The sequence below is a fragment of the Macrotis lagotis genome, chromosome 2 (genome assembly GCF_037893015.1).
Source record: "Macrotis lagotis isolate mMagLag1 chromosome 2, bilby.v1.9.chrom.fasta, whole genome shotgun sequence".
Lineage (NCBI taxonomy): Eukaryota > Metazoa > Chordata > Mammalia > Peramelemorphia > Peramelidae > Macrotis > Macrotis lagotis.
The window spans coordinates 258,389,676-258,533,854 of record NC_133659.1 but is presented as its reverse complement, the minus strand read 5'-3'; the positions used below and the strand labels follow the sequence as shown (position 1 = coordinate 258,533,854).

Here is a 144,179-nt window from a genome sequence, read left to right as displayed (position 1 = left end):
ATATGGAAGGGGGGAGGCAAGGGGGAATGAGGGAACCTTTGCTCTCATCAGAGGTGGCTAGGAAACGAAACAGCAAATATACTCAATGGGGTATAGACATCTGGAGTAAGAAGGAGGGGGGGAGCAGGGGGAAGGGGTAGGGATGTGAATAAAGGAGGAGAGGATGGACCATGGGGGGAGAGTGGTCAGATATAACACATTTTCTTTTTTACTTCTTGCAAGGGGCTGGGATTGGAAGGCCTGTCCAGGACCATAGGGCCAGGTGGATTCTGGGCCTAAGGGGTGGTATGGGAGCTCAGGGCTTCTTGGCCCCAGGACCAGGGATCTGTCTGCTGTGCCACTCAGCAACCCTACAGCAGAGTCAGAGTGAAAGGAGAGAGAAAATATAGTACATGGTAGTGGAGAAATAAGAAAGGAGGGAGTTGCAGGCAGCAATGGCAAAGTTAGAAAAATATGGAAGCAACTTTTGCGATGGATTTACCATAAAGAATGCGATCCACCCATGACAGAGTTGTTGGTGTTGGAACAAAGACTGAAGCACATTTATTATTATTATTATTTGGGAGAGGGTACAGGGGAAATGGGGCTGGGTGGCCTGCTGGGGGCCGCATAGTAGGGTGATCTTTGGGTGTCTGAGGCCGGATTTGGACCCGGGTGCTCCTGGCTCAAGGGCCAATGCTCTGTCTACCACCCAGCCACCCCTACTATGATTACTATTTTATTTTATTTTGGGTCTTTTTTTTCTTCCTTTTGGTTTTTGCAGGGCAGTGGGGATCAGGTGGCTTGCATGTCACACGGCTAGGTGACTGTTGGTTGGGTCTACGGGGCTGGATGTGGGCTCGGGTGCTCGTGGTTCCAGGGCTGGTGCTTCGTCCATTGAGCCACCTGGCCATACCTACAATTATTACTATTATTTTTTTAAATTTTAATTTTTTTTTCTCTCCCCTTTACTTTATCGCTCAAGCAAGTCTATACAAGTATATATTCATGGGGGCGGGGTATTTTGTTTACTCTTAAACAAGAATATTTTATTAATGTAAAAAAATATTTGTACAAAATGAGAATTAAAAAATAAAATAAAATAAAATATTAAAAAAAAAACATTAGGGGAAGGCTACGTGGCGCGGTGAATAGAGTACTGGCCTTGGAGTCAGGAGTACCTGAGTTCTAAAGTGGCCTCAGACACTTAATAATTATCTAGCCATGTGGCCTTAGGCAAGCTACTTAACCCCATTGCCTTAGAAAATCTAAAAAAACAAAACAAAACCATATTAGAATAATAAAAAATAACAATTTCACTAGTCCAGAGGACTTAGCCAAACTTCTAGAGAAACAATACCTCCTTGCAGAAAATCCTTCCCCCCCTTTTTTTTAGGTTTTTGCAAGGCAAACGGGGTTAAGTGGCTTGCCCAAGGCCACACGGCTAGGTAATTATTAAGTGTCTGAGACCATATTTGAACCCAGGTCTCCTGACTCCAGGGCGGGTGCTCTATCCACTCAACCACCTAGCTGCCCCCTTTCCTCCCTTTTAATCACTGAGAGGAAACCAGGTCAAAGTTTAAGAGGACGCTTTAAGCTTCCAGAAAATGAATTAGATGGCTACTAGATTTACAGCAGAGTAATTTATTTATCTTCACCCTCAACTGGCCTGAACAGTTTAAGAAAATGATTGTTCAGGATGCACATTTTAAATTACTATTGTTTTCTGCTTAATTAGTTAAAGTCTGTTACCTAAACTCTGAACCCTTACTTAATTCTGACTGGGGAGTTTTGTCTTTGTTTCTAAATATCATATAATGTATGAAGATCTTTGGAGGGAGGGGAGATTTTTAATTAACAGGAAGATAACTATTATTTTGATATTAGACCATAAGCAACAATGCTTGTACATTTGAAATAGTATGACTTCTGTTTTCTGCACAATGTTTGAGATAAACCTTTGTAAAACGATTACCCTGTTAAACTGTGTAACTTATGCACCAATGTCTGCTGCAAAGGAGAAATGAAGTAGAAAAATTTTGCAGGATAAGGCCTTCCAAATTAAATAAACATTTTAATATTTAGTGACTTCAGTGTGAAGATGAGAATAGGTGAAGACCATGAAAAATATGGTTCAGACCTAAGAAATGAAAAAAGTCAAAAGTTATAGGCATATGCAACATAGATACCTTCTTAAAGATAAGAGATAGGGGCTGTTGGATACCTAAATATACTGAATAACATCCCTCAGGGTAAAAAAATTATTAAAGTTTAATGGACAAGAAATGGTGCTATGGAAATTATCCCTGAATCGGTGAGGTATGCGTACAGATGGAACAGAGATTCATTAAAAGCAAAGGTCAAAACTAATATAAAAGTAGACAAAAAAATATAAAAGAGAACACATGGCTTGTAACTATGACAATTTAGATTCAGTCTACTTAAAAGCTATAGATCTGTAATTAGAGAACTTGATTCTATTAGCTATGTAAACATGGCGAATTCCCTTAAGTTTTCTGAGTCACAGTTTTCTCATTCAAAAAACCAGGGGAAAAGACTATATGGTCTGTAAGGTTCCTTCAACATCTTTATACATTTATAATCTATCTAACTAAACTACTGATGCTAATGAGAGGCAACAGGGAGAAAGACAAATTTACAGACAGCTTGGAAATAGATTCCATTAAGTGAAATCAGCTCTTGATTTCAGAAGGATGGTTACTAGGAGAAAGATTACACACAAGAGAGAAATATTTTTAAAAATCCACCAAAATTATCCTAACAAATTAGTCTCTCTATCAATGACAGTGATTAGACTCTTAACATCACAGCCCAGAATGTGATGTTAAGGAGTAAGTAGAAATAGCACCAAAGAAACAAAAATAGAAAGAGTTGGGGGTTAATTTAGCGTGACCTTGGGAAAATCTGAGAATGTTAAGGCATCCATTGACAAAGATAAAGTTATTTAAAAGAGGGATCATATCAAGTTTTTGGGAAAAAAGTCACAGCTGTGATTACTATCCTAAAAGGGAATCAAGAAAAATCACTAACTGTTGACTCCTAGTCCTACTTTACCATCAGTGTTTAGAAGAATAGCTTACATGCAAATTGAGGACATGAGAAAGGAACAGGTAAACTTGCAAAAGATGTTGTTCATCAGGTCACATGATTACTGTTATATAATTAGCTTACTGTTTATTGATTATTAAAAAAGATTTGATTTGGTAGAGTGAACAAGGTTCTCCTCCAACAAGATGTCTCTCATGCAGGTGTTAAAGTCACATAGAACTTAGCCTGCCCTTTGATAATGCAACAATTAGTAAGTAAAAAAATATCACACAGGGCAGAGAATGGATACAGGCTCACCAAAGGTGTTATCACTGTCATAGAAGTCCAGCTCAGACTCCAAATGGAATTTCCTATATAGTTGGCCAAGTTCTCCAGAAGCGACTGTTTATATCTGACTTGTTTATTTCATTGAGTTCTGGAATACTGTAGATAACATCTCCTAAATGAGAACTTTAATCTCAAAAGGTTGGTCTAACTCTCCAATATAAGGAAAAAATAAAAAAAATGCAAGAATAATGCTCATTTTTCAGATGGTTATAGCCTGCTATCAGTGGACAACTCAAGCTGGTCCCTTGGTATCTTTGGACAGACATTGTAGACAATAAACTAGACCCATAACCAAAACAATAGCAGATAGGCTGGATTGTCTTAGGCAATTTCAGTTCTTCCTGAAATAGACCACTTCTTTTACTATCATTATGCTTCCAATGATACTGTAAGACTGAAAATCATGTAATACCAATCACTAAGAAATTATAGTCACTTAAAAGGCAACAGACATGGGTCAGCTGATTATCAATGAAAAATTATAAAAGAGAAAGGGTAAAAAGATATTATTAAAAAACCCAACACTGATTAGAAATTGAAAAAATAAAATGAGAATGAAAGATAACTGATGGATGGTTCATATGTTCTACTTGTACCTATGTAATGTCAACAGCTCTAAAGGGAGGCTTATCCATAGTATATCTAGAGGAAGATGTGATTGAGAGCTACAAATTGTGGAGAAGTTTTGATCTGCAATCCTAGGAGGGTTATTCACTTTAGTGAGATCATACCTTCATCAAAGTACTACCTTTTTATAATTACCTATCCTTCAATGTCCAGGAACCTCCTCACCCCCCCCCACTCAACTCAGAGTACAAGTCAGGAGGGAATGTTGGCTAAAAAGAAGAGGGTATATGGTACTTTGGTCCCAGGTGAGTCATTATTTTCTATATGTATCTATTTGCATTCTAAATGAAAGTAAAAATGATATTTTTTCAATATTCTGTTCACTTTTCACTAGCAAACAGGAAAGGCTGACTATAATAATAAAGACATAGTGGAGATTAGAATATTTTGAGTTAGGAGAGAGTAACTTATAATTCTACTCAATTAGCACAGTACAGAACATGCCATAGAGATCCTTAATCTCCCAAAGGGATCTGTGATCTCCTGTTTGAATACCCTCTCTTGCCTATGTTTTCTCCTCTACCTGTTTCTCCATCAAGGGTGCCAGCAGATATGGCTTCCCAGGGGCAGCTTGGGGGCACTATGGAGCCTGAGCTCAAATGCCAGTTTAGATACTTCTTAGTATGATCTTGGGCAAGTCACTTCATCTGTCTGCCTCAGTTTCCTTACCTATAAAATGAGGATAACACACTACTTCCCAGGCTGTTGTGAGGATCAAATGTTCATTATCATTTTTTATGATGATTATTACTCCTTTCTTTCATCAGATGACCTTTCTCTTCCTACATTTGTTTCCTGAATATTCTTACTCCTATTCTTTGATGTTCTTTATCAAGCTCCCAGGAGCCTCTTTGTCATTAGCTTTAACTCTTTAGGGGCAGTTTTAACCCACTGGTTAGAATCACCACTAGTAGAATGATTGTATTAGAAGGTAAGCTCAGGGTACTTAGAAAGCTTTGCAATTTCCTGAAGGCAAATCAACCCTATCTTTTGTGTCCCCCCCCCCCCCCCCAGCCTATACCTATACCTATACCCAGTCAAATTGTCTATTCCAGATCTAGAGGATGCAGATCTACCTAAAAGCCTGTCATGTTCTGGGCAACTGAAATTCACTCTCCAACAAGTAGTCAAGAGTCTGGTCAAACTGAGGTGGTACAGGTTTCTTCCAAGAGGTTCCCAGAGTCCTGGACTTGACGCAACTAGCAGTTTAATGTTCAAGTCAAAGCCTCTGAGGGACCTGCCCCCTACTGGGGATCCCTCTCCAACTTAGGGCTCTGTTCTGTATCTAATCTACCCAGCAGTGAACACCTTCATACAACGACCAATGTCTGTGACATGAACATACTTTTTCAATGCATTGGCACTTCCCAAATCAAATGTTTTTTTCTAATAAAACAACAGACATTTTGGATCTTGTATTCTTTACAACTTTTATTCAACTGTGAAATGGTCTACATATGGGCCATTTCTGAGTAACACTTGCTCCCTGAACTCATCAAGGTTATTCTCAATCTGTGTACAGATAAGACTCAAAGATTTTGGAAAGATGGGAAAATAAGTTGTAGTTGTTGATATTCTCTCGGTTGTGTTTTTTGGGTATTACAGAATTAGAATGAGAGTTCAAAGGGAAATCAATAACCATCAAATCTAACCACAGAGAAGGAGTCCCCACTCTAACAACCTGACCAGTAGTTGTTCAAACTCTGAAGAGCCTCAAAGGAGGGACACCTGCCAGCTCTTAGGACAGCTCATTTCACTTCTGAATACCTCTAATGATAAAAAGTGAAGTAACAAGGTACCAAGTTTTTCTCTCTGTCTTTGACTTTGATCTCTTCTTCAAACACTTCATAAATAAACTCCTCATCACACTCACCATGGCATTTCTTTTCCTTTATATGTACTTGGCTGTGATCCAGTTGCTTTTCCTGTCTTTGTTCTCTTTGGTTCTATTTCTATTTCCCCCAAAGCAAAGCTGGGACATGGTATTAGTGGTAACTCCATTTGCCCTTGATGGTGAAAATAAGTTTCTATCCAAAATAACTTTTTAAAAGATAATTTCCATTGTTCTTGTTTGTGGAACTCCTTTGATTTTGATATTTAAAAGTCTGAGGAATGACTTTATTGGTTGTAATTATCATCCCCATTTTACAGCTAAGGAAACTGAGGCAGGCAGAGGATAAGTGTCCAGAGTCACAAAGATAATACATATCTGAGGCAGGACTGGTGTTAGGACAGAACTTTTTTTTTTTTTAGGTTTTTGCAAGGCAAATGGGGTTAAGTGACTTGCCCAAGGCCACACGGCTAGGTAATTATTCAGTGTCTGAGACCAAATTTGAACCCAGGCACTCCTGACTCCAGGGCTGGTGCTTTATCCACTGGACCACCTAGCCACCCCTGCCAGCACTCTTTTTACTGAACCACTTGTTGATGTAACCTGACTTCTGTTATCTATTTTCCATTTTTAATTACTTGGTTAAATAGTTCAGGTTTCAATTGTTTCAATTATGTGCCAAATCTTTTTTTTTTTATTCTGATTTCTCCTCACTGTTTACTCTAACCTTTGCTATGACAAAGCAGACATAAACTGACTATATTCAGACAGCTGATTCAAAGATGACTCTACCTTGATAATTGGTATTTGCCAGTTTGTTTAAAAAGAATTTATTTCTGGAGAATACCATCTGTATCCAGAGAAAAAACTGTGGAGACCAAGGACTATTACCTTTAATTTAGAAAATTTAGAAAAAAGAAACAGATATCTTATTGTCTGATCTTGCTATGTCTTATACTTTATGTTTCTTCCTTAAGAATGATTTCTCAGGTGGCTGGGTGGCGCAGTGTATAGAGCACTCGCCTTGGAGTCAGGAGTACCTGAGTTCAAATCCGGCCTCAGACACTTAATAATTACCTAACCGTGTGGCCTTGAGCAAGCCACTTAACCCCATTGCCTTGAAAAATCTAAAAAAAAAAAAAAAAAAAAAAGAATATGATTTCTCTCTTATCACATTCAATTTGGATCAATGTATACCATGGAAACAATGAAATGACTGGCAGATTGCCTTCTGTGGGGGATGGGGAGGGATGAGGGATATAAGATTAGGGGAAAAATTGTAAAACTCAAAAAAAACAATTTATTTCATTTCTTTGGTAATGTTATTTGGTATTGGCAGCATCCAGGCTAATCAACCCTTTTCTGAAAGAACACTCATGATACATAGGCAGGAGATTTCGATGTCATTTACAAGTGTTGGGTCTCTTTTTTCCCAATCCATGATTTACAAATTATTTCCTGTCATCCTTAGTTTTTCCTACTTTTGCAATAAAATTGTGGAATATCAAAGTATATACTGAATTAATTTGAAATTAGAGGGCCCTATAGAGCTTTTTGTAGAATTTTTCTACCTTTTCAATCTCTGTAACCAATATTGATGCTTAAATTGTAATTATTTTCATATAATTTTCATTTTTCATATGATTTTAATAGGTCTTTTTGCAAACACTTATGAGCATAGCAATACCAAATGATTAAATATTTACCCATGAAATATAACTTGTAGTTTTTAAACAAAATAAAACCAATACCTCCAACTCTTTTTTCTGGTTCTCTAGGAGTACCTTAATCTCTTCCTTCTATTTGGCTGCAGCTTCCTTCTTTCTTCTATTTTGTTGTTAGAGTAAAAATAACAAGATCTATATTTCTTTACCTCCTTTTTGACATTATGCTACCATCACTGCAGAAGGGAAAGGGATCCCACAAAGGACCAAGGGCAATTTTATATTTTTCTTTCTTTCATGAGTTACCTTGGCAAAAGAATTCAATATCAAAATGGTGCTAAACCATTTCATGTTAAGCTAACATGGGAAAACACTCCTTTCCTGATTCCCCTGCTGACTAATTACATTTTGCCACTATGGCTCAGTGGTCACCTCCTTCTGAAACTTCCGACAGATCCTGGGGTTTCTTTACCCTGGAAAATCCATCAGCTGTTGTGATGGCCATACCAATACCCTTTTTCCCATCAGCAAGTTCTTCCAGAGGAGGGCCCCAATTTGGGGAGGGGCCCAGACTGCTCAAGGTACCAGCTCTGCTGCTGACTTTGACAACATGATCCCTTATGGGTGTCCTTCCCTCTTTCTCCTCCATTTTTACTTTCTGTGTGTTGCTCTTTCCCATTAGAATGTGAGTTCCTTGAAGGCAGAAGGAATCTCTTTTTTGCTTGTATTTGCATCCCCAATACTTAGCACAGTGTGTGCTGTAATGTGAGCACTTAGTAAAAGTTTATTGCCCTGCATCGCCTCAATCTGTTCCTGGATCTGCCATCAAGCTCCATCTAAAGAGATACAAATTTTAAATAAGACCTGGGGCCTTCTCTCCCTCTAGGTCCTCAGGTTCTTCATCTATGAAATAAGAGGGGATGGACTAGATTAGATCTAAGATCCTTTCCAGTTCTAACTAATCCTAAAAAACTCTAACAACCAAAAAAAAGGATCCTGTATCCTGATAGATCCTTGAGTCAAACTCTTCTCCCCTTCACGCTAAAATTCTAGAGAGTATCCCCATGAACTGATACAAAGTGAAATAAAAATCAGGAAAACAATACACACAGGCCATTTGCAAATGCTCATTTCCTCAATTTCCTTTTCTAGTCTGATTGTTATAACAAGTAGTTCTATGCCAAATTAAAGTGCTGATGATGGACTTGCTTGCTTTATCCCAATCTTAATGGAAAATACTCTAACATTTCTCTATTACAAACAATATTAGTTAATTACTTTAGGTATACACTTAACTACATTAAGAAAAATTATCTTATTCCTATTCTCTTTAGTGTTCTTAACATAAAAAAGTACAGTATTTTGTAAAAAGTCTTATTTGCACCTGTTGATATGAATGTGATTTCTATTGTTTTTGTTACTGAAATAATCTATCTTGTTTACAGTTTTCCTACTGCTGAACCAGCCTGCATTCCTGCTAAAAATCCAAACTGGTTTTACTGTTTAATCAAATAATTTATATATTGGGTTTGTTCTTTGAACTCCCTGGCATTCATTCAGTTTTGATTATTTTGTTGATCTTTCTATTTACACTATTGCAATCATTATGTATGATGTTATTCTGGTGCTACTTACTTCCTACAAATCTTCACAAAGTGACTCTGTAATTCATCATATTGTTTTTTACAGAACGATGATTGTCCACTTGTACTCTTTGTATCATGTACCACAACCATGAGCAAATCCATGTGCATCTTTGACTGACTTGTTTCCTCTCTCTCTCTCTCTCTCTCTCTCTGTGTGTGTGTGTGTGTGTGTGCATGTGTGTGTGTTTCTTTTTATCATTTACCTAGATATTTCAGTTACTTAACATAGATCCAAATTGCTTTCTAGAAGGCTTGGATTCCTTCAAAGTTCCCCCAGTACCCTAGAATGCCTAAATCTTCAGAACTCTAGGACTTGGGACATAGATTATACTTAATAAGAGGCTTGTTCAGCTGAATGGAGTATTTGATACATACCCAAATTCTCCCCGATTCTTGTCACATCAAGACTATGGGTCCCCCTCATTTCGCTTCCTTTTCAGATGCCATAAAGAGACCAGATCTCTGGCAGCAGCAAGACCTCTCTGAGGTAATTTTTTTGCCAGGCTCCATCCTCTTAACATAGGGAGAACGAGTACTTTCTCCCTACTGATCAGAAGCCAAGCCTTTCTAGATGAGGGTAGACCAGGCCAACGTGCTAAGGATCTCCCAGGCAGATTTCCCTAAGTCTTAGATTCTCTAATCTCCTGGGACTAGGTGACTTCTTCCAAACCCCCAACTCTGCCAATTCTTTGTTGACTCATAGACCCTGGGAATATGAATGGAGACAGTCCCCATCTCTGATGTTTGTGGAAAAGATGATCATTATGGGGGTGTGGGAGGACAAGAGATAGTCAACCTTACCTGTGGAAGAGAACCTGATGAAAGCTGTAACTTCTGCTGAAAGAGAGTGCTCAATGTCTGGTTCTGCCGTTCCAAGTCAAATACCCTCCTCTTCAATTTGATGCATTCTTCCCGTAAGTCCTTCCGAATCCAAGGCAGAGATTAAAGTGGGAGGGAAAAGAAGTAGGATTAGTGCAGAAGCACATTTTTTCTTCTTCAGAACTCAGAAAGGACTCCTAAATAAGCCCAAGGATTCCCTCTGACAAGGACAAGGGGCTTAGAAAAGGGGCAGGTTGCCCCCTCTGTACCCTCTCAGGGTACAGGTGTTCCAAATTTCCATCATTCAAAAATTAATCTAAATCTTTTAAAAAATATATATTTTCAGTAACAGCAACTCATGGGAGTAAGTATTAAGTCCCACAAAGCTTACTATATGTTGAAGGAAATTAAATTTGCTTCAGGAACTTTCCCTCCTCTTCTTTAAAGTTTTTGGATCCTTGGTTGATAACCCAAGGGTTCAATCTCAGCAAAATTATAAGACTTTTCTACTTCTATGGGATAGAGCAATTCAGGACAGAAAAAGAACCAAGGATTCTACTCAGTGATAAGCTCTAAATCACCAATTTTTAAAGTATTTTCCTGGACACTATACACTATACATTATACACAAGGATACACTCAGTATCCTTGTACTTAGACTGTCATCAAATGCCAGTTGGGACCCCATGTTTAAATGCAAGAGAAAAAATGAGATGGGTCTAAACAGAGGGATACAGCAAAGATTAATTCAGAGAAATCTAGAGTTGCAAGGTTTTTAATAATTATCTACTATAGCTCTACCAAGAACCAGAGCACTTAAGAATGAGAATGGATTGACTTAGGGAGCTAGGAAAAAGGCAGTCTATTCTATATCCCTGCAAAGCTATTATAGTATTACAGTAATATATAGTGGAAGGAGTGAAAGGACTCCGTCTAAGTGGGGTGAAATCATATAAATAGATTAGGAAGCTTCTGTGTCACTTAAGTTCCATAGGTGCTCAGGACAGACAAGGCTAGTTTAAGGGTGGCCAGCCTCTCCATGCATCTGCAACTCTTTAGATTTTGTTCATGAGGTTCCATGGCTAAGGAAATGATGTGGAGAAGAGGCAGAATCAGCCTCTAAGTCCAGGACCAAGACTCTCCTTACCTTCTGATTCAGAAGAGCCTGTACCACATGGTTGGCAACCTAGAAAACAAAGACAAAGAGAGAAAAATGTCAAATATCACGACCTCATTTCTTTTTTTTCTTTGTTTTCTTTTTTGGATTTTTCAAGGCAATGGGGTTAAGTGACTTGCCCAAGGTCACACAGCTAGGTAATTATTAAGAGTCTGAAGCCAGATTTGAACTCAGGTCCTCCTGACTCCAGGGCTGGTGCTCTATCTACTGTTTGATTTAACTGCTCCTATTTCTTTTTTTTAAAGAAATTTTCACTGATAATTTTTTTAACATCACTTACATTTCCCAATGTATCTTTCTCTAACTCCCAACCTCTCCAACATATTCATCAAAATCAAACATATTGAAATGATACTATCTGCAGTTTTCACATCCACAGTGCTAAACTTCTCTAAGAAATGGGGTATCATCTAATATCTGAGTAAAGCTTGATTTTTTTTAACCATATTCATATTTGTCTTTTTTTGTTGTTGTTCTTTCCACTGGCATTATTACCATCATTGTGTCTAATTGACAGATATATGAATCTGGAGATCAGGAGAGAGATTTGGGCTAGATAAGCAGATAGGAAAATCATCAATAGAGAGATAATCATTGAATCCATGGTAGCTGATGAGATAAATGAAACTGTATGGGAGAGAAGAAAAGAGTGCTTAGGACAGAGCCCTGGGGCATTCAACTCCAATTGGTATGAATTGAAAAGTATTACCATTATTATTTGATATGGTTCTAAATAAACATTGCTAAAAGAAGATAAAAAAGAAATTGAGGGAATAAGCTCAAGTGAAGAGGAAACAACACTCAGTTGCAGATGACATGATGCTTTACTTAGACAACCAAAAATGTATAGAAATTATTAATAAGTTCAGTAAACTAGCTGGACATAAAATAAACTCAAAACATATTTTCTGTACATTATCCACAAAATCCAGCAGGAAGAGAATACTAGCTTTTTGTGTCTGGGATGAGGAATATAATAAAAATGACAACTAGTATTTAAATTAATTTACAGATTCACTAGTCACCACACCTATCAAACTATTAAAGGATTACTTTACAGAACTAGAAAAAAAAAATTCACCTGGAGGATAAAAAAAAGCAGGGAAACAGTAGAGGAAGGGTTAGTAAAATCAGATCTCAAACTATACTATTAAGCAATAATCATCAAAACTACTTGGTAATAATTTTTTTTAAGTTTCAATGAAACAATTATATACACAATAGACAAAAGCAAATGATAAATCTTGCAAGTGGTCTGATTAGATTTAGACTAACAGCTCATACCATATTCCACAATAAATGCCAAAGGTATAGAAGACTAGATATAAAAAAGTCAAATTTTAAAGAAAATAAAGGAACAGGAAAATAGGTGCTTTTTACAACTACACAGGGGAGATAGAGTTCTTAACAAAATGAGATTTTGATCACACAAAATGGAAACCTTGCTGTACAAACAAAAACAAGGACAAAAGGTGTGGTTTCAAGTCTGTCTGTTGAAACTCCTTGATATCTCTGGCCTGGGCCCTTCCCAGTCAACCCCTTTCTTGGTCCTTAAGGATACCAGCATTCTTTTTTTTTTTTTTAGGGTTTTTTTATTTTTTGCAAGGCAAATGGGGTTAAGTGGCTTGCCTAAGACCACAACAGCTAGGCAATTATTAAGTGTCTGAGGCTGGATTTGAACTCAGGTACTCCTGAATCCAGGGCCAATGCTCTATCCACTGCACACCACCCCCCCCTGGATATCAGCATTCTTGATTTGGTTTCTTTCCAGGCTTTTGTTTCATTTACTGGAATTTGTCCTGGTTTCCCAGTACCTCTCTTTGCCTCTAAGTATACTTACCTATTCTAGAACTAGCTTTCCTGATGAACTCTTCTTGCTTCTTTCAGTTTTAGGTCATACTTTCTTGAAGTTTTGTACTGGATGGTGGTGATTTCTGTTCTTTTGTGGTTTTCTCTTATCATTAGACTTCCTGGTGTTCTGTTCTGAAATTTTGGGGGTTTCTGGCTATAAGAGCTAGTCTATAGTACCACCTTTCTACCATCAACTTAACTAGAAATCCTCAAGTTGTTTTAATCTCCATTTAAAAATGATCATTTGGAAAATTCATTCTTTCTATATGAGCATTAAGTTACAAAACTATTCACATTCTTTGACCATTCTTTACATATTAGGGAGGGCTCACACATTTGCTTGTCTGATACCTTGGACTGATATCAGAACCTGATCAACAAGATTTGCTACAAGGATCTACCACTTGTGACTGCCTCCCTTCTTTTTCTAGGTGCGTTAAATATCATTTGTGCAAAACATTTTCCATTTCGTGAAATTGAAATTATGTGCTTTATCTTTTTCACTTGTCTTCTTTCTTTATTTGGTTTAGACTTCACCCCCTAATCATTGATAGGAAAGATACTGATCAGCTCTTTTCATTTTTCCTATGGTATAATTTTTAATATTTAGGTCTCCATCATTTTGAATTTATAGTGGTCAGTGCTACACAATGATTGGTCTAAATTCATTTTTTGTCAGATTGTCTCCCAGTCTTTCTGGCCATTCTTGTTAAATAGCAAGTTGTTTCTGAGTTAATTTGTTTTTGTGATTCATCGAACCATGATTTACTGACATGAATTATTTCAGATTTTCCTAGTCTAGATGATTGATTTTTGTCTTTTTGAACTAGTACTATATAATTACTATTTTGCAATAAAAGTCTGAAGTCTGGAAGTACCATCTCTCCTTCATTCCAAAATATTTTTATTTGCCTTGATATTCTAGATTTTTTTATTCCTCCAAATAAATCGTCATTAATTAATCATCTAGTTGTTTAGCATAAGTGAGATATTTGTAAAGTGCTTAAGACATCATCTCTCTCCTTCCCAATCCCATAAAATATCCCTTTTCCAGTCTGAATAATATAACAATCTATAAATTAATTTCAATGGAATAATACTATCACTCAGTTATGACTAGTAAATTCCAATGTAATTGTAGTTAAACAAGTATTGAGTTTATTTTATAGACCAATTCTCAAATACTTTGCACATTTTAGTTAGTTTTAGAGTTCAGTTCTGTCTGACTCTGTGACCCCATTTGGGTTTTTTTTGGCAAAGGTACTAGAATGGTTTGCCATTTCTTTCTCCAGGCTATTTTACAAATGAGAAAACTGAGACAAACAGGATTAAGTGACTGGTAAGTGTCCAAGACTGAATTTGAACTCAAATCTTCCTAACTCCAGGTCCGGCACGGCACTGTATCACCTAGCTGCTAGTTATTTAGAATGGTTGTCCTGAGAGAGCAAGGTTTGTTCTCTCCAATCACCTTCCTCCAGTCGCTGTGTTTTCCTCATTCTACTTATTTCACTTTCCAACAGCTCATCTAAGAGTTTATCATCTTGTTTCATTTCATTCACAAACCATAATTTGCCAAGCTAATTTGCAGAACAGTCAAATCAATAAACACCCATTTTGAATCCAGTTTTTTGCTGACATGAAGTGTTGCTAAAAATATTTTGGAATAAAGGGAGCCTTTTACTTGGTCTCTGACCTTTTTTTGGATATATGCCTAGAAGTGGAATATTTGAGAAAAAGGTATAGACATCATCTTAATCATTTTATACATAATTTCAAACTATTTCTCAGAAAGGTCATACTAATTCATAGCCTCACCAATAATGCTTTAGTGTGTCCCTATTTTTTTCAACATCTTTGCCAATTTACTGGATGTGAGATGAAATTTCAGAGTTGCTTTGATTTGCATTTATCTCAATATTACAGATTTGGAGCATTCTTTTACATGGTTTATTGTTTACAATTCTTTTGAGATCTTTGTCCATACCCTTTCATGACTCCTTGATGGAATTTGACCTCATCTATTAGATATAACAGACAAAAAGACCTAAGCAGTGATAGATAACAAAGATTTCTGTCCAGTAAATTACTTCCCTTCTTATCCTAAGTGTAAAATTTTATGATAAAGCTTTTTCAGTTTCATGTAATAAAATTATCTTTTATCTTCTGTAATTGTCTTTATCCCTTGTTTGATTAACTCTTACCTTACTCATAGCTGTGAAAGGTGTCTACCTCCCTTCTAATTTTCTATGAAGTGGTTTATTATATGTTGGTCTAAGCCTTAGCTCTGCTGAGCTGCTTTACAGTTTTCCCAGTCTAGGCCATTTATGTTATAGGTTTGTCAATCACAGGATCACTTTTTCTGATTCTTCCTTGTCTAATATGTTCCATTGATCTACTTTTCTATTTTTTAACCAGTACAAAGTACTGCTCTATGATATGGCTTGAGTTCTGTCTTAACAGTGACTTAAGAGAGATTTGGAACAACAAAGTCCCATATATAGGGAAAATATGCCACTAATGTTGACAGGGGGGCAAACCAAGGGGGCCCCTAGTCACAGCACTGATGTCTAAGAAGAGCAGAGTCCTGCTGATTAGACACATTCTTCCTTGCTCTATATATGTTCTCTAAATCAAAGACTTGAAAATTAGGCATGGCTATCAAAATGAAAGTCAAAGCTTTCTAGTATAGCTGGCAGGTACTACAGAACCCCACAAGGACCCAAAGCAGCATAAGAAGGGAGGAATGTATAGTAAGAAAGCTTATGGAGGAAAGATTCTCATGTAGTACAGGAATGAGCGATGAGGGAGAATGAACATTCTGCAGAGGTCTTGGATGGAGTTAAGTAAACAAGGTGGATGAAGTGGGTCAGTGTGCTTTTATAAGGTTGTATCAGCTAGAGCCAGGAAATGGGGAAAGCACCAGAGAAGTTTACACCTGAATTGAGTCAAAGATCAGGACTAAGGTTAACTCATATTCAAACTCTCTATAGGCAGGAAAAGGGGTGCTAGGCTGTTAACGTTAAGTCTTATTATGACGGTGAAAAAGTTTTTAAAACTTCCAGGGGAGGCTTCTTCCTCTTGCTGGTCAGGGAGGCTATTATTTTCCTTACAAGTGCTATTTCCTCTTTGTTCCTATCTTATTAAATCATTTTCCTGAATACTATGAATCTTTTGTTCTTTCAAATGACTTTTGTTATTTTGTAGTTATTTCGGATGGAACTTCCCTTTCTATTATTATCTTCTAGATTATATTACTATATAGAAATGCAACTGATATGTATGGGGGTCTTTTGCAGCATGGACTCAGCTAAACAGTGCTTCAATGTGTTTTTCTCCTGAATCTCCAGGATTTTCATCTCTTCTTTGCCTCTCAGGCCTTATGCTGTTGATTGAATTCTCCTACTCACATTATTGTCAAAGAACAGTCCAGAAAGGGGACATACTTGCTTTACTGTATATTGGGAAAGTCCTGTTAAAAATGATGCTTCTTTCTGGTTTTAGATGGATGCTTCTTGTTACAGTAAAAAAGGACCCTTCTTTGCTGATAGTTGGTAGGGTTTTGAAGCATAAAACAATGTTTTGCTTTATCAAAGGCTTTTTCTGTATGTATTGATTTAATCATCTGGTTTGGGAGGTCTCTGTTTTTAATATTATGTGGATTTCTTCATCCTTGCATCTCTGGTAACTCCAACCAACTCATTCACAATGATGTTTTATTTTTGATAAATCATTTTAGTCTTTTTTTTTCCTTTTGAACTGAATCAATATTTATCAATGGTATTCTTTGCAGTTGTCTTTCTATTTTTCCCTGGTTTATGGGACAGGGCTATACCTGCCTTGTAAACTACTTTCTCAATCTTAGAAAATAACTTGTGTTTTATACATATGAATTATTTAAAGTTTGATAAATTCTTCTGTAAATCCATCTAGAATAGGGCTGGGTTTTTCCCTTTTGCAGTAACTTTATAGCCAGTTTAGTTTCCTTTTCTTAACTTGGGTTAAGCATTCTATTTGGTGCTATGATTTTTAAAGACAATAAACTCAATTCTTTGGACATATGGCTGTGCTTAGTATATCCTGATAATTCCTTTTATTTTTTCTCTGGCATAATTTCACTGTTAAATTTGGTTTTTGGTTAATGTGATTTGTCACCTTCTTTTAATCAGGGTGGCTATCAAATTTGTTAGACTCAGCTTTTTTTTTTCCTGACAGCTCTAGTTTCATTAGTTCTATAGCCTTTGTTTTCAACCCATTTATTTCTCTTCCAATTTCCAAAATTTCTAATTCTTTAAATTATTTAGCTAATTCTCTTTTCTTATTTTGTTTTAAGTCACAAGTAATTTATTTTTGAGAATCATTTAATATGAAATTATACAAATAAAATTTGTATAAACACAAATCCACATGTGTCATACTACAGATGGCAAAGGACAAAGCAAAAGCAAGAAAACTAAATCAGCCTATATACAATTGGACACAGTTGTGTCATGTCCACTAAAAGTCTTTTACAAAATAGTCATCTGAGATCAATAGAAGACCACTATCTCCACTCAATGTCGTCATCCTGCAAGACAGGCGGCTGGGGCACATCTGCACCTGCTTTCTCCAGTCCTCCTCTAATACAGCTGGTAATTGTTTTGGTGATTCCCAGCCCCTCGGGATGCTTGGCTGACCTCAGCCACGACCCCAGTCGCACCTCAGCGCCTCTCCCTGCTTTCTGTTGCGTTGGTATACCTCTTTGGGCTGGGCAACTCTGATTTCACACGTCCCAGAACCAATTTGATGGTATTTGTTTCCTAATAATTTCTTTACTGGTTCTTCATCTGTATATGTATTAAAAACAGAATCCTCTTCTTTCATTTGTTTTTGTGTCCACAGGAAGCTCGATATTCTCAATCTCTCCCAAGGCCCCGAAGTACTCCTGGATCTGCTCCTCGGACGTGTCCGGGCTCAGTCCGCCGACACACACTTTCTTGGGGGCTCCTTTCCCTTCAGCGCCTTGGCACACTTGGGGTCTACAACCTGCCATCCAGCGTGTGCTCCTTCAGCTCCAGGCCCTTGTCCAGGCTGGCCACGTCCTAGAAGAGCACAAAGCCAAGCCCTACGCCGGCCCATGATGGGTCTGTCTCCATGGTGCCGTCCACCACCTCTCCCAAGCGGGCCGGTACTGGGTCAGGTGCTTCTTCCTTGCCACCCGGCTCAGCCCTCCAGTAAACATTTTAGCGCCGTCCCGCTGGTTCTTGCTCGCTGATCCTACAGCCCTCGGCGAGCTCCTCCTGGCTGCTGCACATGCTCACGTCCTCCACAGCAGTGGGGCAGGGGCAGGTGGCGGGGCAGGCGGCGGGGGCAGGGGTCGGCGGCGTGTTGCATGCAGCCGGGTTTAAAATGGTGGCGGAAGAGCTCCTTTCTTATTTTGTTAATGCATGTTTTGGGGGAAAATTTTCCTTTGAGAATTGCATTAACTACCGCATTGCAGAAACTTTGGTATGCTGTGTCATCATAAACATTACCTTTTATTTATTGTTTTACTCTCTGATCCACTCATTCAGTTGATTTACAATGTACACCATGGAAACAACGTAAAGAGTGACAAACTGCCTTCTGTCGGGGGTGGGGGAGGGAAGTAAGATTAGGGGGAAAAATTATAAAACTCAAAAAAAATAAAATCTTTAAAAAAAAAAAAAGAGTTGGGGGCAGCTAGGTGGCGAAGTAGATAGAGCACCGGCCCTGGAGTCAGGAGTACCTGGGTTCAAATCCGGTCTCAGACACATAATAATGACCTAGCTGTGTGGCCTTGGGCAAGCCACTTAACCCTGTTTGCCTTGCAAAAAAAAAAATCCTACAAAAAAAAAGGAGTTGATTTAAATTCATTTTAGGTTTGCATCTTTTATTTTTACTGTCTTGCTGATCTATTACATTATGGTATATGAAATATATGTTTAGTATTTTTTTTACATTTATATGTATTTCTCTGTACACAATGGTCTACTTTTGTAGAGACCATATAGTGTACATAACTTTTATTGGACGATGCAGTTAATTCATGTTTAAAGAGTAAGTTTGTGTTTTCCTTCATTTGCTTATTTAGTATTTTTAATTTTGCTCTATTCAGGAGTTCAAATCTTGTTTCTAACACACACTGGCTATGAAATGCAGGACAAGTCATTTAGCCCCTCAATGGTCTAGACAGACAGCTCTCTAAGACTGGAAATATTTTTTTAAAAAAGGTGCCAATTTGCATTGGTAGAGGGAATTTCCTCATTGGGGAGTTCAATATTCTAATGAAATCAGAAGTCTAGTCTCTATTGTTAATTTAAGTTTTCAGTTTTATTACATTGCTCTGACACAGCTCAATTTCTGCTGCCTCCCTTATCTTTCAACAACCTCAGCTCTTGTTTGTCAACTCTTTCCCTCAATTTTGGAGATCTACTTTATTCTTCTTTTATTCATCTTTTCTTTGTGTGTATATATATATATATCTTTTTTCTTTGTTTTTGCAAGGCAATAGGGTTAAATGACTTAATCAAGGTCACACAGCTAGGTTATTATTAAGTATTTGAGGCTGGATTTGAACTCAGATCCTCCTGACTCCAGGGTCAGTGCTCTATTCACTGGGCCATCCAGCTGCCTCTGTATATATATCTTTTATCCATTTCTTCACCTCCCTCCTCTTCTCAGTCTTTCAGTTAAATGGTTAGCTTAATATCTTCCCTCCAACTTTTTGGTTTTCTTTCTAGTACACCTTTTTCTAAAAAGTTTTTCTTTGCTTTGCCTTTTCATCTGAAATTTTACTCTCATTCGTGGTCTATAACCTTATTTTTTTCCTTTCATTTCCCTGTGTTACTCAGAGAGTTGAAATTTTTGAAGTATTGGGTTTGATCTCCCTCACCTAACCAATTTCTATGTTACTACCTTTATAAATTTTTCTCCACTGGCTTTTTTTTTCTATTGTCTCAGTATTCAAAGTAACAATTTATAAAGAAAATGATGCTGACAATTTTCAATGTAATATTGTCCAGTTTTACACTCTACCTCCCTTCCTACTGACTGAGATCACTTCTCAAGTGTTCTTTCTTTCTTTTTTTTTTTTAAAGGTTTTTGCAAGGCAGTGGGGTTAAGTAGCTTGCCCAAGGCCACACAGCTAGGTAATTATTAAGTGTCTGAGACCGGATTTGAACCCAGGTACTCCTGACTCCAAGGCTGGTGCTTTATCCACTAAGCCACTTAGCCGCCCCTCCTTGGTCTTTCTGAAACTGCCCTACTTTCATCATTTTTTATAGTATAAATAGCATTCCATTACATTCATATATCTTAACTTGTTCAGCTATATTCCAAAGTGAGGGTACCCCTTTGGTTTCCAAATTCTTTGTTACCACAAAAAAAAAAGTTGCTACAAATATTTTTGTATTTTTTTGTATTTGTATTTTTCTTTGATCTCTTTAATACTGGTACTGCTGGGTTGAAAGTTATGAACAATTTAGTAACTTTCTGGGTAGAGTTACAAATTGCTTTCTGGAGTAGAAACCAATTGTGAATTAATGCACCACTTCTCTGGTATCTGTCATTTTCTTTACTTGTCAATTTTGCCAGTGTGATGTAAGGCAGAACTTCAGATATGTTTTAATTTGCATTTCTTCAGTTATTAGTTAGAGTATTTATTGACAGCTTAGATTTCTTCCTCTGGAAAGTGTTCATTAATATTCTTCCACTACTTAACAACTGGAAAATGAATTTATTTTTAATTTGAATAAGTTCCCTTTATATTTTAGAAATTAGACCTTTGTCAGAGAAATTTTTTACAGATTTTTTCTCCTATACTTGCTTTTCTTCTCATTTTAACTGCATTAGTTTTATTAGTTTAAAAAATCATAATTTTGTATGATCAAAATTAGGCATTTTGTCTCCTGTTTTTCTCTCTATCTCTTCTTGATCAAGAACTTCTCCTCATGCATAGATGTAACAGGCAATTTCTTATTTGCTTCTCTAATTTGTTTGACATTATCCTTTATGTATATATCATGCACCCATTTTGAATTTGTCAATAGTATGAGATGTTGGTCTATAACAATTTCTGCAAGACTACTTTCCAATTTTCCCAACAATTTCAGTTGAACACTAAGTCTTGCCCTGACAGATGGGAGCACTGAGTTTATTCTAGATTAATGTGCTTATTTGATTCTAGATCTTCTGTTCCTCCAAATAAATTTTTTTCTAGCTCTATAAATTAGTCCTTTGACACAAAATATATAAATTAATTAGGCTGTATTGTCTTTTTTTATTATGTGGGTTCAGCCTATATATGAATAATTAATATTTCTCCAATTATTTAGACCTGTATTTGTATAAAAGATGTTTTGTAATTATATTCACATAATTCCTGTGTCTTGGTAGAGATTTCCTTAATCTTGTTTCAAAGCTGAGATCAAGGCTTCAGAAAACTGACTCTTTAAAACCTGCACCCTGATTCCTCCCCACCCACACCCCCCGAGAACTTGAAGCCTACTGACCTCATCCAGGCAGCGCTCATAGGTCTCTCGCTGGTTCTCATTGGCTTGGGCCAGGGCTGAATTCTCCGCCTAAGCAGAAGGAAGGAAAGGACAGCAAATTAAGAATTTACATAGGCACCCAATCTCACATTTTATAGGAATCCATCAATAAGCTATAGAGTCTAGAAGGAGGACTTCAGGGAAAGAGGCTCTTTTCATATAATGATCCTCCACTCCATGAGTAAAGGAACTGTGTCTTGTTCCAAACTCTGCCTCTCCAGCATCAAGCAGAGGTCTTTGAGTCAAGTGATTGTAGGTTTGCTTACTATAACAGAACTATAATAGACCTCAGGAAAGTCCATTTCTTTTTAAGATTCGCCTCAGTGAAGGAGTGTATGTTCAAGATTTCAGGTTGGAAGGTATGAAGAAAAAGAAAAAACTACCCCAAGAGTCCTTCAAGGGGAGAGGATGTAAGACAGAAGGGAGCTTCAATGGAGAGAGGGTAGGGCTTTTGAGGTACAATAAGACATTCAGTTTAGGGCTTTGGATGGGGGAAGAAAAAGAGCACAGACAGAAAGGAGTGGTTCACCCTCCAGCCATGCAGGCCATGGAATAAAGTAAAAGAAAGGAAGTACTAAAATGGTTTCTCTGCTCCAAGATCACTAAGAGTGAGAGTGAGTAGAGGGACTGTGGGGAAGAAACCAATCCTTTGGGTCCAAGGAGCTAAAATAGAGTTCTAAAGAAGATCATAAGATCACAGAATTAGTTAGAGGTTTTCTAGTCCCACCCCTTCATTTTACAGAGTAGGAAACTGAGGCAGAGAATACATAAAAGGGACTGTTATTAAATGGCAGCACTTGTACTACTTAGTCCTCTGGTTTAGCTGGGGCAGTTATAAAGTTGTTTACAAATATCTCATTTGATCTTCACGACACCTTACAAGGGAAGCGCTGTTACTGTTCCCGTTTTATAGCTGAGGAAGCTGACTTCCTGAGGCCCCCCAATCAGTGTCTGAGTCTGGATCTGAATGCGCATGTACACACACACACACACACACACACACACACTACATGCTACACCCAGTTCTTGAGATTAAACTGTAGAGCAAAAAACTCCAAAGTTCCCCTACCCTCTCCATTGCCAGCTCCCTGAATTTATGAGCTAGGAAATCTGCCCCCACCCCCCTGGATTATTTTACCTCCAGTTCCCGAAGGCGATGCAAAAGCTCTTGACAAGTCCCTAGCTCCATGTTACTGCTACTTCCTGGCTTTGGGGTTCCAGGGTCCCCAGCTGGATCCTCTACTGCCTGAGACATCAAGCTCTATAAACAACAACAAAAAATAACTAGAAGAACATAAATTGGGATGATGAGAGAAGAGATTATGGCTCTCTATATTACTTTTCTTATATAATATTTATTCTTATGGTTCATACTTAGTCTTTCAAAACAATAACAAATTATAATAATAATTAAAATAATAAAAACTAAGTCTTATAAGTCAAGAATAAGATAAAAGTGGCAAAATAGAATAGGAACACTGAACACTCTGGTCAGAAGACTAGGTTCTTAATCTAGTCTCTGCTACCAGTTCATTTCTTGGAGTTCTTCATTTGTAAAATGAGTGAGTTAAGTGTAGTCGAGGAGTCAGCAAACTGTTTCCATGGGTCAAATGAAGCAAGAAAGATTTTTACATGTAAAAACAAGGTTTATTATTAAATTTTAAAATGCAAAAGACACTGTTGATCCCTGGGACAAATACATGGTGTCAAAATTCTTATGATCAGACCCCCTTTAAGAGCAAAAAATTTTTGAGCATACACCCTAATGTGTATTTATTTGTAAAATATATAGCTATACAATTATACTTTTAATGTGCATTAAAAACCTACACAAGGGGCGGCTAGGTGGCACAGTGGATAAGAGCACTGGCCCTGGAGTCAGGAGTACCTGAGTTCAAATCCAACCTCAGACAGTTAATAATTATCTAGCTGTGTGGCCTTGGGCAAGCCACTTAACCCCATTTGCCTTGCAAAAACCCCCTAAAAAAACCTAAAAACTTACACAAAAATAGAAATTTAAAGATGAAATAATATTTGATTTTTAGAAGAGAACCTTTGGAGTCTAGTGAGAAGGAAAAGTGACATGGTCAAACCCATGATACATAAAAAAATTTTTGTAGTTGTATGGAAGACAGATTGAGAAGAGGAGGAGGCTATGCAGTAATTTAGCTGAGAGGGAAGGCTGGCCTGAAAAAGTGGACTAGCAGTATGGAGAAATCATGGAGGTAGAAGTGACAAAATTCTGAGAATAACTATATATATATTTAGGGTGAAGGAGTCAAAGATGACACAAAAAACTGTGAACTTCATGGCTAAAAGAATGGGTTTCTCTAACTTTTTGACCTCAATCACAATGTTTTTGTTGTTCAATCATGCCCGACTCCATGTGACCCCCATGAACAAAGTCGATGAAGTTTTCTTGGTGAAGATACTGGAGTGGTTTGTCATTTCTTTTTCCAGTGTGTTCATATTTTACAGATCAAGAATTGAAACAAATAGGGGTTAAGTGACTTGCCCAGGGTCACATAGCTAGTGAGTTTCTGGGACTGGATTTCAACTCAGTTCTCTCTGATTCTAGGCCTGGTACTCTATCCATCGCACCACCTAGGTGCCCCATGACCCCTTTACAGGACCCCAAAGAGTTCTTTTTATGTAAGTTATGTCTGTACTTATCACATTAAAAATTAAAACATCTTACTACTATGATATAAATAGTTTTGATCTGGTAGATCACCTGAAAGGACTTTAGGGGTCCCTGGACTATATATAAAAGGAACAGAGAAATTCAGAAGGGTGATTTTGGGAGGATAATATAATGCATGTGCTATGCAGATCAAAACACATCCATGACTATTTATCCTATCTCTGTCCCATCCTAAAAGGAAAGAGAGAGAACATGAAGCTTTTACTCACTAACCACTGCCTCAGAACCTAGTGAACAACCTATGAGGGGATTCTACAACAGGCACAAGGTGATCTGGGGTTATGTGATGCTGGGGGAGTAGAGATGTAGAATTTTCTACATGAAACCTGTACTGTTGCCTCTCTGGATAGCAGGTACTGTCTGATTATTGCTGCCCTTACAGAAGGGAGACTGGGAGCCAGTATAGTGGAGGAAGGTGCAGCGGAACAATAAGGGATAAAGTTAATATTGGAAATATTCTCCCAAATTGGCTATTGTTTAGAGCAGAGATGGGGAACCTTCAGTCTGCAGGCCTTTGGTGTGGCTTTGTCATGGAAAGTACAGGCAGGACTAGAAATTCAATAAATCTAGCATCTCTTTTTAAGTTTTCTGTAAGGCAATGGGGTTAAGCGGCTTGCCCAAGGCCACACAGCTAGGTAATTATTAAGTATCTGTGGCCAGATTTGAACTCAGATCCTCCTGACTCCAGGGCCAGTGCTCTATCCACTCAGCCACCTAGCTGCCCCAATCTAGCAGCTTTTTAGGGTTGAATTAATTAAATGTTTGACCAAATAAAACCTTCGAATGATGTTATAAATATTCAAAGGATTCTTGGCAGAACAACACCCCCCACCACTATCTTTCCACTCTCCAATGGACTGATCAATCATCCCTTGGGGTAAGGCTACAGCCTCCACTTTAGAGTTCACCTTGACTAGGAGGTCAGTAAACTCCTGCCTTTGCCCCTGAGCAAAGAATTTTTTTTTTAATGCTGTAAAATAAAGTTTTACCATATTAGCTCTCAGAAAGCTGGTGGATTTTGTCTCTCACATATAGGCTAACCATCCATGGATCTAGTCCAATGGTCCCCTCCAGTGTCTTTTTCAACTCTTAATCCAGTGGGCTAATGAACTCATTGATGAGATAGGGTTATTGGGTTATGTGAAGGGGATATAGAAGTCCCACCTTGGGAACTGGCACCAACAATTCATAAATAGCCCCATTTCTTTTAGTTTTCCAATTGTAGGTTGAATCTTCTAACAAAACCAGGTCAAAAGAAAGAAGACCTGAAATCTAGTCTTAATTTGTTGTTAACTTGTTAAAACAAGCTCTTCACCTGTCAAATCCAAGTAAAACTGCTTTTCCATAGGCCTCACATATACTAATGATAAGTATCCTATAATAAAATCAACATTTTTTACAATCTGTTTAACTACTGAATTTCCCCAAAACCAAACCAAATTCAATAAAAAGTGATTTACTAATTGAAGGTTTGTGTGGTGTAATAATACGAAGAACTCAGGTGGGGAAGCAGGAAACTGAGTTCTAGGTCACTACAGCTTGTTCTGGAAGTCTTGCACATGCATATTGAGACTCCTTCAAATAACCTAACCTACCAATTCCTCAACCAATTGTTTCCTACAATCTATTCCTCCATTATACCTCACCTACACAGAAATGGTCTTAACCTTGAACTTGTCCTCTCCCATAAGAGCTCCACTTCTACGTTCATGAGCTTGGAGATTCCTTTATCTGATATTGATCTTTCAACTTTTTATCTTTCCCAGTGTTTCACAACCTCTAATCCTTTTCATCCTGATTGTGATCACTAGGTCTTTCCATACTTCAGTTCCTTACAATAGCTGTCCTCCCCATCTCAATGAATTTAGCTCTACACTCCCATAAATCCACTGTCTCCTTGTTCTCTTACCAGTCATGCACTGTCAAACTCCTACCATCTGCCTCTTTTGCACCAATCCATGTTAAGATGAATGGAGACTGAGGAAGTCATGAAATAATGCTGACTGGTTCACTACAAAATTTTTACATAATTTTAAGGGGGCCCTCCCCTCAGTAAGGTAATACTCTTAAACACCTTGTTAATCACTTATCCTGCTACCCAAAATATTCCCTCCCCTATTCTTTCAGCTAAGGACTTTCCTTCTACTTCACTTCCCTTTTCATTTCAAATCATTCAAGACATTTTCCTTCCACTATCTTCTCCTTCATCCATCTCAGAGGTAGTCTTCCCAAGGCAAACTACTCAATATTCACCCCTCCTATCTTTTATAGCAAATTGTTTGCTCCCTCCATTATCCTCATTTTTTTCTCTAACACTTAACTTCTCTCAAACTACTTGTCCCTTCTGTTCTTTTTTTTTGGCAAGGTGATAGGGTTTAAGTGACTTGCCCAAGGTCACACAGCTAGGTAATTATTAAGTGTCTGAGATCACACTTGAACGCAGGTCCTCCTGATTCCAGGGCCAATATTCTATTCATCACTGAGCCACCTAGCTGCCCCATCTGCTGTCTTTAAAAATGTCTTTGTCTCCCCATCACAAAAACAACAAAAAAAAAAATCTTCATGTGAGCTGTTTTTGCTAGTTATTATCCTATTAACAGTCATGGGTGTGTGCTCCTCTCAATTCTATGGAAAAGTCACCTAAGGCCGCATTACTCCACTTCTTCCTCCTTTCTTTAAGTAACACTACTTTCTCCAGTGTTACCAATAATTTCTTAAATGACAAATCTAATGGCCTTTCCTCAATCCTTCTTGACCTATCTGCAGAATATGATATTGTTGTTCACCATCTTCTCTTTCTTAATTAACTCTGTTCTCTTCTGGTTCTTCTCCTACCTGTCTAACCATTCTTAAGTCTCCTTTGCTGCATCTTCATTCAGGGCATAATCACAAACCCCAGGATCTGTCCTGAGTCTTATTCTTTTCTCCCTCTATATTAATCTCAATTGGCAATCCCATCAGCTCCCACTAGTTTGACAACCATCTCTATGCAGATAACATCCAGATCTAGGCACACTCTTAGTCTTTTCCCTTGGCTCCAGACCTATATCACCATTTGTCTTTTGGATATTTCAAACTGGATATCCAAAGGCATCTCAAACTCAACATTTCCCAAGCTCCCCAAACTGTTCCTTCTTCCCCACTTTCCTGGGCACTTTCCCACATCAAGGACAGTGACGTTTGTCCTTCATTCTTGAAGAAGACCAAGACATCAGGGAACTATGCCATGAAGTTCTTAGTCACTGTACTGGAAACCTTGTCATTTTTGACTCCTCAGCTGAACATACTCCACAGCAAAACTTGATGATCCAGCTGTCCCATTCTTCACATAGCCACCACCTCCATGTAGGTGCCATCACTTCAGGCCTATACGTGCACAATAGCCTTTTAGCTGCTCTTCCTGCCTCAAGTCCCTCTTTTCTCCATTTGTTAAAATATTATGTTAATATTATGTGATTTTTCCTGAGGTACAGGTACAACCATGTCAAATTCCAGTGGCTCTCTATTTTACCCTCAGGATCCTATAGAAAATTCTATTTGTGTTTAAAGCTCTTCACAACCTGGCCCCTTCAGGCCTTACTCCATATATGCTATGCTCCAGCAGCACTGGCCTCCTTTGTGTTGTTCCTACAAGATAATCTCTTGACTCCACACCTGAAAAACTCTTCCTCCTCACTTGGGTCTTCTGGCTTTCCTGGCTTCCTTTAAGACTTAGTTCAAATGCCATCCTCAGGCCCTCCACTATTAGCGCCTTCCATTTACACTATATATCTTATATTTACATGATTGATTGTTCTATGTCCTTCCTTGTTAAGAATGTGAGCTTGGGGGCAGCTAGGCGGTACAGTGGATAGAGCACCAGCCCTGGAGTCAGGAGTACCTAAGTTCAAATCCAGCCTCAGACACTTAATAATTACCTAGCTGTGTGACCTTGGTCAAGCCACTTAACCCCATCTGCCTTGCAAAAACCTTTAAAAAAGAAAGAAAAAAGAAAAAAAGAAAGAGTGTGAGCTCCTTGAAAGCAGGGATTCTTTGCATCTTTAGTGTTGAGGGCACTATCTGATATGTTGTAAGTTTTTAATCAATGCTTCTTGACTGACTTGAGCTTAGTTTAAGTTATGCCACTAAGTGTATGCTTCCTGGGCCTCAGTTCCTTTATATGTTAAATGGGATGGTTGGACAAGATGATCTCCTGGGTCCCTTTCAGTTCTGACATTCAATGAATTCACAGTCCTGCATTAGGGAACTATTTCTTTCTTTTTCTCTGAATTAAAAACCTAAGCTCCACTCCCATTTGTGGAGAGGACGACTGGCTTCATTTTTTGTCCACATCTATATCATATTCTCTGCTATAGTCAGCTATATTTTTTTCTACAGTAGTTGGTTTATTAGGTAATTTTGGAATGTTATTTTTTTTCATTTACATGCAAGGATGGTTTTCAATCTTCATCTTTTTGTAAACTTTTTAGTTCCACATTTTTCTATCTCTCCCTTCCCTCCCTATGACAGTGATCTGATATAGGTTATACATGTATATTTAAATATTTAAGATATTTCCATTTCAGTGGTTGTGAAAGAATCAGAAGGAAGGAAAAGGGGGAAAACATGAGAAAGGAAAAAATACATAAAACAAGTTTTACATGGCATGCTTTGGTCTACATTCAGATTCCATAGCTTTTTCTCTGATCATGGATGGCATTTTTCATCACAAGTCTTTTAGAATTGTCCTTGGTCAATGAACTGCTAAGGGGAGCTAAGTCCATCACAGTTGATCATAATGTATACAACATTCTCCTGGTTTTGCTCACTTCACTGAGCATCAGTTCACACAAGTCTGTCCGCTTATGAGTTCTTACAGAACAGTGCTCCATAACATTAAAAAACTATAACTTGTTCAGTCATTCATTCCCTAATCAGTTTCCAATTATTTGCCACTACAAAAAGAATTGTTATAAATATAAATCTAATTAGATACAGCTAATAGTGATATTATTAGATCAAAGGGTATGCACAGTTTTATTGCTCTTTGGGCATAGTTTCAAACTAATCTCCAGAAAAGTTGAATCAGTCCATACTTCTACCAACAACGCATTAATGTCCCATTTTTCCCACATCCTCTCCAACATTGCTCTTTTTCCTTTTTTGTCATTATAGCCAATCCGATAGTTTTAAGGTGGTACCTCAGAGTTGTTTTAACTTACATTTCCCTAATCAATAATAATTTAGAGCATTTTGATTATAGGCAGCTGTAATTTCTTTTATCTGAAAACTACCTGTTCAGATAAAACTGCCTGTTCATATCCTTTGACCATTTATCATTTGGGAAATGAGTTGTATTCTTCTAAATCTGTCTTAATTTTCTCTGTATTTTAGAATGAGTTCTTTATCAGAAACATTAGCTATGAAAATTGCTTCCAGTTTTCTGCCAATCTTGGTTACATTGGTTTTATTTGTGCAAAATTTAATTAATTGATTGTTTAATTAATTAGTGTGGTCAAAATCATCCACTTTGCACTTCTATCTTGTTTGGTCACCAGATAAACTATTCCTTGTTCTCCTAATTGGTTTACAGTATCACCCTTTATGCCTAAATCCTATACTCTATGGAAGTTCTTAAGGGAGTTTTTTCTACTAAGTAGTCCCATGATGAATAGAAAAAAGACTGGGTACCTTGTCTCTCTAAGGAAGGAAGTGTTGCACATGTGAAGATTCTGTATTAACTTCTCATTATCTTATTGTATAAGACATTAAAGATTTCCTTCCCTCCTCAGTTTTTAATTCTTGACAACTATTTCCCCCTCCAATCAATATTCTCCCCACCCCCCCACTCCCATATAGAGGGGAGATTTAAGTCCTTACCTCTCTCTCAGCTCAGCAATTTGGAGATACCACAGTGACACCAGCTACAGTGGTCACCTTGTGTCAGTCACCAGGCCTGGAACGGGAAAGCACAGTCATGGAGACAAATAGAATATTTATTCTCTGAGCAAACCAATCAAAATATTGGAAAAGTTTGAAAATATATGCCAGGTACCACAACTCGAGACCTCACATCTCTGCAAAGAAGTGGGGGGAAAGTATTTTCTCACATCTCTTCTTTGCAACATTCACTTTTGATTATTTTGATTATTTTATGGTTCTTTCCAATTTCTCACACCCCCATCTACTTTCTTGGAACTTCAGTAAGGGTGATTAATTAACTAGTTCTTTCACCCCAGTTTCCACTTCATTAGCTAAGGAAGGTCAGCTATATGGATCCCAGGAGCCAACTCTACCAAAGCCTCTCAAATTCCTTAAAACAAGATTCTTCCTTGTTCTTCGTATCCCTGCCAGGGTTCTTACTTTACCCTCACTCTTTTCCCAACTAGTCTCTCAACCTCAACATTGCTAATAACCCAGGCCCAGTCAGCATGCTACAGGCTAGACTTTTGGTGGCAGTTATCTCCTGACTCATCCAACCCCAGTTTATCTCTAGGTTCTTAATGGCCTTCCCTTTCCCCTACAAAAATAGGGTATTTTTTTTTAAATGCTTTTTGAAGTCATGGAGCAGGGGAATGTTTTATTATACAATCTCAGAAAAGTAAGGAATCTTAAAGGTCAACTAGTCTGACTTATAACTAAGCAGTTATTTTTAAATTGTGAAACATATTGTTTGAAACAAAGGAATTCACTTCAAAGGCAGCTTTACCATTTATTAGTTATGTGACTTTAGGCAAGTCAGTTAACCTCTCTGGAACAATTTCTTAATTTTTGTAAAATAAGGAATTTGGACTAAATGACCTCTAAAGTTCCCTTATAATATATCTCCCTCAAATGGCCCAAAATGGGAATTTTGGGTAAGACGGAAGCACATAATTTTAAAATACCCTTTATAAAGTCAGTCTGTTACTTTAGGGACAAAACTGTATTGTATATAAACTTTAAACTATCAAATTATATATTTAGAAATGTGAAACAGAACAGAATAGAATCTTTCCCCAAAAAATAGAATCTTTGCAAAATTTTAGGAAAACAGGGGGGGTTTATTCCTACTGATTTGGCTGAAGGGGAAAATATCCAATAGAGTTCTTGGACTTATAAACTGGGGTTTCTTCCCAGATCTTTCCATCTCCTCTCTCTAGCCTACTAAGTCTTCATATTTATGAGAAGGTAGAATAGTAGAGCATGAAAACATTGAATGTGGAGTCACAATGGGTGAGTCTGAAGCCTTTTTTCACTCACTCACACACCCAACAAATATTAATAAAAGCTTACTATATACCTAATTTTCTTTCAGTTTTGCAAAATAAACATCTGTAAGACCAAATAAGTCCTGCTCTCCAAAAAGCACAGAACTAACTACACTAAAAAGGAGGTAGATGTTCTTTGGGAGAGATGAAACCATTCCTCACCTGACTCCAAGTAACCGTTGCTATGTAGCTAATTTCATTCAGATCCTATCTAATCCTAAAAAAAGGGTGATGATGATGGGAGAAGGAGGAAGGGATCCTATAAGAACCAATCTATTGCCAGCTCCAATGTCCTTCACAACGTCCTACCTCCCAATTTCCTTTTAAACAACTGGAGGACCAAGATATTTACAACTTTGCATTAGAGTTAACACCTAGGAGATGGTTCATGTTTGTATGAATACATGCACCAGACAACCAGGGGATGTCCTAACAGACCTACAAATCAGGTGGCAAAGTTGAGGAAAGAAAAGTGACAGGTGATATTTCTAAAGCACTTTAAGGTTTACCAAGTCACTTGACTAAACTTTCACTTGACCATCACAATCCCAGTAGAGGATAGGTACAACTATCCCTCTTTTACAGATAAGGAAACCAAGGACCTGAGCATACTTTATAGATAGTCTCTCCCTGATTTCACTCTTTCACATGTCAACAAAACTACAAAGGAGCTCAGCTGGGAGTCCTGCCTATCAGATTAGCACCCTACCTCCAAAGACCTGTTTCACTCCCCTCATACACTCAAGATTTCTAAGTATAGAACTTTACTCAAAAGTCTCCCTTTTAAAACCACACACTTTGGAGGAGAAATAAGGATCTATTTCACTCTGCCTCTCAAATGCCCATTCTCCCCTTGCCCAGTTGGTCTTTCAGACCAGCAACATAAATGGAACAGACAGGTTGCCTTCCCTCTTCCCCGCTTTGCCTCTTCCCTTACCCCAGTTCATAAATAGCTGGTTTCCAAGACTTGAGAGTACAGATACAGGGGATACTCCAAATGGAGAAAGGAGAGAGGAGCCAGAACTGTGACTGATTCTAGACATTAGCCAAGGTCCTGATCAATGAGAAGGCATCTCCTTGGGATCAAGACCAGGAACCAAGAGACACGGAGAAGGACATGGTGATAGTACTGGTGGTATCCAGCTAGGAGTGCTACAGTTAAGAGAGGATAAAAAGTTTTAGATGAGAACAAGGCAATCCTCTGATGAGAACTACCCTTGAACTAAACTGTGCCAACAGTTGCTTTCCTCATGCTCCCTGCATCAGGTCAGTGGACAGAACCTGGAAACAAGGCTGGGCAAGTTGCACTAAGCTCATCCTCCATTCTCTCTGAGTTCAGAATCAGGAAGTTCCTGATTCTGTAGTCTGTAGATTCTATAGACTAAAGATTCTACTAAAACCTCATTTCTGAAGCTGTATGTTCAGTCTGGAGCCAGATACCTTGGGAATGTCACCCCAAACCCAAACTCTGGAGTAGGGAGGAGTTGTCTGACAATTTAGTTCCCCTTTTCCCCTTCCTGACAACTGGTACTACCAGACACAATAGCTCTTTTCTCCTGACTCTGAGAAGACACATCTGCTCTGGAGGGCTGGGACTGGCTAAACATTCCCTTCTGAACCTCCTGTCCCACAGCGCTGTTAGTACTCTGTCTCACACTCACACTCACATATTCTCTCTCTCTCTCTCTCTCTCTCTCTCTCTCTCTCTCTCGTTGGTGACCTTGTCTGGATCTCTGAGATAGATCCACTGTATACAAACATTAAAGGTTAGGAACTTTTTCCGACAGCCCCACTACCAATCAGAATACTTCTCTGAGGTACTAGGATATCAGATGAATAGCTCCTTCCCCAAACATGCAGGGCTCCCCAGCTATAGCGTAACCCAACCAACAAAAATAGCAGCTGCATTGGGGGAGGAAATGGAACACCAACACAATGGGTGTATTTATAGGGTCACACTCTAGGGGTTCAGCAGCCTCATCCCTGTAAGTCCAGGGTTCATGCTGCCTTTTCTCCAGACTAAGGGGAAGAATGGGCCAGGATTTAGCCAAGCTCATTTCAATTTTTTTCCTGGGAATACCATCTTCCATCTTCCACCTCTGCATTTTTCAGAATAGTCTCTGTCCTCAAGGTCCTCCTAGTTCAATAAGTCTTGATCTCTCACTGATCTCTCTACCTTTAGTATTCTTATTGCACTAATGTAATTGTGTCATGTTGAGGGGGAGGGGTGTTAGCTTTGATTCTTCTCCAGATAAACAGGGTCTGGAATAATTTTTTTTTGCACATTCCACCACAGTGTAGGTAAGGGGCACTATAGGGACATATAGTAGGACCTCTTTAAACAGAAGCTAATAGGGGATTCTGTATATTCACGTCTACAGTCAAATTTTACCAATTTCACCTGGAGAAAAGACTGGGAGGAGGAAAGTGAAAATCTAAAATAGACTTGGTTGAGTAGAAGGTTAGCATCCCTGTGAGGATGAAGAAGTTGACTCTGCCCCAATTTTACTAGTTACGATTTTAAAATGACTAGGGTGCTGCCCCTGGCTATGGTCTTAAGGAGACTTTCAATCATTGCAGGTTTTCTCTCCCCTTCATGGCTCATGAAAGATACAAATCCACCAGTCTTCCTGTCCTGTCCCCCTTCCTCTGTCCTATTCCCAAACTACCCTAATCCCAGAACAAGGAAGTCAACAACATCTTTTCCACCTTCTGGCATAAGCCAAGATTCACTACAGATCCTTCAGGAACAGAGCAGTGGTAGATCAGATAATGGATTGGTCCTCAATTGCTCTAAGATGCCAGAAAGAAAACTCTATGGGTCACCAGGCTACATCTGAAGTACCAAGAAAAACAAGGCAAAACAAGGAAAGCAGCTTCTCCCTATCAATCTCAGAAAGGTGACCTAGTCAAACCTAGTCTATCCAGGACTCACCAAAAGGCAAGGAGACTGCTACCTTCCTTCCTGACTCCAAAACATCTACCAGGCTTCCATAAATTCAGAACTCTAGGGTGACCATGGATGACAAGGGAACAGGTTCTGGCATGCACGGCATCTATCTGTGCCTAAGCAACTCCAACCCTGACCTAACTGATTCCTCAGGGCTCAGCTGGCAGGGTGTGGCATGGACCAAAATGCTGAGGATCTGCCCATGTAGTCCACTTTGCCCAAAAGAGGAAAGGAAGAAGCAAAACCATGGTTCTCCCTCAAGCTCCACTTCAAATTCAGCTTAGCCTACTAGCCAGGATTCAGGATCCTTAAATCCCTATTCTGGATTAAGCATGATATATAACCCCTAGGCAAGAAAGACCTTCACCTCTCTCCGTCACAGTTCCCCCATCAGGCCTTGGTGAAGATGAAGTCATGTCTGGATTGAAACAATAACTGCAGCAAAGTAGCAGGATATAAGATAAACCCACAAAATCATCAGCCTTTCTTCATATTACCAACAAAACCCAGCAGGAAGAGACTGAAAAATTTCTCTCCAAATAAATACAAAATATTTGGAAGTCCACCTACCAAGGCACACATGGGAATTATATGAATACAACTTTAAAACTATGAAATAAAAATCTAAATAACTGGAGAGATCTTGGTTGTTGTTTTTTTTTTGCAAGGCAAATGGGGTTAAGTGGCTTGCCCAAGGCCACACAGCTAGGTAATTATTAAGTAAGTGTCTGAGACCAGATTTGAACCCAGGTACTCCTGACTCCAAGGCCAGTGCTTTATCCACTACACCACCTAGCAGCCCCCAGGAGAGATCTTAATTGTCCAGGGTTGAGCCATGTTGATTTGACAGAAATTATAATACTTCCTAATTAACTTTCTTTTTTTAGTGCTATACCATTCAAACTACTTCACAACTAGAAAAAATGAAATTCATTTGAGGGAAAAATGTCAAAAATTTCAAAGGAAATTACAGAAAAAAGTGGAAAGGAAGACAGTCTAGTAGTATGAGATCTCAAATATTTCATACTACAAAACAGTAATCATGAAAACTACTTGGTCTTCACTAAAAGACAGAAAAGATTAAGGTATGTAACATTAAAAAGCAAATAACCATAAGCAAAGGGTATGATAAATTCAAAGATTCCCAACTACTGGACTCACTCACTATTCAACAAAAATTAATGGGAAAACTAGAAAGAAGTTTGGAAGAAATTAGGTTTAGACCAAATCAATCAATACTTAATAAAATTAATTCAGAAGAGTTAGGAAGACCTTGAGTTCAAATCCCACTTCAGACAATTCCTAGTTATTTAACCCTGGGCAAGTCACTTAACCTCTGATTGCCTTAATTCACTGGCAAAGAAGATGGCAAACTACCCCAGTAACTTGGCAAGAAAATTCCAAGGACATTATAGCCCATGGGGTCATGAAGAGTCAGTCATTCATTCAATGACCAAATAAAATTGGAATTTCAATTGGAAGATCAAATACTAACTACTTTAGTCACTGAGAAACCCTGATATAGAGAAAGAAAGGAAAAGGGGATGGTGAGGATGAGATGGATAACTAGTGTCATGGAAACAATGAATATGAACTAGGATATACTCCAGTAGATATTGGAGGGCAGAAGGGCCTGGTGTCCATGGGGTTACAATCTGACATGATCGAACAAGTGAACAACAATCACTTCATACAATTTGCCAAGATAAGCATCAAATGGCCACATTTCTTAGATATAAAGTGTCACATAAACAGATTAGGAACAAGGAAGAAAATACTATCTGCATTTTTTTTTTTAGTTTTTGCAAGGCTTAAGGGTTAAGTGGCTTGCCCAAGGCCACACAGTTAGGTAATTATTAAGTGTCTGAGGACAGATTTGAACTCAGGTACTCCTGACTCTAGGGCCAGCGCGCCACCTAACCACTCCTAGATCCAATTCTTAAAGAGTTCATGATGAATTGTGGAACAGATTTCACAAAATAAAAAACAGACAATTTTGATTATATTACGTAAAAACTGAAAAATGGTAGATAATCAAAATCAATGCAATTAAGATTAAAAGACATTATTACCTGAAAGAACTTCGTAGTTTTTACTGACAGGACTCCAGAGTTAGAATCACATCACTTGGAAGTATTTGGAGTTAAGGAACAGATTGATCATCTATCTGTTCAAGAAGTCCAGGTCCTTCCCATAGACCCAGCAGAAAGAGTCGGAATCAGGAAGCCCAGGGTTTCAATCCTGGCCTATTAGCTGTATGTCCCTGATCAAGTCTTAGAATCAAAGATTTAGTGTTGGAATATATCTCAGAATCCATCAAGGTCTTACAAGTGAGAAAAGTGAAGCTCAGAGATGAAAAATGATTTGCCTAGTCCCACATCTACTAAGTGGCTGAGGTAGGATTGAATCCAGGTCTTCCTGACTCCATGTCCAGCACTCTATTATGCCACATTACATATCACTTTTTTCAGACAGGCTCATCATTAATAAAATAGGAATAATAGTACCCACTTCACAGGGCTGTTGTGAGGATCTAATGAGTATATGTCAAGCACTTTGCAAACCTTAAGGCATCACATAAAGGTTGGCTATTAAACTGATGGATACTCTCTTCTCCATGCCCCCTCCTCACTTGTCCCACAACCTTCCCAAGAAGACAACAAAGAACAAAAGAGAAAGGGTCAGTAAGACAAAGCCTTATTGCTTCTTATCCTGGGGCCAGGAAGTGAGGTGCTCTCTACAAAGGAAATGAAGATCCACAAACCAATTATCCTCTGTCCTCTCAATCAGCCCCAGTCCACAATGGAAGGGAATGCTTGGGCTCTGGGAAACAGGCCTAGGGGCCATGGTAGTGTGTAATCAGGTAAAGGTCTTTTTTTCAGATATTAAGCTCCGGAGTTATGAGCAGTCTGAATAAGGGACCCAAAAGACATCATAGATTGAAAGGGAAAGGAATTGCCGCTCTGCCCAAACATAAACATCACCTCCCACTTCCTTCAGGCAATGTCCACAAGGGGTTTATTGGAGTATTAACATACCTGGGCCCAGGGCAGTGGAGCTTACTCCCCAGACAAGTCAAGTCCTAGAGCAGTGTTCTGCATTTGAAACCATGTGAGGGGTTGGGAGACACATCCACACCCACACTACACACACAAAATCTCTCTAGGTGACACAGACAAACACACACACACACACACACACACACACACACACACAGACACAAAATCTCTCCAGGTGACAGAGGCTTCCAAAGAAAATTTCATGTTGTATAGTTTTCCTTTCTACACAGTCCTGATCTTTTAAACAAGGGCAGGGAATCCTATTTTTGCCTCCCCCCCCCCCCCCAGAAAAGAAAGGCCTATGGCAAGTTCAAAACTCCTAGAATTTCTTTTTTTTTTTTTTAGTTTTTTTCGCAAGGCAATAGGGTTAAGTGGCTTGCCCAAGGCCACACAGCCAGGTAATTATTAAGTGTATGAGGCCAGATTTGAACTCAGGTACTCCTGACTCCAGGGCTGGTGCTCTATCCACTGCGCCACCTAGCCACCCCCTCCAGAATTTCTATAGAGAAGAGCAGCTACTCCTACCCATATCTCAGGTGAGCCCAGCCCAGTTTAAATGTCCAAGAGGTCCACTACTGACTAGCTCTGATTCTCCTATGGCTCCTGGTCAGTAGTTGGCTCTATATAACCAGGTTGCAGGCACTTAAAGGGAAACATGAGATCCCAGTGGGGAGAGGCAAGAGAGGCAGCAGAGGCTGTGAGGTTGACCTTGCCCAGTAGAGGTTAAAGCATTTCCTTCCCTTAGAATTGGAGATGACCCTCCCTGTTGGGGGAAGAGAAGGGGGAAGGGAGAAACAGGTTATCCTAAAAGAGGGATAAAATTCTTTTTGGAGGGCTAGGCTAACCAAGAATCTTTTAGGAAGTGGTCAAGACAACTTCCTCTCTAAGATGGGAACCTCATGTTCATGGGAAAAGACTCTGGAATAGAGTTAGAAAGCTGGGAATATGGCAACTAAGGCTGAAAATGGTGCTGTTGTATTACCTAGGGAGTGTGGGGGGTGGGGAAAGGGTAGGAAGGGTACTGGCTCCAAGAGGTGCCTGGGGCTGCTACAGTCAGGTCCCGGAGGGTGTCTCAACAGATCCTCATACCAAAGGGCCAATTATATCCCCCACATCAAGCCCAGCCTAGAGCTAAGATGAATCAGGCCCTGGGAAACTCCACCACTAAGTAACTCCAGGGCCACACCCTAGGAGTTGGAAGGGTCCCCCCAACCAAAACCCAGAAATCAGAGATGAGGAGTCTTTCCTACTCCCCACCTCCACCTGATTCTAGGATCTGTATCCTAGAATTTGAGCCATTTAACAATTCTAGATTGGGAATCAGGGATGGGGGTGGGGGAATGGAAGGGGGGGAGAACTGAGAGAAAAGTTGGATTGAGAGGCAGAACTGTGGAAAATCAAGAGCCACTGACTGAACACTTAATGAGCAGGGCTAGTAACAACCCAACAAAATTTTTTAAAAAAATATTGGGGTGGGGGGAGGAAAAAGAGTATGAATTCAGTCCTGGCATGGCTTTTTTCACTGTCTTTGCAGTGTGGTTCCTCAGAAATAGTAATAACATCAATGATAATTCCTTTTAATAACAAGTTGGTCTCCCTAGATCCTTTCATCTGTACAGCTTCCAGGGCTGGGTAAATGGTAATTAGTGGATAGAGTTACACCCTGGTGATGGCATGTTATTAACTCACTGGCACATGGAGGGAAACTGAGGCACAAGGCAAAAATCATCTTCCCTCCCTGAACTCAACACCCCCCCCAAAATAGAACTTTTTCAGTCTCATAATACTTGCAGACTGGAGACAGAATGATCATATTGTCTCCAAGCTTCAGGAAAATATTAGGGATAAAGGAAGGGATGGGGATTCCCTTAAATCTACTTCTACAGATATTAACCTTCCTTTATTTAACACTCACCTTTGGAAGGCTGGAAGGCTGAGGTGGGTGTTAAATAAAGGAAGGACAAAAGAGTTTCCCATCTTATTCACTTTTGAGGATGACAATGACTAGGTTCTTTTCTCTTCCTTGGCTTAAGAGCCAGGGTTATTTAAAATGATAAAATAAGGGTTTGACTTCTGGGGAACTACTGAAAACTCAAGAAATTTTGTCTTTTTGATCAGCTAAAGTCACTGGACAGCAAAATTCTTGAAATAGCTCAGGGAAAACACTCTATGTCAACTACTATGTATTGAGAAATTTTGCTACCTTGTGACTTTTGCTTCTTAAAAGGTAGGATTCTTGCAAGTTTGGCTCTTAACTTGTCCATCTCCTTCTTTCAGTTCTCTTTTCTTACAGCCCCAGGCCTCTGTTTTCCTATCTTTCAAACAGGAATCATATTCATTGGTAAGGCCTACCTTTTCATTCCATGCTGCAGAATACAACATGGACAAAGGTCTGTTTCTGTCCTGCTGCCAACCCCAGAGATGCTAGGGTAGAGAGGAAAAAAATAAAGACAAAAAATTCAAGCTCACTGATAGAAAAGAGAACAGAAAGGCAATGAACAAGAAGACTCACAGAAATGACTGCAACAATGAAATCAAAAGGGTTGGGGATAAGCTGCAAATAGTAGCTTCCATCACCAGTTCTTGAAGGACAGTTTTGGATTTAAGATTCCTCCATTTTTAAGGCTTCTGAGTGCTTTTCCTAGATATATCACAGATCTGATTAGAGACTACAGAATGAAGTCCTTCCTCATTCTCAGGGATCACTAACTGCACAGGGACCCCAGACCCAGCTTTTAAAAAGTCAAGATTCAAGATCATCAGGTCTTTTAATATCCTGCCCATACCTCTCCCAATTCCATCCACCACAGAGTTGGACCCCCCCCCCCCCAAGTGAGTTAATCATAATGGAAAAGACATTGGGCTGGGAATTGGGAAACAAGTTTAGTAGAGGGTCTACTACCAACCAAATGATCTTGAGCAATAACAAGTAATAATAAAAAATACACATTTAATATAGTTTTAAAGTTTTTACAAATAACAGTTTTAAAATAAAAAAAATAATAATAATAATAGTTTTTAGGGTTTACAAAACCCTTTCTACTTTGTGAGGTAAACAGGAGTCATTCTAAGTTTCATTTTACAGATGAAGAAACTGAGACCCATTAAGGGTAAATGATTTGTCCAGCATCTTCATGTTCTAGGAAGAAACTGGAATCTGAACCAGATCTTCTCACTCCTATAACTTTCTTTCCATTATACTAGGATGCTCTCTGGATCAGTTTCTTCATTTGTCCCTCATTTGTTGTTGTTTTTTTTTTAGGTTTTTGCAAGGCAAATGGGGTTAAGTGGCTTGCCCAAGGCCACACAGCTAGATAATTACTAAGTGTCTGAGACCGGATTTGAACCCAGGTACTCCTGACTCCAAGGCTGATGCTTTATCCACTACGCCACCTAGCTGCCCCCATTTGTCCCTCATTTGAAGAACTGATCTTTGAGGTCTCTTCTAGATTATATTCCAAGATTCTATTATTTTGAATATAGTGGTATGGTTATTTGAATAAATTTGAATGGGACTTTTTCAAAACAAATCTTTAATACGAAAAAGCTCTAATTTAATCAATTCATTAGTATAGCCAGTGAATTCAAGACAGTCTTTGATGTTGGGAAGGTACAGCTTCTGTAGAAGGGAACATTTTGAAACACTGAACAGCTGGGGTCAATAGGACCTCACATGGGTGGCCTTCTTTTGAAAAAAGATTCTTGCCATTTTTTTGGTATCATAGACCCCTTTGGCAATTTGGTTGACACCTATGAGCCCTTTCCTTAGAATATTTTTAAATGTATAAAACAAAAAACATAGACTGTTACAAAGGAAACCAATTATAATGAAATAAAGATGCAATTCCCCCAACCAAGTTACTGGATCCACTAAAATCTATTCATGGAATCCCTTGGGAAGGGGAGAAGGGTGTTTGAGGACTCCATGTTAAGATCCTCGGGTTTAGGGGATCATTTCATGCCTCTCCCATCTCTTAGGCAAGGTCACCCCTAAGCTTATGCTGAAATTGGACCCAGAGCAACCCACCCTAGAAGTGGCTGTTATTGCTTAATCTTCAGTGGAAAATTCAGCTTCATCTAGAGCACTGTGGAGAAGGGATGTGTGTCAATGCAAACACTTTCTGACAAGCTGTTTTTATTCTAGAAGGTGACACAATGCATACCAGAAGCTCAGGATAGCCATCAAGACATTCTTCTTCGTATCTACCATCAACAATACCTCCTACTTAAAATTTAGCCCCAGTGGGCAACTGTGCTGAAACTCAAGGTCTCCACTGTGTCAAGTAAAAGGAGAGGAAAAAAAGTGACAGCAGCCACAAACCTTAATGGTTCCTAGTACTTCTAATCTGAATTGTTCCCTCCAATGTTCCCAGTAGAACCTGGGAAGCCAAGTATAAAATTAAATAAAAGGGGCAGAGGGGCCTCTAGCTCCAAGGAAGAACATGTTTCAACCTGGAGAGCCAGACTCCAGAGAAAAACCCTGCACCCAGGAAAAGGGGAGTGGGAAGGAAATTTAGGAACAATGAGGTAGGGGCTGTTTTATCCTGGTGCCAGGATGGCAAGACAAACCAGGTGGGAAGAAGGGGGGGGGGGGTGAGGAGAAACTTCAGTCAGAGTTTCTTAGTGGGTGTAGGGCAGCTCAGCGCTCCCATCCACCTTACCCTCTCCCTGTGAGGGAATGGATGAGCTTTCTCCCTGGCCCAGATCCTAAAACAAGTCCAAACAGCTGAGGTACAAACTGTCTCCTGGGAATCTGCCTACCTCACTGCCCTTCCTCCTCCCTCCTTCACCCTCACTCAAAGGACCAACTCAAATATTAGAAGAACCAAAGTACCTCAGCAGGGGCCTTACCAGTCTTACTGCAAATGAAGGAGAGTGAGGAACTATCAGCTGCCACCCCATCTTTGACCTCTCCTCTATTAGTTTCTGGGCCCAAGACTCTGCTGTTTAAAACCAAGCACAAGTCCCCCATTCCCGTCAAGTCTCGGCCACAGACTTTGCTCCTTTTCACCGAGCTAGCGGCTTCGCCCTGTTACACCCGGAGTTGGCTACCTTTGGGGGGACAATAGCCTTAAAGTGCAATTGCTTCTCCTGGTGGGCTCCCTTTGCTGCCCTAGGAGGAGGGATGCTTCAAAGACCAAGGTCACTGCACCCTTGCAGCGTCTGTTTTGGCGACAAGGCCCAGCAGCGGAGCAACACCGGCTGGGGCAAGGATCTGTAGGTCTTCTGCCCCCGAGGCGGGGCTTCTCATCTCCCTCCTCCAGGCTCCAATGCCCGGGTGGCACGGCATGGGCCGAGGCGGCTGCGGCCCGGTTCATTTGCCTCAAGGTTAGCCATCTGAGGGAGCCCACCCCGCCCCCACGTGTGGGAAGGCGGAGGAGGAGGAGGACTGGTCCCCGGAGGTCTGTCTCCCCTGGAAAGGCGGGTCCCGGAGACCCCCGGCTCCCGGTGCCCGGGGGTGCCCGGGGGTGCCCGGGCTGAGAGCGGGCAGGCAGGGCAGGTGGAGGCGCCGGGGCGGGCCCGGGCGCATTCCCCGCATTCCTCCGGCCCCGAGGCCCAGGGCCCGGGCCCACCCGGGTGGAGGGGCCGCCCCGGCGCCGCTGCCCGCGCAGCCCGCCCGCGGGGGCTCCCGAGCCCGGGGTCCGGCTGGGGGCTGGGCGGGGAGGCGGGGCAAGGTCAGAGCCTCAGGAGCCGGGAGGGGGCCGCCCCGGAACACCCCTCTGCCCCGCTCCTTCTCCTTCCGGGGCCACGGAGCGTGCGCGGAGACGGCGGGGCTGGGGGGCGCCGACCGGACCGAGCGCGGGCGGGAAGGCCCCCGGGGGGCACGGAGGAGGCTGGGCCGGGCTGGGGTGGGGCGCGGGGGTCCGCGCGGGCGGAAGGCCGCGCTGCCACGAAAGCGTGGCCACTCTTGGGCCGGGGTCCCTCCCGCCTCCCCCGGCACGATCCGCGCGCGGCCGGGACTCACCGAGGGCTGCGTCCGGGGCCGGGCCGGGCCGGATCCGGGTCCATGGCGGCGGCGGCGGCGGCAGCAGCGGCGGCGGGGGGCGGAGGAAGGCCGGGCTCGGGCCGCCGCCTGATGTCAGGGCTTTAAAGGGGCGCTCCGGCCCCGCCCCCGGCCGCCTCGGGCCCGCCCCCGTCCTCGCGCTCAGCCAATCCTCGCTGCCCCGCGGCCCAGGCCCCGCCCCTCGCCCCGCCAGATGTTGCCGACCCGAGTTGGGCTCCCCAGCCCCCCCCCCGCGCCGCTTCCGCCCAGTCGCTGAGACACTGGCCGCTCTCCCAGCCGGCCCGATCCTCGTCCTCCGCGCCGGGCCCCGCGGCCTCGGGGCATGCCTCCCACGGCCGGGCGCGGCGCGCGCGGCCGTGGGCGCACCTGTGTGCACGTGTCTTTGTCGGCGGGGTTTGTGTCTGCGCCGGGACTTTGTCCGAGTGAGGGTGTGCTGCCAGCGCCGCGGCGCCCTGGCACGCTCGGCCCCGCGGCGCCCTGGCACGCTCGGCCCCGCGGCGCCCTGGCACGCTCGGCCGGACGCCCCCCGGGCGAGCCCCGCACGCATCCGACAACCCACAGTCACAGAAAAATCTGATTTGAAAGCAGGAGAGGGACAGTTGGTTTCTAAAACTGATTGTGGCGCCACAGACCCAGACCCTCCCCACCCTACCCCGGCCCAGCCCGGCCCAGCCCAGCCCCGAGACTGTTTTTGTTGTTATTCTGTACTTGACATATTTACAAACATTTCCGTATACTTATAAAACAGGAGGGTTTTATATAAAACAGGAGACAGGAAATGGATTAATGATCTCAAAAACTGCTGCTGGCTCTAACATTATTATTGTCCCTTCTCCCCTCCCTAGGATTTGATTTTAAGTTTAATTCTTTGTGTTTCTATACTTAAAATAAAAACAAACACTTCCATATACTAAGAATAGAAAAGAGAATTTCTATCATGGCTGTGCTTTCTTATATTGTTGTGATTCTCTGGGATCTCATTTAGCAGTCTCCTGGCAAAGATACCATTTTCCTTTCCAGTTCATTTTACAGATAAGGAAACTGAGGCAAACAGGGTTAAATGACTTGTGCAGAGTCACATAGCTAAGAGTTTGAGACCTTTTTTTTTTGTATTTTTTTTTTTTTTGGTAACTGGGCCTTCCTGACTCCAGGTTCAGGCTCCCTTCCCCAAAAAACAGTTCCTGCATTCTCTTTATTTTGATGATGGGAGAGATGGGGAAGAGAGAACGGGATAGTGATAGTGATTCCAAAAAAGGGGAGAAAAATAGAATCAAATTTTTAAAAATTTAAATTCAACACAAACACAAAAGTGTCCTGCCTGCCCGTGTTTCCCTCTGAACTTCCTTGTAACCTATATAAAAAAAATAAATTTGGGTCAGAGTTCTTAAGCCTTTCAAAGGTTTTCAAACTTTCAAAGTTTTTTCCTTTATCAAACTTAATGGAATTGATGACTGGGAAAAGGTACAGAGCCACAATGTGCTCCCTAAGCAGATATGAAGTTTTGACCAGTTTTAGTCCTATGGACTGACCAAAAGAGGACTAGGTTTCCTGTTTTCTCTCTTTAGCTCACTAAAACTCCTACCCAAATGCACTAGGGATGATTTTATTGACCACTATGGTTCAGCAAGTAATTGGGCACTCAGGATTAGGATAGGTAATTTATGCCTACATATTCAAGAAATGTTAAACATGAAAGAATATTCAGTAACTTAGTTCAAGATATTGCTATTTAGAGAAGCTAGGAAGTTTTTTAGGAAGCACAGTGGATAGAGAACTGGTTTGGAGTTGGGAAAAATCTGAGTTCAAATATAGCCTCAGACACTAGCTATGTGAACTTGGACAAGTCATTTAACCCCTATTTGCCTCAGCTCCTCATTTATAAAATGTGGATGCCTGGAGAAGTGAATGGAAAAACACTCCAATTATCATTGCCAAGAAGAGTCAAACACAACTGAACAACAACAAATTGCTATCAATCTGTTTGGAGGCTCATTCTTAAACCTCAACAGAACATAAAGCAGTTTACAAGACTGTTAATTAGGAATTTTATATTTCACCTTGCACCTCTGGGATGTGCTTGCTGATAAAATAACCAGGCTTTAAGCCAATCCTCTCGTTTATGTTCATCTTCTCTGAAAAAAAAAAATTCAAAGCTCCCCTTGCTGACAGTCAGTTTTCCCAAACTCACAAGGTGAAAATTGGTACAATTCTAGTCACATCCATCTTTAGAAGTGTATTCATACACCCACTCAAAGTCTCTGAGGCAAACATTAATGTAATACAGTCATGGGCTCAGATACAAGCTCATCTATTTCAGTCAATACTCCATCTAGAGCTGTTGTTCATATATATTTGAATAAATCCCCAAAGTCTTGGATACTAGTCTTTTATCAGATAAATTTGCTGCAAAGATTTTTCCCCTTAGTTATTTCCCTCCAAGTCTTAACTGCATTGATTTAGTTTCTGCAGACTTTTCAGTTCCATATAATCACAATTGTCATTTTAATCCTGTGATCTTTTCTATCTCCTCCATTCATAATTGTGAAAGATAGTTCCTTCCCTGCTTTTCAAATTTATGTTACTGTCATATCTAAATCTTGCATTCATTTGGGATTTATTTATATAATGTTAGATTTCGACCTGTACTAATTTCTTCCAAATAATATTTAAGTTTTTCTGGCAATTTTTGTTAAATAGTCCTTATCTTAGTTTTGGAGTTTGGGGATTTATCAATACTATGCTATTACAAGAACCTCTGGTTCTTGTGAACTTAAATCTGTTCCACTGATCAACTTTTCTATTTTTTAAACCGTTATCTGATTTTTTGGGGGGTGTCATTACTTTTTTGTAGTAAAGTCTGAGAATATGAAAGAAGGCTGAGAAGTTTGGATCTAAATGATGGGTAACAAGGAGTTGCTGAAGGAAAACAGAGTGATGAAAACATTCAAGAACTGTTATTATAGTTACTATGTATAGGATAAATTGGAGACCATGAAATGGAGACCATCAACTTTCTCACATTTCTTCTTCAAGATTGAACAACAGTGGCAAGTTTGAAATCTTTTGGCCTTTATTTGATGATGTATACATCTATATTGAAAACCTGTTAGCCAATTTTTCAAAATATTTGGATGTTTCCAAATAACTGGAAACTTCCAATACACTGACATTTCTATACCTGAAGTTTTACTTCTTAAAAGGATGCTTGTTGCTATTTATACACCTGATGCTATAATTGTTAGAATGTTGGAAGTGGAATCTGCTAGACCTGGGTTCAAATTTGCATCTGATACTAGATTCACAGATTCAAATGAGTTAATATGTGTAAGTTGTTGATCAGTCATTGTAGTTGTATTGGACTCTTTGTGACCCAACTTGGGGGTTTTCTTCAAAAAGATATTGTAGCATTTTGCCATTTCCTTCAACAGCTCATTTTACAGATGGGGAAACTGAGGCAAACAGGATTAAATGATAGAGGTGGTTCATCATAGTCCAACTGCATACATGCAGAAATTTCTGATGTCTTTCTCCTTCAGTAAAATAACATGCTATTCACTGCTATTTGAGATATTTTCTTTTCTTTAGACTGCTAAAACTAACTTTCTTTGAGGCTTAAGCTTTTTTTGTATGTGCTAAATAAACATGGAGTTTGAAATGAAATTTTGAGATAATCCTACATTATATATATTCCAGTTCTATATAGAACTGTGGTTGGAATGATGTGTGACCACTGCTCCAGAGGTCCATTACATAGGTCATATGTGATGATATTGCTGTCACTTCATGACACATCAAGGCCTTTCTCTTGATTGCTTTGTCTGAAATTAGGGTCAATTGCCTAAACAGAAAGAGAATGAATATTAGATCTACAAGCTTCTAATAGTACTGTATCATGTTATCAGGGTCATTTAAGAACCTAGAAATGCTATAGAGTTCACAGACTGGTTATACAGTGGTGACCATAGAACCCTAACCCAAATTCTGAATTGAAAGATTGCTGTTTGTACTGTACCTAGAAAGACAAAGTGGAATACACTGGATAATTGAAGAAGAAATAAATTTTGCTGAATAGACTACAACCTGCTTAGGGGGAAAAATACAATGCAATCTAGACTACATAGTTGGTAGGACTGGGCTAAAACGAAGTTGTGGTTAAAGTGAGGAAAAGGCAATGCGAAGCAAGGGGGAGCCCTGGGAATGTTGATTTTGGTTTTGTCTAAGAACTCTGCTGAATGAACGGCCTTAGGAGGCCATTAAGAACTGTGACATTTAGACTTTGTTGAGACTCTTTAGTGCAGGACACAGCAGGAAACACTCAAATGGGCAATGATTAAGCCTTCCCCACACCTTCAGTAGCTGAATGGAATTGGGGATAAGGATGGATGCTCCAAAGACACCCTAGTACACTGGCTGAGAGGAGAGGGTTAGGCTGTATTCATTTGAAAGTTGAAACAGCTTCCACTATCACTCCAGGATAGGTGATAAGTCAGTCTCTCTCTCTCTCTCTCTCTCTCTCTCTCTCTCTCTCTCTCTCTCTCTCTCTCCCCAGTGATAAGTGAGAGAGGGGACTCATTGGAATAGGATATGAGCACCCTCCCAAACCCCAGCAGAAATAGCAATATGTCCTCAGATTTTGTTTTTTCTCTTTACTCCTGTTAACCTCCCTTTTGTAGTCATATACTTTTCCTATTAAAAAGGACCCATCTGACCCATTTCATCCTATTTTTTCCTTCCTTTTTAACCAGATTCTTCAAATATTTCTTCCATTTCCTCATTATTCCCTCCTTTCTTGAGTCTACAATGTCTTCTACTCCTACATCCAAACGAAATCACTCTAATATGACCTTTTATTTCCTAAATAAAATGATCTTTTCTTAAGAAATTCTCATTTCCCCCTGCTTCATTTGACCCTGCAGACCAGTCTGTAGTGATTTCAGATTTAATAGTAAGATGCTTACACATTAAGGTGCTCCTCTGAAGGACTGAGATTATTGTCCCCATATACTTTTACTTTACTAAAGCTGATCCCAGAGAAAGGGGGAGGGGGAATCCAGGGTAGCCAGTCTGGCTTGCTTGGTACTTTACATAAAATTCTCTCCCCTGGTTTCTATGACATTGTCTTATGACTCTGACTGGAGTCCCATTTTTAAAACTTCACCTCCCTCTTGTGTGGCTACTGCTCTTGGACTTTGCCGCTATGACTCTGGAGCCTTCTCCCTCTGGACGGTCCCTCTGCCCACTTCTCCTCTTGGCTAGTTCCTTCGTAAGGCCTCCATTTTGGAGACATGCCCAGAATGGCCATGTTTTGTTCCCAGCCATGGTACCCACAGGGTACCTCCTTTTTTCAGCTGCCTTTTACATGTATCTTCCCCCATTGAAAGCAGGGATTATCTTTTTGTTTTTATTTTTTATATCCACAAATAGCACTAAATAAATGTGTTCTTCAGTTGCTGATCTGATCCACTGTTGTTCTCTCTCCACACTCAGCCCATTCACCTACTTTCTGAACTTTAGCTCTTTCCATTTTGTGGTTGACTTATACATTTATATCTCCAGGTATTTGCTGTCTCCTTGGCTCCCTGATCCTGCTGATTTGACCTTTTTAATGACTTTTGGATTTCCCACAGTTTTCCCTTAGCTCAGATGCTCATCCCTCTCCTCCCATTCATCACTTTTTTCATCTCTATCAGCATTCTTCAGTTCCAGTTGTTCAACCTGTCATTCAAGGCTATATTTACTTGGAGCCAGGCCAAGCATTGGTCACTACAGTGATTCAGGGTTGGGCTTAGAGTGCACTGAGATATTTGTGAACCATACAATGTGATAAAAATAACTTTACTTAAGATTTAAAAGGATACAATTCTAATGAACTGTTACTTTCCTGCCTCTGCATTCAGTGCAGCTATGGCCATTCTAAATCAGAAAATTTTGTTTCTCCAGGGCAGTGAAAACTCTGCTAAACCTTTAGCACTAACTTACTGATTTCAATGAACTGATTGCCTATCCAACCCTATCACCAACTTGGATAAAAAATAGTATATTGTTAGACCAAACTCTTCAGTGATTGTGAATTTTTCCTAGAGAACTTGTAGTATGGGCCTTTTTAGAAGGCAAGGAAGTCAAAGAATGATGATCCAAAGAATAGCCTCCCTAAGGAAAGACAAGTCCTGCTTCCAATAAACAAGAGCCACTCCTACCATACCCCAATTCTTGGTAGCAGAGTCCAAATAATTTTCTAGAAAACTTCTCCCACTAAAATATTCTTAAAAACAATTTTGACTTCAGAAAGAAGCCTAGAATAAACAATACTTGAGGAGGAACATAATACAACCATTAAAATACAAAACCAAACAATCTTCTAAAAAGCAGTGGGGGTAATATTGGGGCAGTTCAGAATTGGGTTCCCGATATAAAGTGATGACCATCAGGAATATTAGACCCATAGCACATCCAATGCCATCACTGGTCCTGGTCCAGGTCATCTTTAGCAAGGTAGCTAAATGATCCTAAGTCTCTTCCTTGAAAACTGTCCTGGACCTCATACTGCCACCTACTCAGTGTCTTCTGACCCACTAGCCAAAACCCATTTATGGATGACATAACATTTTGGCTCCTTTAGAGTCTTCTAATGAAGGATTATTTCCTTATTCTTGTGTATGGGAATGGGGTGGGGAGGGGTACTGGTTGAACACTCACCCTTACCTTTATCTAGGGACTCAAATGTAAATGTAATTGGTATATATTTAACAAAATAAATAAAAATACAATAGAACATAGATAATATTAATATGTAATTTTCTAAGTCAATATGAGCTCACAGGGATCCTTTTTTTTTAGTTTAGGGGCCAATGTTTCTATTTGAGTTTTACACTACTGACCTAAAGGATCACCTTTCTTCCAGGTAAATTTTCAAAGACAATTTCAAATTTCTCATATAATTAAAAAGCAAAACACTTCCAATAATTCCAAACCCTATTAAGGAAGGAATTGTCTGAGTCATCACAGGGTAAATATACCAATTGGTAAATATACCAATTAAAGGGGAAACTTGAGCCTCTTTCTTGGGTTGTATAAAACTTTCTGAATGGGCAAAAACCTCAATGAGAATGCAAGTCTCCATATAAGAGATGGAATAGGAAGGGGGGACTGCTGTCATAGGCCAGGGCCAACCAGAGGGGCTACATACCTGAAGTTTGTAACTGAAATGAAATGAGACCCTCATTATCCAATGAAAAGGAGGTTAACTTAGCCATAGTAGGGGAAGGACATTCAGAGAGGAGAAGGGATGTTCAATGAGGATATGGATGATTTAGTTGGGTAGAGTTTTCCTGGGCCATTGCTGAACATGATCCTGGTCTATAGTCTGTTGGGAAGAGACTCCTCAAATCCTGGTTGTTTTTTAATCTGACCAGGAAGCCCTGTCAAAGGTGACAGATTCTCCATGCACTTTGTGGTTCTGTTATACTGGTCTCCTTGGCGTTTCTCACATATAACCCATTCTCCATGCAATTACCAAAGTGCTCTAATCAAAACATACTCTACTTCTGACACTTGTCTGCTATAAAAAAACTGTTCCCTTTAGGATAAGATACATCCTCCTCTGAAAGGTATGTGCAGCACTGCTCAGACTTATAAATTCCTTATTCAACAAAAATGACCTACCTGCTGTCCTTCCTACACTCTACTCCAACTCTCACCCCACTTGTCTTTTTGCTATCCTTGTCCCCATGCCTGTGATGCTCCACCTGAGCACCTCCCTGAAATCCTTCAGGAGTCTGCCATTTGTAACAAGGCTTCTTCTCTTGCGAGTGTCTTCTATCTACTCTGTGTTTATCTTAGAGATACTTCTTTATGTGCAGGTAGTCTCTCTTGTTAGAAAGGGAGCTCCTGGAGAAAAGTGGTCATTTTTACCCAGTGTTTTGCATAGGGCCTGGCAAAGAAAAAACATTCAATGAAAGCTTGTTGATTGACTGATTAAAAAGTGTTGCTATAAATATTTTTGTATATAAGGGACCTTTGCTTTCATCATCTAAACCACTAGTGGTGCAATGAGTGAGCCTCTGTGCCCATCCTCCCTCTTGTATACTGATTCTGTTCCTCGCTAAATTCATTTACTTGGTAGGAGGCAGGGAATTTATAGAAACCTTTAAACAGATAGGGTACATAAAGGATTTTCCTTGGTCCCAGCTAGAGTAGTGACCACCATCTAATCCTGACCATCTGCTCTGCCAGGTTGTAACATGAATCTGTCAAGCCACCATGCAGTGACTCTCTAGGTTGCTTACCTAGGAGTGGTCTGAGTAAAAAAGGACTGCCCTAATTAGGCACTTTGAAGCCTCCATCTGTGATTGCAGTGATTACAGAAGGTTCCCCTAGGGACAGTCATTTTTCAGGAGTCTTAAGTGAGGCTTCCACCTGCTGCTGTAATACCATTCAATAAAATGCTACCTTGTTATGGCTCTCCCTGTCCTGGTACTCTCAAGCTCTACCTTATCTCATTTCACTTTTAAAATTTCAATTACTACCTAGTTGTGAATGACTGTAATTTTCATATCTAGCACTAACCTTCTATTTTCCCTCCAGTCAAGTGTTTCCTGCTGCCTGAGACGGCGTCTCCTCTTTTAGAGCATTTCCTTCATTTTTATCAGTATCTTTTGTTTCAATATCATATTCATTTCCAAATGCATTCTTCCTCCTCCCTTGCACAATGGGCCAATCCTTGTTAAAAAAAAATTACACAGGAGGAAAAAAAATCTTTCAGCAAAACTAACAAACACTGGGACTGACTCTTCCACTTTCATAGTTCCCCATCTCTTCAGTGAAGATGAGGAACATTTTTCAACTCTTCTCTGAGGATGTTTGTTAATTACAAATGAACACAGTATTCAGTTTTTTTGTTTATTCCTTTTTATTGGAGTCATTATGCAGTTTTCCTGATTCTGCTTATTTCTCTCTGTATCAGCTCATCTTTGTCTCTCCTTGTTTCTCTAAATTCTTCATGCCTGAAAACATACAATCTCTTTTAAGTTCTGACAATATAGCTTAATTTTTAATATAACTCTTCTTTTAAGTTTAGGCTATGGCCATCTCTTGCATGCTATCTTTACTGGCTGTGCTGGGTCTTTCTACTCTATCTATCTACAAACAGCAAGCAGTAAGAATCATTTTCTAACTTTTTTTTTATTCTTTTTTTTTTAGGTTTTTGCAAAGCAAATGGGGTAAAGTGGCTTGCACAAGGCCACACAACTAGGTAATTATTAAGTGTCTGAGACCGGATTTGAACCCAGATACTCCTGACTCCAGGGCCGGTGCTTTATCCACTGCGCCACCTAGCTGCCCCTAAACATTTTTTTTTATCAGTTTCCTTTGGTACTCAAAGATTTGTTTTTTAATATTCCACACATTTTTCAAATTCCTCATCAGAACTTAATATTAAGGCCTTAATAGATATTTTCCCTTCTCCACAAATGAGATTTCTTACTTCACTCTTCTTGCTTCCAGATTCTCAATTTCTGCCAATCTTCCCAAGTGGATTCTTGTTTTGAGAACAAGACTCACTATTCAGTGTAGAGGAGACTGCCTTTCATTTACTCTCTCTAGATTTGGAGTTATTTGTACATTGTCTCCTCTTTAGAATGTGAGCTCTCTGAAATCAGAAGCATGCATTTGTCTTTCTTTGTGTCACCAGCACTTATTAAGGTGCCTGGCAAAAAGTAAGCACTTTATAAATACTTGTTGGCTAAAATGAAGACTGAGATGGAAGAAATCTTAAAGGACTAGTTTGACTCCATTTATTTGCAAAAAGTTTCATTGATGTCTTTTTTTTATATCATAGTCATCTCCTGATACATACCCTATCCAACTTAGGAAGACTTCCCAAATTATAAAGAAAAACATTTAAGGGGTGGCTAGGTGGCGTAGTGGATAGAGCACCTTGGAGTCAGCAGTACCTGGGTTCAAATCCGGTCTTAGACACTTAATAATTACCTAGCTGTGTGGCCTTGGGCAAGCCGCTTAACCCCATTTGCCTTGTAAAAAAAAAACCTAAAAAAAAAAGAAAGTTAAGTAAAACCAACTCAAAAAGTAACTCAGTTTGATAGAGGCAGGTATAGATAATTCTGTACAGTCTCTCTGCTTCTCTAAGCAAAGAAAGGAAGTATACTTCTTCCTTTCTTCTCTGGGGTTGCCCATTCTAAACACAATCTTTGGCTTCAAGCTAGTGGTCTTTTCCTTTATATTACTGGTTATGGAGTTTTTTTGAATTCTTATTTCAGTTTCTATATCCAGACCAATCTTCTCATATTTCATATGTCCTTTCTTAGAGGACAATAATTCTGTAGTATACTCATATAACATTTGTTTGCCCTGATGGACACTCACTTTTTTAAACAAGTTTTTACAACTACAAAAAGTTGCCAATATGAAGTCTTTTTTTGCATTTGACCTTAGGATATATATCCAACAGTGAAACTCTGGTCAAATTTAACAATTTCAACCTTTAAAACTCTCATTTAATACATAAGGAGACTAGATGCCCAGAGAGATGAAATAATATGCCTAAGATTACCTGGGTAATAATAGGCAGAAGTGGATTATTCAAAGGCCAGGTTGTTAAATGAATCATGGTTATCTCCTTGAGATCCATGATGACTTTCTTACCTGAAGACTTCTGGCTTTGCTCATCCCAAATTTGCTATTTTTTAATTTGTATTTTTGTCCAACTGTTCAGTTTGTATTAATGTACATATATTACCTTTTTATATCCTTTAGACACTCACTTATGTGTTTTGGAAGTGACCGTTAGATTAGGAAAGCCCCAGTGAGAGGATATAATTTATCTTAGCTAATCCTTCTCTGTAACTTACAGATACACTGTTCTGGACTGTAACTGAGAACTCCCTAGGAGAAAGTTGGGCGTATTCCCTTGAATATCTCAGAATCTCTCTTCACTCTTACCCATTAAAAAGAATTTATTCCAAAACAAAAAAAATACATTATTTTTATTGATTTACATGTTGATTTCATATGTGTTTATTGGTTCCGTCAGGGTATACACATTCACCTAATTGTTTTGTGTGGCATACTCTGAGCTTTTGCATGTTTTAGATAGAGATAAGATGACTTCTATAAACTTTTATTTTAACCAAGTGATTAACTTCTCATTCCAGATTATATGGTTTCAGCATGATACTTAGGAATAAAATGTGAATTTTTTTTTCCAATTGAGAGGAACCTCTCTTGCCCCCCCCCCAAAAACTAGATAAAAACTGAAGATGATCAATTCATTTTAAGGTAGGCCAGCTCATCCTCCTATGAAGAAACCCCCCAAACAGCCTCTGCACGATGTCCAAACTATAATGGATATCTCTGTATTCTGAAATCCCGGTGATAGAAAAAATTGATGATCTACTTTCCAAGACTGAGGAACAATTAACATTTATCTTGACCATCCAATAACTTCTATTGGGTTTGATACTACCTTATTTTAATAGTCAAGGAAAAGATGAACCTTTCTGGGTTTCATAGCTAGGTCAGTGTTCTTTTGATTTCTCTTAATTTGCTTTTCTATCCGTCTCATTTTCTTGTTTTGAGAATGTCAATCTACTCTGCTCATTTTGTTTCTTCTTGGTTACAAGGATGGCATAGGCTCTGATGGCTGGTTTGCCCTGAAGAGTAAGAGACTTCGGTCCCAGCTAGTGCTGCCAAAACAGCACACCAGCTCCATGCCATGGTCATTGGTAAGAATCTGAATGATACGGTCAGTCATATCACCACGAATGGCAAGAGAATGAAAGTGGTCAAAGTCATGGCGGCCTAGTTTTCGGAGGCGCCTGGCAGCTGCTCGGTAACACTTCCAGGGCTGTGGTTCAATCAGGAGGTATCGGCAGAGAGACGCAAGATGGGCCAGGAATGCAAGCAGGCCATTGTCTCCATGGTTCAGATGTATCCACATGGTGATGGACATGCAGAAGACTATATCAAAGGCTGAGCGGCCAAACTGGTTCAGGAAGGAACTCAAAACAGGCTCCCGGGTCTGGGGATCCATGATGTCCAAGGTGACAAAGGACATAGCTGCAGGAAAGGGACAGTCTTTTTCAGCTCGATTCACCAGGACAGGGTCAATGTCACAGCAAAGAAAACAGAGGTCTCTAGTGGAAACTGGACAGCTCTCCCCTTCAAGTGACAGGAGATGTCTGTATAGAGCAACACTCAACTCCTGCGGAAAATCAGAAAAAGCATAGTCATTTTTCAATCTCTTCCTAGTGAGTGTGAAGAGAAGAAAATAGTTCCTTTCCTTAGTGCATATCAATCCCAACATAGTATTTCATGCAAAAGGAGAATCAGATTTTTTTTATAGCACCAGAGGGAAGAATTAGAAGCAATAGATGAAAGTAGCAAATAGGCAGAAGCTGGCTAAATGTAAGGAAAGAATTCCTAACAAGTAGAGCTATCCCAAAACACATTTCAAAAAATCAGGTATTTATTCTCTTTCACACTAGGGGTCTTCTAGCGAAGGCTGGATAATCATTCCTTTAGAATTTATGAGAAGGGTTACTTTTTCAAGAAAAGTTTGGATTAGATGCCTAGAAGACCCTTCTGACAGATTCTGTAAAATGATTCTAGTATGAATACAATTTATCTGATCTTGGGGTATTACTAAAATCCTTTCTGCACTTGCAAATAAGAAGTTGACTTTGTTCAGCAAGCACAGGTACTTCAGAAGTTACTTACTGATCTACTGTTAGAGCTAAGTAAGCTAAGCACCATCTGAAGAACAGCATGCTGCAGAGGAGTAAGCTTTTCTGCTGTTTAGGTTCTGGGTGCCCTCCAGTGGACATAGGGTGTCATGAAAGTGCATTTTCTGAGACTGGAGGTTTACATTCCTTAGGAAGTGAGAGGCCAAACCAGGCTCCACCCAATAGTGGAGTGAAACATAGCCTAGGAAGGACACTAAAAATAGCAATTCATGTTTATGTAATGCTTTAAAGTTTACAAAACATTTTCCTCACAACAACCCCAAGGAAGCAGATAAAGCAATTTTCTTGATGTTGAGTCAAGGCTGGCCCCATTTGGAGTTTTCTTGGTAAAGATCCTGGAGTGGTTTGTCATTTCCAGCTCATTTGACAGAGGAAGAAGCTGAAACAAACAGGATTAATTGACTTGCCTCGGGGTCATATTTGACCTAAGGCCACATTTGAACTCAGTTCCTCATGTCTCTGGTCCTCCTGTCTCTAGCTTGCATCAAATAGTATGACTCTCATCTTAACTGATGAGGAAACAGGCTCAGAAGTTAAATGATTCCTTAGTAAAAAGTCAAGTCTGGGACTTTTCTGCCACATGTTCTACCATCCCCCTACCACTATCTCAGAGACGGAATGTGGTTGCTCCTGAAGTACTAGAACTGGAAGGCTCTGGGAGATGACTTATCCAACCCCCTCATTTTGGAGGACAGAGGCACTAACATCCAGAAAAGTAAATGACATGCCAAAGGTTACACAAACAGCAAAGGCAGGATTCAAACCCAGCTCCTCTAATGAGGACAAATACAGCATTCTTTCCACTTCTACATTGTGATCATCTATATTAAAGATCTTTACATTTTCCTTTATTCCATCATCTTACTAAAATAAGCTTTCACCTCTTTCCTAGTGAAATAGACATCTTAGTATCTCAGAAGTCTTGGGAATATGGTCCAGGATACACACACACTGATAGACTATTTATCTTGATTTATCTATTTATCTTCCCCATTAAATCACTGCTACTCATTTTTTAAAAAATCTTTAAATTTTTTAATATCACTACTCAGCCCTGTAGACTACCACTTTGGGCCCAATATTTTTACCCTTAGATTCTTAGACTCCACATGGGAGACAACATGAAGTAAGTAGGAAGAACTGAAAAAGCTTGAGTTCAACATCTAACTCTGTCATTTACTAGCTTTGTGGCCTGGCCATGTCTTTTCATCTGTCAGGGACTTTATCTCCCTATCTGAAAAGTGAGGTTTATAACATTTGTACTACCTATCTCTAAAGGTCATTAGGATGAAACTAGAGAATGTATGTAAAAATGCATCCCAAGAGTATCATGCATGAGATTACCAGGGTTCTCTAACACTTCCCCCCCCCAAAATACCCTCACAAGTCCCCTCCCCTCCAGAAGTTCATATACTAATGATCAATATGTCCTCTGTAACATTTCTCAGATCTCTTAATTTCTAGTTATTCTACTGGTCCACAGCAATAAGGTCTTTATCCTCTACTCCAGAAGTGTCAAATACCATGAGCCCTTTAAGAACTAGATTAAAAATTTGGGAAATTATTTAGAAAATAACTCACAAAATAATTAAAAATATTTAGTCAATCTGGGCCTTCAGGGCCCAGATTAGTGATAGATTAGTGATCTCTCATTTCTATCTGACACCAATGTTCAGTTCCATACTACATTCTGTTCTGGACTTTCTCAAATCCAAACCCTTTAGTTTATATCTCAAAGAGTTTTTCAACAGTGCTTTTTCATCTCACTGTACTCTGGTTCAACCTCAGTATTCCAGAATTTGCTCCTTATTGCCTGCTTGCATAGAATTTGTCCCCCCCCCCCCCCCCCAGGCTTCTACTCCACTACTTATCTTTCTCTTGCCTTCAAAAGGCAAATGAAGAGGTCATTTTCTCTCCAAGACCAAGCAATTTGGAGTATATGTTCAGATAAGGAGGTGGGAGAAAACAATTTTTCCAGTGGTAGCAATAAGTAACTTTTTAAAAAGCTCATGAATATCCTAACCCAGAAGATCTCAGTATCAAGGTATCCCAGGTCTAGTCTCCACCCTTATCTACTGTGGGTGTCATTCTCCTGAAAGTGAATTAAGTAAAACAGCTTCCTCCTTGGATAGGCTTCCTTCTCTATAAAATGAGGGAATTAAGCTATTAAAGAGTCAAAGTTTTCTCAGGACCTTAAGTGATTCTCTAGTCACAACCCAGATAGAACTAACCTATACTGCATCTTTAAAGAGGTCATTTAATCTTTCAAGACCTGTAATGATGAAGAAGAGTTCACCATCTTCAAAGACTGCTAGTTTTACTTTCAAATAGCTCTAATAGGATGTTTCACTTTCTTCTGAGTATAATAATGCCTTTCAATAACCACAGCTCCTACTTTGGCCTCTGGGGGCCAGGCTGACAAGTTCTAATCCCTCTACCACAAGACAACTCTTCAAATACCTGAAGTTAATTATCATGCCACAACTAAGTCACATATTCTACTGCCTAAAATCTCCTACTCTTGTCAACTGATCCTAATGTGATATAATGTCTGGTACACTTTAGCATCATGTTCACCCGGTTCTGGTTGTGTTGCAAATTTCCTTTCTAAAATATGATACCAAAAACCATATCATGTTAGTTGTGGTAGACTACAAAGGGACTATAACCTTCCTTGTTCTGGACACCATGCCTATGTTAATACAGTTCTATATAAATATAAAAAAAAAGGTCATGAATATATTAGGGGTATGATTAGAATTAAATTATACCCACTTCAGGATAGCTTAGTGGCCTGGAGTCAGGATGATCTGAGTTCAGATCAGGTCTCAGACACTTACTAGCTGTAAATTAATCCTGTTTGCCTCAGTTTCTCAACCATAAGCAGAAGGAAATGGCAAACCACTCCAGTGTGGTTGCCAAGAAAACCCTAAAGGGTGTCACGGAGAGTTGGACCTGATTGAAATGAGTCAACAACAAATGCCCACTTCAGAGTTCCCTAGCAAAATTCACAATCACTGGAGAGTTTGGTCTAACAACATAATATTTTTTATCCAAGTTGGTGATATGGTTGGATGGGCAATCAGTCCATTGAAATAAGTTTAACGATATCTTAGACAGGCAACTACAGAAAGACAACTAATTAGACCCAAGACTGAAAATAAGGAAGGGAACTGAATAGACTGAACTTCATTTGGAAAAATTACACAGTTATGGCAAGAATCCTAAGTTGCTCCCTGCAAAAATGAAAAAAAAATTGTATTGTTAATATTAGTATCCTACTAATAACTGCAAATCATGGAATACCACAGCCACTTTAGAATCAAAATTTAAGGAGGTGGGCATAAGGAAGCTGTGGTATTTTACCAAGCAAGAAGTTATGAAAAGATATCAACCAAGGGGGCGGCTAGGTGGCACAGTGGATAGAGCACTGGCCTTGGAGTCAGGAGTACCTGAGTTCAAATCTGGCCTCAGACACTTAATAATAACATAGCTGCGTGGCCTTGGGCAAGCCACTTAACCCTGTTTGCCTTGCAAAAACCTAAAAAAAAAAAGATATCAACCAAAAATGTATGACTAGAAAAGAATGTATCCCATGAAATGCCATCCTGATAACTTGTTATTGTTCCACTATGCCACCTTGCCGCCCCTATTGCTGTTGTTTTTCAAGGAAGATCATGGCATACAAATAAATTGAATTTAAGGGGGCAGGAAATGTGTGCAAAGTCACCAGCCTTACTTTCTCCTCCCAAGTCAGATATGGAGATAGTGAGGGACCTTGGTCTTTTTACACTAAGATCTATCCCAGGTCACAGTTGGACTAATCACGTTCAGTGATTAAGGCTTGGTAAGAGAGAGATGAGGCAAAGACACTGATAATATAGAGGGGAGAATTCCTTTACAGGGAGCTGAGTAGAAGTCACAACAGCCCCAAAGGACCAGAAGCCAGGGACTATTGGAAAGAGCAAATATAACCGAGGCTTGAAGCTGGGTCTCAGGCTGCTGTCTGAGGAAATTAAAAGTGAAATTCAAACACTCCTCATCCCATATTCCTCTCCTGTTTCTTCTCACAAATTCACTTTTAATTTATTATGCCAGTAAATCAATTCAGTTAAGTCTTGTTTTCAGCTTAGGGGCATGAACAGTATAGAAATTCCATTATTTTACTCAGGAGATCCAACCTGCCACTAAATTAAAAACAAAACAAAACATAACAACTTATGTAATTGCCCTTTTTTTTTTTAAACAATTGCCTCTTGATGAGCAGGGAAGGCCCCTACTCACTCCAGGCCATCCTCCACTCAGATGTCAGCATGATTTTTCCCATTGAGTGTTCAAATGATCTTGGGGGTGGGGGGAGCCCTCGACACCCCCCCCTTGCTGCAGTGACTCTGCCTTCCTTACTGTTCCTCCCTGGAGACTCCCCAACTTCCCACTCTCCCTTCCTCACACTAGCTGGGTCACCTGGGCGGGCCACTGACCCTGTCTGCTTGGTGTAAACAGGGGGTACAAGGAGGAGAATCATTGCACCCGGATTTATTAGGCACCTACTATGGAGCAGTCACTCGGTTAGCTCTCAAGCGCTCACAAACGCTTCATAGGAGGTTCTTTTTTTTTTTAGGTTTTTGCAAGGTTAAGTGGCTTGCCCAAGGCCACACAGGTAGGTCATTACTAAGTGTCTGAGGCTGGATTTGAACCCAGGTACTTCTGACTCTCGGGCTCTATGCCCTGCACCACCTGGCCGCCCACAGTGGGTTCCTAAACAACACTTTTGTACTCGTTTCCGAATGATGCGTTGGGGGAAAAACCTCGGTAAAGTCCCTAAAACAACGGGACACGTGGCCCGGGCTACGCCTTCCGGCGGCTCCCCCACCCCCAGCCCGGGGGCGGGGCCCGAGCATGCGCAAAGCTTTCCAATGACTCACCCCGGAATTGCAACCCACGTCGAGCCCCAGCAGCGGCCGAGGGTCGGGGCCCCCCGGGGGAAACAGTCGTTGCAGCAGCTCGGGGGGCAGCAGGCGAAGCCGCTGCTCGGGCGGGTGGAAGCGGGAGTAACAGGGGAAGTTTCCGTACGGAGCGGCTCCCGGATGCGAGAACCCCGGTTCGGCTGTCGCCGCCGCCTCCTCCTCGATCGCAGCTTCTGCCGCCTGCAAGATGGGCGCCGCCATGGGCTTGAGGGCTCCACGGTTGGCTCCCCGAGGAAACCGGAAGCCGTGCGACTGTGGGACCGGGACACTTTGGTTCCGGGACACTTGGGTTCCGGGCTGCGCGTGCGCCCTCGTCGGTTGTGCGCGCGCATCTTCCTTCCCAAAACCCGCGCGTCTGCAAAATGGAAACAAAGTTTCCCTCCTGGGCCGCCTTTATCCCGGGTTCAGCCGTCAGTGACCCTTCCCACCGACCCAAAGGTCACCCCCGCGCGCCCGGGCATAGAGTGGGGGGCGCCCATGGAATGGCTCCAACCTGGCCCCACCCGAGGATCGTGCAGCACACGGGGCTTTACGATTCACAGAGCCCCAAAACAACTCTACCTAGCCAGGCCTAATTTTCAACTATTACCCGAGGAAGACTAGGAGACTGATAGTGTTTAAGTGACTTGACCAGCATCTTAATAGGTCGTAAAAAGTGTTTAAGTCACGGTGATTCTAATTAGAGCTCTCTTATCTCAACTCTTGCCACATGGCCTTCCATAAATTCATCATATCCGTAAGGATGTGATTTCTCTCATCACATTCAATTCGGATCAATGTATACCATGGAAACAATGCAAAGACTGGCAAATTGCCTTCTGTGGGGTGGGGGGAGGGAAGTAAGATTAGGGGGAAAATTGTAAAATTCAAAATAAATAAAGCATAATCCATAAATTCGTCGTAGAGGGCCCACCCAATGTTTTAGAAGTATTTGCTGGAATTTCTAGAAGCTTTGGCAGTCCACTAATTCTTTCTTGCCCTTGCTACATGACAGGTATATGTCTTTTCAGTATACATATATATATATATATATATATATATATATATATATATATATCTTCCCTGATTACATCTTTTATTCCTTTCTTCCTCATTTTTAATATTGCAGCTTGCATATAACCCACTATCATTCCCTTGTATCTCTATATGATAACACATTTTTAATTCTTCAGAGACTGTTGTATTTCCTTTCAGCCAATGAGAAACCCCTGTAGAATTTTGGTATTTAAAAGGCCTATATTTGCAAAGGAAACTTGGAGTTACTTCAGAGTTTCATAATTTTCTTTCTTTTTATTTTTAATTTTATTTATTTAAGGCAATGGTGACTTGCCTAAGATCATACAGCTAAGACATTAAGTGTTTGAGGTCACATTTGAACTCAGGTCCTCCTGACTCCAAGGGCCAGTGCCCTATCCACTGTACCATCTAACTACCCTGAGTTTTGTAATTTTCTAAAGGTAATCCAGTCTGTTCTTTTTCATCTAGAATAATGTCCAACTAGAGAACAACTCATTGTCCATCTGTACTGTCATGGATATACAGATGAATGATCAAACTGTAGATTTTATTCAGTCTTTATCTAGTGGTTACAGGAACTCACTAACCACAGAGAAATTCTTTTCATCTTGAGATTTGTTCCAGATCTTCATTATAACAGTAAACAACTTTGGTATATGGAATAATCTCTTCTGGTGCTCCAAAATGTCACAAGATTACAAGGTTAAAGTGGGGTCTGCAGAAAAAGTGAAGTATAAACACAGTATCATATTTAGACTCCATAGGGTCTCATACCTCATAGGGAAACTGAAATACCTTTGTTCTTTCTTTGAGTTTAACTCATTCCTTCAATGACTCTCACACTAACAGGCCTATATTCTCAGAGGTCAATCACCACTATGTATTACATTCAAACTCTGTTGAAGAAAAATATATTTCCCCATTAATTTCTCTAGCTCTTGAGTCCCCATCCAATGTTTTTGATTTATAATTAGCTCATATGGCAATATATCCTAAGGGTGATAGTTACATAACCAGTCATACACAATAATGTTCTTAAACATAACTGATTACATAGTTAAACAGTAGATAAAAACAAATGTACAAACAATAAAATATATCACAATGCTTATAAACCCAGATCATGATCTTCTATCAATGCACAGTTGCTATGGTGTGATAGCTGCATGTGATTAGGATAACTCATGATTCTAAATCATATGTCTCAACATTGTCAGTCCATCCATGATTATCTGCATCACACCATGGTGCTTTTCTGCTCATCCATGGACCTGATACAGAAATGCTGATTGACCCTTGCCACTCTACAGTTGAAGAAATCCTCTTCTTTGCTGGAGCAAAATGTTAGCTCTTACTGTGAATAGTAATTCTCTTAATTAAGCCAGACAACTGCCACACTAAACCAACCTGCTAAATCTGGAAATATACAGACCAGACCAAACAGTTACTCATTCACCTGCTGCCCACTCACATTGGAACTCACAGCCACACAATTTAGGTTGCTTCTTTGCCTGCAAGGCAGTTGGGTTAAGTGACTTGCCTAAGGTTACATAGCTAAGCAAGTATTAGGTGTCTGACATTCTCCTGTGCCGGGGTCCTTGGAACCTGACAGGAGGGATAGAGTCTGTGAAATGAGTTGAGTCAACAAGGGGATAAAGGCAGGAGCAAGGTGACTGTCAGCTGCTTGGATTTATTTTTATAGTCTCAGAATCATGTATGCTTCAAGCAAGCAAGCTAAGATCATTTCCTTGGTTACAAAAATGTACAATTTTCATCATCAATCATATAATTCATGTGGTTACAAGTTTTAATCATGTGATTACAAGTTTAATTAATAATCATATAGTTAATTGATTTCTTATCCTTACTCAGACCATGATGACCTCAACCTGTTAGCTTATTACTATATTGTATAATTGTTAATTCATTTAAAGTTATTAATTAAGCAATTCTTTTAATGGAAAGTTTTTTTATATTTTCTGTGTAAGTAATGTTTTTTGATATACTTCCTTAACAATCTGTAGTGAGGGTCTTTATGCTTGTCCACTCATCTGTTAACTCTTACAATAACCAATTTTTCTTTCAGGCCTTGTTGGTAGAAACCACGGTTTCTGTGACTTTTTTATTCTTTCCCATGAAATTAAGGCTACTGGAGTTCACATATCAGTCTCCTGTACTATTTTCTCACCATCTTTTTCATATATTCCTGTGTATGATAAGGGGGGGAAAACTATCAATTTCCCTGGAATTCTATCTGTATTCCCTGTATATATTCTGACATCTTGGAATTCCCAGTGTTGGGTTTTCTAGAGATTTCATAATGTTGAAGCCTTTTATATGCCTCAGGGAGAGGCAGTCCTATTAAATTTGGACAGAGTTTACAATCTGTTTTATTCAAGGAATTTTTCTGAAACCCTTCCTTTATAGTCATTCCACTATTAGGATGAGTAAATATTGCAATCAATAATAGACCTATAAATAATGGTATGCATGGAATCCCTATATATATTGAAGAAGGAAATGTTGTTCCATCAGGCAGTGTGATTGCCTTGAGTCTTCTTGCTGCAACTGTGTCAAACAACTTAGAGACCTTGGCTCCTAACACTCCTGATTCCAGGGCCAGTGCTCTATCTATTCCTCCACCTATCTGCCCCTATTTTAGGTTGCTTCTTGAACCCTGCTCACTAGGATGCCACAGAAATTCCCAGACCTCTCTTTTTCCTTTAGCCCAGGGAGTTGAGACAAGAAGCCCTTCTGAAAACCTTTACCTTTTTTTCTACCTGTGGGTGGTGCTAAAGGGCAACAGCCAGCAGTGGAACTGAAATTAATAGACATTTTGGTCAAGGAAGTCAGTTCTCTTCTGCTTCTGCCCAGTCAGGAATTGCTCATCCTGAAGCCATCTCTCTGGTGACTCTGGCAACCAGCATTTTTCTTCGAGTAGTTTTTTAGCATCCTCTGCTCTGTTTTCACCCCTCATTGGTTTCTCTACTTCCTTTGCTGCAGGCAAATGACTGCTCAGTGGCTTAAAAGAGAGCCTCCTGATTCTCGATTACTCAGTTTTTTACTTAAAAAGTCACAACTCCCCAGTTTTCTTCTTTCAAGCCAATAGCCCCTTTAAAATTATACTTTAACCTCTAAATATATGTAGGATTTCTTTTTTCTATTTTTCTCATTAGTCAAAAACATCCATATGCAAATTAGCCACATTCTCATGCTTAACAAACTTCTTAGAATGGTTTGTTCTATTTCTGTGATGACCTTGGACTGTATTTCTTTACATGAATTTAGATTTTCAACAAAATATTCACTGCCTCATTATGACTTTTTTCCCACTTAAGGGAGGCACTTTGTGGACTTACAAATTCATTTGATTTTCTCTCCCAAACTGTCCAAATCTTATCTGAAAACTGTTCATATGCCTAATTTAGCAATGTGTATTAAAGTCCTTTTTCCACTCACATCAAAACGTTCATCCACAACTATGGCAATATCCCACATCCTTTGACATTATGAGTTTCATCATTCACACAAAAATTTTTTTCTCCCTTTTTCATCATTAATTGTTACCTATGGGAAGGGCCTTAAAGAGAGGTACCTTGTAGGAGGACCATACAAGCCCCAATTTAATCCCTTTCCTGATGTTCATGATCAGAGAATGATAAAATCATTGGGTTAGGGTTATTTATGTGTTTTTCAAAGAATCATAAATTATTTTTATGTATGAATGAGAGATACCTTTTTTGGAAATGAGCCTTTGAGGAGACCTTTTACTGTAATGAATCAAATGTTTGTTCATAATTAATAATAGTAACAATAATATCTTATATTCTTTCTTTCTTTCAGTCAAATGTAAAATGGTAAAGACACTGTCCATTGTTGAATAGCACTGGTGAAAGCCTGCTTGTTCTACACTAACACTTTCTTTGAGGATATTCCCAATTTGTTTATAGAGTCACTTAAAGATTTCATATAGGTGGAAGAGTAGGGGTGTGTGTGTGTGTGTGTTTGTAGTTGTTGCTGTTTTTCTCAGTTGCTTTTTTGTGACTCTCAGTCAATAAAGTCAAAGATTTTCCCTCCACACCTCTGCTATCTTCCCCTTCTTTTGATTCCTTGAATATTGAATTTTTCAGTTCTCTCTTGATTGTGTCGTATTCCTATCTAATACTGATCCTTTCTATGAACATGGGGATTATACTCAATTGGAGTTGAATATAGGCAATTGTGCAAACAACTGTATGTGAGTATAGTCACTCTTGTGGATGGATTAATTCAAGTAGATTTGGTTGAAATAATATATGGCCTTTTGGAGTAATCCATTAATCAACCGAATTCAATTTTTGCCCTAGCACATCTTCACACAGATTTTTGAAGCTTGGGAAGGAATGTCAATAAGAGTGATACTTATTGAAAAATAATGCCCTGCTAGATAGGGCAACATAGTATAATAGAAAAAATGATAGACCTATAGTCAGAAGCATTCATAGTCTGCACCCAATAATTCCAGTACTTTCTAATTACACAACTATGTTTCAATGCTTCCTAACCATATGACAATACAACTTATTTGTGCCTCAGTTTCCACAACTATAAATTGGAGATAATATCTTTTACCCTTTTTACCTCTACAGGATTGTTGGGAGAAAAGAACTTTGTAAATCTTTAAGCATTATATAAACTATGAATCATTAGGAAGAGAAGTATAGAACTATTCTAGGTTGTCATGATCAACATTAATCAAAAGTATTTATTAAGCATCTATGTACTACAGGTCAGTTCTCTCTTTCAAACTGTCCAAATCCTGTCTGAAGACTGTTTCTTCATATACATATTTTAGCAGTGTATGTTAAAACAAAGTACTTTTCTACTCATATTAGAAATCAAAATGTTCATCCATAAGTGATGACATCCCATACTTTTGACCTAATAAAAATTTCTTCCTTTCCATCAAACACTTTTTCTTCCCTTTTCATTATTAACTACTTCTTATGAAAAAAGGCATTAAAAGACAGTATATCTTACAGAAACAACTCTCTCTCTATAGCCCCCAGATATATAAATATAAAAAGAGTGTGACAATCTTTATGCTTAAGGTGCTTTGGGGAGAAACAGCCTGGACACACAAAAGTATGTTCAGAATAAACACAAGGTAATTGGGGAAAGATCAGGAAAAGAAGATGATGCTTGAGTCATGTCTTGAAGGAAGAGAGGGAGATTATGGTACAGAGGGGAAGAGAAAGTACAGCCTAGGGATAGGAGAGAACTAAAAGACCAGAGATGGGGAAATGAAGTGCTTTGTGTAATTAAATCAGTATACCCATAAAGTATGATGACAGTATGGTGACAAAATTGAATTCCAACCATGTTTCCATAGCTATAATAGTCACAATTCCCTATTCTTTTAGACAAATAACACTAAGGCTCTATAGTGGAGCATCAAATGACAAAAAACCAATAATCTTTCCATATACATTGTTCTTTAAAGTTTTACCAAGTTCTTTCTTTACAATAACCCTGTGAAGTAGGTAGTACAAATATTGTTATTATTCTTCCCATTACAAGAATGTAGCCTATTTCTGCCTCATCTGTTTGGTCCTAGGACCTTAGGGCTCAGAAAGTTTTCCTCAAAGAGAAGCAGATGGAGCCAGATTTGTGAGATATATTGCTAACATTAATGAATCTATAAACTCTTAATTCTAGGGATACAAAAAGAGGCAAAAGACAGTTCCTGCCCTCAAGGAGCTCAGTCTAATGGGAAGAACCATCAAGCAAACATATACAAAGAAAGTTATTCACTGGATAAATAGGAAATAATTAACAGAGGGAAGACACTTGAATTAAGAGGGAATGGAGAAGGCTTCCAGTAAAAGATGAGATTTTAGATGGGATTTAAAAAGAAGTCAGGGAGATTTGTAGTTGGAATGGAAGACAGAGAAAATACCTAGGAACTGAGGAGGTGGAGTATCTTCTTTGTGGAATCACTAGATAGAAGAGAGACAGCTCTGCAAAAGAGAGGACAGTGGAAACTCCCTTGATCTGAGTAAACTCTAGAAATGATGGAAGAATATTAAAACTTCCTTTTTTTAGTTAAATTGAAAACATTAAGAAAGAAAAAATATTCCTCTAGTCTAAATTCCCTCCTGGACTTACCTGAAAAAAAGAAATTTATCAATACTTAAACTCCTTTGGAAACAAATCCCTTCACCCAAATCACTGACCCCCCAATCTTCTCTTAGACCCAAATCTTTTCTTTTAGGAAAGTATATGAAAGTTTAAGAAAGGAAGGGTTCCTTTAGATAATACACACAGACTGTAAGACTCAGTGATTGATACTGTTAATTCATAGTTCTTTCAGAAGATTTTCTGAGTTCTTGCAACACATCTGGGGGCATATGCTTTGTGACCTGTCTTGAAAAGATTTGGCGTCTGTGAGATGGATGATGTGAATTGTTCCTAAGCATATTCCACTGTCCAGTACAACACTAAACATCACAATTCCAATTTGTTTCCATCTTGTTGTCTTCATGAATTCAGGCCTCTGTCTTTCTCTCAGGTGCACACATCATTTCTACATTCATCCAGGTCACTGATGAAGCAGAAAGTAGTTCATTTTCCTCACCTGCTCCTTATCATCAGGTGCATTCAGTGGCCATGATCCCTTGTTTTCCCTCTCAGCAGAGTCTCTTGTAGGTACTCGCCCTAGGATCTGGGTGACCAGAGATGATCTTTAACTTGGTTTGAAGAAATTAATTTAGGCTATTCCCTGGAAGGTTGAATTCTGAATTTGAAACTTAAATACTTTGGCCACACAATGATCAAATGACACTGCTCATTAGAAAGACCCTGATATTAGGAAAGATAGAAGACTAAAGGAAAAGGGAATGGATAAAGGATGAGATGACCAATAGTGTCATGGAAACAATGAGCATGAGCTTGAAATAGATTTTGAGAGATAAGGGAGGTGTTAATTGGATTAAAGGACCTGGCATGTTATCATCCATGGAGTTGGATATGACTGAACAACAACAAAGCCTACACATGGGAAGGTATCCTGGAACTAGACGGTTTTTCATTCTTTGCAGCTTGGAAATCTCTCATAAATTGGTTTACTGTGTACTGCAATGGATCACACTGAGCAATTTTATTTCTCCTTTAGAGCAGTAAGCATGCTTGCAGTTCTTGGTATCTTATATCCTGAAATTCTTGTTCTAGTTTAGCCACTTTTGCTTCCTCAAGTTTACTTTAGGATTGATTCTCTTTCCATATTGCTGCAGTCACTCTGGGGAACTACTTCTTACATTTGTACAGTTACTGGAATATAATGGGGCTCAATAAATTCTTTTGTATTAAATTCCCCAATGGATAAGTGCTCAAATGAGAAAAACAAGATAGGTTTCAAAAGAACTGAAAATAATTAATAACTATACCAGAAACTATTCCAAATCACTTAATGTTGAGAGAAATGCAGATTAAAATAACTTTGAGTTTTTACTAAATTGCTCAGTGCTCATGATTATAAGGGATTTTTAGTGGTTTTCAATTGGAGTTGAAAAGCTCAAGGTCATATGCCATAACCCAACAACCTAGCATGTTCTAGCTATTCTCTTTCTTTCAAACAAACAAACAAAAACTGATTAAACATTCTTTTTACTCCGGGCACTCCATTCATTTATATTTTTTAGGGATTATACTTAATTCAGATCATATGACTTCACACATGTTAATATGTTTATGTCTTTTCATGTTTAAATATGCATGAATGGAGTTTTCTATTTCCTTTGACTCTACTCTGTCTTGTACAGTAGGTACCTAATAAATGTTACTGTCTCCCAAACTTTTTCCCTTTCACCATAGAGCCCTCAGCTCGTGCTGATTTCCATGCCTGAAAACTCCCTAAGGGATAGAAACCATGCTTCCGATTCTGTACATTGCCTTATTAGGCAGCTGTGATGTGGTGGAAAAATCCCTGAGTTTGTAGTTATAAGACCCAGTTCAGACTCTAGCTCTGGCACCTAATAGCTGTGTGACTTGAGACAAGTCACTTAATGTTTATAAAACTCAATTTTTTCATTTGCAAAATGAGACTATTGCTTCTTTCATTACCTGACCTTCCAGATTGCTTCCATCAAATAAGAAAATAATATGTAAAGTGTGATTACAACTATAGAACTTTGAACGCAAATATATTTAGAATTGAATTCTAGGACCAGCCTAGGGCCCTATAAATGAAAATATGCCTTTTTCTCTTTATAATAAATGGAGATTGGTAGATTTAATCTTAGTTTTAATACAATGGTAATAATAGCTGAAAACAAAAATAAAACACTTGAGAGACTTAGCACTATTGTGAGGCTGTTTTGAAAGTGAATCTCCCTTCCTCCCTCCCTTACAGAATCAGAGACTGGAGTCTGAGAGCATCACAAATTAGCCAAGGAAAAAGGTGTTGGGACCATAAATGTTTTTATTCCCTACCCCAGGGGCATTAACAGCTTAAGGGAAGAAGTTTAGGCAAATAAAGGGAACAAGTGTCAGCCAAGGGGTAGACTTCAGAGGAATTCAGGCAACAGAGAAAACAATGTATTCAAGCAACAGAGAAAACAATGTATTCAAGCAACAGAGAAAACAATGTATTCAAGCTAGAGGGATTTGTGGCAGATCTGCCCTTATTCCTGATCTTTTCAAGTTTAGTAATACTGACTCAGTCAGTATTACTCTAAAGTGCCGCACGGGGGCAACAAAGTTTATGTAAAGGTGTCCAAACCCATTCCCTTAACAGTGAGAAACCTGAGATGCTTAGGACTGTCAAGTCGGTTTTGGGGAGGACGAGGCAGTGGCTCATCTGGAGGAGAGATGGAGGAAGGGAACGGTGGAGAAAACTAATCAAGGACACAGGATTCCTGGGGCCTCCCCCGCATGAGCCTGAAGAAATCAAGATCTGCTATATTTTTAGTCTTTATTCAGCAGGATTGGACAATAATATATGCAGATGATTTGGGTGGGAGTGACATGAGAGAAGCCCATTGAACTCTGAGATCACTTTCCCCTCACCACCCATAAATCCCTTCCTCTCCCCCGCCCCCCCAAACCCAGTTGGCCTGGACTCAGTTAACCCTGGGTCAAGTTCTCAGATACTTGGTTTTTTTTTAATAAAGTGTCCTGTCCTTAGTTCTATTTTCCACCCCCCAACAAAAATGTGAGGTACAAATGGGGGGAGGGGAATGGCTCTTCTCCATCTCTCCAGCCTGTGGCACCTGACCAGTTTTGATTTCTCGTAATCCTGCATTCCTGCTCCCTCACCCTTCCGTCTCAAAAGACTCATCCAGGTGTTTCTGGGGCTTGCCTTTCATGACTTAAGCTTCTTCAGCCAGCTCCTGTGTCTTTCTGGAGGAAAAGAAACCTGGGAGGTGGGCTATCTGTATCCTTTCCCTCTGATCCTGTGAACTTGACCCCTCCCTGGGCCTCAGTTTCTCTTCCTGAAATGATGAGATCATTCAAAACTTCAGTTGCCTTCCCTGAGCACACAAAAGAACCAAGCAAGTGGTTTTAATAACAACTAACACAAAGAAAAAAATTGCAGTTGCAGTCATTTCCACTAGTTTCTATATCCCAGTCACATTCTGATAGGTTGTTGTTGTTTTTCTATTTTTTTTAGCAATCTAAAAAAGGATAGATTGGGATATCTCCCTACATGTTGAGAACTCAATCCTGGAAAAAGCTTTTGCTCCATTTTTCATAGATCGATAAAACGAGTTAAATCTGGAAAGTAGCAAAAATTTCAGAAGAAAAAGACTTTTTTTAGAGGACTCTTTTGGGGGTGGTTCAAAACATGGTGCTGAGGTTTAATGGGCAACAGAAAAAGATCTAAAAAAAACTTTAGATGAAAGGAGACATGTGGTTTGGAGATTGAGGAGGGATGGAAAATAATTACCAAAAAGAGATTGTAGGGAATAGAGCAATAAAGACTGAGAAAGATAATGTCCCTACTAGCAGCCGCTAAATGACAAATCTTACTTATCATTTCAAGATTCAAAATTTCCTACCTATCACTTCTGGTCCCCAATACTCTAGTCTTTCACTCTGATGAGGATTCTGAGGCACAGAACATGGAGAATATTTGTCTAACAACTGGGATTAAATCCAGCCTCAGGCAGATTTGGCTGGGAGTTCTCTCCATATGAAGGAAAAGGAATATTAGAAGATGTGAAGCAGCACAAAGGGCACCTGGAGTTGGGCAATGAAGGCTCCCCAGGCAGTTAGCCAGCCAATTCTGATTCCCAGAGCTGTAAACAGCATTTTTGGTATCTGAACCATATTTTTCAAAATGTACTTGGGGCAAACAAGATTAAGAGCACCCACAACTTCTTATGACAAATTATCAACTTCTTACAAGAAATTCAGGTCCTTGGAAGAGAAGTATGAAATTCTAAGACACAGCAAGGCATTGATGCTTTGGATAGTGTAACTTATCTGGGATGTCTATGGAGGCAGTACACCTTCAGCTAGCTTCCTAGTTTAACTGCTCCTTGCTACTTGGGCACTAAGCTCAGTTGTTTCTTACCCTCTGGAAGAAGTATAAATGCTGTGAGGGTTCTCAACATTTGTACCACTGAGAATCCCAATGGCCCCACTAGTTACAACTTAGCTAATTATCTCCTGCTCCATTCCCTGCTGACCAGTTTCTTTGCCCCTCAAGTACTCAAGATATCATAAAGCTTTCAGTCCTTTTGGGCATCGTCAGATGGAAGGACCATGGGGGTGGAGGTCAAGAGGCAGTATGGGGAATTTAGTATATTCCACTTCTTTCCCTAAATGGAAAACCTTAGCTCAGCTACAAAGTCTAGGGAAGATCTTATTCATGCAACAAGCATGCTGTGCAGAGTGAGCATGCAAAAAGGCTTAGAAGGAAGGGCGAGAAGATGGCTGGGGAGAGGGGCTTCAAAACTTTGTCCAGTAATTTTCCACTGGTACCAGAGCTACCACAGCATGAATGAGCAACTAGCTCCTTCCCTATCCACCCTCCAGTCCCCCAGGACTCACTAACTGAATCCCCTCCCAAGTGCAGGCTACACTGCCGGGGGCTAGGTAGCTGACGCACATGCACCTGCCCAGCCATCCCCACAGACTGCCCAGGCGAAAAGGGGCCTCAGCCTCATCACATGGACCCAGTTCTTATCAGGGGCCTGGCTGAATTAGCCATAGGCTGGCCAGTTTCCAAACTAGGGAGATGGGAAGATAATGAGGAGAGATAGGGAGCACACTTGACCCCTCAGGGAAGGTTGGGGAAAGCAGCTGGATAGGGTGACCTGGACTGAAGAGGGGAAAGAATGGAAGCTGGGAAGAGTGAGAAGTATCTTCTCTTTGGAGTATGTAGAGATAGGCTCTGGCTTGGGCAGTTAAGACCTGGGTTCACTGTTTGGCAAGGCAACAAGCTAGGGAGGCACTTAGGGGAAATGGAGTACAGAGAGGTGGCCACCTCTGGGATGGAAGAGGAGAAGGGGCTCCCTGGCTGGGGATCTTGGCAAAGCAAAGAAGGAATTCTATCTCCCACCCTAACAGTCTTTCTCAAAATAATGTTCTTCTCTGTTACTCACCAGAGGGTAGCATTCCTTTTCTTTTAGGACCCAGGACTATTTGCACTATTCACCAATCCCAAGTCCTCTCCAGTCCCCAGAATCTTAGGAAACTTGAGGATCTGGAAGGGAAATGACTCTCAATTCCTTTAGTCAGCTCTATATCACAGGAAGTGGAGTACATCAAGAGCCATTCTACATCTCTCAAATATTCCATTTGATTGGGCAAATTGGGACACTGAATTGCTATTTCTTTAGGCTGTGATTCTCTGATACGTAATTCAGCTTGGTACCTCTATCCCCTATCTTACTATCAGAAAATTCAGGGTAGACCTTAGATAAAACACTTAGCAGGGGATTATTTCTCCTTGCCCTTGCTACTCCAGGGTGCCCAGCTCTTTTAGCATTGTGTGATCTAATAAAGGATCATTTTAAGGATTGTCATTCTTTAAATAGAATCCCTTATTCTCTCAAAGACAATACCTTGATCTAGATACCTTTGATCTAGAAAGGACCTCATTTTATAGCTTAGGAGGTCAAAGGACTTGTCCAAGGTCATCTATATAATGCACAGCAGACACAAGACTTAAACCCAGGTCCTGTGATTCTAAGCAGTACACTTTGTTGCTTTAGGGTGTGAATGTTGAGAGGCTATGTTACCCTCCTATGCCAAACTCATCCCTTTCCATATATAATTCAATTTTTGACCCAGGAAAGAATAGGTATGAGGGCAGTAACAAAAAGGGAAAGCAGTTTTCTCTCAAATCACACAAATCTTCTAGGGATCAGGATTCAGTTCACTCTTAGGTCCCTCTGTTGACATCTTTTAAACCATTGACTGCTTTATCCCTTGGACTCTTACACTCCAAAATTTAGGTGGGAGATAGCGGTTACACTAGATTTGCAATCTCACATTTAGAAATGGAAATGAGAGTCCTGATGGGCAGGGAAGAACAAAATTCAGTGACTCCAGCACTTCAGGCTTCCAGAATTCCTCACAAATATACAACCTATAGAAAATAACTTCAAGGATGCTGCAGAAGGGATGTAGTTGGTAAAGAGCTAGGCTAGGATGAGGTTTAGTGCTATTTCTTAGGGGCTGGGAAAGATCAGGGGATAAATGTTACAGGAGGATGAACAGGTTGCATTTCTCAGAATGGGAAAAAGGGAAGCCTTTTCAATCCCGGTTGGTGCCAAAAAGTTGCAGAAAGAAGGAGAAGATGTAGACGATGTCCAGGTATATGTTGAGTGCTCCAAAAATATATTCCTCTGGGCTCAAGGAATAGCGCCGGTTTCCCATCAGCAGTTGTGTGTCGAATGCCAAGAACTAGAGAAGCAAAAGGGAGAAAGAGTTATTACTATCAAAGACTGTTCTGACACATCACTAGGGTACATTATGAGATTGATCTTTTGGTTTGAGCTTTGGTTTCTTTCATCAAAATTCTATTGGAATTGTAGTGCTAATATTTGACTGCTCAGACTCATAGACCCACCCACTGGGTCCTTTACTCTCACACTCTAAACCATTCTAACTCTCATGCACAACAATTCTGAACCTTCCTGTTTTCCATCCCAATCTCTAAGAGATCTTTCATGTGCAAGATAAATTAAGCTAGTTTATGCATGATTCTTCCTGGATCATATTTGTAGATGGCAACTGGCATCATGGGAAAAAAAGTATTAGACATAAGAACCAAAAGAACTGGTGTCAGTCCTGTATCTACTTTGTATGTACCTTTATGTACATAATCTCTCCCCCAAAATAAGTAAGCTCCCTGAGGGCAGAGGTTAGAATTTTTAAAAAAATCTTCAGTGTTTTGACATGGTAGATTGATTGTATGACTCTGGGGGGAATTATTGAAATGCAATTTCCTCATTTGTATAAGGGGAATAATATCTCCTTTCTTTGGGGAAAAAAATACTTGGCATGCAAAGGGCTGTTCTTAGCCCAGTTATTGGGTTTTTTTTTAAACCATATACTCAAACTGTATAGCCTGGAATCCCAAGCTGCTGGAGTGGCAGCTCTTTCTCTATATCTTCAAGAATCACTGATCGAGAGCTGGAAGGGACCTCAGAAGTTATCTAAACCAACCTGCTCATTTTATAGATGAGAAACACTGAATTGGGAGAGGAAAGTAGAAGGGAGAGAAAACATTTTTGTTTGTTGAAAAAAGAGAAAAGAAACTTAAATAAATAAAAGAACTGAAGTCTTTAGAAGGAAAGTGACTTGCCCAAATTAATGTAGGCTATCCCTTGCATGCCCTCTCCTGTGCAGATTGTTTTTTTTTTTAAAGCACTTAACTTCCACCAAACTTCTAATGACAGCCTTCAATCTAGGTCCTTGTTTAACCCCACAGAGTCCAGGTGGCTGCCTGCTTACTTGTCTGCCTGTTGTGATCTAAGGGAGTGCTTTAATGGGCAGGGTCCTCTACTTCAATATAACAACATCACTGCCTGTTATTCCCTTCCTATAATTTTCCTCTTTTGAGTTTTGCAACAGTTCCCTCTTAAAAGACAAATATCTTCGGGTGTTGATAAGCCTAGGTGGAAAAAGCACTAGGCCAGTAGCTAGCAAGACCTAGGTTCAAATATAACCTCAGATACTTACTAGATGTGTGAATTTGGACAAGTCACCCAATCTAGCATTGAATTTGATCACCATTGCTCTAATTCCATCCTCAGCTAAACCCTACTTGATTCAATGACAATGTATTTGTCATAGTGCCTTTATGCTTTTTTAGGTCTCTAGAGGAGGATGTGACCTCCCAGAGGATAGGAGGTGACAGTTGAGTGATATCCCTGAGGGTGTCTAGTATTAATAATACTAAAGATAATAATAATAATAATAAGTAGTCACATATCTCTTTAAAATAAAACTCTTTTTTTATAGTAATCCTCAGATTATTATGGCAACCCAGTGAAGTAAGTGTTATTATTATCCTCATTTTACAGATGAGGAAACTGAGAGTCACATAGTTGTAAGTATCTCAGGTAAAATTTGAGCTATGTGACCCTGAGCAAGTCATTTAACTTCTGTCTACTGCACTTATCTGTAGAATGGGAGTAATGATAAAATGGGGGGGGGGGGGTAAAAAGAAAATTTAGAGTACATAATGAAAAGTTCTTCAAAGAAGTAGTGTTTCTGAGAAAGATAATGAGAGATTTTGAAATTTCTTATCTTCCAGGTTATAGTGAAGGAAAAATGAGATAATATCTGTAAAGGCTTTGAAAACCTTAAAGTGTTATATAAATGCTAACTGTTATAAGTTGGTAACAAGAGCTAAAAGTATTTGGATTGGTCCTTAGAACACTTGAAGTACAGAGAAGGCAAAGGAATCTTGGAGGCAGAGGACCCAATTGATTTTATCTTTTGAAACACTTCACATTGTATCAAATTTTAAGGTTTGCAAAGCACTTTATAAACTATCTTTATCTTGGGGGATAGATGCCATGGTTTAATATATAGCCAGCCTAAAAAGTCTCAAGAGAGAAACTCTAAATCTGGAGTAATTAAAGGTAAACTTCAAGATGAAACGACAGAAATACAGAAGATATAAAAAGCTCATGAAATCATAATGAAGAACTTATATACTTACAGCTCCCACTCACCAACCCAACTTTCAACCTATCATGAACCCTGGGTATAGGCAGTTAACTCACGCATCCTAGTTAGCTTTTATTTAAAGGTCTAGTTGTAGGGTTCTTCCAGGAGAACTTACCTGCTTGTTTCTCCCTGGTAATGAATATAGCTAAAATCCCTCTCCCTCCCACCTTCCTTTCACCCCCTACTCCACAAGAGTAAGAATTTTTTTCCTCTGCCTGGCCATTTGAAGGAAAGGGGTTCCAATTATGACAGGGGTTAGAACACTTGGCATTGCAGAGCCAGCCAGAAGGGGCTCCATGCCAAGAGAAAGGGGACTAGAAACCTAGCTGGAGTCATGCCTTCTTTAGAGAAAAGGAAAGTGAACCAAAAATCCTCAGTGGAATTCTGTGACCTTCCCAAAGAAAATGGACAAAGAATGATTCAGAATGCCTTCTCAGCCATCAGATAACTCTGAAAGTTAAAATAAGGATGCTTCTTGTCCAAGAAACTACAGGTCATGCATAGGGCTCCATAGGTTACTGAAAAAAATGTTATCCTTAATAAATAGCTGCTCTAAATACTATTCCTAAATTCTCACAGAATTAAAATATAAGCTGTGTGGCCTTGGGCAAGCCACTTAACCCCATTTGCCTTGCAAAAACCTAAAAAAAAAGAATTAAAATATAAGAAAATGCAAACAATACTAAAATTGAATATAATTTAACAATCAATATTTCTTTAATGATTATAAAGGTTCTTTAGGAACTTTGTAAAGGTTCAGGGGAATTATTATATTAGTGATAGCATGTACTTGTTAAAGATATTTCCTACTGACAGAATTTCAAATAAATTAGTTTGGGCGGGGTAAGTTAGCACCTTCCCCAGACACCTAAAAAGAAAGACTGGAAATCAACTATCACAGCTGAACTAACAAAGACAAACAACAGGAGAGAAAACTTACAACATACAATATAAAGAAATAGTGGTTCTGAGAAAGAGGATGAGAGATTTGTGAACCTTAAAAATACAGAGGTAGAAGATAATATATTGAAATAGATAATATATTGAAAGCAGGCATGAATGCTATACTAAAGACATTGACTTGAAGACCATACAGGCAAGTATAATTTAAGAATTATAAAATTCTAAGATCATGGCAGAATTTAAAAAACAAAACACCTGAGTTCTATATTGCAGGTGAAAATGAAAGAAAACTACTTAGAACTTCTGATTATAAATAATAGATTATTGATTGAATCTACATATTGTGGCCATAGAAAAAGCTCACACTTTAAATTTAAAAACTTTTGAGGCAAAAATTGGAGGAAATGCATAGGCAAAAAGGAAATCTGACAATCACTTCTATATGTCTTTTCCCCTTTATCTTTTCTTCCTCTCACCTCTCCTCCTAATTCCTACTTTTTCTTTTTTGCTTTTTGCACTGGGAATTGTTATCAAATTAATACTATTGTTCCTTCTGAAAAGGATGCACCTCCAAGTATTAGTATGAATAGGATTTGGAATCAACATATCAGAGTTTACACAAGCTATATATCCAAGATATATATAGAGAACCAATATATAAGACCAAGAGTCATCTAGTCATTAATGGATAAATAGTCAAAAAAAACATAGGGGCATCTAGGTGGCATGGTAGATGGAGCACCAGTCCTGGAGGCATAAAATTGGCAAATATAACAAAAGATAAATAGTTATTCTAATATATTATTGATGCAACTGTGAATTGGTCTAACCATTCTAAAAACAAAATTGGAATTATGTGGGGGGCAAATAATTCAAATGGCCATATATTTTAACCTGATATCTTTTTGCTTAGCATATACTCCAGAGAATCTGAGGGCAGAAAGGCCACATGTTTACTAAAATATTTATTCAGAGATAATTTGTGATATCCAAGGTCTGGAAATAAAGCAAGTACATATCAATTGAGGAATAACTGAACAAATTCCAATAAATGAATATAATGGAAGATGACTGTAATGAGAAATGAGAAAAGGAATGGTTTCAGAGAAATTTGGGGAAGATGTATGAACTGCTGAAGACTGAAGTGAGCAGAATCAGGAGAACAAAAAGAAATACAAAATACAGTCAACTTTAACTCTGATTAATGCAAAGACCAACCAAGATTTTTAGAGGCCTAGTGATGCTATTCATCTCATGACAAAAACATAATGGACTCGAGGTGCAAAATGAGAGGCCAAGATGGCAGAGTACAATCCAGGACTCAAGTGACTCCCAATATTCCCCTCTAAACCTTCTTTTTTTAATTTAATGTTTATTTATTCTCATTTTGTACAAATAATTTTTTGTACATTAATAAAATACTCTTGTTTAAGAGTAAACAAAATACCCCCTCCCCCCAAAAAAATATAGACTTGTTTGAACGATAAAGTAAAGGGGAGAGAAAAAAAATTAAAATAAAAAAATAGTAATAATTGGGGCGGCTAGGTGGCACAGTGGACAGAGCACCAGACCTGGAGTCAGGAGTATCTGAGTTCAAAACCAACCTCAGACACCCAACAACTACCTAGCTGTGTGGCCCCGGGCAAGTCACTCAACCCCATTGCCTTGCAACCCCCCCCCAAAATAGTAATAATTGTAGGTATGGCCAGGTGGCACAATGAATGGAGCACCAGCCCTGGAGCCAGGAGCACCTGAGCCCATATCCGGCCCCGTACACCCAATAATCATTCAGCTGTGTGACATGCAAGCCACCCAACCCTACTGCCCTACAAAAACCAAAAAAAGAAAAAACCCAAAATAAAATAAAATGGTAATAATAGTAGGGGTGGCTGGGTGGTGGACAGAGCACTGGCCCTTGAGCCAGGAGCACCCGGGTCCCAATCCAGCCTCAGACACCCAACGATCACCCTGTTATGCGGCCCCAGGCAGGCCACCCAGCCCCATTTGCCCTGCACCCCTCCAAAAAATAATAATGATAATAAACAATGTGCTTCAGTCTTTGTTCCAACACCAACAACTCTGTCATGGGTGGATCATATTCTTTATGATAAGTCCATCGCAAAAGTTACTTCCATATTTTTCCACTGTTGCCATTGATGATCGCAACTCCCTCTTTTCGTATTTCTCCACTACCATGTACTATATTTTCCTCTCTCTTTTCACTCTGACTCTGCTGTAGGGTAGCTGAGTGGTGCAGCAGACAGATCCCTGGCCCTGGGGTCAAGAGGCCCTGAGCCCCCTTACCACCACTTACCCTCTAAACATTCTTAAAATAATGCCTTGCTTCAAATTTTCAAGGAGCAGAGCTAACAAAAGGACAGAGGGAAACATTTTTCCAGCCTAAGATGATTTGGGATAACCATAAGAGAGGTCTGTAGCACTAGGATGAGTAGCAGCAGCAGCAGCTTTTGCCCTGGAGATATATGGGGTTGGTCAACTGATTAGAAAGAGATTATATGAAATCTTTTTCTGGCACTAGGTGCAGTTGGCACTGATTGGCAATTCTATTTCTTATAAACATTTCTGGATCACAGTTTTAGGATGAATAGTAGAGCTTGTGTTTTGTCACATGAGAGCAGGGGTCTCAGTTTCAGGACTAAAGAAGCACTAGCACTTGCAGCTGCAGGGGAGTAAGGGCCATTCTTGGGTAAAGACCAGAGAGGAGACCAAGAGAGAGCAGTGATCATATCTTTCTCAAAGTAATATGCCCTTAGAAGCTCCAAAAACTTGCAGACCCACAGAATTAGCTCTAAAAACAGGAGCATGAAAAAGTCTCAAGCTTGGTAGAGTGGTTCCTCACACCCAGGTTAGCAAAGCCCAAAGTGAAGAAATATGCTGAGAAATGAGTAAACAAACAAAAAAAAAACTTGACCACAAAAATCTACTGTGGTGATGGAAAACTAAGATATAAACTTAGAAAAAGATAACTAAAAATAGCTACAAGCAAAGTTTCAAAGAAAAATACTAATTGGACCCACAGCCAGCAAGAATTCCTAGAATTGGGGCAGCTAAATGGTGTAGTGGACAGAGCACTGGCCCTGGAGTCAGGGGTACCTGAGTTCAAATCTGACCTCAGACACTTAATAATTACCTAGCTGTGTGGCCTTGGGCAAGCCATTTAACCCCATTGCCTTGAAAAAACTAAAAAAATAACAAAACAAAACAAAATTCCTAGAATTAAAGTAAGAGATAAAAATGGCAGAGGAAAACTTGGGGGGGGGGGAATGACCTAAGAAAATTAAGAAAAGAGAATCAACAAAGGAAAAATATTAAAGAAAATAAAAACCTCAAAAAACAGAACTAGCCAAATGGAAAAAGAGGTACAAAGCTCATGGAAGGAAATTTTTTTTTTTTAAATTAGAATCAGACAAATGGAAGTCAATGATTCTACTATACTTCAAGAACCAATAAAACACCCTCAAAAGAATGATGAAAATAGAAGAAAATGTGAACTCTCTCATTGGAAAAGCAACTGACCTATAAATTAGACTGAGGAGAGATAATTTAAGAATTATTGATTCAAAAAAAGAATTATTGAACTACCTGAAAGTGATGATCAAAGAAAGAGACCAAACATCATATTTCAAGAAATTATAAAAGAAAACTGTCCAATATCTTAGATCCAGAAGGTAAAACTGAAAGAGATCCCCAAATGAAAACTTCCAGGGTATTACAGTCAAATTACAGGGTTCCTGGATAAAGATGAAAATATTGCAATAAATCAGATAGAAAGAATTCAAATATTGGGGAGCCACAGCTAAGATCATACAAATTTAGCAGCTTCTATGTTAAAGGAACAGAGGATATAGAATATGATATTCTCAAAGGCAAATGAGCAAGGTTTACAACCAAGAATTAATCTATTCAGCAAAATTGATTATAATCTTTACATAAGGGAAAAAATAGATATTAAATGAAATGGAGGACTTTCAAGCATTTGTAATGAAAAGACCATAGCTAAATAGAAAATTCCATATTGAAACAGAAAACTCAAGGGAAGTATAAAAAGGTAAACCTAAAAGTGTAATCATGAAGGACTCAGTAAAGTTAAATGTTACATTTCTATATGGAGAAATGATACATGACTCCCAAAAATTTTATAATTATTAGAGCAGTTAGAAGGAGTCTACATAGTCAGAGGAAAATCTAGAAAAAACATAGGGGTGAGAAAAAGGGATGTATCAGGAGAAGGAGGAAGAAAGAGGGAGAGTGGGAAAAATTTTCTCACAAAAAAGAATAATGCAAAAAACAGTTTTTATAGTGGAGGGGAAAATTGGATTGGTTCAAAAAGGGAAGAATATGTTCAGGTATAAAAATTTATCTTGACCAATAAGGAAATAGGAGGGGAAGGGGATAAAAGATATGGGGGGGAGGTGATAAAAGGGAGGGTGGATTAAGGGAGGCAGTGATCAGAAGCAAAACAGACTTTGGGGAAGGATAGGATAAAAAGAGAAGAATAAAGAGAAGAAAATAAAATTGAGGGAAATACACAGTTAATAATCAAAACTGTGAATGAATGGGATCAACTAGCCTATAAAATAGAAGTGGTAGCAGAATGGATTAGAAACCAGAGTCCAACAATATGTTGTATACATGAGACACATTTTAAACAGAAAGATACACACAGAGTTAAAATTAAGGACTGGAGCAGATTTTATTATGCTTCAGCTGAAGTACAAAAAGCAGAGGTAGCAATCATGACCTCAGACAAAAAAAAATCTATTTAAAATCTAATTAAAAGACAATGAAATGAGAGAAATGAAAGCTAGAAATAGATCAAAATGCTATAAATCATGATTGATTAGAGAAAGGTAAAGTAAAATAACTGAGGCAACACCTTGCACCTATCAGAAATGACATGCTTGAGGGGATGGGGGGATAGGTATATTATTAATTATTGGTGGAATAGTGAACTTTTTCAACTATTCTCAAAAACAATCTGGGACTCATGTACTTCCTTTGATACACAATACCACTACTAGGTCGATAATTCAAAGAAATCAAAAGAAAAAGAGAAGGACCTATATATACAAAAATATTTATAAAAATTATTTTTCTGATATCAGAGGACTGGACATAGAGGGGATGCTTATCAATTGGGTGAATAAGTTGGACCATATGATTGTGATAGAATACCATTATGCTATAAGAAATGATGAAGAGGGTGGTCTCAGAAAAAAAGATAGAAAGACCTAAAGGTTTCATAAATAATAAAATATTCATTCATTACTACACTTTTTTGTGGTAACAAAAACTTGGAAATTAAGTGGGTGTCCCTCAACTGGGAAATGACCAAAAATTGTTTTTGATGTTAATGGAATATTATTATACTCTAAAAGAAGAAAGAATTCAGAAAACAAGGGAAGACTTGTACGAATTTACACTGAATGCAGCAGCCAGAATTAATTAAACAATATTCACAATGACTACAATAATGTAAACGAAAAGAGCAATGAAGTAGAATTGAAAGCTATATAATTATAAGTAACAAACTCTGGAGAAGAGATGAGAAAATTCATCTCATCTTTCATTGGTGATGTGAAAGGCTGCAAGTATGGAGCAATGTGCATGTTTGGCAGATAAGGTTGGTGTGTTTATGGGTTATGCTAAAGTGCTTTTGAAAAAAGACATGTCTTTGTTATAAGAGAAGGCTAGCTGGAGAAGAGAGATAAGGGTATATTTGGAAATGATGCTATATAAAACAAAAGGCATCAATAAAGCTTTAAAATTTAATAAAGAAGCAGTCCCATTCTTTAGTAGAAGCTGCTAGGTGGCATAGTGAAAAGCAGGCTGAGTCTGGAGTCAAGAAAATCTCAGTTCACATCCAGTCTCATACTTACTAATTATATGACTACGGGCAAGTCATTTAACCTCTACTGCCTTGGTTTCCCCAACTGTAAAATGGAATTCATAACAGCACCTACCTTATAGGGTACCGAATATCTGAGATAATACATCTAAATCATTAGCTTCTACTTCCCAATACTAAATTTTAAGGAAGTATCTTTTTTTTTTTAGTTTTTGCAAGGCAATGGGATTAAGTGGCTTGCCCAAGGCCAAGTGTCTGAGACGTAACTATCTTCTTCAGTAAGCTTTTGTACTTCCTTTCCCATTTGGCCAATCCTATTTTTCAAGACATTCTTCTCTTCTTTGGATTTTTATGTCTCTTTTACTATTTGACTAATTCTGGGGTTTTTTTTTAGTTTTTTTTTTTTGCAAGGCAAATGGAGTTAAGTGGCTTGCCCAAGGCCACACAGCTAGATAATTATTAAGTGTCTTAGACTGGATTTGAACCCAGGTACTCCTGACTCCATGGCAAGGGCTTTATCCACTGCGCCACATAGCAGCCCCTTGGGGCTTATTCCTGATAAAGGCTTTGATTCAGACTTATTCTATTTTCTGACTCACACCGGACTCTGAAGCTGGGGTGTGTCCCTTACTTTCTTTCAGTTAAGCTTCCCTGAACCACTCAAACAGTGGAAGGTGTTAGTAGGATTAGCATTTCAATTGTTAGGAAAGTGAGTGGGGTGAGACCAGGGATGGGGAACACAATGAACTTTCACCTTCAAGGGCAAATAGCCTGGTCAAGTAAGCCATGCCACCCTTCAGAAGCAATGTGTTTTCACATGTATTATTGGTATCTCTGTCAAGTAAGTAAGACAGGAATTATTATTCCCATCTAAGAAAAAGTCCCTTCCCTTCTAAATCTATGGTCCTATGAGGAAAATGAAATTCAGTGAAGAAATGAAGAGTGATTTGTGGAAAATCATTAACAAGTTCATGGAAATGAAAAGATTTGCTCAAAGTCAATAAGAATGAGTTAGTTTCAAAATAGGCTAGAATAGAATCCTAGTCTCTGGAATATCAAGGCCTCTCCCCATAGGCTACACTCTTTTTCAATGAATGAAGGAAATAAAATTACATTTATTAAGTACTTATGCTATGTGTTGGGGAAACAAATCAAGCAGCAATTTGGATATTAATGAAATAGAGACATTAAGGCATGGTGGAAAGAAGTTGAGACTAGCAGCTAAGTGAAAAACTATATTCCAACCCCCGGACTATCATAAACTAATTAGATGATGTGGGGAAACTCCATTTTGAACTTCTTGGCCGCTCATGTTCTTTACTCACTTTCTGCACTGGATTTGAACAACAGAATAATTCATTTTTCCTTCTTTTTTTATTATATTTTTGCAAGGCAAATGGGGTTAAGTGGCTTGCCCAAGGCCACACAGCTAGGTAATTATTAAGTGTCTTAGACCGGATTTGAACTCAGGTACTCCTGACTCCAGGGTCAGTGCTCTATCCACTGCCCCACCTAGCTGCCCCAGCACCACCTAGACACCCCACAACAGAATAATTCAAAGATCCTTTCCAATGAAAAAGGGAGAGCAAACATTTCATTGCTGCCATCTTTGGACCTCAGCCTCTAGTTGATGGCCTTGCCAGTTTTTACCTCTGAATCTGTCCCATTGTAAGTATCTCCAAGGATTACTAAGAATTCATATTTAAAGTTTGATTAGAATCTTAATGACCAGTAATTATTCTGACCAACAGTTAAGGCTGTTCTAAGCTCCCTTGAATCCTTCAACAACCCCTCCCTTATTCCTGGTATGTCACCTCTGATTCTCTGTATAAATCCCACAGAAATCCACAAAGAGGGATATAAGGGGATGGGCCAAAGAGATTCTATTTCTGTTAGATCCACTGACTGATTTCTTTCCTAGGTTTTTAGGGAAGGGCATGTTTCTACTGCCATTTTAGCAGCATAGAGACCTCTACTCCACCCAGAAAGAGCCAAAGGATTGGGCAACAAGTTCTCATCTCCACAACTCTGGGCAGGGATCCCAGGGAAGCTAAGCATCCTGCCCAAAGCCACACAGTCTAACAAAATCATAGGTTGAGTCAAGAGTAGAAATCAAATGACCCAAGGCCCATTCCTGAACTCTTCCACCTCCATACTCCTTCTGTACTATTGCCTCCTGGGTTCTTCAAAATACTTTAATAAAAAGTATAGTGGAAAGGCAAGAAAGGGTGATGTTCATGCCAGGGTCAAGCTCCAACTTGACTTATTCATCTACTTTTATTGATATTTTGGTTTTTGTACCCAGGGACTCTGAAATCATTGATCAAGAACTAGGTTGAGGTAAAGGATTAGGGATAAAGGGCAGGTTATCTCTAGTTTGTGAGAGACAAGGGAGATATGGATCTGAGGGTCTCAGAGAACAAAGGGGGCTTAGAAATGTCCACAATATCTCAATCATACCTCATCACAACTCTGAGATTTCTTTAGACTGTGGTTTCCTTCTCATCTTGAAACCTAGTATTCCAATGAAGAGCTCTGTGAGGAAATTTTAAGAACTGGATGGGCTTAGAAGGGATGGAAACCAGAGGCTGAAGCTGAGGGAGTAGGAAGAGGGAGAAAAGAAACCTCTTGTTGGTGGTTCAGGATGGAATCTCATATCAAAGGAACCAGGAATCTTGAACAAATATAAACCCAAAGGGAGACAAAATACATGAGTCACAGTCTTGACCCAGTTCTAAAATCCCTCTTACTCTCTCTTACCCAGGGGGCAGCTAGGTGGCACAGAGGATAGAGCACCAGCCTTGGAATCAGGAGGACCTGAGTTCATATTTGGCCTCAGACACTCAATACTTACCTAGTTGTGTGACCTTAGGCAAGTCACTTAATCCCATTGCCTTGAAAAACAAAAACAAAAAAAAGAATACCGAAGTCCAGAGTACTCAAGAGATTTGTCTAAATAGTTCCCAGCCAGCTAGGGCTGGCACTCAGGACTCCTAATCTCCAAGTTTGATGTTCTTTCCCACTATACTGGGGATTCAACAAGAAGGTGAGCCACAGGAAATGGCACTGATTTTATTTTGCCTTGGACATTTATAACCTGCAGACTTATCCAAACCAAGTCTATATAGAGAAAGGTTTCTTAACCTGGGGTCCACAGGTGCTGCTCCTTCCCCTTCTACCCCTAAGGTCTTTGGATAATTTGGTATGTGTGTTGGGTGGTATCTGTGAACTTGAGTAGGGAATATTTACATCTTTATTTCAATGTAATTGGCTTCCTTCATCATCCTATTTTATTTTGTGCATTTAAAAACATTGAGAAGGCCTCCCAAACTGGAGGTCTGATGACCATATGGTGCCATGACAAAGAAGTTTATTAGTCCTTGATTAGAAGTCAATTATTTTTGTTGTTATTATTATTAGATTATCATATTTTACATGTTATAATTATTAGTCATAAAAGGTTAGGGATAAATCGATGCTAGAGTAGTTAGAGTAGCTTTATACATAGTCAGAGTTAGGTTTAATTTATCATCCTGAAGCTTGACAGAAGAAGCTATTAAATCAACTTCCTAGCTTTAGTTTGTCTTCTAAATGACAGCTGCTGAAATTCCTTCCAAATGGGAGCTATTCAAAAAGTTCCCCTCTAGGAATTTTTGGAATTCAGAATTTCCTATGAGACACCAATATTCTCTATAGCTAGCAAGGCAAGATGCTGTGACAAGTACATAGTGCCAGACCTTAGGTACTGGTAGATGTGGTGTTAGAGGAAGAAACCAGGTGAGCAGGTAAGCTCTAGCAGACAGGTTCTATGGTTCATCAACAGTATGGCCTGCCCATCTGAGGTTTCTGTTCCCATAGCCCCCACCCTATAAGGAACCTTCTGCATAACAGTATGGTTACAAAAGAATCCATGCCTTCAGTCACTCTTGTCACACAAGGATCATCTTCCTTTGATGACATTTGGAGAGACTATCCTGTTCAGTAGCTTACTGTGGCTTACTATTACCACTTGAAGCCAATCCAAATTCAGAGTTTTATTTATTTATTTCAAAAATCAGCTTCTTCCCTCAGACTTTCCATCAATTTCATTTTCCTCATTCAGGCTTTATGCTCCAGCTAGGCAAACATCACTTCATTTTGATTGAGCTTTTGAATTGATCATTTACCTCACCTGAGACATCCTCCCTCTTCTTCTCTCCTCAGTCCTATCTATTCCCTTTTTTTTTCAAATTTTCTTCTAAGGAAGCATTGTGTGATAGAAATAATGCATTAAGAGCCATTAAGAAAGGCATTAAGAAAAAGTCAAAATTTTGCATCATTTCCACCTAGAGCAATAAGGATTCCTGTGGACCGCATATTGACTTTGAAAACCACATATTAACATTATCTATATTGTGTTATCTTTATTGTGTTAAATATCTCCCAATTATATTTTAATATAGTTCGGAAGTCTGGTGGGCATTATACACACATCTGACACCTCTGCTAGGACACAAACTTGTTTTAACATTAACCATTTGGGTTATTCCCTTGCCCCCAGTACTGAAATAAGATTTCTTTCAATTTCTGAAAACAAGTCAAATTAACTAAAATTGCCCTCTACAAAAGTATCACATTTCTTACACTTAAGACTTACATTGGCAATTAGATTAAGAATAGGTAAACCACAGTAAATGTTCAGACATAAAAAGAAATGACTGATTTGTGATATTTTCTTCACAAGATGACTTCACTTATGCCCTTCCTCATGGGACGTACTATATATAGTCAATTTTTTATTTATCTTTACCACTCTACTATATTGTACACTCTAGGTAGACTTGGGGGGGGGGGGGGGAGAAGGCAGCTAGGCAGCACCACAATGTATAGAGTACTCAGCCTGGAGTCAGGAAGACTCATCTTCCTCTGGCCTCAGATACTAACTGTGTGAACCTGGCCAAGTCACTTAACCCTGTTAGCTTCAGTTTCCTCATCTGGAAAATGAGTTGGAAAAGAAAATGGCAAACCACTGCAGTATCTTTGTAAGAAAACCCTAAAAGAAGTCACAAAGAATTGGACATGACTGAACAATAAAAGAAGGCTGAGATTATATGTTTTTTTTACTTTTGATCCCTTACTTAGCACTGTGTCTTGAATATAATTTAAGAAATGCTTTTTTGAATGAATCTTAGTGAAATTAATCCTAATCACCAAACATTTACTTTGTATAATCTCTCTGAGACTCACTTTTCATAGTGCTTTCTATATTCATTCTATATGAGAATGTCCTTCATCTAACTTAGCAGATAAATCTCAGTTATCAAAGGCTAAGAGAGTTGTGACTTAATAATAATAGCTACTATTTGTATAGTACTTTTAGGTTTTCAAAGCACTTTGCAAATATCTCATTTGATCCTTACAACCTTCCTGAGAGGTAGGTGTTATTATGATTCCCCATTGTACAAATGAAGAAACTGAGGCAGGCAGAGGTTAAGTGACTTGCCCTGGGTCACTTAGCAATAAGTTTCTGAGGAAGATTTGAATTCAAGCCTTTCTGGTCCCAGGACCAGCAGCACTCTATGCCACATTGCTTCTTTTATATGTTGTAGTTTGTTGGATAAAAAAGGGAAGGGAATTAAGAGAGTTGGACAAGATTATCTATCTTAATTCCTTCTTGATCTATGATTCTTCTTATTTTTCTATGAACCATTTTCACCTGCCCTACCCCTTCCCATATATCCCTCTATTTCTATCTCTTCTACTTCTTTCCTACTCATAATTTCTAGTATTTCTTCTCCCCCCCTTCATCTAATCATAGTACTAACTGTATCTGGGTGTCCTTTCTCTTATGACTACATGTCCTTCATATCTCTCTGACACTATGGGACTAAAGACTAGGCAAAGAACCCTATTTAGAAAGGCCTGATTGTGATAGATGGCAACTGCCACCTGCTACCAAAACCTTTGGAATAGAATTTATTATGCCTTCTGTTTCTCTCTAAAATAATGGAGAGAACAAGGGATTTTGGAAGCTAAATTTTTCTCCCACCATCCCATTCTCTGGGAATCCTGAAATGACTTTTTAATTCAGGTTCTTTGAGCCTAGTAGAAGGACTAAGAAAAGTTGGTGCAGTGGAAAGAGTGCCAGGACTATAGGCAGAAATATTTGAATTCAAATCCAGCCTCAGAACTTACCAGATATGTGACCCTGGGTATGTCACTTAATCTCAATTTGTCTCAATCTGTAAAATTCGAATTGTTTGAGGATCAAATGAGATAATATTTTTAAAGCACTTAGCACTTTTGGCCCCGTGGTGTTACATAAATATTAACTATTATTACTCTTATGCCCCAAAGTCATTATTTCCTAATAAAAAACCATCACTCTTTCCATAGCCACTAGCTTACCATGTCTCCTACAAACATGAATTGCCCTCTTGCCTCTAAACTTTCTTTTAGGCTCCTCTGGAGTCCCAGAATTCATTATCTCCAGGATGAATCCTTCTCAACGTTCTTACCATTTCTGAATCCTCTTCTAGGAAACCTCCTCAGGTTGACTGAAAGCTTTGAGGAAGGCTCCAACCCAGTGACTTCCCTGGATCATCCCACTCCTCATTGCAATGACACATTTATTTGTCCCACTTTCTCACCCTTGTCCATCTTGAGTTAATATTTCTTATGCTTAACCCTTTCACTTTTCTATTATGTCTTATAGATGGCATCTGCCACTCACAGATAGATAATAAATAATTGAGAAGGGAAGAAGAAGAGAAGGCTAATTCATCATTGCCCTGGTGATGGTTGTAAAGGAGAAGAAGACTGAGCAAATATCAACCAGAAGATAAGAAAAACTATAACTCAAGTTGCTTGGGCTCCTGTACACTTGGGGGATTGACCAGACTCACCATTGTAAACACGATTGCTCCTAACACAGCATAGATTCCATGGAGCCAGGGTACCTGCCAGGACAGAGAAATAAACTGATTATATGAACTCAAATTACCTTGTATTTACTTTACTGTGTACACATTGAATCCTCATGGGAAAAAATAAACTCCTCCATGCAAAGGATAGAATCATTTTTGGCCTCATATCCCTAGGCTCTGGCAGTACATTACACTGAGCAAACACTTAATAAATGAATAATCAAATGACTCTGGGGAAAGGGTGGGGAGTAGCATTGGATGGAAGGAGCAGAGTGAACAGACAAAAGGAGGATAAGAAAGCTTCAGAAATAGAAGGGCCCTCTGAGATCATTTAGTCTAATACTTATACAAGTAGTTCTCTAGCCCCTACTGGAAGTGATGGAGAACTCATTTCCAGAAGCAGCCCATTTCTTTTAGACATCTTTAATTGACTAAATGGACAGTGAATAGAGCACTATGAAACCATGAATTCAAATCCAGCCTCAGATTCTTACTAGTTGTGTGACCCTAGACAAGTCATTTCATGTTTGCCTCAGTTTCCTCAACTAGAAAATAGAGACAATAGCACCTGTCTCCCAGGGATGTTTATTATTATTATTATTAAACTGTCTCTGATAGACTTTCCTCACTTATACCGAACTAGAATTCTCCTGTCTCTGATAGGAGACTTTCCTCACTTATACCGAACTAGAATTCTCCTGTCTGCAACTTCCACTGGGAGGTAAAAACAACAAATAACTTCTTCTTGGTTCTCTTTTTCCTAGGTGATTGAAATATTCAAAATTTTGCCTTGTTTAACCTTTCCTAAAGATGAAGCCACCAGGAAAGACTTATCTATCACCTTAAAATCCCTGCTGCCCAATGAATTCTGTAATCAGGAGAAGTGAAAAGGTTGAATACTACACATTTGAGCTTATTGGTCTCTGGAAAATGGAGAATTGACTGCCTTGGGATCCATCAGAGTCTGAATTCCTCTCCTTTCAACATGCAACTCCAGAATCAGGCAGCATTTGATGGTACTGACAAGCACAATTCATCCCGCATAACATACACAGTCTCCATCTTCCCTCTCCTATCTTCAATTTTTTTTCCCAAGTACCCTGTTCCCTAACCTGGGAACACTTCTCTTCCAACTTGTTTCATACTTCCCCTAGTTAATTAACAATAAGCATCCTCACTTTCTTTCCTGGAATCCTTTCCAGATTAACTCTAATTGTTTTCACTCATGGTCCATCTGCTTGAATGTAGAACTTACATTTATTTCTCTGTGTCTGTTTTCTCTGAGGGTACCATTGTCTTCATCAGACTTGGGAGTTCTCAGATGGCAAGTACTGGATATGCTTCCCCCCACCCCTCCTTCCTCTTTCCATCTCTGCATTGTTAAGATGGTGGAGAGGGGGCTGGGAAGGGGAGGAAAGACTGGATGAGGGTTTTAGAGAATAGGAGGGAGGGGTTGATTTCTTAAGGTCCTTGCTAGATAACTGTAAGAGATTAGGACTGGCTGTACATGAAGTCTTCCCTCAGCTCCACATTTGAAAGAAACAGTTACATGTTATTTCTAACAGAGTTAGATTCTCCTTTGCCCTAATCACATTCTTTATTGTATCTAACTTTTTTGTGTACAGGTCGTCTCATTTTTTCATCTTTGTATCATGAACTAGAACAAAATAGGAACTTAAAAAGATTCCACAACTTAAAATAGAATGAAGGGGTAGAGAATAGAATGCAGTCACTGGAAGGAACCTTAGAGATCATTGATCTATCTTTCATTTTTATGTATGAGGAAACTGAGGTTGTGACTTGTCCAATGGTGTTAGGTTTTCTGAATCCAAATACTTTGCTTCCTCCTAACTATCTTCCCCACCAGGAATCTCAGTGTAGGGAATATTCTACAGGACCTGCATTCCTTTCATCTCCTTCCTCCAACCATCCTGAGCTCCCCACAACTAAAGACTTCCTAAGGAGGCAATATCCAACCCCCTAGTGGAATCTAGTCTGTAATAAATGTCACTTCTGCCCCAGGCTTCTCAAGAAGCTGTACAGATTCTTGGAAACACAAAAGACCTGCTTGACCAACTAAGGTCAACAATCAACTCCTAGATGCTATGAGGGCCCCTTCCTGTCACTCCCACCCCTCTGCCCTCAGGGGCCCTGGTCTAGCTCTGGCCTCTCCCTTGATCAACAGGATCCAGGGAACAGCCAAGAAAATATTGGGGGCTCTGATTTATTGAAGCTGACTTTGATTTGGGGGATGTGGATGAAAGAGACAAGGTTAGTGTTCTAACTTGATCCCTCCCTTCACTTTGATTCCTCCTGATGACTCCCCCTTTTCTCCCAACCCTTCTTTTGGTGGTAGGAGCACACCCATGTTTGGATACAGCTAGAGGCTGGGGGATAAGGATGCTGTGACTACTGCCAATATGACCTCTCCCTCAAGTTCTTATTGCCAAAGCTGAAGAGCAGCCAAGGATGGGATGGGGGCAGGGAAAGCAAAGGAGATAGAGACACTTATGTGGAGCTTTCCAGTTCAGTATCCTGGGGACTATGGTATTTAAACCCCAAGCTACACCCATTCTTCTAATCCTATTCTTTCCTCTCCTTGCTCAACAACAACAATGGTCATGGAGGGTCATAGTATCCCTTCTCTTGCTCTGACTTGACTCTTCAGTGGCAGTTTTACTCTAAAAGACTGAGGATTTTACAGTCCCAATCGATGGATCCTCCCCATCCCAATGAAATTCCCTGCCCCCCAAAACAATCCTTTTTTTTTAACATTTTATTTAAGGCAATGGGGTTAAGTGACTTGCCCAAGATCACACAACTAAATAATCATTAAGTGTCTGAGGCTGGATTTGAATTCAGGTTCTCCTGAATCCAGGGCCGGTGCTCTATCCACTGCGTCACTCAGCTAGCCCCCTAAACAATCCTTTTGTATGAGTTCTTATACAGATATGCCAATCCTTGTTCTATGTCTATTTGATCTCCATTTGACCCCAGAATCTCCCATTTTGGATATCTAAGCAATGCCTAGCTTGCCTTCCAGATGACCACCTCCCCACCCCCAGTCCAATCTATTCTCACTGTGGTTTCAATTTTTCTCCTCCCAACCCTCCATGCATGAGAAACGTGAAACCGGATGTCAGCTGAGGAGTCAAGCAGGTGCTGTATCTGCCAAATAAAAGCTACCTTGTTTGCCCATGGTCTTTAACTTCCAGTCCTGCCAGTACACATGGTACTCACTGCCAAGCCCAGGGTAGGGCTGCAGGGTGATGACATAACTACCTTCTAACTAGTATAACTGTCACTCCCAGGTCTTGTCTTCCCTTCCCCCTTGTTCCCACCTACTGTCCTCAGTGCCCCTGATCTGGGCTTAGCTGTGCAATATCCCTGCCTGGAGGTCCAGGGCAGAGTAGGCACATACAGATCCCCAGCAGGGACTTGCCTGACTTCTTGTTGGTTTCAAGACCCCAGGACAGAGGGGAGGAAGAGGAGAAGAGAAAGCCTGAGCAGAGAGATGTGGGATTGGGGGTTTGTGGAGGGAAGGTGACTCACATATTGGAAGGGAAGTATGATGGCCAGAAGGATCCCACTGAAGAACATAACCATGAGAAGTACAAAGAGGATGCCTTGGCAGGATGTGAAATCAAACTGTGGGAGAGAGAAGCCAGGAGAGGAGCATCAGTTTGGAGTCCCTCTCACTTCCATAGACTCAATAGCCTTTGTCTACTTTCCAGATCTTGCTATAAACTACCCTTTTCTTTCAGTCCTCTATCCAACTATAGATGTGGACCCCAAATCATCCCTTCTCTTGATCTCCTGTTTCCAGATAGCCCCAACCCTGCAGATTCCCACCCAGACTGTGGTCTCCCCTTCCCCATCCACTTGGGGTTCTATGGCTAACCTTGGTCTGGAAGCTGAACAGAGTCACAGAGAGGCAGACCAGGGCAGTAATCCCCAGACACAGAAGCACAGACTTGGTATTGTAGTAACTGTGGGGGTAAGAATCATTGTTAGCTAGGCAGGCAGGACCTGGTTCCCAGGACTAGGCCATCTTGCTTGAGACCTCACCTAATGGAGTTCACCTGAATCTTACTAACTCCTACCCTTATACCTTCTCCTGAGAGGAGTCTGGAAGCCTTTGCTCAACTACCTCTTTTCCCAGCCTGAATCAGTATAGAAGACAGGAGATGTTCCTAGCACTCAGTTTTACCAGGGAAGTCCCTAGGAGAGTCACCTGATGGCAAATTGGCCCCTGTGCCTAAACATCAGCCATTTAATTTTGGAACATAGGTAAAAGCTAGTGAAAAGTGACCCTCAAGGACCACTCTTTCAAGGAGTCACAAAGGAGCAAGATATAGCTAAAGAGAGAGTGTACAACAGGGTTTGTGTGTGAATGGGTATATATGGAATTTTGCCTTGGTGTCATTAGGAAATTTAGGGAATGATTGCACAGGCACATAAACTACTTGGTAGAGAGACATGAAACTGATTTTATTTGTCTCTGGTTGCCCTCTCCCTTCTTAGAAAGTATCGATATAGGCAGTTGTAAATTGAGAAATCAGTTTATAAAAGGTAGGCCAGGTTTCTCTATTTCCCAGAATTATAATTCAAGTATCTAAGTGTCCTAGAATCCTCTGCCTTTTCCCTTTTCATTACCTGGACAGCATCCCAGTGAGGTAGGCCATAGACAGGGTCTGCAATGAAAAACAAATTAGCAGGGAAGCACCCCCCCCACAAAGTTTAGACTTTTAGGACTCGAGATCCTTTAATTTGAGTTACATTACTCACAGAGTCACTTGGGTCTTGTCCCTCACTCTTTCTTCCCACCATTATTACTGTCCCCACCCCCTAATCCCATTCACTAGTCCTCAGGAGGGATGGATGTCATCAATCTTTGACCAGGGTCAGGACTTAATCCTGGAAACTTTACTCAGTAGTCTGGGAACTGACTTATCCAGTCAAAAGTTCCAGTATAACTGGTGGTCAGAGGTGGAAGACAAAGACATTGATCCTATTTGAAAGCTGCCTCAGGAGACAGATCCAAAACGAACCTCCAGGAACTGATATCATTTGCCTAGGTGTTTTCTTCTTATTATCATCTTGTTTCTGCTTCCCAGTCCATCCCAACTTAAATCTATGTTCCTCACCCCCAATCCAGACCCTATCACTCTTCTTGCCATATCTACCTTAAATCCAAAGTCCCTCTTGAGATTATTTATTTTATAAACCACTGGATAAAAGATTGGAAAGGAGGCACAAGGACCTGTGTGTATTTATATATGTGTCTATATGGTGCAGAGGATGGTAGGAATTGTGGAGTTTTTTTTCCTTAAAGAATAATCAAGATAACAATAGTTCTATTCCCAAAGAATCATAAAGGACACCCCAATCTAAAGACCTCTTAAAATCTAAATCCATTCCCCTGAGAGGAAATATTCTGGCCCTGCTGGGCTCCTACTCCTAAATTTTAGACTTAAAAACCTCAGAGAGATGTGTCTGAGACTTGATCAGACCTTGTCCCAACCTACCCTCAGTCCCTGCTTCCTTACTTACAAAGATGCTCAGGAGAATCAGGTTCCAGGGGAAATATCTCCTGTAATCCAAATCACAGAAATCAGAGTTAGACCTGTGAATTTCCTGTGAATTTCCTCCTCTTTCTTTTCTCTTACTCATATCTCAACTCTGACTCCTAGCTCCTAACTCCTAACTCAACACTCAGTTGAAATTGCTATCTCCAAAATTATCAATGGTCACTTTTAGAAATCTTTTAAAAATATCATCTGGAATTTGATAATAACAACAAATATGAACATTTATATGTATAAGGAAAAAAAGAAAAACTATATATGAAACTACAAATCTCTATTTTGGACAGCTTGGTTTTTAAAGAATTTTCAATAACTTCTACTCCTAAGTGTTAAAGTTATCCTGCTTGTACATCATCCTCCAATCTTCCTTCTGTCATTTTTTATACATTTAAAAAATACTTCAATGACCCCTTTTTTCTTACTTGTCTTTTTTTGACATTATCATTACTCTCATTCCTCTCATACACACCTCCAATTTTAAAATAAAAACCCTTTCTTTTAATGAATGAACAGAATCAGCAAAATAAATCTCCATGTTGATGTTGCTTGAAAATATATGTCTGACTTTACACTTCTAATTTATCAACTCTGTCAGAAGAGGAATGGCATATTTCATCATTGATCCTCGGGAGTTAGGATTAGACACTGTATCAATCAAAGTCCAACAATCACTTAGTTGCCATATCTTTTCTCAGTTCTCTTTCTTTTAGACTTTTGAGTAACAACCACCACTCTCCATCTGATACTCTTCTCTAGGTTTTTGTAACACTGCCTTCACTTGGTTTTCTTTCTACCTGCCTGATCACTTATCAGTCTTATTTGCTGGAGAAACTCCATATCACATCCTCTAATTATATACATACTCCAGTTATAATCTGGTTTTCTTTTCCATATATCTATATTCTCACCTAATGATCTCATCAATTCCTCTGGATTCAATTATCATCTATCCCTATGCACATGACTATCCATAGATCTATCTGTCTGTCTGTCTGTCCATCTGTCATTTATCTATCTCCCTAATCTTTATTTTGCTCTCCAGTCTCATATAACCATCTGCCTGTTGGATATTTCCAATTCGATATCCTATAGGCATCTCATATTCTATAAGGCAAAAACTGAACTTCTCCTTTAAACCCTTTCCTCTTCCTGACTTCCCTGTTTCTGTCAAAGACATCATCATCATCATCATTCTTCCAGGCTACAAGGTTACAACTTTGGTATTATCCTTGATTTTTCCCTCTTGCTTTCCCTCAGCTCACATATACATTCAGTTACCAAATCTTTTAATTTTTGCCTTGCTAAGACTTGGTATCTTCCCCCTTCTTTCCACTCACATTGCCACCATCATTAGTTCAGGCCCATGGACTACTCCAAGAGCCTCATAATTGGTTTCCTGCCTCTTCTTTCTCCAATCTATCCTCCATATAGTCAACCACCAAAGTGATCTTCCTTAAATAAAGTATAAGTCACTCCCTTATTCTTTCCACTCATTTTTTTTTATTTTTTAGGTTTTTGCAAGGCAAATGGGGTTAAGTGGCTTGCCCAAGGCCACACAGCTAGGTAATTATTAAGTGTCTGAGGTCAGATTTGAACTCAGGTACTCCTGACTCCAGGGCCAGTGCTCTATCCACCGTACCACTTAGCCACTCCACTCCCTTATTCTTTAAACTCTGGTTGTCATATATTGCCTCTAGGATCGATTCAAAACTTCTATGGCATTTAATCCCTTCCCTTGTCACAATCTACCTTTCCAACCATATTGTCTATTACTGCCCTCCACTCACTCTGTGATCTAGTCAAACTAGAGTTCTTAGTTTTCTCATGTGAAATTTTATCTCCCATCTCTCTGGCTGTCTCCCATGCCTAGAAATAATTCCCTTCTCACTTCTGCTTTGTAAAATCCATTATTTCCTTTAAAACTCAAGTACCACCTTACAAAGAAAATTCTTCTAACCTTAGCTGCTAGTGCCTCCCCCCATTGCCTTTTTATTTTGTATATACCACTCATATGTATAATACATATTTTAACTTGTATGTGTATATGTGTATGTATAGGATATCTTCTTCCACAGAAGGTAGATTCTCTGAGGGCAGAGTATTTCATTTTTTTTAGTTATTACAAGGCAAATGGGGTTAAGTGGCTTGCCCAAGGCCATACAGCTAGGTAATTATTAAGTGTCTGAGGCCGGATTTGAACTCAGGTACTCCTGACTCCAGGGCCAGTGCTCTAATCACTGTGCCACCTAGCCACCCCAGAGTATTTCATTTTTGTCATGGAATCCCCAATAACCCAGTTCCTGGCTCCTAGTAGGTGTTTCATAAATGACTTTTGACTGATTATACCAGAAGGCTAGATCCCTCCTTCTTCCTTCATTTTCTAAAGACTTCCCCCCTTTCCTCTTCTCCCTCTCAAGACTATATAAAGACAGGGAAAAAGCAGACCTTGAGGGCAGCTAGGTGTGCAGTGAATAGAGACCTTTCCCTGGAGTCAGAAGGACCTGAGTTCAAATTTGGCCTCAGACACTTAATAATTACCTAGTTGTGTGGCCTTGGGAAAGTCACTTAACCCCATTGCCTTGCAGAAGAAGAAGAAGAAGAAGAAGAAGAAGAAGAAGAAGAAGAAGAAGAAGAGCAGATCTTGATGGAGACAGGACAACTGGCTCTTCACACAATACATGGAACCCCCTGGGGTTCCAAATCTCAACTTCCTACTCTACATCCTTGTAGATTGGCTGCCCCAACTTCCTACTCTACAGCCTTGTAGATTGGCTGCCCCCTAAATGACCATACCTTGGTCCAGAACAGCAGGCCAGGATTAGATAAGTCATGAAGAACACAGCACTGAGGGAAAGAAAACATACAAAGCATTAGGCATTTGTTCATCCAGAGCTGGAAAAATGAAGAAGTTTCCCTTCCTTCCCCAAGCCATCCCATCCCCAAGAGGGACTACTTTGGTAGAATTAAGAGAACCGTGTCAGTGAAAAAAAACTCAAGAACAGATTCTTGACTATAGGGAAAGTTTGATATTATAGCATTTAAAGGTAGAAGGGACTGTAGAGATTTTCTAATTCACTATTCACCCTTTAATTATTAATTATTAGGTAACTGACACACAGAGAGAGGAGGTATATCATTTTTATAACATTAAGCAGCAGAACTAGTTTCAAATCTAGGGCTCTTTCCACTATACCATGGTGCCGCTCATGACTTCCATGTAATTCAATTTAATAAGTATTTATTAAGGACCTACTAGTGAGAGGCACTAACCCCTGTACTCAGTGGGGCTTATATTCTGCTGGATGAGGGAGGGTGGTAGGAGGAGGAGGTAGAATAAGTAAGATAGGTAAAAGTAAGTAGAGTAAAGTTAAGTAAATACAAGAGAATTTAAGGCCAGAGGAAGTGAAAATTTTGAGACTGGGGGTGCAGCAGCCTCTGGAAAGGCTTTCTCAATAAGATGGCACCTGAGCTGAGCCTTGCATAAAGGACCAAGACAGCAGAGTTGAGGAGAGGGTGCTTTCCAAGGGTGTAGGGATCAGTCTCTTCCAAGGCACTAAATCAGAGGATGGAATACTGAGCTCAGAGAACACCTGGGAGACTAGGTTGACTTGAGGGTAGGGTGTATAGGAGTCTGTAGTCTATGTATGGGGATTCTAGGGAGTTACAGAAGGCTTTTGACTTGGAGAGTGATATGCTCATTCCTGTGCTTTGGATGATTATTTTGATCTCTGGAGAGGGGGAACAATTGGAAGCAGGGGGACTAATTAGGAGGTTTCTAGAATACTCCAGAAGACAGGAGGAGCCTAGTGATGAAGGATGCTGAAGAGATAGCATCAACTAGATGTGGATACTGACTGGATAGGATACAGAAGGGATATTGAAGAATCAAGTATGGCCTTTCAAACTTGGAGAATTGGGGAATAAAAGGGAATAAGTGTTTATGAAGTAACTACTCTGGGCCATTTACTGTAGGTACTAAGCACTTTTTACATTTGATACTTTTACCTCTGCCAAGTAGGTTGTATTATTATTCCCATTCTACAGTTGAGAAAAGTAGGACAAACAGAAGTTAAGAGACTTGCCCAGGTCCTAAATTAGCAAATTACTGTCTGACTTTGAGCACATCAAACTTCTCAAAAGCACTCTAGCTCCAGATATGTTCACTGGCTGTCTCCCAAGCCTAGAATTCTTTTTAACTCCTGACTTCCATCAAGTTCCAGAAAAATCCTCCTATGGGGATCCTTTTTTGATTCTCTCCTTGGTTTGAACACTTTCCCTCAGTAGATTATCTCCAATTTATCCTGTTTATAACTTGTTTGTGTACATAGTTGTTTGTCTCTCTCATTAGACTATACTCTTAGAGAATTTTGTAATCCCTTTCTTTGTATTCCCAGAGATTAACACAGTGTTTGATACATAGTAGATGCTTAGTAAACTTTTTGACTAACTGAATCAAGGAATGCAGAAATTTGGAGGATAATGAGATTTTGAGGGAAAAATAATGACCAAGATAAGGGTTTAGGAAATGTTGAGTTTGAGATGTTTATGGTATATCCAGGTTGAGATGTCCAATAGGCAATTGGTGATATAGAATTGGAGTTAAGACACTAGTATTAGATACAGAGATTTGGAAGACATTTATAAAGCGGTGATAACTGAACCCGTGGGAGCAGTTATGGGCCAAAGAAGGGTGAAAAGAAGACCTGGATAAGAGACAGAGTTAAAATTGAATATATTAAAAAATAGTTTGAGGACAAGTGTTCTTAACTTTTTTTGTGTGTTTCATGGACCCCTTTGGCAGTCTGGTAAAATGTACAAACCTTTTCTGGAAATCTTTTTAAATGCATAAAACTGCAAATTACAAACAAGTCAATGATATTAAAATACAGTGATTAAAAAACAGTTGGTTGAAATATAGAGCTAGAAGAATTATAATTAGAGAGGGAAATTTTAGAGTCCAAATTAATGGAGGTAATATAAGTTATGAGAAATGGTGTGATCCAAGATATGGCTATCATTGGGAGTAATTTAAATAGAGTGAAAATGTAGGAATTGAAGAATTAGATTATCTGTCTGTCTGGGACATTTGAAGGATCATTAACATGTATACTGAGGGCAGGGGATGGGGTAGAAAATAAGTTAAATGCCCAATTTCTTGAGAAAGGAGGGAGAATGACTTGGAGGGCAGTAGACTGTAGCAACAAGAATACAGACTGAATGGTATAGATGGGGTGGAGCCACCCCCAAAGGAGGAAGGGGGTTGAAGTGAAGGTGACAAAGGGACAGCAGGAAGTGATAGTGAAGAGGAAGTAGTATGACTTTTCTTCCTCATGGCCTGGTGTGTTGGTGAGTATGAAAAAAGGGGGCACTCCACCCTAGAAAGCAGGACCAAGAATGTCACTAGTACTTTCCTAAGGGCATAATAGTAGAGCAAAGCAGAGGAGAAGAATTGGGAAGCAAAAGGTTGCCCCAGAATAATGGCAGGAAGTTTTGATCTGGAAGACTGGTGACTAAATCACAAGGTTTAAGGAAAGAAATAGGTAATTGCAACATAGAATGAGTGTCTCAATCATAACTCCCCCATGCCCTGGGTCTCTAGGTGACAATTAGGTCTAGGGTAGGAACCAGGATGAGAGGACAGAAGCAGCCTAGTCTGAGTATAGTCCCTAGTACCTAGATCCTGATTAAGAGTTAGAAGCTCAGTTTTCCCTTGGTTTCCAAATGAGAAAATTGAAGTCCACTGAGGTTAAATGACTGGTCCAAGGTCACACAAGAAGTAGGAAAACTGGGGATTTGAATCTAGATTCTCTGTCTCCAAATCTGATTTTTTTTTCATTATTCTCTACTACTTCATTTATGCTTTGAGGAATCTTCCACCAACATGCAGGTGATATTTGATGCTGTGGGACTGGAGAATGCCAAAAGAAAAAGTATTGAAAGACAAAGAGCCTGTGGGTAGAACCTTCAAGGATACCTACATTTAAAAGGAAGAAGAATCTATGAAAGATGCTGAGGAGTAGGAAAAGAATTGGAATACTGCAATACTATGGAAGGCAAGGGAGGATGCTGTGGAGGGACCTCTCAACAATTTTTCTCTTATCCAAAAGGCTGGGTTGTTGTTGGACTGACCTGACTCTCTTCCACTTTTTTTTCCAGCTTTTCATAACTCTTCAGGGCTTGCTCGGGTGGGGAGAGAAATTACAGAGAAAGATGGCAATTGGGAAAAGTCATGCCAGCTGACTGGGGCTTTGGGAGTCCAAGGTGTCATTCCTCAAAATAAGGAGATGAAGAGAGATGGAGAGGCTGAGTTGCGAAGGAGGCAAGAAGAAGGAGGGTGATGGGAGTTTTAGGCTGAGTCTCTGAGCCCCAGGATTGTTAACAAACTGTCAGGAAAGGAAAAGTTTGACTCCCCTGAGGCCAGCAAGCAAACCAAGGCAGCTAAGGTTCCTTTGTTAGTGAAACTCAACTCTCAGTGGAGGGTCCTGAGCATTCTCAGCAAAGCAAGATCATCAGAAACACATCCCAGGAACTCAGACATGGAAAGCAAAGAAGGAAGAATAGTCTAACAGGGTTCCAGACAACTTTGTTGTGGCTTGAGAAAACTGAATTAAAACAGAACTCTGGGAAAGCTAGCCAGGAAAGGCTGCCTGGAGGGGTTGGGGAGAAAGCCTTGGATGGCAACTCTAGCTTTGGGCCAACACAAATAAAACTAATACTCCTTTTTCAGTTCTGATTTTTCTCCTTTTTTCCCTCCCTATCCCATCTTTTCTTTTCTTTTTTTTTTGGTGAGATAATCAGGGTCAGGTTACATGCCCATAGTAACAGAGTGTAAGTGTCTGAGGCTGGATCTGAACTCAGGTCCTCCTGACTTTAGGGCTGGTGCTCTATCTACTGCCCACCTAGCTGCTCCTTCCTACACTCATCTTAAAAAAAAATCAAATGAACAAAAAAACATGATTAACATCCAGCACCCCGCTTTGAAGCCAGAAGAAGTTTCTGCAGTAAAGTGTGGAGAAATTTCTCTCTCACTCAGTCTGCAATGGCACATGACTTTCTCCAGGTTATACCCTTTCCCTAATCCCATTCCCAGGTTTCTTTCATGGTCCCCTTTCACCTAACCAAGTTGGATTAGAGAAGCCCAATTGGAGCTGACAGAAATTCCCATAGTAACTCATGTAGAAGAGCCCTGAGAGCTAGGGCAAAGACACTGCATTTCTCATTAGGCCTGATGCTTCATTTCCATGCAGCCCTGGTTATGTGGGCCAAAGCTTATTTTCCAGACTGATCCAGTACAGGATGCTGCACATGACAAGGGAACCATGCCAACCAGCCAGGCTGCTGGTCCCAGGGAGACCTCATTAGTTTGGAAGCACATGCAGGAGGGGATTAACGCTTAGGGCCCAGTCCTTCCCTCCACACACTGCCCCCCCCCCCCCAGCATCTCCCTGATGTGATATTTCTTCCAAATCCTGCTCCTTTAAGAGAGGTCAAACAGCTGGAATGAGGGAGCATCTGTAGTCTGGGTTTCATTCTAGTCCTCTTGGGGGTAGGGGGGACAAAGTTCTAGTTACTTTAAAACTCTTGGGAGCAGATGGCTCCGAACCCTTAACCTGGATTTCATTTCTTTTTGTTTTGTTTTGCTTTTAGGTTTTTGCATGGCTTGCCCAAGGCCACACAGCTAGGTAATTATTAAGTATCTGAGGCCAGATTTGAATTCAGGTACTTATGACTCCAAGGCTGGTGCTCCATCCACTATACCACCTAGCCTCCCTGAGTCCATTTCTTTTTAAAAATATTTTAAAGCTATATTTCAATATTATTGGGTTCCTTTGCAATTTTTTTGCATTTTTGCAAAAAATTCACAAAAAATTAGCATTTTGCATTTTTCTTATGCATAAAAAAATTCTTCTGACAATTGGGGAATGGCTTAGCAAACTAGTGTATATATATATATATATATATGTCATGGAACACTATTGTTCTATTAGAAACCAGGAGGGATGGGAATTCAGGGAAGCCTGGAGGGATTTACATGAACTGATGCTGAGTGAGACAAGTAGAACCAGAAAAACACTGTACATCCTAACAGCAACATGGGGGTGATGATCATCCTTGATGGACTCGTTCATTCAATCAGTGCAACAAACAGGGACAATTTGGGGCTGTCTGTGATGGAGAATACCATCTGTATCCAGAGAAAGAACTGTGGAGTTTGAACAAAGACCAAGGACTATTACCTTTAATTTAGAAAAAAAAAACCTGATGTGTTATTGTCTGATCTCTTTTACTTTACTCATGCTTCTTCCTTAAGGATATGATTTCTCTCTCATCACATTCAATTTGGATCAGTGTATACCATGGAAACAATGTACTGGCAAATTGCCTTCTGTGGGGGGGGGGGAGTAAGATTACGGGGAAAATTGTAAAACTCAAAATAAATAAAATATAAGGGAAAAAAAATTCTTCTAAGAAGGTCTCACAGACTTCTGCCAAAATGCTTCAGAACATAAAAAGGTTAAGAATCCTTGGTCTTGAAAGATTTTTTTTATCATCTCTCAGTTGAATGTTCTTGCCTCTCATGTACTTTGCCACTATTTTCAGAGGTCAGTTTGGAATGGGATTTACAATTTGTTCCCAAAAGAGTTACTCAACTAGGGTTCTATCTTTGTGTCAATTTCCCAAAGGAGGAGTGTGACAAGGAAGTAATAACACACACCCTGAAAAATGGAGGACACTGAAGAATTAAGACCAAATTTCTCAGTCAAAAGGTTTTCCATAATCCACTCCCAATTTGCCAATGAGTTACTCTCCACATAAATTAGCTCAATGTGGCATAGTGTAAAGAGCTATTCTTCTGAGTCAGAGAACCTGAATTCAAGACCTACTCTTATCACTGAATTATAAAACCCTGGACAAGGAGTTAAATCTTTACTTGCCTCAGTTTACTCAACTGAGTTGAGTAACTGAGGATCATAGAAGTATCACTTCCCAGGGTTGCTGTGATGATCGAAATATTTGTAAAGCATTGGCACATAATAGGCACTCAATTAAAGTCTGTTCCCTCTCCATGTAAGATCAGGGAAGTGACTTGTCCAGAGTCACACAGCTAGTAATCACCTGAGGTCAGATTTGAATTTCAGTCTTTGAATATAGGCATGCCATCCACTGTACCATCTAGCTAATTTAGTTTCCACATGGGTAAAAAGAAGGCAGTTGGACTAAATAAACTTTTCCCACTCTAAATCTATGATCCTGTCAATTCTGAGTTCCATTCAGACTGATCCATTCACTGAAGCCTGAATAGACTGTAAGAATTCCAATCTTAGTGCCTTTGATCCTCTGCCTGGAATATGCTTCCCAACCTCTTTCCCCTGACTCTTCTTCAGTACCATTTTCCTTCAGGAAGTCTTCCCTAACCCCACTGCTCCCCCCCTTCTTCCTATGAACTCCCATAGCTTTCAATATAATTTGGCACTAATCAAATATTCCCTTGTATTACTAGTTATCTCTTTCCATGTGATTTGTTTCCCCCAACAATATTTAAAGCTTATAAAAGATAGTAATGACCCCTGTCAGATCATCCACAGCCCTAGCAGATATATTCAGTAAATAATTCTAGAATGATAAGATCATGGCCCAGGGCAGTTCTGTTCTGAGGTTTTACCCTCATGCCACCTCCCTCACTCAATCAGCTCCCCAGCTCTAGAAACTCTCAGAGGCTAAATTTACATAAGCAAATTGTTCAGACAGTTCAGGCAACAGCACAATCTCAAGCTACCATAACTGAGGCTAGAGTGTGTATTTTTTAGCTGGAATTATCCTGACCTTTCATGGTCACCTGCTTAGACATGGCCAAAATTACTCAACTGATCCAAATCCATTCCCCTTATTTAACCCATTTGCTTCTTAGAGGGTTAGGGGTACCAGGATATCTTTGATTTGTTTGGAAAACTAAGTGGGTTGTCAGCAAAGGGATTATTCCCCCAAATTACCACCACTGTTCAGCATTCTTTTTCCCAACCTGGAGTCTCTGACCAAGGTTTCCTTCTTTAAGTGAATCTCACACAGTTCTCCCTTTCTTAAGTAAATGATAATCCCCAAGGAGTAAAGTCTAGCTATGGTTAACATCTAAGCACTATAGAAATGTGATTTATCATGGTGGAGAAGCAGGTGAAGGAGATTCCCAGAACAATGCCTCTCTTCAACTGGCAGTCACTCAGGGATAGGGAGACACTCTAAATTCCAGACACCTAGATTGCCCTGGGATGCTCATTGAAAAAAAATATTTTTTGGGGGGGGGGCTGTTGTATTTTTTCCTTTACCTTTGTGAGGTAGTATGGGATAGTGAAAGGAGTTTTAAATTTGGACTAGGCAGATTTAGTTTCAAATTTGGCTCTGACCCTTATTACCTCTGTGACTTTGGACCAGTCATTTGCTCTTTGGGCTTCAGTTTCTTAAAAGGTCACATTCATATTTATTCCCTACATGTTACATTCTTCACCACAGTTAAAACTGAAGAGTTAAAAACATTGTTCTTAATTTCATTTGAATAAAATATGAGCTAATAAAATTATTTGCAAAATATCTTTTTATAAAAAACATGAAAGAAGCTGGCCAATTGATCATAACAAAGATGGACAATGCTCCATAAAAAAAATTGATAAAAGTTTGGAAACCACTTCTCTAAGGTCACCTTCTAGCTCTAATTCCTAGGATTCTACCATTATCAGTGTTGCTGACTTTTAAATTTCTTCCATCAGAATTTCTCTGAGGGCTTTGATTGGTCCAGTCCTCTCTGAGAAAGAGAAGGTCCAGGCCCTCTTGAATGCCAGAGGTCATGGGATATTCCAGAGGATTTGTGTGTATGGGCCCTCATTAGAAGCCTGATCTCAGTGCTGTCTGTCACCTCTGAGTTAATGGGAGGTAGTTAGGGAGTTCCTGGGGGGAAATGGGGTTTCTATGTCTAGATCCCCTGAGAAATGGTTTCCTGCCTGAATCCTGGAGCAGGCTTGTGTATTATACTTACTAGGATGCCCAGTACCAGGCTGGGTTGCTCTGGACATACATCTTGACTGGTTCACTATTGGGGGGGGGCAGGGAGGAGAGAGAGAGAGAGAGAGAGAGAGAGAGAGAGAGAGAGAGAGAGAGAATATGTGTTATATTTCTTTTTTTTTCCTGTTCCAAATCCCATGAAAAAACAAGCATCTATAAAGATCTCCAGATGATATTTCTCAGACCTGGCTCTCCTGTATGAGGAGGACTACTGCTTGAGATACCTAGAGAGGGAAGAAATAAGAAAGCCAGAGTCCTGGATCTGGATCATCTATTTAGGTAATTTGGGGACCAGATGAGATTTTGCCCACATTTTGCTCACAGGCATTTCCCCTTGGACCTCCAAAACACCCAACTCTCTTCCTTTAACAGGAGGAGAGATACACAAAGTTCCTCCCCAGAATGAAATAGAGCCAACTATATATTTTATACCTATCACCTGATTTCTTGCACATCTACCATCTAATCTCTTCAAGGAGACTGCTAGGTAGCACAGTGAGTAGAGTACAGGTTTTGGGGCAGAAACACTTGAGGTCAAATCCTGTCTCTGACATTTACTAGCTAGGTGATCCAGGGCAAGTCAACTAACTTTTGGGGGGGGGGGCATTGCAAGGCAATGGAGTTAAGTGACTTGCTCAAGGTCACACACAGCTAGGTGATTATTATTAAGTGTCTGAGGTAGGATTTGAATTCAGGTCCTCTTGACTCCAGGATTGGTGCCCTATCCACTACACCACCTAGCTGCCCCAATGATTAACTTCTTACAGTCTTAATATCCTTATTTATAAAATGAGGACAGCAGTATCTTTCTTACAAGATTGCTGTTAGGAGGACTCAGTGAAATAATATATATAAACTAATGCTCTTTACTACTTTGTGCATTAGCTCAATAAGCCTATGTACCTGCTCTAGTGGAGCCCAATCAGCAAATATGAGAAATCTTACTTCTTTTTTTTTAGGGTTTTTTTTTTTTGCAAGGCAAATGGGGTTAAGTGGCTTGCCCAAGGCCACACAGCTAGGTAATTATTAAATGTCTGAGACTGGATTTGAACCCAGGTATTCCTGACTCCAAGGCTGGTGCTTTATCCACTACGCCACCTAGCCGCCCGAGAAATCTTACTTCTTAACTCCCCTGAAGGGAAAGGAAAAATTGAACCTACAGACCAGACTCACCAGAAGGTGAAGAGAGCCACAACACCCACCGTCATCAGCAGTTGGATCATTAGGATGGAGTAGACCTATTAGGAAAGAAGATAATAAGAAATGACCTCAATAAAAAATGAGCTACTCAAGACATGGCAAGTCTAGGCACACCTACATGGGTTATATATGAGGATCTAGTTTTGCATGCAGTCAGGTGACAATCAGGTGATACAAAGCTAAGACCTGAGTAGCTGAACTAAATAAATTCTTACTTTTCTGGGAAGTACTGGAAAGGATTGAAAATGGGGTCCATCATAGGAAGCAAAAAGCAACAAATAAATGGGTCCAAAGTGGGGCCCACTGGAGAAAGATTGGCCCACAGAACATTGAGTATCCAGATGTTCTCTAAAGATGATTGGGGCCATGGAAAAGGGGTTACTTACCTTCCTGACAAATACTCTTCTCACATTAGGATCATCCCAACTGAAGGTGGTGAAGATCTCAGGGTCTCCAGAGTACCCACTACTTCCATAGCCAGGGCTGCTATCTGTAGAGAAGAGCATCACATCATGGAGGATAGATGACTTTGTCCTTATTTCCCATGCTTCTCCATCAGCCCTATCCTTGAACTTTCGAACAAGTTGTTGATTCTTCCTTTTTGGAAACCCTCTTCCCTTTTTCTCTCATTTATCTGAACATCCATGGGCCTCTCTTTAAGAACCTTTCCCTAATTTCAACATCATTCCCTTTAGTCTTAGGTTACATCTCCTCAGTATTGATGTCCAGAGTTCTGCTTTACAAATGCTTGCTCAGTCCTTGTCTCTGTCCTCATTACATCCTATCTCTTCTAATAGACTTTTGTTCAGTACTTTGATTTAGGTGGTTCCCAGATCTATAGTCCTGATCTCACTCTTGAGGTTAGATCAACAACCATTAAGAACCTATCATATGCCAACTCATTATTTTCCACAACCATCTCCAAGTAGATATGTATGCTAAGAGGACCTCAAATTGAAACCCATTCAAAGCCAAGCCTTTTCTCTTTCCCCTAAAAAATCCTTGCCACAAGGTACCTTTTTTTTTAATCACTTAATCTCTCATGCTTGAAACCTTGGAGTTATTTTCAAATCTTCCATTTCCTACATTGCTCATATTTGATAAATCAGCTGTCAAGTTCTAGGTTGCACAGTGGTTAGAGTGCTGGCCCTGGGGTCAGGAAGACCTGAATACAAATCTGACCTCAGACATTTATTAGTTCTGCAACTCTGGGTAAATCACTGGTTGATAGCAGCACTTATCTCCTAGGGTTGTTGTAAGGAATAAATGAGATAATTGTAAAGCACTTAGCACTGAACCATAGTAAGTGTTATATAAATTTATTTTTTTATTTGTTGTTGTTCAATTGTATCTGACTGTGATCTATTTGGGATTTTTTTGGGCAAAGATTCTCATGGTATGGCTTGCCATTTTCTTTTCCAGCACATTTTCCAGATTAGGAAACTTAGGCAAACAGGGTGAAGTGGTCAGGGTCACACAGCTAGTAAGTGTCTGAAGTCAGATTTGAACTCAAGAAGATGAGGATTTCTGACTACAGGCCCTGTTTTGTATCCACTATGGTGCCGCCTTGTTGCCTCAATTATTATTATTAAGTTCGGTCAATTCCATTGGCTTTCATATTCTCTCTCATCTCACTGACCTAATACCACCTATAATGACCACTACAATTATCTACTGAAAGGTCTTTCTGCCTCCATTCTCTCTCTTGACTAAATCTGAACTTATTATTGTGGCCAGACATATCTTTTTGGTATCTAACAAATACAGTTGGCATTACAATGGTTGCTGATTGGTTAATCTGTTCATGTTACTCTTCTGCTCAAAAATGCCTTTCCAGTTATATAAGAAAAGTGTGAACTCTTAGTTAAGTTTCTAGGTTTTCCTATTCGACCCATCCACCCTTTTCAGCCATCCTTTCTCTATATATTATTGTGTACTCCAGTCAGACAGTACAATGTGCCATCCCAGTACATATTTATACATTTTCCCATTTCCAGGATCTGTTTCCCATTTCCAGACCTATTATCTTTTTTTTTTTTAGGTTATTGCAAGGCAATGGGGTTAAGTGGCTTGCCCAAGGCCACACAGCTAGGTAATTATTAGGTGTCTGAGGCAAGATTTGAACTCAGGTCCTCCTGACTCCAGGGCCAGTGCTCTATCCACTGCGCCACCTAGCTGCCCTCCTGACATTTTCATATGCTTGGAATACCCATCCTCTTTTCACCAACTCATGTGCCAAAGATGTCTTCCCCAATCCTGAGAGTCAATAATGAATAATCTTCCCCATCTTGGACCTAAGACAACACTTTGCATTTCTGCATCATTTTTTTATTTTTGTTATTTGTGTATAAGTTATGTCTTCCTAACAGACCATACTTTCCATGAGGGCAGGAACTATGTGAATCTAAATTTTATACCCTTTTATACTCCCAAACTTCCTGTGATTCAATTAGTACTCAGTGAGGAAGAGTGCCAGAGGGGGAAGAACAACACATCCTGACCTCAGAATTACTTTTATTTCCCTCGTGGAAATCCCAGTGGATTTACCAGAAAAACACAATACCTAGAGTACAGTCAAAGTCATAGTACTGTGAGGGGTATAGGGTCCTGGTTGGTTGAAAACCTGGGATGTGGATTCTTTAAGCTGTAAAAGCCATAAATAGTGTGGAACCCTGTAAGCAGTGAAAGTCATAATATGGATTTCCTAGTAAAAGTCTCTAGCAGGAGTGAAGTGTGCAGAACCAGAACTACATTATAAAAACTAATAGCTTCATTGTATGATCATCAACTATGATGGATTTGCTTATCTCAGTAGTACAATAATCAGTAGAAGTCTAAAGGAGTTGTGATGGAAATTTCCATCCATATCCAGAGAAGGAACTATGGAATCTGAATGCAGATTAAAGCTTATCATTTTTAATTTTTTCAATTTGTTTTATGTATTATGGTGGTTTCTTTTCCATCTCATGTCTTTTAACCCCCTCTTTCATTTGATTCTTCTTTTCCAACATGATTAATATGGATATAATAATGTTTTGTCCTTCATTTTTGAAGAAGACCATGACATCAGGGAGGTAATGCCATGACAAGCACATGAATCGGATTTGAGTGAGGGGGTGCTGTGCTAAGTTCCAAGCCTCATTTTCTCTTCTAGAGGCCCTTACAAGCTGTGTGACCCTGAGCAAGTCACTTAACCCTGAATATCCTGCATCCAAGGCCATCTCCAGTTGTCCGGATTCATATCTGGTCATTGGACCCAGATGGCTCTAGAGGAGAAAGTGAGACTGGTGACTTAGCACAGCCCCCCTCACTCAAATCTGATTCATGTGCTTGTCATGGCATCACCTCCCTGATGTCATGGTCTTTTTTGATGAAGGACAAACATTATTAATATGGATATATGTTTAACATAGTTATACATGTACCTAAATTATATTGCTTTCTGTCAGGGGGAGGGGAGAGGGAAGAAAGGGAGGAAAAAAATGTGCAACTCAAAACCTTACAAAAAAAGGTTGCTGAAAACTATCTTGGCATGTAAATGGAAAAACAAATAAAAATCTTTTAAAGGTCTCTAGCAGTAAAGTTTATGATGTGGGTTCCAAGCACAAATTTCTGTCAGTGAAAGCCATAGTAATAATAATATACAGTCCCTATCAATGAAAGCTATAAAAAAAGTAAATCAAGATTAATATAAGCCAAAAGAAAGCATACTGACTAGGATCTTCCAGGCCTGGGATGCCAGCCAAAACAAAACTGATATGGCACCCAGGTGTCTGGGACCTGAGACCAGTACTAAGTTGCAGAACCCAAAAATATCAGCTAATCCACACTAACATTTTTGCAACACCTCTTTTCTTTGTCTTTTTTATAATTATCAAAAGAATTTTGGGGTAGTCTTGTGAGGATCCATGATTGTGGTCTAGTAGTCGCCCTAGATTGCCCCAGTGTGAATATCCCCGCTTTGATTATTAAACTATTTATATAATCAATCTGGAGCTCCTGGCCCATTTCTTCAATATATGGATATAAACTGAATTCTTCACATGATAAAACCTTGAATATCTCTTCCAGAGAGATTTCCAGGCAAACTAGTAGCATAGATTGGAGACTGAGCAATTTTCACATATGGCAGCAACCTTTCCAAATCCTAGAAGGTCCAAAGAAATGTTTTCAAATAACTCAAGTAGCTTTTGGTCCTGGCAGGGAGCAAGTGTCTATGGTTGGGGGGAAGGGGGAGAATTGTAGGTTCTTTAACCTTACTAATCTGACAGTTCAGAAGAAGGTGGGCTACTTTCCTAACCCTCTTCTGTCTTACTTATTCCTCAAGGGTAGATGAGTGGGGCTGAAGCTGCCTGGCTCATAATAAATATTTAATAATTGCTTATTTACTTCATTCCTCTTTCTCCAAAATCCTATTCCTCTCCTTAACCCTTATTTCCCTTAGACAGGTGATCAGGATGGAAATGATTACAAAAAGTAGAAGAAGTGGGGAGGAGGAGAAAGAGTTGGTGACAGTCCTAGGGTCTCCATGGTGTCTTCTATGCAAATGGATCCTATGGGTTGGATTGATCCACATAGAAGTCCTAGTCTCCAGTTTCTTCTAACACTGAGGACATGGGAAGTCTTAAAGCATCTCTAGAAACTTTCTGACATTTCACAGGGCTAAAGCTGTGGACAGGAAAGCATAAGGTAAGAATCTGGAAGGAGAGTAGGGCACAAGAGAGCATGACAAAAGGGAAAAAAAGAAATCAGAGATTGATTCTGGGCTGCAGAGCCTATCGAGTTCAGAACATTGAGGCTGGGAAAATAAGACTTCTGTCTATCCCAGTGAAATATCCTTTCTGGGAAACAAGATCTGGTAGGATACTGGGAAATCAAATGAAAATGAAGACATTAAGAGATGTCACCAGCAAGTAGTTTAGAAGACACTATTCCCAGATCCTGTTTCCCTGTGCCATCTAATCTAGAGAGTCAGATCCCATTATTCCCTTGTTCTGCTTTTCTCCTTCATTCAGTCAAAATCCCAGGCACATAACCATACCTTAGCTATCACTAGCTCTGAATCATCCAAGCTACCACCCTTACTTATAATGCTTTCTTCTTTCTTTTGGACTTATTACCTCCAAAATTGTTCAGTGGTCTCCTCCTTTAAAAGAAACTCCCTTCTCTCTCTTTTCCTTTCCTTCCTCTTTCCCCACTTTAGATAAGGGGATCAATAATGCCTAATTTGGTCCTTGGTTTTGTCTATCTGTCCCACCTTCTAATCAGCTTTTCCAAGAATAGAAACAATATGCTCTTCCTTCCACTATTTCAAAACTTCAGAACTGGGACTGACTAATTGATATTATTACAACAATGATACAGTAGATTGCTTCTGTGCTACTTTCTAAGTTCTCCATAGGGTCTCACTACACCCCAAACAGTCCAACCTACCAGGGTTGGGGAGACTCACTTGGGTCCACGTAAGCCCAGCTAGGATGAAAGGGCACAGTTGGGGCTGGTGGAGGGAAGGCCCCAGCCTTCAGCCCCTCCCCTGAGGTTGCTTCCTCATAAGTAGGAGGAGCCAAGGGAGCTGATGGAGTCTCCTTCTTCTCTCCATTTGCCTGTTGCTGCCCCTCAGTCCCAGGGGCCTTGTTAACCACTGAAACCTGTGGAAAATGAATAGAGAGTCAGTCATTAAGGAGAACCATGAGAACACACACACACACACACACACACACACACACACACACACACACAAACACAAATGCAGGAAAAGAGAGGGAGGAGAAGCAGATCATTTTCATATGAGATCTGATCATATTATAAGACCTAGAGAGGACTTTACATAACAACTAAATCCATCATCTCCTAATTTTACACATTAAGAAATAGAGTTCTTGAACCAAGATGGCAACAAGAGAGAATCTTCTCTTAGGTGCTCTCTCATAAAACTTCTAAACTAAGGACTCTAACTAAATTTTCGAGAGACAGAACCCACAGAGGGACCCAGTGTGGCAGTTCTCCTACTCAAGGTAACCTGGAAAAGAGCAGAAAGGCTCTGCTCCCCGGGGTTGGAGGGGCAGCCTGCCAGAGGGGTGGCCTGCCAGAGCCAAAGAACTTCAGCTTCACGGGGGCAGTCCCAGGGCACTGGGAGCCATGGCTCACAGCAGTGGAGGAGTTACCTGATCTACGCCCCGGGGAGCACCGGGCACAAATTGGGGGAACAGTGGGGGACCTCTGCCAGAGTGAGCATGTGAAGCCCAGCCCTCAGCAGCCAAGGCAGTCCAGATCCAGGAAACAGAAGCAGGAGTCCCCAGGGCATGAACCCATTGAACCTAGGGAGGGGACTGAAGAGAGACTGCTGAGCTCTGCCCCGAACAGGAATCTAGGGTTCTGACCATATTCAGATCCTGATTGCAGTCTAGGCACCCACATAGAACAGCAGGGGCCCCCTCCACCTCAGCCCAGTGGCAGAGGGGGGCGCATATGGTCATTCACAGACTAGGAGGGAGGACAGAGCCTCACACACTGAGACCCTTGTGGGAGTGTCCCAAAAGCTCAGGAAGCACCCCCAAAACAGGTTAAGGCTGGGAAAATGAGCAAGCAGATAAACAAGAGGAACACCACTGAGAAATATTTTGCCTGTGAGCCCAAGAAGGATCAAAATACTCAGTCTGAAGATGAGGAAGCACAAGCTCTTGCATCTAAAGACTCCAAGAAAAACAGAAATTGGGCTCAGGCTATGACAGAGCTCAAAAAAGACTTTGAAAATCAAATGAGGGAGTCAGAAGAAAAACTGGGAAAAGAAATGAGAGAGATACAGGAAAAACATGAAAATGAAGTCAGCAGCTTAGTCAAGAAGATCCAAAAAAATGCTGAAGAAAATAGCATGCTAAAAACCAGCTTAGGTCAAATGGATAAAACAGTTCAAAAAGTTATGGAGGAGAAGATTCTTGCTTTAAAAAGCAGAACTGGCGAGATGGAAAAAAGAGATAAGAAAACTCTCTGAGGAAAACAAAACCTTCAGACAAAGAAAAGAACTCAGGGAGATTGCTAAACTTACGAGAAATCAGGACTCAAATACTTCAAAACCAAAAGAATGAAAAATTAGAAGAAAATGTGAAACATGTCATTGAAAAAACAACTGATATGGAAAACAGAGTTAGGAAAGATAATTTAAAAATTATTGGACTACCTGAAAGTCAAGATCAGGAAAAGAGCCTTGACATCATTTTCAAAGAATTACTACAGGAAAATTGCCCTGATATCCTAGAAGCAGAGGGCAAAATAGAAATGGAGAGAATCCACTGATCCCCCTGAGAAAGAGATCCCAAAAAAACCAACCCCCAGGAACATTATAGCCAAGTTCCAGAACTCCCAAGTCAAAGGGAAAATATTACAAGCAGCCAGAAGGACACAATTCAAATATTGTGGAGCTGCAATCAGGATCTCACAGGACTTAGCAGCAACTATATTAAAAGCTCGTAGGGCTTGGAATATAATATACCGGAAGGCAAAAGAGCTTAGAATGCAACCAAGAATCAACTACCCAGCAAAACTGAATGTCCTCTTCCAGGGAAAAAAAGATGGACTTTCAATGAACCAGGGGAATTTCAAATGTTCCTGTTGGAATGGCCAGAGCTGAACAGAAGGTTTGATCTTCAAATACAGGACTCAGGTAAAGCATAGAGATTGGAGGAGAAGGGGAAAATATGAGGGAGTTAATGATGATGAACTACATGTATTCCTGTATGGAAAAATGACACTGATAATACTCATATGAACCTTCTCATTTAATAAAGCAGGTAGAAGGAGGTTTTATAGATGAAGCACAGGAGAAAGCTGAATTAGAAGATAAAATATGGTGTAAAAATGGAGTCAATAGAAAAAAGGGAAATGTAATGGGAGAAAGAAAAAGGAAAGAGGGGACTAGGCCAAGATATTTCATATAATAAGATTTTTCTTTATTACAATGAGCTATTGCAATGATATGGAAGGGGGGGAGGCAAGGGGGAATGAGGGAATCTTCATTCTCATCAGAGGTGGCTAGGAGAGGAAACAGCATATATTCTCAATAGGGTATAGACATCTGGAGTGAGAAGGCGAGGGAGGGACAGGGGGAAGGGGTGGGGATGTGAATGAAGGAGGAGAGGATGGACCATGGGGGGAGAGTGGTCAGATATAACACATTTTCTTTTTTACTTCTTGCAAGGGGCTGGGATTGGATGGCCTGTCTGGGACCATAGGGCCAGGTGGAAGCTGGGCCTAAGGGGTGGTATGGGGGCTCAGGGCCTCTTGGTCCCAGAGCCGGGGATCTGTCTGCTGCGCCACTCAGCTACCCTACAGCAGAGTCAGAGTGAAAGGAGAGAGAAAATATAGTACATGGTAGTGGAGAAATACAAAAGGAGGGAGTTGCGATCAGCAATGGCAACGGTGGAAAAATATGGAAGTAACTTTTGTGATGGACTTATCATAAAGAATGTGATCCACCCGTGACAGAGTTGGTGGTGTTGGAACACAGACTGAAGCATATTTTTTATTATTATTATTTTGGGGAGGGTACAGGGCAAATGGGGCTGGGTGGCCTGCCTGGGGCTGCAAAGCAGGGTGATTGTTGGGTGTCTGAGGCCAGATTTGGACCCGGGTGCTCCTGGCTCTGTCTGCCACCCAGCTGCCCCTACTATTATTACTATTTTATTTTATTTTAGGTCTTTTTTTTCCTTTTTTATGGTTTTTGCAGGGCAGTGGGGTTGAGGTGGCTTGCATGTCACACAGCTGGGTGATTATTAGGTGTACAGGGCCGGATATGGGCTCGGGTGCTCCTGGCTCCAGGGCTGGTGCGCCATCCACTGCCATACCTACAATTATTACTATTATTTTTTTATTTTAATTTTAATTTTAATTTTTTTCTCTCCCCTTTACTTTGTCGCTCAAGCAAGTCTATATTTTTTGGGGAGAGGGGGTATTTTGTTTACTCTTAAACAAGAATATTTTTTTAATGTATAAAAAACATTATTTGTACAAAATGAGAATAAATAAATATTAAATTAAAAAAAGAAAAAAGAAATAGAGTTCTTGAGATGTTGGGTGATTTGAGCAAGCTTACACTAGTTGAAGAGACAGGTTACCTATGAAGTTATTCTTTTCACTCCAAATCTAATGATCTTTCCACTTTACCACAAGAATTCTCCAACTTTATAGATGGAGAAATGGAATCCAAAAAGAGTCAGGTCAAAATATCACAGAGTGATAATTGGAGAAGAGCTCTAGGTAATCCATGGGTCTGTATCAGATTTGTCTATGATGCTGTCAAACAAGGGGGGAGAAAGTGAGAAAAGAATGAAAAAGAGGGAGAAGACTAAAAGGAAGAGGACAAGGAGTGAGAAAGAGAGGGGGAAGAATAATGGTTTGTCTTTAGAGTAATGAGTTCTCTGTCACTACAGCTTTAGCAGAGGTTGAAAGGCTGCATATTGGGGTATTGGAAAGAGTAGATATCCTTCAGATATGGGTTGGGTCTGAGATTCCTTCCAATATTGTGATACTAGAATTCAACAATGGAAGGAAAGAGAATGAAGGGAATAAGGAGGAGAAGGAATAAAGAGAAGATGGGCAGAGAAGAAGAAGGAAGAAAGAAAGCAGATATGTGAGTTAGAAAAAGAGGTAGGAGACAAGAAGGATGGCGGGGGAAGGATCTTATATTTAGAGCTAGAAAGGAACAGTGTCTAACTCCTATATTTTATGCACTGGGAACTTGAGATATAATGACAAGGGTGGGATCTGAACCCAGGCTGATTCCAGAGTCAGAATTGACTCAGAGACTGAATCACATAAAGTGATGAACAATTGGTCCCTAGCCTGGGGTTTCCCCTTTTCTGAGAACTCATCCCTTCTCTGAACCCTAAGAAATGACTTTATTTCTAATGTTACTTTAATTTTTCTTTCAGGGGAATATCTAGGAAAAAAGGTAGGGAGAATGGAAGTTTGAATCCAGTCTCTGTTTGAATCCAGTCTAGCTGTTTGACTTTAGGCAAGTCACTTAACCCTGACTGCCTCACATCCAAGGACATCTCCAGTCATCCTGATTCACATCTGGTCACTGGATCCAGATGACTCTGGAGGAGAAAGTGAGGCTGGTGATTTAGCACAGCTCCCTTCACTCAAATCCAATTTATGGGCTTATCATAGAATCATCTCCCTGATGTTGTGATCTTCTTTGAAAATGAAGGACAAACATTACTCATGCTATAAAAGAGAATGTCCAAAGGTAGACAGATGAAGAAAAATGAAGGGGTTGAATGATTCAGCTCCGAACTCTGAAGGTTTGGAGAAAGGAAAGAAGACCTGTTCCCAAATCATTATCAAAGCTTGAAGATACAACTACAAGAGGAAAATAGGCTTAGAAGCTACAGAACAAAGAATTGTGATTAGAGAGAATGAATTCCCTCAACCAGAAAGTTAAGAACCCCTTCTTTGGAAAGTCTTAAGCAAAGATGGAGTTCTCAGTGACAGGGATGGTTGAATAGAGGTTTTTCCAAGGCAGGGGAAGCTAGAAGATGAATTCTGTTCTCACCTGGTCTGAAAGGTGCTAGAACATTTCCTCCTGGAGAGGAAAATGATCTTGGCCAGAAAAACTAGATCGAGGAAGTAAAAAGCTAGAGGAAACTGAGGCCCAGGTAGGTTATATGATTTGCCAATAGTCACTAGGGTAGGAGTGTTCATTATTGTCCCTTGAATCCTGGTCCTCTTACTTCAGTCAGATATCTGAATCGATATCACTCTGGTGATAAGGAGAATTCTAGACACTTTGTTTAAATAGTTAAGCAGACTCTTTAGGGGAAAAGAAATTTATCAACAAGATATCAGACAAAGACACAGTTGAGTTTAGAGTCAAAGAAGGAAAAGGTTTCTGGGCTGAAGAGAAAGGGACTAGAAACTCAGTTAGTATCAGTTCTCATCTTGGAATATTTTACTATAAGGGATTCTGCCAAACCCAAACACCCCTCCCACAGAGGAAACTGAGGAAACAGCCTAGAGAGTATACACAACAAAAGAAGAAGCTGACTGGAACCCTCTGGGCAAAGAGGGAGAAAGGAAGCAGGAAAAACATTATTGTAGTGGGAATACAAGAAAAATGTTGTAAGACAAAAATCTGAATAAAAAAAGGCTATGTACAATCTTAGCTCCTAAAGCAATTAAGAGATCATGAAACTCAGAATGAATAAAAATGAGCAAAAATTAAAGAAAAGATATTGGCTAACATTTATATAGAACTTTAAGATTTGCAAGGCACTGCAATAAACTTAAGGGGAAAGGTGCTATTAACAGATGAAGAAACTAAGACACATAGAGGTTAAGTGATTTGCCAGAGTCACCTAATCAATTCTTAGGCAGAATTGTTTTTCTGGGGACGGCTAGATGGCATAGTAGATAAAGCACTGGCCTTGGAGTCAGGAGTACCTGGGTTCAAATCCTGTCTCAGACATTTAATAATTACCTAGCTGTGTGGCCTTGGGCAAGCCACTTAACTCCATTTGCCTTGCATAAAAAAAACAACCTAGAATTGCTCTTCTGCTTCAGAATTCTAGTTATCTCAATGCCACAAGGCTGTTCTAAGTATGATGAAAAGTGACTCAAAATCCCTAGTAAAGAATAGTATTCCATGTCGCCTTGGGTAAGCCACTTAACCCCATTTGCCTTGCAAAAATCCTAAAAAAAAAAAAATAGTATTTTTCAGACTCCCAAGAGATTATGAAACAACTTTAAGAAATTCTAGAATGGCCAAAAGAGAAAAGAATTAGGATGGGAAATGGGTCAGAACTTGTTAAGATGGTGTTATGAAAGGTCCATAGAGAAGCCCTGCTTTCCCATATACACTACAACAAAGATCTGAAAAGGGCACCAAATTACAAAATGATCAAGAAATTATATGAGAAAAAGGAACAAGCTCCTTTATTTAGCTTAGCACCACTCAGAAGTTTATGGTCACTGAGAAAGGGCTGCCCAGTGGCTAATACTAGTGGGAGTCAACTAGAGCTCTGACTAGAGATTCTTCAGTGGTATCTGAAGCTTGCTGAGCTCTGTTCCCCAGAGAGAGGTGGGAACAGAAGGCCCAGATGAGGAAGTTCCAGAGAGGTCAGAAATCATTAGCATTCTAAACAGAGATGTGAGTTTGGAAGGGCTCAGAACAAGACATACCTAGAGTTTGAGAAGTCTGAAGGACTCTGATCTGTAATGTTTCAGAGAGCCATGGACATCACAGCACTGTGACCACCGACTGACATAAACTGTGTGCCAAACCCCTTAGTCTGACAACCAAGAGTGTAGGAGGGGAGGGTACCTAATCTGGCTCTGGTACAAAGCCTCAGTTCAAAGCCCCAGTTCAGAAACTGAAGGTGGAGATGGGGTCAAACAGAAGACACTGACACTTGAAATTACTATAGACCTAAAAATACCCAAAAATTCAATCCAGAAAACAAAGTTTATCAACTTTATCGAAGTTTATGGGGGGGGGAATGAAAAAAGACTTTGCCACAAGGACAGCAAGAGCATTCAGCAGTGGATAGAGCACCGGCCCTGGAGTCAGGAGTACCTGAGTTCAAATCTAGCTTCAGACACTTAATAATTACCTAGCTGGTGAACTCATCCAACCTTTCTGGAGAGCTATTTGGAACTACGCCCAAAGGGCAACAAAAAATTGCATACCCTTTGACCCAGCAATACCACTACTGGGTCTATACCCTGAAGAGATGATGAAAAAGGGTAAAAACATTACTTGTACAAAAATATTTATAGCAGCCCTGTTTGTGGTGGCAAAGAAATGGAAATCAAGTAAATGTCCTTCAATTGGGGAATGGCTTAGCAAACTGTGGTATATGTACGTCATGGAACACTATTGTTCTATTAGAAACCAGGAGGGATGGGATTTCAGGGAAGCCTGGAGGGATTTGCATGAACTGATGCTGAGAGAGATGAGAGAACCAGAAAAACACTGTATACCCTAACAGCAACATGGGGGTGGGGGGGAGATGTTCAACCTTGAAGGACTCGCTCATTCCATCAGTGCAACAATTGGGAATAATTTTGGGCTGTCTGCAGAGGAGAGTGCCATCTGTATCCAGATAAAGAGCCATGGACTTTGAACAAAATTCAAGGACTATTTTCTTTAATTTAGGAAAAAAACCAGATATCTTATTGTCTGATCTTGTTACCTCTTAGACTTCTTGTCTCTTCCTTAAGGATATGATTTCTCTCTCATCACACCCAATTTGGATCAATGTACAACATGGAAACAAAGTAAAGACTGACAGATTGCTTTCTGTGGGGGGGGTTGGGGGGAGAATTGTAAAACTCAAATAATATCTTTAATAAAAAAAATAATAATTACCTAGCTGTGTGGTCTTGGGCAAGCCAATTAACCCTATTGCCTTGCAAAAAAAAAAAAAAGAAAAAGGGGCAGCTAGGTTGTGCAGTGGATAAAGCACTGGCCCTGGAGTCAGGAGTACCTGGGTTCAAATCCAGTCTCCGACACTTAATAAGTACCTAGCTGTGTGGCCTTGGGCATGCCACTTAACCCCATTTGCCTTGTCAAAATCTAAAAAAAAAAAAGAGTATTTGGAAGAAAGAAGCAACAGGTTAAAAAAAGAAATAATGACTTAAATAAGAGATCTGAAAGAAAGAAGCAGGACAAATAGCTAAGAAAGGGTAGAAAACATGCAGAGTTTGGTGTAGAAAAACATTAAATTCAGCAGGAAATAGGTAGGGATAGAGAGAGGCAAAAGGATGTTTTGAGAATGAGAATACAGTCAGAGGGGGAATCATCACAAACAAAATAAATGTTATCATCAGAGGGCTGATCATAAGGGGAAATGATAAGGAAAGAAAAGAACTAGTGATCAGTGTCTAGGCAAGGGGAAGAGAGGAGGGCCCAGTGGAATGGAAACAGATCACTTCAATTACAGATCACTAGTGTTGATCACATTCCTTCTCTTTCACCTCATTTTTCTTTCTTCTAAAGAGGAGGGAGGGATAAAAAAGAGGGAAAAGTCTAAAAAGATATGAACATGAATGGAATGGACTTATCTATAAAATGGAAGATGGTAGCAAAAATAGATTAGAAAACAAAATTCAGCAATGTGTTGCTTACAAGGACCATGCTTGAAACATAAAAATTCACAGAGTTAAAATGAAGGGCACGTAGAATTTGTTGTGCTTCAAGTGAATTCAAAAAAAAGTAAGGATTACAATTATGATTTCAGAAAAGACAACAAACAGTAAAAGTAGAAATGGTTAAAAAAGATAAACAGGGACACTATACTATACTTAAAGACAAATAGACCACAGAATAATAAATATTAGCACATTTGTACTGAATGGAATAATACCCTAGTTACTTAAAAGAAAAGAAAATTGAATTGCAGCAAAATTATAATTTAGGGACTTCAATATATCCCTTTCAATAAATCAAACAAAAAAATAAACAAGAAAGAAGTTAAGGGCTTGAATAGAACTTAGGAAAATTTGGAATATCTTTGGTGATTACTGAATGGGACTAGAAAGGAGAATGCATATTTCTCATCTGAGCATGGTACCTTTACAAAAATTAACTATGTGTTTGGGTTCCCAACCATTTTCAGTCCTCAAACCTCCTATTCAATCTGAAAAGAAATGAATTCTAGAGTATATCATGAACTATGAAACAAAATAAAAATATTAATTAATTTTTAATAAAGAAATCTTTATTCAGAACATAACTACATTTTTCATTCTCTATCCATCCCATAATTTTTTTATTAATACTACTATTTTTGGAATATTTCAATAGGAAAATATGGTTATTTAAGGGAGGAGGTTAACTATTTTCTTAATACCTATGCCTATGTTCTCAAACCCCCCCCCCCCACAGGAATACAACCTGTTGGAATTAAAACCTCAAATTAATTCAGAAAAACACAACTTTTATTAGCCCGTATAATACAATATACATTATAATTAATAAAGGACCTTCATAAATCAGATTAATATGTAAATTAGATTAAATAATTTAATCAGAGTATTTGGAGGGGGAGACAAGAACAAATAATAGGAACAATAGATAATTTTAAATAGAATGACAACAACAATATATCAAAATTTTTGGGATGAAGCCAAGGCAGTTCTCAGGAAAAAATTTATATCGCTAAACACTTTTATTAACTGAAAGAGAGAAAATAGATAAATACTAAGCATGTGGTTAAAACAAACTAGAAAAGCAGAAAAAAAAATTCTGGCTAAACAAAAAAAATAAAAATTATGAAAAATCAAAGAAGAACTTAATAAAATTAAAGCAATGATTAATGTTAAACTAGGAACTATTCTTAAAAAAACTAATATGAAATAAGACTTTAGCTTCTTTAATTTAAAAAAAGAGAAAGGCAAAAGCTAAACTGCTAAAAAAATAAAAAAATAGAATCCCTGACTAATGAAAATTAAATTATCAGAAAACTTTGTCTAATAATACCCTAAAAAAACTTCTTAGTGAAGTGTATATTTACAAAAGTATCAAATACTCAGATTGAAAGAATAGAAAATAAAGAAGCTGAGGCAAATTCAATAAGCAAATTGGAAAAAAAATTGAATAAACATTAAATAAACTCCCAAAATGGGGGGACCCAGGACAAGTTGTATTTCCAACTGAATTCTGGCAAATATTTAAAGTACAATTAATTACAACATTAGTCAAAAAGCATTTATTAAATACTGATTTTTTTTAATCAAGTACTACATCACTGGAGCTACAACAACAGGTGAAAATAGTATTTTCCCCAAAGAGTTAACTTTCTAATAGGAATAATAAAAAGAAACGCACTTAAGATCTTACCATTTCCAAAGTAATGGGTTAAGTGTAGGAGATACAAATAGAAAAGGTGAGACAGACTAGGCTTTCAAGTAGCACTCAATCTCAATCTAAACAATATATAACAGAGAGTTCAGGAAGATGGAAAAGCTTAGAAATACTAAGGGTTCAAGAGGGGGAAGATATCAAGGCCAGTGGTCCTTAGTTTGTTGATTGTTGAAGGACAGTGCTGAAAGGACTGAAAATCAGTGGATTCAGAGAGGATGCTAAGGTAAGGAGGTTCTTAGGATACAATAGTCAGACCTGGTGATTCTCCATTTCAGTTGAAGGAATGGAATCATGACTCATCCAATTTGCATGAGTGGTGAAATAGTCCATATGGGTTGTAGATATCATCAGGCCATCATGGATGAATTCTCAGATGCCCATCACAAGAGGAAAGGGGGTAAAGGTGGCACCATTGTTTGCAAAACTAGGAAAAGAAGGTATCCCTACAAACTCCTTCAATGATAAAAATCAGGTTTTAAGCTGAATCCACAAAATATCAAAGCAAAGAAGCAAAATTATAGAGCAGCATTCTTAACAAATGTTTACATAAAAATTTTCATGAAACATAGTTAAAAGATCAGAGAGGATATCCCATAGAAAAAGGCCAAAGAACATGCTTAGATCTGTGGACAATGCTGCAGATTAGGTGGGGTGCCCTTATTAACCTCCAATACATTTAATATAAATTTTGTTTACCCAGCATTAATAGTATGGAAAGTATAGAATTTGTGAAATAAAATCATACTTATCTATTACATATATGCACTAACTGCAAAATACATCAGATCTTGAACTCAACAAACATGGCTGCTCCTATTGAGGGGAAATTGTTTACGCATGTAATACTCCACCAAATTTTACCAATTTAAGCTCTCAGAGTACCATGATTCTTCACAAAGGATACTTCACCATGAGAAAAAAAAGTCTGAGGTTTATTTAAAAAGGTTTACTTAATTATAGCATGTCACTGAATGAAATTCATATGCAAATTTTTTCAGCCATTTCTATTGTTTCCAATTCTTTGTCATAACAAAAAGTGCTGCTACAAATATTTTGCATATATGTGCCCCTTTTCTCTGTCTTTGGCCTTTATAGGATATATGTCTACCAGGAGGATTAATAGGTCAAAGGTTATATACAATTTAGTTGGGGATAGTTTGTTCCCCAAAATGATTTTAACATCTCACAACTCAAACAACAGCTCATTAATGTGTTGTCCTCACTCATCCCCTCTGATAATTGTCATTTTTACCAATCTGATAGATATGAGATAGAATCTCAGAGTTCTTTTAATTTGCATTTATCTAATTATTAATGACTTAGTGATTAATGATTAGTGATAAGACATTATGTCCAGCTTTGTCTTAAACACTAGTTGAAAGTTGTCTTGCTTGTTGATCTAAGTTTCTGTTTGCATTTATAAAAAATGCTTTTTGATGCAATTTTTCCCCTTCCTTCTTCTCTTTTTTTTACATCATTATTATTACTCCTCCCTCCAGATTATTAAAAGTTTATTTTTTTTTAACTTTCTTTGTAGCATCCACACATTGACCAATTCAAAATGGAAACCTACATTCTGCACCTCTAGTCCTTCACCACTCTGTCAGGGGATGAGAAACATACATTATCATCAGTTCTCTAGAATTGTGTTTGGTCATTAATTGATCAGACTTCTTAAGTCATTCAAATTGTTTTTCTTCTTGGAAATAGAGAAAAGAACAGAATAACATTCTCAAAAGCAGTGGAACTCAAGGGAGGCTGTGTGACACAGTAAAAAGAGCATTGAATTTTTAACTCACCTGGACCTTAACCACTATTGGCCTTAGTTTTTTCATGTATGAAATGGGGATTTGACATCATGATTAAGGTTCTTTTCTGCTCTAGAGCTATTATCCTAAATTTCATCCCCAATTAAAATGTCCTTTAAGCTGGTCCTAATCATTATTGAAAAAATCAATTTTTTTTTCTTTTTAATTTTTTTCAAGGCAAATGGGGTTAAGTGGTTTACCCAAGGCCACACAGCTAGGTTATTATTGTCTGAGGCTGGATTTGAACTCAGGTACTCCTGACTCCAGGGCTGGTGCTCTGTCTACTGTACCACCTAGCCACCCCCCGAAAAGTCAAATTTTTTTCAAGAAAAAGAGACATTTGAGTCATTCCTACCTAAAAAAACCAACCACAAAAGATGACAACAACAAACAATAATCCAGAGTTGAGCAGAATATTTGCCTTGCAAACAAGAAAAACAAAGGAAAGGTAAATAAGTATAATTATCAAGAAAAGATTAAGTAATGAAATAAATTCTGTCATACATATTTTTAATTTTATTTTTTAAGGCAATGGGGTTAAGTGACTTGCCCAAGGTCACATAGCTAGATAATTATTAAGTGTCTGAGGCTAGATTTGAACACAGGTACTCCTGACTCCAGGGCCAGTGCTTTATCCACTGCGCCACCTAGCCACCCCTTGAAGACTGTTCTTTTTCTAGAAGGGGCAATAAAAATATTTCATAGGGATGAAGAGGAGTAGTAGTAGTAGTAGTAGTAGTAGTAGTCATAGTAGTATACATCTGTGATGAGAAACATGATATGTATTTTTTTGGTAAGGCAATGGAAGTGATTTGACCAAGATCACACAGCTAGGTAATTATTAAGTATCTGAGGCCAAATTGGAAGTCAGGTCCTCCTGACTCCAGGGCTGGTGCTCTATCCACTGCACCGCCTAACTGCCCTGAGAAATGATTACTAATGGGATTCATCTAGGGGTAATGGAAGTAGAGATCATCTTCTCCAAAGCATGCTTTTACTTTCCAGAACTGGACTGCACCCTAGGAGAGAGGATGTCAGGGAGGGGCAACCAGTTCTCAAGGAGGTAGGGGGCTCATAGAACCAGAGAGACAAGATAATCTGGCTTTAAGAATTGTGATGTCAAGACCTGTGATGTCATTAGTCTTCTTTGAAAATGAAGGATGTACAACAGTCATTGTAAGGGCAAAGGGTAATTCTACGCTTCATGACCTAGGATACAATGGACTAGGATATTTTGACTCCAACCATGTGACACCACTTCCTTCATTAATTTATATTTCTCTAGGTGAGACAAAATAGGACAAGATCTCATCAAAAACAAAACAAAACAAAAGTGGCAGCTAGGTGGTGCAGTGGATAGAGCATCTAGGAGGACCTAAATTCAAATCTGAGCTCAGACACTTAATAAGTCACTTAACCCCATTACCTTAAAAAATAAAAAAGATTATAAAAAATAAAAAAACAAAACAAAATAAAAATTAAGAGCATACCTACACATGTAATAAGGATTATACAGAACATAGGTGAAGATTCCCTATCTGTTAACATGTGTTTGACTTGTTGCTATAGGAGCTTAACCTCCCCTCACCCTTTCTTGGCAAGTCTACTGACAGAAGGAATTATTTGTTGAACATTAGAAAGTTGAAGGAAGAGAATGGGCTCTAAGTTATATATCCTTTTTAAACTGACACAGTGCACTGCCCACTGCAGCAGACCTGAAAGACAATGCAGGATTTTCTGCATCATACCAGAGCAGTACTGAACCACTCATCCCCAAAGCACAAATGGTTGTCTAGAAACTGAGGGCCACTCACTGCACATACTTTGTGTAATGCATATAAAAGTACAAAAGTAATGGCACAGATAGAGGATAGATGACAGTGTTCAAATCTGGAACTTCAGGAGGCTTACCTTCACAGGGGACAGACAGACAGAGAGAAAATAGAGAAAACAGAAAACACGAGCAAACACACAGACATAGGCTAATATAATTTAGAAGAGAAGAGAATGAGATAGAAAAATGGAAGAGGGCAGAGCAAATAAACACTTCTTGGGAAAAGTTATCCCAGAAACATTTCTTGGACCATTGAGATGAGGGAAGGGGGCCAAATTAAAGAAAGAATAATTTGCATAAATTCAAGAAATTTGTAGTATGAAAGGTAAATGGGAATGGACAGGATAGAAAAAGAATCTATTTTTCCCATAGTCTAGCATTAAAATATTATAAGCAAAACTAATCACTATAAAGTGATAATGTTTTTTAAAAGGGAGATAAAAATCAATATAAAAGAAATTAGGGGAGGAAAATATAATTCTATCATTCACATTCATTTCAAATGTGAAGAGATTATTGATAATTATTCATAAATAGAGGAGAAGAGAAGAGAAAGATGAGAATAAAAAAACAAAACTACAATTTATTGCATCAATAAATATACAAAAATACAGAATGAGAAATTAGAACCTGGAAAAAATTAACTACATATAAGATAACTCTAAAAAGTCAGAGATTATAGTCATATTACTTAAAGGATAAATAAAAGTTCACAATGTTAAGAGAATTAGAGACAATAGATTAGAACCAAGGCTACCATAGAAAATGAAACAATTTAAGTATTATAATATATATACCAAGAGAAATAGCAACTATATTCATAAAAGAAAAGTTTACTGAAACAAAAAACCCCCTACATACACAGTAAAACTAATTATGGGAAATATTCATATTCTCTCAGGGCTGAATTACTGAACTGTGAAGATAAAAAGGAAAATATAGAATAATCAGACAATGAACTAGAAGGTAGGGCTATTAATACCAAAATGAAAATGATTTCAATCACAAAAAAAGAGAAATCCAGGATGAAAGATTGAGAAGAAAATTTAAACATAAGAAATTTCAGAGAAAATGAAAATACATAAATGAATTATGAAAAGTGAAACAAATAGAACCCCAAAACTATACATCTATATGTATTTATCTGTATGCATATCTGAAACAGCATATTGCAAGCACATACACTAAAAGAAAAATAAATTTGAAATTGAACAACAATAATTATGATGACTAAGGCTATCTCTGAAGAAGGCAGAAAAATGCACCTCCCTCCTTTTGTTGGAGATGCAGGGTTTTATGTGCCTGGAATGTTTGCAGATGTAGTCAGTGTGTTGGTTTGGCTGAACTGGATTTTTGGTTATTTTTTTTTTTTAGTTTCTTTTGGGTTTTTTTTAAACCTTTGTTAGAGGGGGTTGGTTAGGTGGTGCAGTGGATAAAGCACTGGCCCTGGAGTCAAGAGTACCAAGTTTCAAATCCAGTCTCAAACACTTAATAATTACCTAGCTGTGTGGCCTTGGGCAAGCCACTTAACCCCATTTGCCTTGCAAAAAAACCAAAACCAAAACCAAAAAACCAAAAAAAAAAAAAAAACCTTTGTTAGAATGGAAAACTCTCTGGGGAAGAAAGAGAAAAAGGGAATAATCAGAAAATGATATAGAGATGAAAAGATCTTAAAAAAATTTTAAAGATGGAAAAGAGGAAGTCGATTGATTAGTGGGAAGGAAAATTTGATTTCCATTGGGCAGCATGGTGCAGTGACAAATTTGGATCATCTGGTACATCCTTGCTGTGACTACCTGTATGACCTTTCAGGGACTCAGTGTCCTCATCTGTAAAATGATTGGGTGGGGTGGGGTGGAGAGGACTAGATAATCTCAAAGGTCCCTTAAAAAACTATTGTCCTTAGCTACAGATAACTTCATCTTAGTCTGCAACTCCATCCTCTCCTACTGATTCAGAAAACTATTCTGCTTTTTTTCAAAGCCAGAAAGATCATTCCCAGAATGAATTAAAGAAGTCCTCTTTGACCAGACCCTAAGGATATGGGAAAAAAAATAAATACAACAATTCATAATCACATAACATCCATTTTGTCCAGAGTTATTTTCCCCAGTGCATATCACCTAAACTCTCACTTCAGTTAATCTGGAGGCTCTTATAAACCTTCCTAATCAATAACAGGTGCTGCCATCACATAATGACATCATCTTAAATCAGATAGGCTCAAAACTGGAACCAGGGCTAAAGAAAAAGGTTTTGAGGTCTCTGACAACAACACTATTGATCCTATTCATCATTTGGGAGAAAAAGAGGAACGTTTGGGTCTATTTGTCTAACCTTCACCAGTCCAGGACAGCAGACTAAATAACAACCCATCCATTTTGTTATCTCTGGTTGTATAACTCTTGTAGCGGATGATGTTACATAAACCTACTGGGGAGGGGCCAAGACTCTGAGCCCCCAATTAGCCTCAAACTTAAATTTAAATTAGGGAAAGGAAGACATTCCATGTAGCTTCCTCCGGCCTCCCCCCCCAAAGACCCCCAAACAAACTAAAACACTTTGACCGTTCTAACGATGACGACAGGCAAGAGATCTATGAATACCCCCTCCCCAGCCTAGAATCACACACAGAGGCATCCAGATGGAAAATAACAGAGAGGAGGGTGTGTGAGAGAGAGAGGAGGAGAAAAAGGTATAAAGTGGCGTAGTCCTGGTGGAGGCGACAGATGGCACTGCCCCATGGGGTCCTCATTAGCAAACATACAGCTGAAAGGAATAGACTGGGAAGAGGATTGGGTGGAGGGGAAGGAAAGAAAGGTGGCAGCCCCCAGACGGCCCAATTTGGGGGTACTGCGTTTTTAAACAGCTCTTTCATCTCCTCTCCATTCTTACATCCTCAGCAAACAGCTGAGAGAAGATGCTTGGAGAAGTCTAGAGTCTGGTTCTCCGTTCCAAGGGGATAGGAAGGATTTGGGGATGGGGGCCGCAAAGTACCTTTCCCTGGGTCATGGTGCAGTCTGGAGGGGAGCCGTGTCCCTGGGACCAGGGAAAGTCGCCCGGGTCACCGCAGCCGCCAGCTCAGTCTTCAGCGTGGGTTCTAGCAATATCCACTGCAGCTCAGGGTCGAGACTGGGGAGCGTACCATGTCTGTACCAGAAAGGGGGTGGGGTGGGGGTGGGGTGGGGGGCAGGGCTGGGGATGGAGTCTAGATGCTAAGAAATTGCAGCTTTGGGCATGGGGAGGGAAAAAGAGTGATGTTTGTCCCCCGTTACTCAGAATGATGCAGTCTACCCGCCCCCAAGGGGGGGAAAAGTACCAGACATCTGAGCAGTCCAGGGTGGGGGTGGGGGAGTGGGTAACGGAGGGGAGCTCCTAAGGTTGGCGAGAGGAGGAGCCAGAGGACAGTGGCGGGAGGAGCCAGGGATAACGTTCCCCCGCAGCCACAGAAAGTAATTCATTGAAATCGAATCAGCTGATGTTTGTCTCTGGCTGTCTAAAGCTGTATTGCGGCTCTCTATCTCTTAATCCATCTCTCTGATCTATCTCTATCTCTACCTCTATTATCACTATCGCTGACACTATTCCTGTCTCTGTTATCTCCATCTGGTCTCTTCATCTCTAGTTTCTTTATCATTGTCTCAATTCCTTCAAAAAACATTTATGGTATCCCTACTCAGCCCAAAGCCCTGTGTGCTCTATGCTAGATATTAAGGGTCATGCAGATAACCATGACAAGGGCTCAGCCCTGGAGACTCTTAAAATCCAGTAAGAAAGACAAGCAAACAAAATACATTATGTTAAGTGCATAAAATCCCAGAAGTGGATTTAGAGATGAAAGATAAGTCTTTCATTTTTTTTAATTAAAAGCTCACTTAAATTAAGCTCACTGAGGAAAACATATTTAGAGAGGGACAGCTCCTGTCTACATTCTAATAGGAGAAGGCAATGCATATAAGGAGAATGATAACCAAGAAATGGAGTTTGTTCTAGGGAGGTAGATGGGAGTACAATACCAACTATGGGTGGGTACCCTACAAAAATGGCATTGGTGGATGGTTGAATGGATTATGAAGTTGAAGAATGGGGGTGGCTAAGTGGCAAAATGGATAGAGCACCCGCCCTGGAGTCAGGAGTAACTGAATTCAAATCTGGCCTCAGACACTTAATAATTACCTAACTGTATGGCCTTGGGCAAGTCACTTAACCCCATTGCCTTGCAAGAAAGAAAGAAAGAAAGAAAGAAAGAAAGAAAGAAAGAAAGAAAGAAAGACAGACAGACAGACAGACAGACAGAAAGAAAGAAAGAAAGAAAGAAAGAAAGAAAGAAAGAAAGAAAGTTGAAGAATGGTTCAGTGTTTAGGGCTAGTGAATAGATATAGGGTGATCATGGACTAGTTTGAGCAGTCATACATTTGGTTCAATCTATCAGTTTTTCATATGATATTAATCGATTTTCTCAAGGCCTAAAAGACTGTAAGAGCTATAGAGCACTGTGGGACTTGAATGACAGAGGAGACCTCTCTCCAGGTTTTCTGAGAGAGAAAAGGCTGAAGATCAAGGAAGATTTTCATGAAGGAGGTGAGAAAGATGGAGATTGGGGGGAAAGACATTTCAGGGTCTAGTCTAGCAAAACTACAAAAGTCAAAAATGGAGGGATTACTTCATGGAATGATGAGTAGTTCAGTTTGCTTTGTGCTTAGAGTACCTTAAGGAAAATAGTATAAGACAAGATTGGTAAGGTTGGTTGAAGCCAGATTGTATTTTGAATGCATCAAAAGTAAGTCCGGACTTGATTTAATAAATAATAAGATATTATTGAAGATTTTATCAGAAGAGTGGCATGATCTTCCAGGAAGATTAAAGTGGCATCTGTTTAGGATGATATATTGGACCAGTGAGAGACTGAAGGTGGAGAAACAATTAGGAGGTTATTGCAATATTTTAGATGATCTCTTTGTTGTAGTTTGTCCTTTGTTCTCTAAGAAAACCAATGAAATCAGGAAAGTGATATCTTGCAAGTGAATTGGATTTAAGTGAGGCAAAGCTGTACAAACTCATGAGCTTCACTTTCTCCTTCAGAGCCAATGGAATACATTGGCAAGACATAAATCAAGATGACTGTTACCAACCCAGATGGCACAGTGGATATAGCACTAGCTTTAGAGTCAGGAGGACAGGAATTCTAATCCAGCCTCAGATACTTGATACTCACTAGCTGTGTGACCTTAACCCTGATTGCCTCACATTCAGGGCCATCTCCAGTCATACTGATTCATATCTGACCACTGGATCAGATGACTCTGAAGGAGAAAGTGAGTCTGGTAACTTAGTACAGCATCCCCTCACTCAAATCCAATTCATGTGCTTGTCATGGCATCACCTCCCTGATGTTATAGTCTTCTTCAAGAATTAAGGATAGACATCACCATCATCATCATCATCATCATCATCATCAAATGATCTCTATTGCCAAATGTGATGATTTTTTTCAAGATAGGTCTGATTATACTCAGCAGCCCATGGTCTTCTCTGTCTCAATTGCCATTATTGCCCACCCCTTTTCCCTAGATATGCTTCCCCCCTCCAGATACTCTTCTATCTCTGGGCAGTGAGGTAATATGTACAGTAAAAGATGATGTATGTAAACAAAAAAATAGGGAAATCTACAAGTAAGAGATATAGTGAGCAGCTAGTAGAACAGTGGATAGAGCATTGGCCCTAGAATCAGAAGAATCTGTGTTCGAATTCACCCTCAGAAACCTAATTCTTTCTAGCTCAGTGATCTTGGGCAAGCTGTCCAAAAGGTCAGTGAGGAGAAGAATACCTTAAAAAGCAGAAATGACCAGATGGAAAAGGAGATAAAAAAGCTCTCTGAAGGAAATAATTCCAATTGTGAGAAATCTAGAAACAATAAAACAAAACCAAAAGAATGAAAAACTAGAAGAAAATGTGATGAAATATCTCACTGGAAAAACAACTAACCTGGAAAACAGAGCCAGAAGAGATAATTTAAAAATTATTGGGCTACCTGAAAGTCATGACCAGGAAAAGAGCTTAGACTTTATTTTTCAAAAAATAATCTAGCAAAACTGCCCTGAGATCCTAGAAGCAGAGTGTAAAATAGAAACTGAGGGAATCCACCAAAGACCTCCTGAAATAAATCCCTCCCCCTCCAAAAAAACCTCCCAGGAACATTATAGCCAAATTCCAAAATTCCCAAGTTAAAGAGAAAATACTACAAGCAGCCTGAAAGAAACAATTCATCTATTGGGCACTACAATCAGAATTATACAATATTTGGCAATGTTTACATCATTAAGAACTTGTAGGGCTTGGAATATGATATTCTAAAAGGCAAAAGAGTAAGGATTACAACTGAGAATGAACTACCCAGCAAAACTGAACATCCACTACTAGGGGAAAAGTTGGACATTCAGTGAATCAGGGAACTTTAAAACTTTCCTGCTGAAACTACCAGAGTTAAACAGAAAGTTTGATCTTCAAGTACAGGACTCAGGTGGAGCATAGAGAGGGTGAATGGGAAGGACTAATTATGAGGGATTTGATGACACTGAACTGTGTATTCCTGCACAGAAAGAAGATACTGAAAACTCATATGCAACTTTTCATTTATAAGAGTAGTTGAAAGAACATATATAGACAAGGCACAGGAAGGAACTGAATATAATGGTATAATATAGTATAAAGATGAAGTCAATGGGTGATAATGGAAAGTACTGAGAGAAAGGAAAAGGAGAGGTAGAATGGGTTAAGATATATCACATAAAAGAGTTAAGAAAAAACTTTTGCAATGTAGTGAAAGTGGGGAAGGTGAGGAGGAATGAGTGAGCCTTCATTCTCATCAGAAATGGCTCAGAGAGGAAATAACATACACACTTAATAGGATTTTGAAATCTATCTAACCCTGGAGGAAAAATGAGAGGAAAGGAATGGGAGAAGGGGGACAGTTGTTTTTCTTTACAATATTGTTATTATATAAACAGTCTTACTGGTTCTTCTCAATTTAATTTGGAATCAATTTTTGCAAATCTTACCAGGTTCTCTGGAACCATTCGTTTCAGCATCCATATATCATAATTTGTTCAGCTATTTCCCATTTAGTGGGCACCCCCTTGGTTTCCAGATCTTTGTCAATATGGACATAAATACATTTTTGTACATATGGGTCCTTTCCCAGTTTCTTTGATACCATGTGTGATATTTCTGGATAAAATGTTATGCAAAATTTACTGATTTATGGAGCCTAGTTTCAAGTTGTTTTCCATAACAGCTGAACCAATTCCCTGCTCCATCAACAAAGCATTAATATACATGTTCTTTCTTCAAAGTTTATTTATGTGTCATCTTTTTGCTGTTAGTGTTCTCCTCTGCCTCAAATTATCATGCATCAGAATGGAAACAGATTGAATCTGTGATTTCATGAGGAAACAACCTTTACAAATCAGTACATTTTCTGCAGTTTATATTGTGAGAAATGATAGGTTAAGTGACTTGTCTCAGGTCAAAGAATTAGTATGTCACCAAGGATAGGTGTTGCCTCAGGCAAACTGAAACCTAGGAAAGATGCTAATTTAGAAAGGCCAGGGTCAACTATTGCATCCTGGGCCATTGACAGCCATCTTGAATTTTATCTTGTCATTGGATGATTCTGGAAGACAATCCTACTGGCTGATGACTTTGTGCAACTCTGCCTCACTTAAATCCAATTCACATGCAAGTCAAAACATCACCCTTGTAATGTCATTGGTTCAAAGATAAATAATAGCAACAACACAGAGGATGGTGCATGTTGTATCATTTTATTGAAATTTAAGCTATGAGGAAATATACTATTTTCCATTTTGTCTTTGTAGATACATGGACTAGCACAGTGCCTTGCATATTTCATTTGTTTATCTTGTGCATTTTTGGATCTATGACTTTATTGTTAACAGAAATTCTCAATACAGATATCCCTTACCAATGAGGGTCAGCAACTGGTCTATCACTTATAGAATTTTTTAATTTGATATTTTATCTTTCCACCAATTGTATGTAAAAACAATTTTTAACATTAATTTGAATTTTTTTTGAATTCCAAATTCTCTTTTTCCCTCACCTCTTTTTCTCCCACAGAAAAGGCAAGGAATCTGATAGTTTATAGATATGCAGTCATGCCAAACATATTTACATGTTAGTCATGTTGTGAAAGAAAACACAGACAAGAAACACAAAAAAAATACAATCCCAAGAAAAATAAAGAAAAATCTATTTCTTATCTACATTCAGATCCCATCAGTTCTTTCTCTGGGAATGGATAGTAAGTTTCATTATAAGTTTTTCAGAATAGTCTTGAATCACTATTGCCGGGCATAGCTAAATCATTCATAGTTGATCCTCATATAAAACTGCTCTCATTTTGTACAATGTCCTCCTGGTTCTGCTCCTTTCACTTTGTAACAATTTATGTAAGCCTTTCCAGGTTTTTTCCTGAGAATATTTTGCTCATCATTTCTTATTATACAGTAGTAGTCCATCACAACCATATACTGCAACTTGTTCAGTCATTCTCCATTTGATGGACATCTCAATTTTCAAATCTTTGCCACCACTAAAAGAGTTGCTATAAATATTTTTGTACATATAGGTCATTTTCCTTTTGGTTTTTTTATCTCTCTCTGGGCTACAGACCTAGGAGTGGTATTGTTTGGTCAAAGGATATGCATGAGGGGCAGCTACAGTGGATAGAACACCGGCCCTGAAGTCAGGAGGACCTGAGTTCAAATTCGACTTCAGACACTTTATAATTACCTAGCTGTGTGACTTTGGGCAAGTCACTCAACCCCTTTACCTTAAATAAAAATAAAAAACCAAAGGTTATGGACGGTTTTATATCACTTTGAGCATAGTTCCAAACTGTTCTATAAAATAGTATCCAATTTCACCTACAGTGCATTAATGTCTCAATTTTCCCACATCCCTTTCAACATTTGTCATTTTCCTTTATTTGTTATATTAGCCAATTTGATTATGTGTGGGGTGGTACCTCAAAGTTGTTTTAATTTACATTTTTCTAATCAATAGTGATTTAGAGCATTTTTCACATGACATATGAGAAATGACTCATTTCTATAAATTTGACTCAGTTCTCTATATATTTGAAAAATTAGGTCTTTATCAGAGAAACTTGCTGTAAATTGTTTTCACAGTTATGAATACTATGTATTCTCCTCCATTCTATTTCCTGTTGTTTATCCTTTCACTTTTCACTTTGTCCATTCTCAAAAATATTTTGCTTCTGACTTTTAGCTCCCCTAATTCACCCTCCCTCCTATCAATTCCCTCCTCTCCTTTTATTTCCTTCCTTCAGGGTGAGATAGATTTCTATACACAACTGAGTGTATATATTATTCCCTCTTTGAGCCAATTTCAATGAGAGTAAGGTTCACACAGTCTCCCCTACATACTCTATCTTTCCCTCCACTGTAAAAGCTCTTTCCTGTCTTTTTTGTCAAATAATTATCCCATTTTACCTCCTCCTTTCCTCTTCTCTAGAGCTTTCCTTTTTCTCATTCCTTAATTTTTTTTCAGATAATCATTTCATTTTGTTCAGCTCACACTCATGTCTTCTGTTTATGTACAACCCTTTAACTGCCCTAATGGTGAGAAAGTTTCAGGAGTTATAAGTATAATTTTCCCATGTAGGAATGTAAATGATTTAGCTTTTAGGTTTTTTTTTTTTTGCAAGGCAAATGGGGGGTTAAGTGGCTTGCCCAAGGCCACACAGTTAAGTAATTTTTAAGTGTCTGAGACCGGATTTGAACCCAGGTACTCCTGACTCCAAGGCCGGTGCTTTATCCACTACGCCACCTAGCCGTCCCCGATTTAGCTTTATTAAATGTCTTATGATGTCTCTTTCCTATTTATCTTTTTATGCTTTTTTTTTTTGAGGCTTCTATTTGAAAGTCAAATTTTAGCTCTGGTCTTTTCTTATCAGGAATGCCTGAACCTCCTCCATTTCATTGAATGGTCATTCTCATCCTCTTCCCTGACCCCTAAAGAATTATACTCAGTTTTGCTGGGTAGTTAAATTTTGGTTCTTTTGCCCTCGAGAATACCATATTCCAATCCCTCTGATCTTTTAATGTAGAAACTTCTAAATCTTGTGTTATCCTGACTGTGACTCCATGATATTGCGATTGTTTGTTTTTGTCTTCTTGCAATACATACATACATACGTACATATGTATATATTTGGCTTTTACAAGTCAATGGTGTTAAATAACTTGCGAAAAATCACACAGTTAGGTAATTATTAAGTGTCTGAGGTCACATTTGAACTCAGGTCCTCCTGAATGCAGGTCTAGTGCTCTATCCATTGTGCCACCTAGCTGCCCCTGCTTACAATATTTTTTCCTTGACTTGGATGCTCAGGAATTTTGGCTATAATATTCCTGGAAGTGTTAATTTTGGGATCTCTTTCAGGATGTGATTGATCGATACTTTCAATTTCTATTTTACCTTCTGGTTCTAGAATATCAGGTGGTTTTCCTTGATAATTTCTTGAAAGATGATTCAGGTAGTCCAATGATTCTTAAATTATGTCTCTGATCTGTTTTTCAGTTCAGTTGTTTTTCTTAATGAAATAGTTTACATTTTTTTTCTCTTTTCATTCTTTTGATTTTGTTTGATTGGTTCTAGTTGTCTCATAAAATCATTAGCTTCTACTTCCCAATACTAAATTTTAAGGAACTATCTTCTTCAGTAAGCTTTTGTACTTCCTTTCCCATTTGGCCAATTCTATTTTTCAAGACATTCTTGTCTTCTTTGGATTTTTGTGTCTCTTTTACTATTTGACTTATTCTGGTGCTTTTTTTAGGGTGGTTTTTTTTTTCAAGACAAATGGGGTTACGTGGCTTGTCCAAGGCCACACAGCTAGGTAATTATTAAGTGTCTGAGACCGGATTTGGACCCAGGTACTCCTGACTCCAGGGTCAGTGCTTTATCCACTGTGCCACTTAGCTGCCCCCTATTCTGGTTTTTTTAAGGTGTTATTTACTTTTAGTATTTACCAAACTGCTGGCTCTTTTTTCATGATTTTCTTATATCATACTCATTTTCCCCCCAATTTTTCTTCTGCCTTTCTTAATTGATTTTTATAGTCTTTTTTTAAGCTTTTCCAAGACCTGAGACCAATTCATATTTTTCTTTGATACTTTTTTGACTTTGTTGTCTTCTTTTGAGTGTGTATCTTTCTTGTGACCATAGAAACTTTCCATAGTGAGGGGATTTGCTCATTTTCCCAGCCTATTTTTTGACTTTTAACTCTGTCCTAAAGTTGTGCTCTGCTTCTGGAGTGAAGAGGGCACCCTTCCAAGCTTCAGGGTTTCTTGGAGGCTGTTTTCAGAAATAATTCTGGGGGTCTGTTAGTTTTTGGTTCTTCCAAGATAGTATGTTTTAGGGAGAGCAGTGTTTATTATTCTCTTGAGCTATAGTCTGGTCTGTGAGCAATCAAAAAAATTATTTTTTTGCCCTAGAACTGTGACCAGGGTCTCAGATCCCCTTTGGCAGCAAGCTCCAGTTTACTAGTGGTCCTCCTTGCTTTGAGACTGAGATTCAGGACTGTGACTCAGATACAAATATGGGCAATGCATCAGAGTCTTCTTACCCAGTACCAACAAAGGGACCCCTGTAATCTTCTGACCACTTGTTTGACATCCTTACTGTCTAGGACTGAGAGATTCAGAAGCTGCCACTGCCACACTGATTCAGTCACCCCCAAAACCTATTATTGACTTGCTGGGGTTTGTTACTACACTCCATTCTTACCCTAGTACAACAGACAACCTTACCTGCTGCCCTTCTAAATTATTTTAGGCTGGAAAATTATTTCACCCTGTCCTTTTGTGGCTTGTACTGCTCTAGAATTTGTTCTAGTGTATAATTTAAAGTTATTTGGAGAGGTTTGGGAGGAGGCTTAGGCAAGTCTCTTCCTTTTCTCCATCATATTGGTTCTGACCCCTATAACTTGTGGTCTTAAAGAGATATCACAGACCTTGAGAAGTCAGGAGTCAAAAAACATTTATTGAACACTTATTATGTCCCAGACTGTGTACCTAAACACTGGAGATACAAAAAAAAAAATAGCAAAAAACAGTACCTCTTCCTAAGGTACTCAAAGTCTAATGGGGGAGGTGAGGAGAAAACATGTAAATAGAAATATCTGTATACATACAATATAAACATGTAAATATAAAACCATATAAACATAAAACAAGAGGCATAGAGGATAAATGGGAGATAATAAACAGAGGAAAGGCACCAGAATTAAGGGGGTTTTAGGAAAGGCTTCCTGTAGACAGTAGGATTTTAGGTAGAACTTAAATGAAGTCAGCAAACAGAAATGAGAAAGGAGATTATTTCAGGTATGGAGGAAAGCCAGTGAAAATGTCCAAGTCAAGAGAGAGAGTTTCTTGCTTGAAGGCTAGCAAAAAAGCTAGTGTCACTGGATCAAAGGGTATGTGTGCATGAGGGGAGATAGGGGTGTAGGTGTATAAGTAATAAGAAGACTAAAAAGATAAGTGTTTTTTAAAAGTTATTTAAAGGTTTGTGAATTCCAGACAGGATTTTATATTTGATCCTAGAGGTGATAGGAAGCCATTAGAGTTCACTGAATAGCATGGGAGGGTATGACATACTCAAACTTTATAGTAGCTCTTTTTTGCATTGGCAAAGAATTGTAAACTAGGAGGATATCCATCAATTGAGGAATGGCTGAATAAGTTATAGTATATGAGTGTGATAGAAAGTTATTATGCTGTAAGAAATGATGAAGGGGATGATTTCAGAAAAACCTGAGGTCTATGTGAACTGAAGCAAAGTGAAGAGAGCAGAATCAGAACAATCCACACAATAACAGCAATATTATAACAATAATCAATTGTAAATGACTTAGTAACACTGATCAATACAATAACCCATCACAGTTCCAAAAGACTCAAAAGATAAAAATGCAATCCAAGTCCAGACAGAGAATTAATGAACTTAGAGTGCAACTTCTTTTTCTTCTTTTTCTTTCTTTCTTTTCCCAGGGGTGGGGGAAAATGTAGCTAATGTAGAAATATGTTTTGTATAACTGTATATGTATAATGGGTGTCATATATCTTGACTTCTCAATACATGAGGAAAGGGGTGAAGGGAGGGAGAAAATATGAAACTGAATATAGGAATTATATTAATTTTTAAAATGCTTTATAGCAAGTTGAAGGAGGAGAAAACCTAAGATAGTGGGTAATTAGGAGGTTATCTTTTAGGAAAAATTTTCAAAGAGTAGTGTGGGCAGAAACAAGGTAGCAAGGGATTAGAGACTAAGTGACTTGTGAGGAGGAGGTAGCAAGTATATTTTCTAGGCAATTAGCAGAGAAGAAGATAAAAGGGATAGTATGATTTTAGGGAAATCAACGTAAAGGGAAGGGGTTGGGGGGTTTTTTTGGTAGTAGGATATAAATGGTTGAGTGAGAAGATTAGAGACTACACAAGTTAACATATTACAAACAATGCTGGATTCAGAATCAAACATTTGGGTTTGAATCCTGATTCTACTCTTTAATACCTGTTTGACCTTGCCCAAGAAATTTAACTTTTCTGAGACTCAGGTTTCTCATCTTTTAAAATGAGGGGTTGAACTGCATGGCCTTTCAGGTCCCTAGCTCTATATCTGATACCATGATTCTACAACTCTATTGTTGGTGAAAGGAGAAAGGACAGTGAAGGGGAAGAGATAGAAGATACAAGAAGGAGGGGATGATAAATAGAACAAGATTCTAGAAGAGATAAACAGGACTATAAGATTGAGGAGAAAAGTCATTTTTTTAAAAAAAAGTCATCTTTCACTCACATAAAAGGAAAGAAAAAGTCAGACCTATCTATAGGGAAGCTTTCAAGTATGGAGAAGGGAATTTGGAGAAGCTTATTTGGGATCTCATGAATCTCTAGTAAAGTGAGAATGAAGTAGGGTTTGGGTTCTTGATGAAAGTGGAAAAGTTTTACAGAAGTGTCTTTGAGAATTTAATAAAAGAATAAATAAAAAGATTGCTTTGTTGGAATGTGAGTGTGGTTAAAAATTTCATGAGGACAAGGGTCCTATCTTACCTAAATTTTGTATTTCCCTCAATATCCAGCATAGAGCTCTATTCCCAAAAGATCTTTTATAAATGTTTATAGAATGAGATAAAACATGACCTTGAAGTGGACTAAACATGAATTGTCATTTTCTCTAGCAACACTCCATGGTTTAGGAACAAAGCCAAGAAAGAAAGGAGGGAGAAAAATGATGGAGTTGCTCTAAGTCTAGGAAGGGAGGCACATGAAGCAAGAATATGAATGGTGGACTGGTGCAAAGGAAGGAGTCTAGGGAGTTGAGGATCGGTCACAGTGAGGATAAAGGGCAGATTCAGTTAGAGTGAGGGGTGTGGGAGAAATGAAGGGATCAGAACTTGTGGTCAGAGAAGGGAACTGCAGAGTTCAAGATCTTGTAGGTGTAGTAGTTTCAAGGGATGGTGACATACAAAGTGTGACCATTCAAGTAGATGGCTAAGGTTGAATATAGTTGTATAGGTTGAGGAATGCTAATATCATGGAATGATCTTTTCTCTCTAGTGCTTTAAATTTGCATTCTTTTCTATTTACCACCATTTTGGTCCTCAACTTTCTATCACCATTTCTAAAATGGAAGTTTCAGTCCCTCTATTGATCTCTATCTTAATGTCAGAAGCATGGTATAATAGAACTGACTTCTTACTCATTCCTGTAACTAATTAGCTACATGACTTTGAACAAGTCATTTAAGATTTCTATGTCATTCTTCATCTGTAATATGGTAATAATAAGGCTTGCTCTACTTGTTTCACAAGATTGGTGTGAAAATATAATGAAATTATGCGCACAGTGACATTTATGCTAATATTTCAAGTTCTCTGCGAGTAACCCTCTCTCTAACTATCTGATTCTGGGTTTCAATGACTGCTTCTTCCTATCCCTTCCCTTCTCCCCATCTTTCTTTCTATTGACTTGCTTCCTTCATTACATTTTCCTATTTTTCCCTCTTTTTCTCCACTATTTCATACTCAAGTTTCCATATGCACCTTTTTATCCCTTTCTGTGTCTGTCTTGCTTTTTCTCTGTCTTTATCTCTTCATCTTTCTCTGTCTTTTTTCTTGTTTCTTTTTTTTTTTTTGTTTCTTTCTCTCTGTTTTCCAACAAGCACTTGTTAAGTACCTATTATTTGTCTGGAATCAAGGGACTGATGATCTTCAGTCTTGTCTTTGAAATATATCCTTCCTCATTAACTACTAGTTAGTGATCTCTGGTAAACCTTTTCATCTTTTTGGAACTCAGTTTCCTTACCTATAAAATGAATGGTTTGGAAAAGATGATACCTAAGGTCCCTTCTAGCTAGAATACTCTATGACAGTGATACCATCCCATATTTCTTATCCCTGATAGTTATGATGCCCTTGTCCTTGCTCAGGGTACCAACAGTGATTCCTCCCTCTTTCTCCTGGAGTGGGACAACTTTTTCCTTTTTCCCTTCTTTGCCTTTAGCATCCTCTCAAGTCACTGATCAATCCAGCCATGTTGAACCCTGTGGTGCATTGAAGAACTAACACCCAACCTTAAGGAAAAGATACCCTCCCAGCCCAAGAATGATGGTCTGTCTCCAATGCTGGTCTTTGCTTCATCTCCTTGGTTCAACCACAGC

At 39.3% G+C, this 144,179-nt stretch overlaps 3 protein-coding genes and 1 pseudogene across 10 annotated transcripts in view; all 4 read right to left on the bottom strand.

Annotated features, from left to right (window-relative positions):
- NCKAP5L (NCK associated protein 5 like) overlaps positions 1-43,616 on the bottom strand; it is a 56,969-nt gene extending 13,353 nt beyond the window's left edge. For 3 of the 8 annotated variants that reach the window (XM_074225955.1, XM_074225961.1, XM_074225962.1), the window contains exons 1-5: positions 30,100-43,056; positions 22,675-22,797; positions 21,498-21,566; positions 11,110-11,148; positions 9,945-10,064 (exon numbers count right to left, since the gene is read on the bottom strand). In XM_074225955.1, coding sequence (XP_074082056.1) covers positions 9,945-10,064; positions 11,110-11,148; positions 21,498-21,566; positions 22,675-22,791 — 345 coding nt within the window. In that variant the 5' untranslated portion in view covers positions 22,792-22,797; positions 30,100-43,056. Of the gene's footprint in view, positions 1-9,944; positions 10,065-11,109; positions 11,149-21,497; positions 21,567-22,674; positions 22,798-30,099; positions 43,057-43,443 lie in introns of those variants that run through there. The other 5 variants (XM_074225960.1, XM_074225957.1, XM_074225959.1 and 2 more) reach the window with 5 other exon arrangements.
- On the bottom strand, positions 11,168-18,315 carry LOC141514842 (heterogeneous nuclear ribonucleoprotein D-like pseudogene; annotated as a pseudogene).
- Positions 43,617-52,543: 8,927 nt separating the features above from the next.
- Positions 52,544-61,432, bottom strand: BCDIN3D (BCDIN3 domain containing RNA methyltransferase). Its single transcript, XM_074225954.1, is given in 3 exon segments — positions 52,544-55,120; positions 55,123-55,699; positions 61,166-61,432. Coding segments are annotated over 3 exon segments (906 nt in total). The 5' UTR covers positions 61,409-61,432; the 3' UTR covers positions 52,544-55,034.
- A 9,222-nt stretch (positions 61,433-70,654) lies between these two features.
- Positions 70,655-131,578, bottom strand: FAIM2 (Fas apoptotic inhibitory molecule 2). Its single transcript, XM_074225953.1, has 12 exons — positions 131,414-131,578; positions 114,365-114,560; positions 109,299-109,402; positions 108,886-108,950; positions 107,687-107,740; positions 99,454-99,504; positions 96,626-96,665; positions 95,729-95,766; positions 94,974-95,061; positions 94,625-94,720; positions 91,052-91,105; positions 70,655-75,118 (listed from the first exon to the last, which is right to left on the bottom strand). The coding sequence occupies exons 1-12, from the start codon at positions 131,426-131,428 to the stop codon at positions 74,969-74,971; spliced, it is 951 nt and encodes a 316-aa protein (XP_074082054.1). The 5' UTR covers positions 131,429-131,578; the 3' UTR covers positions 70,655-74,968.
- Positions 131,579-144,179: the final 12,601 nt, after the last annotated feature.

Coding starts and splice junctions, on each gene's coding strand:
- FAIM2 (XM_074225953.1), bottom strand. Junction 95,062..95,728: donor CTCACTGGGATGCTGTCCAG/GTAATGAAAAGG, acceptor TTACCCCCACAG/TTACTACAATACCAAGTCTG. Junction 91,106..94,624: donor TCATACTTCCCTTCCAATAT/GTGAGTCACCTT, acceptor CTGTCCTGGCAG/GTACCCTGGCTCCATGGAAT.